Raw genomic sequence first — 121221 nt, 5'->3', positions numbered from 1 at the left:
GGTTGCCTTTTTACTCCAAACAGTTTTCAGGGCCCATTTTTGTGTGTTTAGTTCAGACATTATAGCACAGAATTGCTCTCAAATTTCACTACCAGATCTACATACAGTGCACCTTTAAGACCTAATTTCAGTAAATTTGCAATTATTATTATCTATTTCATCCCTGTTATTTTTGTTGAATATGCAGCCAAATATCATATTTTGGACTTAGTGCTTTAACTTTTTTTTTTCTCCCTCCACTTTATTTATAATCAAAATCTGACTATTACAAAAATCATAGTTTACATCGAAAGTTACAGACCGAGCTTGACTTAACAAGACTTAATAAACAAACATGAACATAAAAAAAAACATGAACAAATAGAACAATAGAACATAAAACACAAATATCTGAGGTCTAAGTTGGAAGCAATGACTTTAAACTTTGAGTTAGTTCAGCAGCTTGTTTAGTTCAAATCTTTATAATTGATTTTTGTAAATTTGTTAATTCATTCATGAAAATGAGAAAAAGTGGTTTGATTTTTAGAAATCTGCATTTATGTATATATTGTTTGGCCAAGATAATGACTGCATTATACAATCTCCTCTTCTTTTTTTCTTCCATTAAAATACCCAATTTTATTTTGTTATATTCTAAAGTTGGAAAATTTAGTTCTTTTGTAGAAATCCAATTTCTAAACGAACCCCAAAAAGTTTTTGTAAAATTACAATCATAAAATAGATGTTGTTGGGTTTCAATTTCAACATCACAAAACACACAGTTATTTCTTTCAATATTGAATCTTTCTCTAAGGAACTCATTACATGGGTAGATGTCATTAATTATTTTAAAGTGTGTTTCTTTTGCTTTCGGTGAGATGGGGAGAGTGAGGTACTCGGTCCTAATTCTTGAAATATTATCAACAGAATAATCTTTTGAATGAAAATTTCTTTTGAGCAGAATTGGGAAGAGTTCATAAGTTAAAGATCTTCTAATAATTTTATTTGTGCACTTTTTCTCCCCAAATTCAATACCATCTATATAAAGTGAAGGTAACTTAGGTATTATTTTTTGATATGTCAATGTGCCTTTTACCATATTTATGATTGCTTGAGGAATCGCCTTAATAACTGTTGAATATTGTTTAGTTGTACATTCCATGTTGTATTTTAACATTAAATCATTGTATTCAAGCAAATTCCCCCCTGAATCCATTAAATGTAAAATAGACATACCTCTTAGTGCTTTAACTAAATCTCGGGAAATGTGGCTTGGCCGCTCCTGTAATCTCGCGTGATTACAGAAATGAGGAGAGAACGGAAGCCGCCATAGGACAATTTCAGTCGGCGTGCTCATTTTGAACAAGAGGAACCGCAACGAAGCACGGGAGAAGAGCGGCCTAGTACCGACAATTCAACTTTCAAGGCAATATTGTACGTATAGCGTCGAAGAAAAAAAACACACTTTAGACATTTTAAAAACCCATCCGACCGCCTCATCGGGTAAGGTGATCTGTGAAAAAGTACGTCAAATCCGGCGACCGTTACTTAGCATCAGCCGGGCTAGCATCGTTAGCGTCGTCAGTGTGTTAGGGTGGCTTAGCGGCTAACGCCAGCTTGCAAAACGTGCTCACCAAGTTTGTGACCATTACCGACAACCACAGTCAATATTAACATCCGCGGTGCCTCTTAGGACACTGGTTTTAGTCTAATTTATGAATGGATGCGTTAATTCAAGGCTGCTCCGTGTTTTTAAGAGGAGCGATAATTGCTTCATGCCGGGCACATTGTGAAGCACTCAGCCCTGTCGACTAGGCCTCAACAAGAAGGACAACTTTAGGCAACGTTTACTTCAAGTTTACCGAGTTTAAAGGAGGCATCTCAACTCGTGTGTTATAATAAAATGACATTATCGGGGCAGTTTACAAACTAAACGAGGTTAAAATGTAAGTAGTTTAATCGCACAGACTCACTAGCTTTAATCGGCGGCCCTGCGACTCTGTTTCCGTACAACTTTTTTCCCTCTCACCTTGGCTAACAGCAAACTGACCTAACCCTTAAATTAAGCCTCGATGTGATCTGTCTTTTATATTAAAATAAACAGGTTTCAATGTTTGATCTGCATTTACTGAGACATCACGCATTTCTTTAATTTACACTGCGTTCACGTGGCGGCCGAAAAAATCGGAAAACTTGATGTCCAATGTGAGGCGGGACAACACCTTTTTAAAAAGTAAGAATAATGTTGATTCACTATGTCTGGAGTGGTTGTAATCGACGTCAGATTAAACTCAAATGTACCGCACAGAATTGATGCCTTCATTTGGGGGGAAAAACGTATTTTCCTGCCGAGGTGTAATTTGTAATACGCTGAAAGACGGCCACCGATAGTTAATGTCCGTGTTTAATGACCCAGATTAGACAAGAGAAAATAGACTTTAAAGAATTGGAGTGCATGTTTCTGTATTAAAACTTTAAAGGTTGTAAACGCATCTAAGTGGGAAGAATTACTTCTCAACTGAGAAATCGGGACTCTCCGAGGAGCACATGAACGCAGCATTAGACTGGGGGGGGGGGATTAACTTGGAGCGGTTAAGCCGGGTCACAGAGATTTTAGCTGGTCATGTTGTCTGATGTCCCCGTTTTCGTGTCACCAGCCGGTTCCCAAATGATACTTTAGGGCAGCAGCGTTGTTGTTTTTGTTCCTTTCTTCGCCCCTCACCTGGACCACCAGGCCTCCTTTAACTTCCTTCAAGGCTGTTTCCCAGTCTTACTCGACAGTTTAATATATGGCTTGTTTGCACTAAATAGACTAAGTTAACTCATACATTTTTTTTGCCTTTTAGGGATCATTCTTTCGGCGTTGCATCGAGGTCACAGGTCTGCAAAAATGTCAAAGAAATGCAGCTGACCTCCATTTGCTTACTTTGTTTTTCTTACTCCTACTTAACTTTCCAAAATATAAGAATATACTTTACTGTATAACATTTAAAGCTCAGATTAATTAGTACCTTGCTCGTTCTGCTTTTGTTAATTTGTTCCAAGTGAATCTACCAAAGATATAAATAAAGCTTTGTTTAAAAAGCCCCATGACACAGGGTAAGATTAAATGCACTACGTTGGTGTAATCCGGTGCTATTTATATTTGGGAAGATGAGCCAAAATAATGTTTCACATCGAGAATATTCATAGTGTAATATCTCTGAGGACTTTAATGCTGTGTATATAAATCCCTTCCTACCCGATCATACGCGTGTGGACCTTTTGGAGGTGATGCATCTCAAACATCTGACTTCCACTGATGGTGTTTGTATTCATACTGTCTGATCCAAATACCACAAGCTTCCCGTGAGCTCCCTTTTGTTGCCCTCCTCGGATATCTAGAATAGCAGCAGCACAAGTGAATGTGGAAACATGTTTGTTATCGTGTGTTTTGCAGGATGGAGTGGCAGCCAGATGAGCAGGGACTCCAGCAGGTCCTCCAGCTGCTCAAAGACTCTCAGTCGCCCAACACAGTCACACAGAGAGCTGTCCAACAAGTATCCTATTACAACAGTGCTGTAAAGCTGCTTTTATGATATTTTTACGACATGCACGGTTGAACATTTAACCCCGGTGCAGAGGGATATGAAGGGTGTATAAAGTGAATTTATTGTTACCAGTGCTGTCGTATAGAGAAGAAGGTCCAGTGTTTCATGAGTTGGGGACTCAGTAGTTTTGATGGGAGGAGGCAGATCGTGTGTTGCCAGAGAGGGTCGATATCTGACAGTTGAGTCGGCTGCACAGCTGGACCAGCTCATTTTCCACTCAGAGAATAAATTGCTCTCAAACACTTTGATTGTTGACCTTTATATGGGTTTGGATCTGAAGCTGTTAGTGTGCAAATGTATTGAAGTAAACTCTAAAAACCTTTTTTTTTTAATAAAGAAATTGTACATTTAAAACCTCCAATAGAAATCACATTTTTCAAAAGTCAGAGGCTTCATTCAAACTGCTCTAAAGTGACGTTGTCCTTAACTGCTGTGCTAGAAACTTGAACAACTCAACCAGTTCCCCGACTTCAACAACTATCTCATCTTTGTCCTCACACGACTCAAAACTGAAGGTGAGTAGCTACATGTTGGTTTTGTACTTTTCTTTAAGAGGTGGTGCAGGATGACGTGTGAGTGGTTGTGAACTGTTGTGCTCAGACTGATATGAAAAGGAACACTGTGTCTGACTTTAAAAGAGAGCTTTATTTTGAGAGAGAATCCATGCAGGTTATCGGTGTGGTGCATTTATATGCTGCACATTTTGACAACCTTACCATCGATGTGTATAATCTGGGCTGTTCCACACACTGACTGCTTTTTCTTCTTCCCCGTCCTCCTCTCAGACGAGCCGACTCGCTCTCTGAGCGGTCTGATACTGAAGAACAATGTTAAAGCTCACTACCAGAATTTCCCCCCGACGGTTGCCGACTTCATCAAGCAGGAATGTCTCAACAACATCGGAGACCCCTCGCCACTCATCCGTGCTACAATTGGTGAGTTTGTTGTGTCGGTGCCATTTTCATCATGAAATCCTGTTAGTGAGCGTTCCCTCCTCTCACCCTCTGGAGATGATTAAAACATAAAACCACCTGAGTGTCTGTGAAGCTTTTTGTATTCATACTGTCTGATCCAGAGCTGCTGCAGAGCAAACTGCTCCCGCTCACATTGATACGTCGCATCTTGAAGTCCTCTTCACATCTTCTGCTTTCAGGCATCCTGATCACGACGATCGCCTCCAAAGGAGAGCTGCAAACATGGCCCGAGCTGCTGCCTCAGCTCTGCAACCTGCTCAACTCGGAGGACTACAACACCTGCGAGGTCTGCACTCAACCTGACCCGCCTCTTTTCTCTTGAGTTACTCTGAAGCTGTCAGAAGTAGAACTCAGGGTCCTTTGGAGCCCCAAACATGCACTCGTACAAACCTCCTTTTCTCGTTAGTCTGGGCTGGTTAGATCTCTGCTCTGGGTAAAAGTGGGAATGTAGCCTCGGGCTAACCGAGTTGTATACAGATGCATAATGTAACTGTTTGATTTGTCACACCCTGCTTATTATAACAAGCTAACAAAAGTGTAACAGGCATCAATAATAATAAACGTGCAAACACTCAGTCCTTAAAAAACCCAGAGTGAGTTCACATGAACTCTGAGTTAGAGGCGTAGCTGTGTGTAGCAGGGCTCTGTTGGTTCAGCTTCATTCACTGACATGATTTCCAGTCACCTGCAAAGTGGCGCTGTGAGTCGGTGCCTCCGACGTTTCTGATGCGCTCTCGTTCTCTCCTCTGTGTCTCTGTACGTTTTTGATTTGACAGTCTCTCTGTGTATGTCCGTGTCTCAGGGCTCGTTTGGAGCACTGCAGAAGATCTGCGAGGACTCGTCCGAGCTGCTGGACAGCGACGCTCTCAACAGACCGCTCAACATCATGATACCCAAATTCCTTCAGTTCTTCAAGCACTGCAGCCCCAAGATCAGGTAGAGAGGGCGTGTCAGCGCCCTGACAGGAGGCGTCACTCTGTCACATATTATGAGACAGTTTGTCTACTCTTGTAGTCAGAACGTTTTCTGCAGAAATGCTGAAAGTAAATTTTATCAATGTAATTTTGACCTGATGTGATGTCCAGATTGATGGCTGCATGATGTTACGCCAAGACACTGTGCATGTGATTTTATGTTTCATTGACTTCGTGTGTGTGTTGTCCCTGCAGGTCTCACGCCATAGCCTGTGTGAACCAGTTTATCATCGGCAGAGCCCAGGCCCTGATGGACAACATTGACACTTTCATAGAGGTGAAGTGTTTTTTTGTTTGTTTTTTTTCCCTTTGTTGTCTTTATTTATGACGTGTTAACATTCCCGCCTTCTCTCCCTGCAGAGCCTGTTTGCGCTGGCAGCAGACGAGGACTCTGAGGTCCGAAAGAACGTGTGCCGAGCTCTGGTCATGTTACTGGAGGTCCGCATCGACCGCCTCATCCCCCACATGCACAGCATTATCCAGGTAAGAGCGGGCCGAGCGCTCGGTCAGTAAATGCACCTCCATGCACCCGGACATGATGACACACCCAGCTCATTGATTTCCAATGATACCTTATAAGTTCCTATTGTTTCTGATCCGGCTCTGTGCTCGTCTTCCACACGTCACATGTTGTTTCCTTCTCCGTCCTGACTCGCTCTCGTCTCTGTGCTGCAGTACATGCTGCAGAGAACCCAGGACCCCGACGAGAATGTGGCTCTGGAGGCCTGCGAGTTCTGGCTGACTTTAGCAGAGCAACCCATCTGTAAGGAGATGCTGTCGGGACATCTGGTGCAGTGAGTGAAATAGTCTTTGTTGTGTTCTGATTTGATCGCCCTTCAGGAGGTGAGTTACAGTCATCACTTCATTAACCTGTTCTTCCTGTTGACGCAGGCTGATACCCATCCTGGTGAACGGGATGAAGTATTCAGAGATCGACATCATTTTATTGAAGGTGAGCGCTCTTGTCATGGTCATACCTGATGTTTTCTCCTCAGTTAGAAGAGAGCCACAGGTTTAACACGTGCACGTGTGTCCAGGGTGACGTGGAGGAGGACGAGGCCGTGCCAGACAGCGATCAGGACATCAAGCCCCGTTTCCACAAGTCACGCACCGTCACGCTGCAGCACGAAGGCGGGGAGGGCGAGGAGGGTGACGACGATGATGACGACGACGATGATGATGACGACACCCTGTCCGACTGGAATCTGCGTAAGTGTTCGAAGGAACTCAGCAGAGCACAACGCCCTCATGCTGTCAGCATGGTTGTAACTTGCAGTCTCTCTCTTTTTTGTTTTTTCAGGAAAATGTTCCGCTGCAGCGCTGGACGTGCTGGCCAACGTGTTTCGTGACGACCTGCTGCCCCACCTCCTGCCGCTCCTGAAGGGCCTGCTCTTCCACCCGGACTGGGTCATCAAGGAGTCTGGCATCCTGGTGTTGGGAGCCATAGCTGAGGGTAAGACTGTGTGGAGTTTAAATAAAACACAACACCCGGGGTGTTCTGGAAGCATTCAAAAGGACGGTAATACAAAGCGCTCATTTCCTTAAGTACCTGAGTGAATTATAAAAAATAAAAAAAAAAGCTTAAACCAAAGAATCCACACTCACTTCTGCATGAAATCACTGAAGTGTGAAGGCCCCGAGGGTTCAGGGCTTTCCCTTCAATACGATGAAGAGAGCGTGCACCTTTTGTTGTTGCAGTCTTATCCTGGACATGATGAAACACCCAGCTCATTGATTTACAATGATACCTTTAAGTTCCTATTGTTTCTGATCCAGCTCTGCACTGACTCTGCAGCTCACAGAGACCCCGGTTTCAAAGGTGCACCCGGGGACCTCTCTGCCCTCCGTGTGTGAACGTACACAAGCTGGAGTCCTGTAACGATCACTGAACAGCTCATTGTTTAAAATCCATCTGAGACGCAGTGATCCAAGTCTACATGTTATAATAACACACTATAGGAGGTAAACAGTTCCTCCCCTCTGCAAAGAAACATCATTATGAGCTCTACACGTTAGCTTCAGGTCAGTGAGTTTGTCTTTGGCTCTCTCACAGAACAAAGGCTGCACAGAGACGATGACACAATACAAAGACTGAGGTTTTTAATGATGAGCTCGATGTTTAATTGAGTGTCAGAAGCTTTAGATTAAACGCAGGCTCGTTTGTTCCTCCTCCAGGCTGCATGCAGGGCATGGTGCCCTACCTGCCCGAACTCATCCCTCACCTCATCCAGTGTCTGTGTGACAAGAAGGCTCTGGTGCGCTCCATCGCCTGCTGGACTCTGAGTCGCTATGCACACTGGGTGGTCTCCCAGCCCCCTGACTCCTACCTCAAGCCCCTCATGACAGAGCTCCTTAAACGCATCCTGGACGGCAACAAGAGGGTGCAGGAGGCTGCCTGCAGGTGAGCAGACACCCCCCCCCCCCCCCTCTCTTTGTTGTTTGTGGAAATGATGACAATCCCAGCTCATTGATTCACAATGATACACTTTGTTCCCATATTGTTCTCTGATCCACTTCCTTCATCTGTCAGCATCACGATGGAGAAACCTCCACGTGAATATTAATTAGCCGTGCGTCCTTTGTTTTAGTGCGTTTGCCACTCTGGAGGAGGAGGCGTGCACCGAGCTGGTCCCCTACCTGAGCTTCATCCTCGACACTCTGGTGTTTGCGTTTGGGAAGTATCAGCACAAGAACCTGCTCATCCTCTACGACGCCATAGGAACTCTGGCGGACTCAGTGGGTCACCACCTCAATCAGCCGGTACGTGCCGCCGCCGTTCAGACGCTTTGACATGTTGTGCACAGACGCACGTGACGCACGACCTCGTTTGGTGCGTCACGCTCGCGGTGCCTTCCATTCTGGAAATGATGACAATCCCAGCTCATTGATGCACAATGATACATTTTGTTCCTATAACCTCTGATCCAGAATCACAGAAAGCTTCCCCTCATCGTTTGACTCTCACAGTGCCACAGAAACAACTCAAACATTTGTATCTGTTTTTTCAGGAGTACATTCAGAAGCTGATGCCTCCTCTTATCGCAAAGTGGAACGAGCTGAAGGACGAGGACAAGGACCTCTTCCCTCTGTTAGAGGTGAGAAGTGAAGGTCGTTTGTAATGGAGCACTTGAACTCGTGTCAGGTTGAGATTCAGTTTGAAGTTCTTGACATTACAGTGACTCAGAGGAAGATGAATCAGGCGTACACGCTGGTGTCCATGTGGTTCCTGTTCTCATGTGAAGTGCGTCTCTTTCAGTGTCTGTCGTCAGTAGCCACCGCCCTGCAGAGTGGCTTCCTGCCTTACTGTGAGCCTGTGTATCAGCGCTGCGTCACTCTGGTCCAGAAGACTTTAGCTCAAGCCATGGTGAGAACGCCGAACGTGTAAAAAATCCCAAAATGTTGAATGAAAATCGAAGAAGAGGCTTTGAACCGTGACTGCCTTTTTATAGATGTACAACCAGCATCCAGACCAGTACGAAGCTCCTGACAAGGACTTCATGATCGTGGCCTTGGATCTGCTGAGCGGCCTGGCCGAGGGTTTGGGGTCGAGCGTGGAACAGCTGGTGGCTCGCTCCAACATCATGACTCTGCTCTTCCAGTGCATGCAGGTACGACACGACGTCTCTTGTCGTTCATGTGAGATGGAACCAAACCTGAGTCCACTGCTCATCTTCAGAGTTTGTGTTTTCAGGATACGATGCCCGAAGTGAGGCAAAGCTCGTTCGCTCTGCTCGGTGACCTGACGAAGGCCTGTTTCCTCCATGTGAAGCCCTGCATCGGTGAGTCAGAGAACACGCAGCGACACGGGCGGCACGTGTGCAGCCTGTCGAGTCATTGATGGTCTGATGTGTGACCTGTTTGTAACCTGCGTGTGTGTGTGCGTCTCGTTCCTCCAGCTGAGTTCATGCCCATCCTGGGACTCAACCTGAACCCCGAGTTCATCTCGGTGTGCAACAACGCCACCTGGGCCATCGGAGAGATCTCCATGCAGATGGGTAAGAAAGCGAGCCTCTCTGGTGCTGAGGATTCTTCGTTGAGGGGTTTAGTTGACTCTAAAGAGGCTCCGTGTGTGCGTCTGGATATGATGAAAACACCCAGCTCATTGACACAAGATGATACACTTTGTTCCTATTATTTCTGATCCAGATTTAAGCGCACACACTCGGAGCGAGCCAATCAGACGTGTCGCAGCACCGTGCTTCATTGATCAGAGGTTCCTCTCTGAGTTGTTCTTAGATTAAGAAAGGTGTCGAACCCTTCAGGAGGAGAATCACAAAGCGCTCTGCCTGTGCTGCTCTTTACACTTCTAGCTTTGGTTTGAGACACACAGCCTGACAGTGAGTGTGGCTTTCTCTGTGTCCTAACACTTAATCCATGAAATAGTTTAACCCCCGGACCACCCTCATGCATGTGTGTGCGCGTGTGTTTCTGACTCAGCTGACTTTAGTGGAAACACTTCAGACCGTTTACTGGGGATGTTTTGACCAATGGGGGGAAACTAAGTGTGCAAAACTGGATTATTTTTTTTTTTTGGCACCAGGAATGTCCCCAAAGGTGAACTAAGTTAGTGTGTTTTTGTGTGTGGGTGCACGCCTGCATGTCCAGCAAGTCAGTGTGAATGATCCAGTCAGCCCAGTGACCCACTCTGTGATTTTTGCAGGCACAAGTGTGAAGCAGCAGACAGGGGAGTGTCCTGGTGAGTGTAGAGCCACGAGGCGAGCGGTCGTGTCAGAAGAGATGTTGATGATTGCCTGTATTTATTTATTTATTTAACTTTTAGCTCAAAGAAGAATGGTCCTGACTCTGGTGTCATTCATTTAGATGTGCAGGTGTTTAATTAGAATGAAGGCAGCAGGTATTCTTTAGGGTGTAACTTCTTAAAGGTCACTCGTCCCGTGTTCTAAAGAGAGATGGTTTTATTAAAGCTTTAATATCAGATTAGACTCCTTTCTTCCTGTGCTGCTGATGTTTTAACTCTCGTGTGTGTGTAGGTGCAGAGATGCAGCCGTACGTGGGGATGGTTCTGCCTCACCTGGTGGAGATCATCAACAGACCCAACACGCCCAAAACTCTGCTGGAAAACACAGGTACGCCGTCAGCCCTCCACATGAAAGGTCACCATGAGGACGGGGTTACGAGCTGAGACTTTAGATCAGAGTGAAGATTAAAACATGATGAGCTTTTCTTTATTTCACCTCCTGAGGTTAAAAGCTTCTTATTGAAGGGAGAAAGTACATTTTAGATTGAAATAGATCTATGACTCGGCAAAGCATCACAGTCGATGCAGAAGGAAGCCGACAACATTCAACAAGCGTTAACGTGAAATCCTTAGACGCTCGCCACATTCTGTGATGATCTCTCATCAGACATTCGAAATCTGATTTCACCATGTGGATGACTTTAGAGTCTGAGACTGTGGGTGGAGCTTTTTTTAAAGTGGACCACGTTCCTCCCGAACACTGAACTGCTTGACTCCAGCTGAGCTCCCTTCATGTGGTCGGACCCGACACGACCTCAAACTTTGTGTTCTGAAAAGATGAATCGTACCGAACAGCATGAAGCTTGAAAAGCACCCGTTGGTCATGTGACTTCTTTCTTGTGTGCAGCCATTACGATTGGTAGACTGGGATACGTCTGCCCTCAGGAAGTCGCCCCACAGCTGCAGCAGTTCATCAGACCATGGTGAGTATCATTCACAAACACTGAAGGGGAGTGAGCTCTCATCGAGCGGTAAAGAGGAAACGCATTCTGCTTCTGGATGAAGGGAAATAAATGAATGTCATTGAAGCCTGTGGGACTGTTTTGTCTCGTCAGGTGCACGTCGTTGAGGAATATCCGAGACAACGAGGAGAAGGACTCTGCCTTCAGGGGAATCTGTGTGATGATCGGGGTGAATCCTGCAGGAGTGGTGCAGGTGAGACTGTTTGAGAACTGTTGAAGATGGAGGAGCTCTGCCTCTGTGTGCAGCACCTTTTTAAAGAGTCTCCTTTGTTTATCCAGGACTTCATTTTCTTCTGTGACGCCGTGGCCTCCTGGGTCAACCCCAAGGACGACCTGAGAGACATGTTTTATAAGGTGAGCGCCTCGTCAGAGTGTTGTCCCGCCCTCGAGCTCGCCACGTTCTGTGATGATCTCTCATCAGACATTCGAAATCTGATTTCACCGTGCGGATGACTTTAGAGTCTGAGACTGTGGGTGGAGCTTTTTGTTTTTAAAGTGGACCATGTTCCTCCCAAACACTAAACAGCTTGACTTAAGCTTTTAATCGGGCTGTTTTTTTTTTGTTTTTGTTTTTTCTGGGAATTGATTTTCTTTTGAAAAGCTTAAAACACACGGAAGCCTGAAGACTTCATTAAACAGTGGGTTTAGTCTGCTTAGCTCAGTAAACAGAAATACTGAGGCCACAACATAACACCTTGTTAATGCTGACAGAACTCTTCATTCCTCGACGTTGCAGGATTGTTGGTTTCAAACTGTATTCTCGTGTCCCTTCCCTCCCAAAGATCCTGCACGGCTTTAAGGATCAGGTCGGCGAGGAGAACTGGCAGCAGTTCTCGGAGCAGTTTCCTCCTCTTCTGAAAGAGCGCCTGTCTGCCTGCTACGGCGTCTAACCCAGACACCCCCTGGTCCACACAGGACACAGACCTGTTAGGTACGTCGCCCTCAAACATACCAGCTCCTCCCACTTCTGGAAATGATGACAATCCCAGCTCATTGATTCCCCATGATGCATTTTGTTCCTATAACTTCTGATCCAGACACTGCTTCACTGGAGCTCCCTCCCACATCAGCCTTCATGTCTTCATCGAACGTGCTGCTAACGCCTTGTTCCTCGTCCTCTGCTTGTCTCCTCAGGTTCTTATAGGGGAGGGTAACTGGGGAACTCATTGCACTGCCCAGACTGTGGGGAGAAACGAGAGCTGGAGGGATGTGACTGGTCTTGATCCTCCTCTCGGCGGACGGCTACCTTTCCCCCCCGCCCGGCGCCGTGTGTGTCTCTCTGAGGGAGGGTGGGAGGAGGGTGGTGGGTGTGGGAGGGTAAACTGGGGATATACATATACCTCTCGGATTAAACACCTCACTAAATCCAACACGCTCAAAAGTGACTTTCGCCAACAGCACCGCAGGGATCCTAGGTAGGTAGGCGAGGAAAAAAAAAACCCCGGGGCCGGCTTCTTCGACCTGTCCCCTTCCTCGATTTGATTATTCTGTTCAGATAGGTAACGGCTGGGAGGGGCGGGGGGGTCAGATAGGTACATAAACAGGGATTATATCTGAACCAGCATATGGTGCCACAGTCCCAAACACCAAAATGCACGCAGTCAGTAGAATGACTCACATGTGGATGTGTTTAAAAACAGGCTTGTGCCAGAGGCTAAACATGCTTTTACTATGAAACAATGCAGGACGTGTGCACAATCATTTGCACCTTTTACCGCAAAATTTGCATAAACTGTGCGTTGTGCAAGAACATGGGTCTTTTTTTTCTCTTTTCACATGTACATTCAGCTGAATTTAATTTCCTCCCTCTTCCCTTGGTGGTTTAATTCCTCTCAATTTTTATTTTTTTCTTTTCTTTTGAAGCAAAAAAAAAAAAAAGATGCAGTAGGTCTGTCCTCTTAAAGTTTCACCTCCGCAGTTTCCACTTAATGCATGTCATATTTTCACCTCATCAGTGACGCATGTTAGAGTAAACTTCTCTTTATTTCCTCGCCTGATGTATTACACGAGGTGTCGTCAGATCCGAGCGGAGGCGTCCGGCTGCTTGGTTCTTTAGTCCTCCCGTCGATGCGTTTTGTCTGATCGATATAGCTTTACAGAGGATTTCTCTGAGGAGAACATCTGCAGGTAGATTAACAACAGGAGTCTGACGGTTTGGGAGAAGTGTTGAAATACTGTAGGCATGTTGAGAATCCTTTTTGCTGCTGCTGCTGCTTTGTTTTTAGAGAATTTACAAACCAGACGTAATGAGAGCGTTAAGACATCACCAAGAATGAATTGGTTCTTACTGATAATGCACTTTTTTTGTAAGAAATTTAGAACTGTAAGACGTACAGTAATAATATACTGATCTTGATACATAGTTTTTTTTTGATAAGTGATTTTAGGACTGTTAAAGGCTTGCTAAAGTAAGCGTAATGATGACGTTGAGCAAGGGTAAAGTGACTAGGGTAAGACTCGAGGCCTCTTCACATCCTTTTATAATGTAGCTCCTAAAGAGGAGGGAGACGTCCTGATGACACTTTTTTTGCCTCCATGTCCCTGTGCGCCTGTAAATCCACATCTCTTTGTGTTCATCGCCCGCACGATCTTTTTGTCCATCGAGCCATCCAGGTTTTCTCCACTCTCACCAACCATTGCATGCTTCTTAGTGTGGCTCCTTTTTTTCTTTCGTAGTCGTTTTTATTACCGGCCGGTTTCGGAGGCCGTTTCAGAGCTTTGTCGATGGCGATGCAACTCTCAGCTGGACCAATAAGTTACTCCGGCTTCTGCTCGAACTTGTGATTGTTGCCGCCATCTCCTTCTTGCCCGTTGATACTGTGTAGGATTTACCTGGGAATACACTGACTCCTATTGGTCCAGCCCTGACACTGGTTGGCTTGTTTGAGAGTGGTGGTGGTTCTCCAGCATTTCTTTGAGTCTTTTTGTCCACAGTTGACGGCTGTGAAGGAAGTGTCTGTATGTGTGCCGTTAGCTGTAAAGGTGTGCACGTGAGTACTGCTTAGACGTTAAACTTTGCACCAGCCCTACAATAAAGCAACTTTCAGGGAGGAGTTAGAAGTCATGCCCGAGTTGGCCTGAAGGACGATCAACATTTGCCTGCCAGTTTGCACGGGTTCGATTTTTGTTCCACTAAAAGAACGTACGTTACGACGGACTTTTAGAGGGTGAGATTCCAGACAAATCTGAGATTACGAGAATAAATTCAGTAACATTCAGAAAAGCGAGTGGTAACCGTGAGGAAGTCCTAGAAGTACAAGAGTGAACGTCTTCATTAAATCAGAACAAGTTCACTGCTCTTACTTTGAGAGCGATCTCAGAGGAGAGCTCGACTGCCTCCGCTCAAACCAGGAGTTCGATTATTTTATGAAGTTATACTTCTGCACAAGTCTCTCAAAGGACTGAATACTCGATCTCTGTATTCTAATATTTCTGGTAATTTAGCATGAAACTATCTATGGAAGCCCTCAGCAGACAGGCAGCAACACATTTGATTTAACGGTTTCTTTCTGCGATAACATTTAAGTTGTATTTCTCAGGATAACTCTTCAGGATAACGCTGGTTTTCCTGTACCATTAGCTCTTTATGATGTTGGCTTGGGGCTAAAAGTTGGACTCTTTGGGTCTCTTAAATATCATTCTTGTAATGTTAGCCCCTTGAAATGTTTTTTACCACTCGTACTAAAAGTGTTTTTCTTGTAACTTGAAAGACATTCTTCTCAGCTGAACAAACCTGACGCCTTTTGATGAACTCGCGTTGGTTCCTCGCTCACGTTTTTTAAACGTCGTTTGGCGTCTTCTCCATGTTAACTGGCAGGCAGGTTTGGGACTCCAACATGGCCGCTCTCTAACAGTGTGTGTGCGTGTGTGTTTGGTCACGCTAACGCGAGGCTTTCCCTCTCGTCAGTGACGTGATTACACACTAAGGTAAACCGAATTCAAACAAAGATGTCCACAGGTTTATTTTAATTTTTTTTCTTTTTCTTTTGATGCTCATGTGAAAGTTTAGTTTTTATTTATTTAGTTTTTTTTATTCGTTTTAATTTTTTTGTGCTCTGTTGCACAAATTTTCTTTTGGACTTTAAAAGTTTTCTTTTCCTTTTTTTTAATTCTTTTTCTTTAAAGAATGATTTTGTTTTCGTTGTTTTATAGCGGACCATTTGATATTGTCAAACTGAAAAGATGTTTGGACTGAAGACGACGAGGAGTAGGTGCTCGGTGCAAACCTCGGGGAAAGATGTGGAAACTTAATTCATGACTTTGTTTCGATCTGATGTCAAGGCTGGAAAGTGAATATGATGTAGTTCCTTTTTGCTCAACATGTGGTGCAGGTGGGAAGTTATCCGATGTATCCCTTTTTATTTAATTTTTTGTGAATAGGGGTAAATAAATTTTCTTTTCTATTAAGCACTGAGTCGACTGTTCCTTTAAAAACCTACAACTTTAATATTTAGGTTTTAAAACTTTCTACAGTTTATTGATTTATTTTATTTATTTTTAAGTGTCCTAAGCTCAGCCGTCAACACGTGGTAGTACGTTCATATCGATTCTATAACAACATACATTAGTCTCAGAAGCTCCACAGACGCGCACATCTAGCTCTGACATTTGCTTTAACGCCTTTAATTCCTCTGAAGATGACACATCGAGGATCACTTCATCCTCTAAATACGCCTCGGACGTTCAAATTGAAGGTGTGAAAATGAAATGTCGGGTTCGATAGATGCTTTATTGATCCTGAGGTAAATTCACAGCAGACATGAAACCTTTGTTACATATTAAACATGCTCAACACTCACTCCCACGCCCAAAGACTGAAGGAGCATCCCTGGATGAATATTCAAACTCCCCCTGCATGAATCGGGGTCCAAGGTGGGTGCCCGCCCCCCCTCTCCCCCCCCGTCCAGAAAACGTCTGGACACACCCCTGGTCATACAGAGCTGATTTGTTTTTGGAAAATTTCCAGCTCTCTATTGGCTTATCCAATAAATGTTGCACTATCTGGGGTCCTTTTCTTCAACATGTCAGAAGGATTAAGGTTCCTCAATGTGAGAATGTAGGATATGTGACCAGGTGGGCTTAACTTTTGTATTAATTTTTCTTGTTTCCCCCCCCCCACTTTATTTTAGTTCTTTTTGTTTTTAGTTTTTATTTACTTCTATTAAGAGGGTGGGGTTATGTGTTAGTTCTGTTTATGTTTGACTGAAGAATTGTTTGTAATATACCCATGTAAATCTGTTGGAAAAAAAACAACCAATAAAATTAAATAAAGAACTCATTGTGTTATTGTTTTAGAGGTGGAGTGGGAAAAACAAAACATTTCTATACACAAGTAAAAGATTGTTTCGACAGCGTCGGCTTTCCCTTTAAAAAAAAATAAAATACAATACTGCGCATGACGATGACGTCATCTTTACACACCGGAAGTTTTGTTTTGAGTTTTCTTAACTTCGCCCAGCATCCTTCCTCGTTAAGTGTAAATAAATGTCTGTCTGAAGATTTCTCCTCGGATGTGTTTGTGCTCGGTCGTTAATGGAGTGAATTTAAGGAGCTCAGCTGCAGGGACAGTCCTTTGTGTTTACATCAACGGGCACGTTTTGACTTTGACAGCAGAACCTGAAGATTAACAGACCAACCTTCAAGACTTAAATATATAACTGTGACGTGTTGTAGAGGAAGAGGTGACATGTTGTAGTCTTCATTGTGTCTCTGTATTTTGTGAAGCCAGACTGCAGAGGTGTTGAAAGGGGGATGTGGGCTCACAGTTTATGAGATGCTCTTCTGGTTCTGAGAGGAGAAGAAGAAGAAGTCAGGATGATGGAACCGTCTGACCCAGAGACAGACTGCGGACAGGACCAGGACGGACCACCTCCTCCTGACCAGCTGACATCTTCCAGAAGTGAAGCCTCCAGATCTGACCTGCTGGAGTAAGACTTCTGCCCCCCGTCTACTCTATTACCTTTAGCTTTTATAGGCTTATTGATATATAAGTGGTTAATTTTAATCTTTTATAATCTTTTATATATATGTATGTATATATATATATATATATGTTTGAGCGCTACATTTTATCTATCTGTACAGAATGAACATACTGTAGATCGCAGAAAGATATCGGATTATATCAGGATTGGCCGTAGAGTCCCACATCTGTCAGGCCCTAAAAGAAGCCTACTCCCTCACCAAATACCAAATCTACCTCTGAGTATAAATAAAGTTACCATAACTTACTTTAACTTTAAAAGAATGACCGTATCATCACTTTTCTTCCAGTCTGCCTCCTCCTGTTACCCCCTCCTCAGACGTGAGCCCCTCACCCTCTGCTGAGGGCAGCGGCTTGTTGTCTTTACCCTGGGAGATGTTAACAAACATCGCCTCACACCTTCCTGCTCAGTGTGTCATCGATGTGCTGCCAAAGGTACGATGTTCTGATTTATTCCAAAATATCTTGAGGTAATGTTCATGGTTGTATCATTTGTCTGCATTTTTTAAAATCCTTCTCCCTGCTCTCTTCAGGTGTGTCATGCGTTAGAGAATGTGGGAAAGGACAGCACAGCTTGGCAGCTCCGGGCCGGCAGACTAATAGGCTCCCGAGCTGGCTTCCCAGTCGGTCCGAGGAAGGACTTTGACTGGCCTTCTGCTTGTGTGGAGATGGAGCAGCTGACAACCTGCTGGACAGAACAAGCTCCCCTTCAAGCCAAACAGACCGGAGAGAACGGGGGGGAAGAAGTGAGGCAGCCACAGGTTGTCGCACTAAATCCTGAGGCGGAGATGGCAGAACCTGAGAATCAGGAAAATGGCAGACCGGTAGAGATAGATGAACATGAACCACCCAAAGCTCTTAGCCCACCCCCAGCTCTGGAGTGCATCCCTCTACCTTCAGGACACATCGCTCAGGTCAACTCAGTCCTCCTCATGGGTGAGGGGACCGTTTTGGCCACAGGCTCCAGAGACTGGAATGTGAAACTGTGGGATCTGCAGGCAGGATCTGGGGCCACACTGCTGCACACGTTAGGAGGGCAGGGGGACTTCAGCACTCATCGGGGCTGGGTGTGGTGTCTGGCATCTCGGGGTCATCAGCTGGCCTCAGGGGGCTTTGACAGCACCGTGAGGCTGTGGGACCTGCAGGCAGGTGGAGCAAAGACTGGTCTGATCAGGGCTGGGGCGGCTGTCCTCTGTCTGTCCTGTCAGACGGATGTCCTGCTCGCTGGTACATTTGACAAGAGGGTCAACATGTATGACCCCAGAGGTGAGGAATGAATATAACTTCAAATGAAGTTTTACGTCCATTGGTGTGGGATTGATGATTTCATGATTTTCTCTACAGCTGCTCAACCCCTGGTGAAAAGCATCCGTATCCATGGTAACGCTGTAATGTGCATGGCCGCTGATGACAAGTACATCATCTCTGGGAGTAAAGACTGCACTGTGGCTGTGTACGACCGCAGGGCGGGCAAAGACTTGAAGAGACTTCAGGTGGATGCACTAACACACGTCCATTTTTAAGGGGTGTGTGTGTGTGTGTGTGTGTGTGTGTGTGTGTGTGTGTGTGTGTGTGTGTGTGTGTGTGTGTGTGTGTGTGTGTGTGTGTGTGTGTGTGTGTGTGTGCTAACATGAACCTCTATATATAAAAAAAGACTAACAACCTGTTCCTTTGTAGGTGAGCTCCTACCTGCAGTCCATGAGCTACCGTGGCAGCGAGGTGTGGGCGGGAGACAACAGCGGCATGATCCACGCCTTTTCCATGCAGGAGGGGACTTTGATACCCATCTCCACGTTTGATGTGGGACACATAGCTATGATTACCGGCCTCCACAGGTCCGCTGGAAGCCTCTATACCTGTTCAACGGATCGCACCGTTAAGGTAGGAGCATGCACACTCCTACTTTTACTACATATTGAACCGCTGTCATTTCGTTAACTCTGCCACCAGTTGATCTTGAGCTGTGATGTGCTGTCTGTGTTTCAGGTGCATATCCCCTGTGCACCTCCAAGGACATTATGCACACAGCACCACGAAGCTGGAGTCAATGGGGTTAGTGTTTTTGTAGCACATGCATATGATCCAAATGTACTGCGATTTACCGCTTGAATAGGATTTAATTATTTATTTATTTTTTATATGAAACTAAAAATTAACCTTAAGAGCATATGAACGAGCACATAAAAAAGAATTGTATGTGATAGATTTGTTTTTCTCCCCCTCTCACCCACGCCCCGCCTGTCGCTGTCTTTGTCTTTCAGCTGAGCGTGGAGGCCGGCGTCCTCGCTGTAGCCTCTGGAGACATGTGCGTGGAGGTCTGGAGGCCCAGAAAATGAAAGAACAAACCTGCAAACTACTCGGTGACACTTGATAGCATGCCGTCAGGAGAACCTGAAGACTAGCGTCGACAGCTGACAGGTTTTTTTTTTCTTTTTTCTCCATACATGGGGCACAAAACATTTACCAAACGTTCAATGTCTTTAATCTTTTGATCCTCTGTGTGATTGTGTTGAGAGATTTTTTTACAAATGAAAAACAAGTGTGTATTTTTATTTATGGTTTATTTAGTTCGGGTCTCGTACCCTTCACTTCCATTTCATGCCAGATGTGAAGACTTAAAAAAACAACAACAGTTTGTTAGAAGAAGCTTGTCTCTTTTTTAAATTTATTGTTTGTCCAACAACAAGGACAGTAGTTACGAGTATTTACACGTTCACAAAAGCATCTATATTCAATAACTGAGACTGTTCCAGAAGCATGACCTCCTTCTCATGTATGATGTAAACACTTGTTAGTCTAAGCCCTCTGTGACACGCTGATTGTAAAGCTATTCATTTGAACTCACTAATGCTAATCGTAGAAATATTTACTTGTATGTTTGTCTGCTTATGTCCTGTGTGTGTGTGTGCGCGTGTGTGTTTGTGAGAGAGTGAGTGTCAGTACAACCATTTCATGTCTACAATAAATCGAAGGACGAATCATTTGCACTACACTTGACGAGATGCATCCCTGAAAACACACTGAAAGACATTAAAGGCATCAGCAGGCGTCTGCTGCTGGATTGGTTGAAGATGTTTCCTCAAATGTCTAAGAATATTTTATGCAACATTAAACCACCATCTGTGCAAAAACACTCGTTACGTGTGTTTGATCTAGACAGTGTCTCACAAGTGAGGCTTGAAGGGAAAGTTTAGATGTACACAGAGAAATAAAACTATCACGGCTCAAAAGGTTTCTTCTGTCCACATTTCATACTTCTTCAGCTGCACTCCCACAAAGTGTCAAAGCAGCACGCAGCTCTTCTTATCTTTGAACGGATTGGCCGAGGTTGCGATGCCGGTGAGCAGAGGATCACTTCTCCTGTGCTCCTGACAGTATCGCACCAAATCTGCAGCTGTGAGCGAGATCTGCAGGGATACAGGCGGACAGGATGAACACAGGAGACCAGATCGTGATAGTTCAAAACATCATCAGCCTCCATTCAATGCTATACAAAAGACATAATGCATGTCAGTACTTTGATTATTTTCAACATATAAACAAAAGCAGATCTGATTTTTACACACCTTGATTCTCTCCATGCCTGCCTCAACCCGGAGTTGATCCACCAGCTTTTGTGCATGAACAACGCTGTTGCTGCACATTTTTCCTCACATTCACTGATGGGCAAAAAAATCAACAAAACCTTCTACCAGGACTTCAGTGTCCCCCTCCAACACCAAAGGAAGATCAGGAAACTGATGTCTTTGACCCGATCCAGAGGGCTATGCAGGCTGCACAGCAGAGTCTGCTCTGAGAGGCCTCGACCGTCCTCTCTCACCTTTTTATTCCCCATCAGGGGCATTTCAAAGGCTGTGATGTTTAAGGTCATCCAAAAAAAGAGCTGGAAATGTCACAAACATCACACATCCCTTCACAAGCCACCTGTGGTGAAAAGATTAAGCTGTGCTTTAAACTAGATCACGTGCGTTTCCTTTTAACACATACAGGGAACACAAAGATGGTTTCGTTAGAACAACAATAGAAAGACAGACATGTTATAAAATACTTTTATATGTTTAAGAAGATAAAAATGTGGGAAAATGATTCATTTTTTATAAGGTTATTACACGACAAGTGGTTACTCGTGTTCTGTTTTTGGTTGTATGGAAGAGTAATAAAACCATTATTAACAATTGGTGCTATATATTAGATAGACAGTAAATAGTATTAGAGGCCATATTACAAATGTTAAAGAAGTTAAACTGATTTCAACTGTGATTGTTGTATTGAATTTAGCATTTAAAACTTTGTAGTATTTTTTCACAATTCAAGATGTTCATTGTCACTCTGCTTATTTGAGTACAGTTGTGTGAAAAGCTTGTGCTTGGAGCAGTGGCATTACTAGAGCCTGTCAGGGCCCCCAGCAAAAATCACCATTATGTCTGCCAGCTGACGCTTAATCCTCGATCAAGTTGTTCTTTCTTATTTTTCTCTCCTTGATCCTTGAAAAGTGCTTGATTTTTCTTTGCTGACTTTTAGTGACATACTTTGGTTTTCGGGGCAATATTGTGTACCACTTTTAGCAGGGACCACTTAGGGAGGTTTCCTACTGTCATTGCACATTTTGGGTCACTGCCCTCTGGGACCAACTACTGGTCTGGGGCCCGTTGACAAGGAGAGCCTCTGGTTGGTTCATTTGATATAGAATTGGTATGAAATATAAACAATCAAAATAGAATAATAAAACAATCACAAAAACGATTCAACAATAACTGGATCTGGATTGAAGAAAACAAACTGTTCTGCAGTATGTACACACCATATTGTTGTTGTTTTTTTTAATCAGAAATACGTTTCAGTTAAATTTGAACCTTCGCTCTTTCCGTAGTTGGAGCTCGTTTGCCGCAGGCGGCCCATGCGTTGTTCACCGGAATGCAAAACCATAAAAGACGCCTTTTTTGTTTTTGCTGACACTACCCGTTGACTTCTTTTAAAGGCCTGATACCCTTAAAGAAGAGGTATGTATTCATATCAGCCTTTACATGTTTCATTCAGATTAAAGTGGCGCACATAGTTAGCTAGCTAACGTTAGCCTCCCTGCTAACGTTAGCCTCATTGATTCTGCTTCTATAAAACATGCTGTTATAACATACATTAACTATTCACAGAAAAGGCGTGATGTGGTACTAACTCCGGACCCTTAAAGCTTGTTTTTGGCTAATTTTTTTTCACACTTTGGTTGTGTTAAAGTTGTTGTTGTTTTTGATCGTAGTAAATAAGTTTAGTCGGAGTTGTTGGTTTACGTAACCAAACATCGTCCTTTGGAAAGGTTGCGCGTGCATGAACGCTGTTAAAACCGACAGGAGGGGACAAGTCGAGATTACATAATGCTATAAAAACATCGATGAGCAGGCAGGCAGACATTAGCCCATTAGGATCAAACCAGGACTTGAAGCTAAAGTTGGATGTTTTATGCCTGCAAAAAATGCAAGCTGAGAAAAGCTCAGGGTTTATTGCTGACACTTGTTTGTCTTGTTTTAACACTGATGCACGAGTTCAAGTCTGCAGGTGATGTCACGTGAAATACAAAACAAACACCTTTTTTTTTTAATGCGCAGGTTATTTAAAAAATCTAATCAAATCCAAGTCCTGGATGTCTTGCAGAATGAATGAGAGCATCTGTAGAAACACAGAGAAACATCCATGATCTCTGCACAATGACACTAACACAGGTGAAGTTAAGAACTCTACAAATCAGCTCTAAAAGCACCTTAATGACAGCAAACAGATCTGTGAGAGGAAGTGAAGGAGATCAAATGATTTCCACTTAAATTGTTGCAGAGAGGAACTTTTAATGGCACCAAGAAAATACAGACTCAAAGTAAAGAAGAAAGAAAACACACCTGTCATTAATGAATGCTCTATGTACACATCACTTAAGAGAGAATTCAGGATGTGATCCATCTCAAGGGTTTCTCTGCGGCCTTGAATGAAGAGTCTCAGAACCTCTCTGAATGAGAAGGTGAAGTAATTTCACGCTCCGTTGAGTTTTTGTGGGTGAACCCAAATGAGCAATTTAACGAGCTTCAAGCTTCAAGTACGAGTTTGTCGTTACGTGATCATGAAAACCAGAAACTCTAGATTCAGAGATGACTGATCTGATCTGATTAGGATCAGCTGTCCTGTCATGTGTGGGGAACGTTTGTTTTATATTACACAAAAATTAAAAAAAGTAATGTATTTTGACTTGTCTTTTCGTGGGTTGCTTGTTTCCGAGTGTTCATTTTGTGATAGTGTTACGAGTGTTGAAGTGAAATACATCCATAAGCTCCTCATGTTCTTCAATACTCGTGATCCTGATATCAAGCAGTCCTTCCTGCTCTGAGACAAATAACAGAGTTTTAAAGTTCAGGGCTTGAACACTTTTCTTAAACCAGCTGTGCAGATGCACAAACACGTCTCTTCTTAGTTTGATCAGCCAAAGAAGCCTCGGGCTGGTTTAACTGCATGTCCGTCTGTGGGTGTGTCACACCTTGTATAATTATGCTAACTGAGAATGTAAAAAAGAAAACCTGTTTTTATTTTTTATTCCACCTCCTCTGAAGAGCTCACTTCTATTTCTTAACTCGAGCAGCTCTACCTACGGTTGAACCTGAGCTGATCCTTCAGGAGGAGACTCTTTTTCATGGCATGTAGAGAGAGAGCAGAGCTGCCCCCTGTCACAGATTAATCTCTGTTTTTACCTCATCAGGGATCTACTGAGAATCTCCTTGATGACAACGACACCACCACTGTGTCTTCTTTGTTTTTTTTTTTGCAGGAAAGGATGGCGGACAAAGCCCCTACTGTTGCCACGGAGGCCGTTCTCAAGCGTAGCTGCAAACTCCCAGATGACACCCCGATGATAAAAGGCTACGACTTCAACCAGGGAGTCGACCTGCAGGCCGTACTGCAGAGCTATCTCAACACGGGGTTCCAGGCCAGCAGGCTGGGTTTGGCCATCCAGGAGGTCAACCGCATGGTGAGAGCATCTTATAAGAACCATGCTATTGTTTTCTACCGTTTTAAGCCATGACGATGATGATGAGAGCTTTGTCTCCAACATTTCTCCTTCCATCAGGGTACAATAGACACAGGTGTGATTTCAGATGATGTATTGGAAGATTAAAAAAAATCAAAAGCAGGAGAAAGTGGAGTTTTTTGGGAATGCAGGCTAATCTTCATCAGCAGCTGGAGTGAAACTTGACTGTGTCGTGCTAAGTGTGACATGGCACCAGACTACTTGGTTAAAGTCGTGGCTCAGCAGGTCAAAGTTCAACAAAGTCAAACTCCTAAAATCAGAATGCAAATTTAGTTTTTGCCCCTTCGCTCACAAGTACGATGCTAATATTCCTGAATATTTGCCACACATTCGACACACTGGCCCACCTGACTCCCCACTGACATTTCATCACAGGGCTATTCGTGGTCACACATGTAGATGGACCCGGACGTTTCTGGGACTTTCCACGACGTTTTGTGTACGAGTGAACGCACCATGTGATTTGTTCGGTTGTTGTCTGCTCGCTCCCTCTCACTCAGATTGAGAAGCGTCTCGAGCCACAGGAGGTAGAAGAAGATGACGGTTTTATTGCAGGCGTGGAACCCAAACCGGGCTGCACCATCTTCCTAGGTTACACCTCCAACCTCATCAGCTCCGGGATCAGAGAGAGCATCCGCTACCTGGTTCAGCATAAAATGGTAAAAACACATCACAGCTTTCTTATGATGATCTGGATCGTGTTTGGATCGCAGAAAACAATCGTCTGACTGTGTTCCTGTGTGTCAGGTGGACGTGGTTGTGACCACAGCTGGAGGCATAGAGGAGGACATCATCAAGTGTCTGGCTAACGTGTACCTGGGAGACTTCAATCTGCCGGGCAAAGAGCTCCGTCAGAAAGGCATCAACAGGTTCGTATTCACAGATAAATAGGACACCTGTCCTCAGGGAGCTAAACGTGAAAGAACAGGTGGACATCTTAATCCATCCTTTATTTTAAATTCTTTATATGTCTAGTTTGCAGCTGGTCATCTTCGGTTAGCTTAGCATGAAACCGCTGGTCTATTATTGTAACCTTTATTTAACCAGTAAGAGAAACTCAGTTCAACAGTGTCCTGGACACGTATGTGTGTCCAGTGGCAACAGACTTCCTGTTCTATATCGATTCATGTGGCTGACCTTTTATGGGCCAGAACCAGTTTGAAACCCCCTGCCCTTTTTTTTGCTTCCATGCTGTGCTGTGCTAAGCTAAGCTAACCATAAAGCTGCCTGTAGTTTAGATGATAGCAGACACGCGTACGTACTCGTCTCTGAAGCTCCTCCTGTTGCAGAGTCACTGACTTGTTCTTGCTTCACGTAGGATTGGAAATATTTTGGTGCCCAATGACAACTACTGCAAGTTTGAAGACTGGCTGATGCCCATCCTGGACCAGATGGTGTTGGAGCAGAACACGCAGGTGGGTTTCTCAATGTGTGAAGATGTGCATCATTGTTTTGAAAATACAGTAACCCGTTACACACATTTCATGTGTTTTTTAGATATTTTCTCAAATTACTCAAAAGCAAGTGTTAAGCACACAGAGCTTTTTAAACGCACCTCACAGTCATTACCCAGGGAAGAAGAAGTTTACTTTTGTAACCTAGCAACAGTGGGGGCTGCTGAGAAGAGCTCTGATCAACTGAGGTATGAGGAGACGGGCTCAAAAGTAAAGCTTGGGATGTTCCCTAAAGCTTCCTTCATGAACTTGTTAAAACGTTTGAGCTTCTTTTTCCAGGGCACGCGTTGGACTCCCTCCAAAATGATCCATCGTCTCGGGAAGGAGATCAACAATCCTGAGTCGGTTTACTACTGGGCGTACAAGGTGAGCCTTTGACTGCGTCCTGTGTCGTACACTACACATAACACACCGCAATAAAATCTCTTTTACACACTTTCAGTGAATTAACATGTAAGTAACATTTCCTATTCACGCCAATGTGACGTTTGGATGAATGTTGTGGAGGTGAACTGGTGAGATGAACTGGTTCTCCATTTTTGCCGCCCTTATGGAGGCAGTAACAGAGAAGGTAGAAGAGGCGGAATCAGGGCAACTTGCGGGGGAGAACAGTGCTGTGTGTGTGACTGGAGTTTCCTGTCGCCGTGCTAATGTAACGTTGCAGAATCAAAAACATGAATGTCTAAAGACGCGTCGATGACCGAGCCTCGTGACAGCACTGTTGTGGAATTGCACTCTGATTAGCGCCGTGCAAAAGCATCAACCAACAATCACAATCCAGGGTACGGAGCCAGTCAGAGTAAGATTAAATGTGTTTGTTCCAGAATGATATCCCTGTGTTCAGTCCGGCTCTGACTGACGGCTCCATGGGCGACATGATCTACTTCCACTCTTACAGGAACCCCGGCTTAGTTTTGGACATAGTTGAAGGTAAAAACAACATCATAGCTACAGAACAGGATCATGAGAGGTGTAATGTCATAACTGTGAACTTTTCTTTATTTCAGACATTCGCCGGTTGAACAGCCATTCAGTGTTTGCCAAAAGGACCGGGATGATCATCCTGGGAGGAGGGGTGGTCAAACATCACATATCCAATGCTAATCTGATGGTAACTTAACTGCAAGTCATCCATGTCTATTTGTTCTCATTTTGAACCTTTACATCGTTAAAAAGTTGTTGAAATGGGGGTCGCCGGTGGCGCAGCGGCAGTGCGCGCGACCCCACGTATTGAGGCTCAGTCCTCGCGCGCGGGCGGCCCGGGTTCGCGTCCGGCCTGTGGCCCATCTCCCGCATGTCTCTCCCCACTCTCTCTCCCCCTTTCCGACTCTATCCACTGTCCTCCCTCTACAATAAAGGCAAAAAAGGCCAAAAACAAATCTTTAATAAAAAAAAAAAGTTGGTGAAATGAATGCATCAGGCACTTTGATCCTTTGACGCTCTGCCTCTCTTCTGTGACCTCCAGAGGAACGGCGCTGACTTTGCCGTGTTTGTGAACACCGGCCACGAGTTTGATGGCTCTGACTCTGGAGCCCGACCCGATGAGGCCGTGTCCTGGGGAAAGATCAAAGCTGATGCCACTCCTGTTAAGGTACAGATTTGATCGTTTTTAACCCGGAGAGCTCTTAAGTCAGCTGAGGTTGTTTTATAATGTGCTTTATAAAACATGTGACCCGACGCATCCTCATCCCCAGATTAGTGTGACCATTGTTTGTTATTATTTCAACAACGACCAATCAGAAGACACTTTAAGAGTCTTCCTGCCCTGTTCCTCCAGTTACTATTTAATGGGTCATGTAATGAAGAGATGCTCCTGCACATGAAGGTGCTGAGCTGTCTGTGCACCTGGAGCTGTGCGTCCACTTCTGGCCTCCAGATGGCAGCATCTGCACAGTGTTCAGTCATAGGTTGGAGTCTGCCATAAGAGTACAGGAAGATGAAAACGGAGGATTTCCTTCACTGTATTGAAGTAGGAGTGACTGATTTTGCTGACAGGCTGTTGTGTTCTTTGTTTCCAGGTGTATGCTGACGCCTCCTTAGTCTTCCCTCTGCTCGTGGCAGAGACCTTCGCTCGCCACGCCGACAAGCTGACTGCGCTCAAAAAAAAAGATTAAGTGCTCGAACCGTCTTTTAGAAACGGCAAGCAGCTTGTTCCTGTGGTGGGTCTTCTTTCTGGGGATGACGTAAAGCAGATGTTAGTGGTGGAGGTACTTTGTTAAGGCTAGGCAGCATCACAAATCAGGCTGCAACTGAAAACCTGCTTTTATGGGAGTCAGCGATGAGGGTTTCCGGTCTTAATGCTTTCCATGACACTATTTACTTGTCAAAACAAGTACAGTTTCCCCTGCCTATTCAGATTATTAGAATAGCACGGGTCGCATGCTGTTGCATGTACCAAAGAGACGGTCAAGAATGCATCAGGTTTTTGCTGCCTGTGTGTCTGTGTGTGTGTGTGTGTGTGTGTGTGAGGGAAGGTGTGTGAGTGTACGAGTGTGTAAGTGAGAAGTGTGAGATGCTCCTGAGGCATTGTTATTTATTTCTGTTCAGTGGTGGCACTACACACAGTCACAGCACTTGAATATGACCTTTTTGCTTCTTTATTTTATTCAAACTATTGACCTGTTACAAGATGAAACATGCAACTGTACAGCTTGGTAAATCACAAATGGATCTTTTTCTCCTGTAAGAGTAGAAGTTTATTTTAGCAGTGGAGGGTCTATGTTAGAAAAGGCCCCATCATGTGACACTTTCCCCTCACGTGACTTTGTTTGGTTTTTTGGTTTCTGCGTTTTCTGAAGAGAGAAAAATGTTTTGCCTTTTCAGGGAATGAACACTTAAATGCTGTACTTTGAAAAACACAATGAATATTACAGTTTGATGCTCCTCAGTTTGAATTGTCTGGAAATAAAAAATGTTAAGTGGACTTTTTATGAGGCACATGTGCATTATATATTGAGTTCAATACATGGTATTTAGAATGTTGAAGTGAGTTAGGAGGTGTTTCTGAGTTTACTGTCCACTCTTTTTATAAACACAAGGTGCACAATCTGCAGTCTCACACAAACGGTGACCTAAATGCTAACACATAATCTGACCAACAGCTCCATGACAGTGTCAACATGTTCTGAACCGTTTGACATCATAAAGTCGACTTTATGACAAGTCTATTGTACCGCATTGAACTAGTGTGCAGGTGAACCTCATAAAAGGTTCACTGAGTTTACTCATCTCTTTTAGAAACCTTTCATTTTACGACCTGTTTTTGTTCCTAATTGAGCGACTCAAACACCCTTCTGTAAACTTTGATTCTGTGACCAACCTTTTGAAACTTCTGCCCTCAATAAAAAAATAAAATAAAGAACTTCTCGGACTAAGCTTTGTGTTCTCTGTCTGTTGTGAAGGAAAAATAAGTTGCAAGGTGAGTTGTGAATGCTTGCGTCTGAGCTCAGATCATCTTTGGTGTGTCTCAAGATCCTCCGAGCGGCTCGTCGAAGCTTAAAATGTTCTAACCATGCATGGATAGTGATCACTGAGTGGGCGGGACTCTCACCTCCTTCCCTCTTTGCAGAATCAACAGCACGATGTCTTAACAATCACAAACGCATTTCCCATCACTTCATTTTGTTTACTATGGGAGTGAATATATTACACTCAGATCTGTTATTTGTGCTGTGGAAATGCAGAAACTTAGTTCATCCAATGTTTTGGTAGTAAATTTACTGAGGCCTGAGTTCTCAGAGTTGTTAAAAGTGTCACATGTTATTTTCTTTTTTTGGGGGGAGGAAGGGGACCTTTTCTTTTTTTGGAAACACAGATGGAGAATTGGAGCTGGGATAAGGTCAAATTTCCCAAAACCTCAGCCCTGTGACACGCACACACTCAAGTTGGGCGTTCCTGTCTTTGAACAAACGGCTTTTCCATTCAGTCCGTCTATCATTTCCTATTGGCGGTGGCACAGTGTGTTACTGAGTGTGTTTACCCAGGGTTTGACAGTGAAAAGATTGTTAAAGGCAGTGGTGTATGGATTTTCTGCCCTATAGAAATGCATGTTTGTTTTATGTTTAATGGAAAGATTACAGGGTGACTAAAGAGCGCGGCAGAGAGGAAGATGTGTGTGTGTGTGTGTGTGTAAATGAGCTGCTGTCACGCTATCATAACATTGTGTGGCGTCTGCACAGAGCAGACAGCGTTTGCCCCCTCTTCCTCTTTGGAACAATCAGTACTCTGTGTGATGTACCGGGCTGCAGCAGTCATAATGGCAATTATGTTCTTTCCCAGAGAGTGCCAGTTTTTTTTATGGTGAGAAGTCACAGACGGGGAGGGAGGAAGAGAGCTGACCTGTTGCACAGCTGCAGGGTGGGGTGGTGGATCTGTAGATGTGGGGGGACAAGACAGGAAATTCACAGCAAGTAGATTTATGCACATTTGCATATTTATTGAGTCTGTTTTTCCTGCTCAGTCTGATTGTGTCTTTATATTTGAAATAATTCTCTAAATTTAAGGAGTGACTTTGCAGACTTATTTTTCCCAGGTCTTCCTGTCTCCTCCCTTTTTACATGAGGAATGCATCCAATTCTTTAATATCTACAAATACAGTGCCCACACTCAAAAATAATCAATTACCCACTTGCACTCTCAGGTCTTCCTCTATTCGACTCACTGCACCACCCTCACGCCTGTCCACCACGGGGTCCATAGCCTTAAGCCGCCCGGCCCCCCGCCTCGGAAAAAAATAGCCTAAATAAATATATTTTTTATTTGTATTTAATTATCTCCTGGTGATATGTCACGTTGACAACAAAACCTACGTCATTTGTGAGCTCGACTCCTTCACCGCCTTATTTACTCCGCGTCTGTTTACCTGTTATGTTGCCATGGTTACTCCCTCCTCCGAATTCTATTGGTCGACCTAAAGCGGCGGGCAGGTGAGGTAAGTGCGTAGGTGTAAGAACAAAGAGGTGTTCAGAGGGAGAGAGAAGGCGCTGACTAGACACAAAACAAACACTAAGACATAAAGATAACCAGATATGTAAATATATGTGAAAGGACGTTTGAATGACGAGATAAGTAAGTTAACGTTAAGCTAATTCTAGTTGCTGCGGAAGAAGGCAGTCCAATAAATCCAGCCCGCAGTCTCCTCCTGTGACGTAGACGTTGCAGGCTGTTGACGGCCACGTGTCGCCGTTGCTATAGTAACCGCCCGGCAAGGAAAAAAACCCCAAACGTCCGGGACTGTGTCACCTAATTTCATCAAATCTGCTTTTTATCAGCGGTCACCATGGAGACTGGAAAATAAACAGGAAGTACGGTGACAGGTTTTTCCACCTTTGTGACCATACGTATATTATGTTTGTGACGTCCAGAAACTAAGAAAAAGAAAAACCGCTTTAAAACTTTTTTTTTTTCTTTTTACACTGAACTGAACCGCAAACCCAGGAAACAACAAAATATCGATACTTTTAACAGCCTGGTTTATATGTACGGTTTTTAAATTACATTTTTATAATGTTTATCTTTAAATCTTTTATTTATATTTAGTCCTAATTCTTTATTTTTTATTGAAGTATTCATTTTTATCACTATTTTTTAGGACATGCATTTATTTAGAACTCAGTTTTATTGTTTTGACAATATATTTGACAGTGACCTTCCACCCTGAGCTGAGTTGGCCTGAGTGTTGTGAAGCCTAATGGCTGTGTAGAAAGGATCTCTGAACCTCTCAGTCCTGTAACGCAGTGAAATTAACCGTCCACTGTAGCTACTTCTCTGACCTGCAATGTCATGAAGTGGATGACTGACATTGTCCAAAATAGTCTCTCTACTCCAACCCTCAGTGAGTCCTTACAGGGGCCTTATTAATATTTTTTGAATGCAGTGTGTGAAGGGACACATGCATTTGAATGTTGACATATTTGCAAAAATCGACAACCAATCCCCAAACCTGATCTTGACTTGTTGCTACAAAACGTTGGCATACTAAACAGTAGTTTCCTTCAGTTTGATATCATCTCACTGGCTGTTGTCTGTCTTTACAGGAAGTCCGAGTGAAAAATCAACAACATGTAAGTCTAAAGATCCTATTTTCTTTTCTTTCTTTTTTTTTTTTTTTACAGAGATAAGGCTGTTTATTTTCGTAAATTAGGTTACCTCCAGTGCTGCCGGGTCATAATGAAGTTTTAACTGGAAACATATGTCACTATCTGTTTAGCTAATGTGTGACAGCAGCACAGTATTTAGTTTGCTTTATGCTATTAAACTGTCTTATAATCAACAGATATCAGACGATTATATAATATTTACCAGCCCTTAACTGAGATCAGTTGATTTAATAACGTTAGCAGACACTGTAACTAGCTTTGTACGTTTTTATGTTTTAAATGTTTACACATAAACACAGGGGTTAGAATGAATGACCCTTAACTTTAAAGAGAGTGATTGACATCAACAACATTGAAATGGAGTTCATTATGATGTTTTATCATTGTAACAATATGAAGACTAAAATGAAAAGTTCATCAATAATTCTGATAATTATTGTCATGTTATTGTGTTGTGACTGCATAAAAATAAAATCTTATTGAATTTGCCTTAAATTTAAAACGTTCAGTTAATCTGATAAATAACCCATCTGTTGAGTAAATACAGAAAATAGATAAACCCTCATGGACTCATCAAGTGATTTAATCCCCTCTAATGTACACAAAGTGTTAAGATGCAGTGGAAACATAATGCTAAGATGGACCAGGTGAGTTAATAACTGTAGCTCTCCCTTTAAATGAAAAGGCAGTTCAGTACAGAGTAGGGTTTCCAGTTTGTGTTGTTTTTATAAACATGTGTAAATATTTCCTGTAGTTAAAGAGATGCAGACATGTTCAATCTGCACAGTCGTACCTCGGCTCACTTTTGACTTTAAGTCACTGTCTGAAAAATAATTTAAATGGATCATGACTTTCGTGCTATGATGTCTGTTGATTTCGGTTTGGTTTCCCAACAATTTGAATAACTGTTGCCTTGACGTGTAGAACGTTCTTGTCACAGTTTGCAATAATTACAGATAACTGAAAATGTCTGCCTCTGACTCAGCACTACTCAAGTGAGACTGGTTTTTTTCCTTTCTGTCTTTTAACTGACAGAAGCATTTTACGCTGACTTTTTTTGAATCATATTTTCATTTCAGTTTGCTCCACTTGTTTTCTATTCAGGTCAACACTTCGGGAAGACTCTCAGATATGCAAAGGAGAGGCAAAGTGTCGACTGTGCAGAATGCATGAGAGGTAAAAAGAGTGAATGTTGCAGAGATGTGTTGTGACATCATTAAAGTTACATACTGTGTTTAACGGTTGTTTACCTTGAAAGATGAGGATCAGGTCAGGTACAGACAGCCAGGTTACACGAGGTTATGCAAATTTTCACTTCAAACAAAAACTCACAATGCTTGCACATCATGACAGAACTATCTGTGGCCGTGACATCTCTTTAATATGAGCTTATAATTACATGAACAATTTGATCTCCGGTGTCTGACCTGAAGCACGAGAGCAAGGGGAAAAGGTGACTACATGGTGTTTATGAATCAGAGTAGGCCTGATTGAAGGAAACACAGAAGGCGTGTACGATCATTTCAAAGAGAATATATTTTAATGTCAATGTCTCAGAAAAAAAACATTACAACTGTTTTGACAAATCCATATTTCAAGATACCTTTCATCTCAGTCTGTAAAAGATGAGGAAATATTTTGTGGACTCCTCTCGCGTAAAGTCAGTCACGAAGGCAGTTTTTATGAGTAACACTAAAATATTTGAGCTTTGTCTGCAAGCACAAACACACAGACCAGACATTAGAGTAAACAGAGACAAGCATTTAAAAGATTTCTTATTCTTTTATTACAAATGTGTAGACAATGAACAACAAAGAACATTTCTCAACAAAACAAATTAAAACAGGAATGGAAGCTCAAAGGATAAAACAATAGGATGAACATGTTCTTGACATCTTCACATTGATTTCCTGGACATGCTTTAAGGAAGTTGTAGGTTTGAGCAGCCTGTAAATGAAATCAAGCCACAGACAGAAACAAAAATAAAGTGTTTCATTACACGATGTGAGCTGATTCAAAAACATGTGGCCACGAATTTTATTATTTCCCGCTAAATATATTTAAACATGCACATACACATCCAGACTTAGACATGAAATAACAGGCTGCAGTCATTATAATGGTATTAAAGTGTGTGTATGCATGTGCGTGATTGTGTGTGTGTGTGTGCGTGTGTGTGTGTGTGGAAGTGAGACCAGACCCCTGTTCCTGCTGAACTGAGCCAGCCAACGTCACACACTGATTATCAGCACAGCAGGCACAGGAGACCGACCCAGCGGGGGGGGGGGGGGGGCGGGGGGCGGGGGGGGGCAGACAAAGGTGATTACACACACACACACACACACACTGCACATATACAAAATACAAAAAGACAGACAAACGCACACACAAGTCAAACAAACACAAAATCAACAGGTGAGGAAATTATAAACACATACAAAAAATGAACACACACACGTCGCCCGTGAGAGACCCCCAGCATTAAAAATGACGACATGAGCCGACACTCTGCTCGCCCTGCAGGAGCAGCAGCAGCTTTCAGCACTAATGAGACGGCTGACATTTAACAGACACACTGAGGCCGCACTATTCCAGCTCATTCAACTGATTACCAGTTATTACCAGAAGCTCGCAGACCTGCTCCCATTCTGCCCTCCTGACCACAAACGCATCACCTTTAACACTTCAATATCACAAAACGGAGTCATCAGAGACCTACACACGCACTCGACCTCCAATGCATGCTGGCACCGCAGAAGTGATTAATATACGTGGGATGTCTTTGAATCAGAGAATCCAACAAACGAGAAGCAGACTCTTTTTTTCCCCTCGTTTCAACAGCTTTGACACATTTAAAATTCTTTTCATAGTTTTCTCAAGTTGTTTTCATGAGTCATCCGGTAATGCTGCGACTGCCTCAGGATTATTAACAGTCTGCATATGAAAAACTGACGCTGTTTTATTCATGCATCTAATTCCTGATGATTTGACTATAACCTAAAAGTCTGAAACAGTAACATCACAGATGACAATAGACAGACTCCAAATAAGCAGCAACACTTTAAAAACACAAAGAAAATACAGCAGTCAACCCATTTTTATTAACTTACACTTACTGCCCGTTTGATGATTCATTTAATCTTTAAGGTTAACCATGGCTTCAGAATTTTATCTGATTATCTTGATTATTTTGTCAACCTTTATTTGAAGTCCTTCCTCTTTTTCATTCTAACTTCCTGCCCTTTTCTTTCATTTATGTGTATTTTTTTGTAAATATTCTTGTCCAAGTTTTTCACAACAAGCTTACCGAGGTGCGATCAACTTCTTTTTCTTACGTACTCACCCTGTAAAAAACTCACATTTAAAAAATAAATAAAAATTAAGTATTTTAAGTATTTGTCTCATCTCATCACACTGAATGTAAGCCACACTCACCAGACACGTCCTGATGACAACCTCATTTCACGATTTAAAAAAAATAAAAGCCCTGCGTAAAGCTTGTAATAAGTGAAATAAATATGCCAATTGGGCAAGCAAACGTTTCTGGCTGGATGTTTTATCCTGAGATGTTCTCAGTAGTAGTCAGGACAGAGAGAGGACAAAATGCATTTAAAACAAAAGGTAAACAGGGATGGATGTCGTATGTTTCACATCCTGTGTTTGGTGTTATTCCTGCAGATTGATATTGAGTGAAGTGTAATGCTCTCTAATTGTAGCTGCTTCGTTACATCTTCCAGTACAGTTGAGTGACCTTGCAGGTTTGTATTCGTCTGATATTTGGTGTTGTTTTGGTGGTTTTGATCCTGTGTTGCCTCCCCGCCCTGCCCCGCCCCGCCCCGCCCTGCAGGCTGCAGCCCTGTGGCGGCAGAACTTAACCACTGTGAACATGACCAACACTCGCTGCTCACATGTGGGTTAAGTCCTGCCGCCACACTGCCAGGTGTAGGAGCAGTATCTGTTCGTGACAGAGCAGGGTGTGTTTGTTTGCGGCTACGCAAATCAGAAACCTGGGTGTGACAGTGTGTGACCTAACAGGCCAGCGTGTGTGCTTTGTGTCTGCGAGGAGGACGCCGCTTTCCTCATGTCAGCCATTGGAAATCCCTGGCAATGTGATTCAGTCCTGTAGTCTCAAAAATCACTCTGCCAGGAATTCCCCTGGCCGACAGAGACAACAAGACAGTTTGTGGTGAGACTTCCTAGCATGCAAAATCTCCAGCTTGGTGCCATCCTGTCGTGGAGGGATCACCTCAATCCCACGTCTGTACCTCTGTGAGAAAGCATCACACACTCAGCCTTGTGTGTGTGTGTGTGTGTGTGTGTGTGTGCGTGTGCGCGTCTGCGTCTGCTTCTCCCAGACTTCCCGTGGCCTCTTATAAAAATAGCTTTTCAAAGACAGAAAGGAGAATTAGGTTAGGAGGAAATGGTCAGTCAAGTGGCACTCCCTTTAAAGACGTTTGCCCCGCTCTCTTCCACCTCTACCTCTTTATCAGAGAGAGTGTGTGTGTGTGTGTGTGTGTGTGTGTGTGTGTGTTAGTGCACGAGTGTGTGTGGTGGCCAAAGAGCTCTGAGCCATGTTTTCTTTGCTGCTAAGTTACAGCAGTGGAATTTGTCAGGAATGTTCTTCTTGTGTGAAGATAGGGATACTGTATTTGTATGTTGTTGCTTCTCATTACTGTCCATCAAATGAAATCTGATAACTGCCTGAACATGCATAAAACAACAAGCAGGCACACACACACACACACACACACACACACACACACCTCAGGAGCTGAACCTGTGATGCTGAATTCCTGTTTGTGTGAATTGACTTGCCTGGACAGGAGATATTTTGTGAATTTAATCTAGAGCCACACTGAATCCTACTTTGCCGGTCTCTTTATTTTCGACAGCCTTAACGAGATCCGAATCAGTGGAATCACTTGGGGAACTCCAGACTCTAAATAAGTCTTAGCCGGCGCTCTGTCATCCCAAACCTGCTGCAGCGCTGAGCCAGGATCACGGTGAACTCCCCGAAGCATTGTCTACTGCTGCAGCCAGGTCTGAGACTTTAGACAGACATACCCAACATAGACCCAAGCCCAATGCCTCCACGAACCACAACAAGGAAGCATCTTTGTATTCTGGTGCAACAGCAGCAAACCTAACACATCTATGGAAGCCCTGAGCAGACAAACATCAAAACATTTTTTTTTACTGAGCTCTGTCTTCCAGTTATAACTAGTTAAGTTAGGTTGTTTTCTCGAGATCTCAACCTATGACTTGTGTTTTGTCTGGATAACAAGACAGCTTTTAAGAAAAGTTCGGAAAGGAAATCGTGATCTTGGGAAAACTGTCGATGTTCTCCTGAGATAATCAGATAAAGAAGTCGACATCTTGAGAAAACAACACACATACTCGTTATTGTGGGAAAACTCAAAATGCATTGACGCATGACCGCTTGAAGCTTCTATAAAAAAACCCTGTTTCATGTGCGGATGCTTTTTTTTAAATGTCTAACAGACTGATGGTTTGAGGCGCATTTAACCAATATTACAACATTTGAACCGCTCTAAATGCAGCGTGATTTTTCTGCTTTGAGCTGGTCGATAAACCTTTGCCTTTTGATCTCTCTCTGATTTCAAAAATCATCTCTCTTTATAAGACTAAACAACATGAGAAGCCTTTTTCAGGCTGCTGTGAGATGAGTCGGAGTTTTGTCTCTGACTCAAATACATAAATACCTTTAATACTTTGCACATTCAGTGTACGATTTGATTCGTCCCAATAATTGGTGCTATTTAAATAAAGCAGGTCGTTTAAGGCTCCAGCGCTCATCAAAGATGGCGTGTTAACTCCTCTTTAACTCCTCTCCTCCATCAAGCTAAAACCCTCCATCCCGCCGTCCTTTCATCTGGCACTGACTTGTCTTGTGTGTTATTTTCTCTGCCTTTTCATCTTTTCCATCGGTTTCTCTCCTTCCCCTTCGCGTCCCCCCTTTCTGTCGAACCCGCAGCCATTAATGTCTATGAGCTCATTCCTTCCCTCTCCCTGTAATGACAGCATTCTGGTTGACGCACGCCATCCAACACCTCACCTCAAACGCTCGTGGAGACGAGCTCAACATGGCTCCCTTTTGGCCTGTCTTGTGGAGCCACCAGGCTATCCTGCTGCTAGACTCTGCTCAAATTGGATGTTTATTATGGTAAGGAATAATCATGAGGTTGTGCTATGTGGGCTGCTACTTATCGGCAGCTCATAATTGTGCCAACGTGTTGCATCCTGACGGAGGCGTAGAAAAGGAAAATTAGCATCACTTAGTTACGATCGGCAGCAGATGTACCCTGGTGAAGTTGAAATGTTTTCAGCGAGTGTTTTCATGGCTTGTGGCTCCTGCTGAGGCTTCTTTGATGGTTTTAGAGAGTAAACTTAGTTTATATTGTGCGCACGACGTATGGAGGTCCAAGTGCAGACGTGGCCTCTGGCTGTTTTTTCTCCAACTATCTCTCCCCCTTCAGACAGAATTCAGAATTGACATTGACGTTTACACAAGGGCACGCAGTTAAGTGGAAAAGCCTCTGTTGAGACAGCTGGATCTCAACCTCTTGTTGTTTTAACACATATCTTCTCCCTCCATATGCCCCTGTGTACAAACACACACACAAACACACCATGAAGTGCACACATGCTCATAAAGGCAGAGACTTGTGCTCCCTCGCGTTTAATATGCCTACTTTCAATAAACAAACGCATTCGTGTCGGGTAAACGTGGCATGTGCATCATAAACCTGGAATAGCTCAAATCCATATCAGTCTGACATCATTCACACCTGCAGGCTGTGAAAGCTTCACATCATTATTTATATAAGTGACACAAGTCAAGTTTTTGTATCTTTCCATTACAGGAAGTTTTTTTTTTTTACAACTGCAGCTTCATGTGAAATCAGAATGTCTGGAGACGTTATGTCAACACCAGAGCGCATCCAAAAATGCCTAACTTCTTTTATGAAAGTGCAAATACGAAAAATGTGTTTTCCATAATTGCGTCTGTACACATAATGCCTCTCGAACACACTTGAGCTTCAAAGTGAAGACTGCCTCCTGAGAATAAAAAAGATAATGCAGGAAAGTCAGAGCAGATCACCTCAGTCCCAATTGGTGCAGAAGTGAGCGTGACGAGTTAAAACTGTCACTGCACAGAATGCTCCCTCTGCAACTTACAAAACAGTTCGTGTGAGTGCATTCAGTCTGTAATCAGAGATGTTATAACCTCAATGATCTAACCTTCCCTCCAAAATCTGAAGAACGGATGCAAAGTAAAAAAAAAAAAAAAAAAGTGAAACTCTGTGAACCCACACACCCAAAGCAGCCCACCACACCTGGCCTGTCAGCGTCGGGCTCTGGGTACGTGTGAGCCTGTGAGTAAGACTGTATTTGTTTCGTGTTTCGTGTGAGCGTGTAATTATCGCAGAGGCCGTGACATTCAGTGACATTCGAACAAGGACTTGCGCTCCAGCGTGGGCCTCCTCTGTCGCCCTTTTTCCTGAATCTAAAGGGGACTGCTCATCGGTTAGCCTGGAATCAGTGGAACGCAGCACATGTGGGACATTAGACTGAGGATAAAAAAAAATGTTTCCAAGTGTTTAGAAAACAAAAAAGAGAAAAAAGTCTCTTTGGACTGTGAGCAGTGAGGAGCCCAGCCCAGAGGCCGTGGCCCGCTCCCTGCAGCCCAGTGCGTGTAACCCTATCCTCTGGCTGAATCTCTGCCAAACACCCTCACCACCACCACCAGCCCTGTACTTAGTGTACAGCCGCCCTGCTGCCTCATAACCACACATGCACAAATGGACGCACACATACACACTTTTTATTCCACTACGCCACGGTTTCCTGAGCTTGGGCCCATTCCTACAGATGGCTGCCGTGCACACCCACCCAAAGCCAACGCCGGAGTCTTTCTCCTCCTTTTATTCAACCCCTCTTCCATCATTCATCCATCCGTCCCTCCCTGGAAAACTTATGATTCCTCCCTGAATAAAAACACCTCCCTCCTCCTCATGTCTTGTGGCGTAGAGGTTATCTGAAGTCAGAGTCGGTTAAGCGGAGCAACAAAGCCTCCTCCTTGTTTGGCTAAATTAATTCACTCTTATCTTGTCTTCTCTCTGCTTTTGCCTACGTCAGCTCTGTTTCTGTTTTCCACTGTCCAACACTCCCAAAGGGGACAGGGCGACACACACAGCTGGCCCCGGACCGCAGCAGAGCCCGGGTTAGCTACAGTAGCCGCTGGATTCCCTTCCTTTCATGGAGGTTTGGGAGCTCGTAGACTTACAGGCCTTCTGAACAATGAGAGGAATGTACGAGCGGCTCCAGCCTCGCTTCACCTCTACTATTACGGCTGCTTCTCGATGACTTTTTATGACCCCCGTTCCCCTGTCTGTGCAGCAACAACACCCAGACTGATAGACGTGTAGACAGGCAGCCGGACAGAAGACACACACGAGAGGATGACGTTTGACTGTACGTAGACACTTCAAAGGAGGGCAGACAGACAGGTAGAGGCAAACAATATATGCAGCAGACGGGTGGAGACATGATCCTAAATCAAACATACACACAGACAGACAAGCGGACAGAAAATCCAGCCTTCCAATTCAGAGGAACTATTTGCGTCTGACCTTTGTAATGGAGCCGGTCCACAGCGGCAGACCTCAGATCAGACCAGGACAATAATCCAGTGCCAATATTACAGTACATCTGAACAGCAGGCGCACTTTACGTGTGTGTGTGTGTGTGTGTGTGTGTGTGTGTGTGTGTGTGTCCCGATCAACAGGTTACAGGAAAGGCTGTGGAGTGAGTGTGAAGTGCCTCTCTGTGGACGACTGGAGGTTCAAGAAAAGACAAAAAAGAACCCGAGTCAAAGTAAAGCGTACAGTCATAAAGTCATAAAACAGTAAAAAGGTAACAAACAACTTGTGAGACGAGGCCGACGGTATGCTGCACCTACCTGAGAAAACAGATTTGTACTCCTTTTTTCTGTCTCAGTCCTTTTCTCTCCTACTCTCCAGAGTGACACACTTTGAGTTGAACTTCACAGTTGTCTTCCTCCTCTCTCTCTTTCTGTGTCTGTCTCGACAACTCTCCGTCTCTCTCTCTCTGTCTCTCTCTCTCTCTCTCATGGGTCTGTCTCTCCTTCCCCCGTGCAGACAGCAGTGAGTGTGTCTGGGAGCCAGACAGGGTGAGAGTAAGAGTGGGCGGGTCCAGCACCGAGCTGGGGATTCCTTTATGACGATGTCAGAGGAGAGGAGCCCTCCCTCTTCTCTCCCTCCTTCCCTCCCTCCTTCCCTCCTCTCCTTCCCTCCTCTCCTCCCCCCCAGTGCGAGGCAAAGAGCGAGGCTGCTGCTCGAACACAGGAAAGGGGGGCAGGGAGATAATTGGCCGCACAGCTGCTAATAAATGAGGATAGGCCGTTTGAGTCAACAGCGGGCAGGAAGAGGAGCGAGCTGAATGTTCAGTTCGCGGACACGCACGCACACACACGCACACACACACACACACACGCAGTGTTTGTATCACTTTGTTGTGTGTCGAAAAGTTGCAAAAGAGTTGAAGGTCACTAATACACTAATATTTTACAATTGATACAAATATCAATTGTTAAGCTTTTTGAGGTGTTAACTACTTTGAAGTTGTTTTTTTTTTTGCATAAATGCACACGTGTACGGAAGCCCGAAGAGGACATACATTTCTGTAGTTCCTTTAAGCTCTCATCCTGTGTCTCGTTATGTTGGGATAGCAATGCTCGCCGTGTCTGCTCTGTGAATGAATGTATTCATAATCTCATTCAGGAAGTAATGAAGCATGAACATGTGGTCACTCTACACTTCTGTTCTTCTCTTCAATCTATTCATTTTACTGAGAGCGTTTTACTTCAACACACTACATTGTAGCACAAATACAAAATAAGTATTTACATTGTTTTGATGCATTTCAGGGAAACAATCCTATATTTTTTCGTGCGTCATTGTGTAGTCATCAATACCTTGTTAGTAAAGAATAGAAGAAAAGTAATTGGGAAATAAGAGGACAGTAATTCGCTTGTTATGGTTTATTGTGTTTTTTAAAAAAACGTTTTTTTATGGGCTTTCCATTCCTTTATTTCAAGACACATCATTGGACCATCCCCTCCGCACATGGGGCGCACGAACCAACCACCCGGCCACCAGCGCCCCCCGTTTAATGTATTCTTAATTGATCTGAAGTTCGACTGATTTTAGTTTGTCTCCTAAATCTGTTGTGAGGTTTAGTTTGATGGAGACGGGTTTAAAATATGTCCTGTAGAGTTTGTTTTGTTAGAACGAGCACATTTCAAAGTCTTAGCTTTTTTAATTTTCCTTGAGTAAAGATGTTGAATGAGCACATGCACGAGTATCTAGAGCATAGCTTCTCCTCCTCTGTGAGATAAGAGACCACCTGAGTTTGTGTGTCGCCTTCGAGTGAATAGAAAACTCCACAAAGAACACATAGAGGTTCTGAAGTCATGAAGAGATTCAATATGTTAAGTGAAGCTTTAGACCTTGTTTTCCAAGTGTGCCTTGAAGCGGGCCAGCAGTTCAGTGTCACAGTAACCTGACGGAGAACACACAAAGCACGGCTGGTTTTTCCAGTTCATTTCACGCTGGATGTCCGTTTTGGATATGGAAATCATTTGAAGTGAAAGGGAGAGAGCGTGCTATAGCGTGTGGATTTGAGCACGCTGCTGTTATTGTGTCGACATTGTTGCAACAGAACGTCTGCCTCTCAAGTACAGATAGTGAAGTAGAAGAGCGTCTTTAAAATTCATGGAGCGATTTCTTTTTAAACGTTCATAGTGTGCATGTGTTCATAGCATGTCCAGGCTCGGTTTGATCTGCACCTGTCCAGCATACAACCCCCTCTCACATACATGCACACACACACACACACACACACACACACACACACATGCAAACACACACTTGCATACAAGATCACCCCGAAACAGAGACAATAACACAAGCTTCATAGCGGGGCCATTAGAAGCTTTATGACTTCCCCTTCCTCCTCTGAAGCCTCTGGATGAGTGTCTGCGTGTGTATGAGTGTGTGTGTGTGTGTGTGTGTGTGCGTGTGCGTGTGTATGTGCACACGGGCGCTTGTGCTTGCATGTGTGTGTGTGTGTGTGTGTGAGAGCGGCAGAGTCCTGCACAGACAGCCTCGCCCCTGTAGGAACGGGACGTCACACATTCCACACACACACACACACACACAGTGGGGCGTCTCTTAGCAACACATACACCCAAGCTTAGTGTAATGACTCTGCCAGTAAGACACATGACTGCAACACGTCGTATATCTTAAGATGGGATAATGTTTTGTTTACAGACCTCAGTTTCTATGCTGTCTTCAAAGGGGATTTACAACTTTGCATAACAGCCAGAGACGAGTGGAACGTAATGAATAGCTGCACTTTTTGTTTGTTTGTTAGCTATGATTACTTGTGGTATGACTTCACTTATGATAGAGTGGAAACGAGCTCTTCTCTCCCCCAACTCTCTCTTTTCGTCCCTCTGTGAGTGTGTTTGACTGTAAGGCTGCATGAGGCCGTCTGTCTCGTCTGCGCTCTCCAGATGAGCTGAGTTTTCTGACAGTCGAGCTAACTGTGTCGTATTTGTTACAAACTGCTCCGTGGTGGTTAAATTAAACCAAACAGAAACATTTCCATCGCCTCTGTGTGGTCTGAACCTCGACGCATGCTCTACACACTCCTATCTCATTTTGCGTCACTCAGATGACAATTAGCATAACCACATTAAACGCCACACAAGTGTAGTAACTGAGCTATTGTGACACAAGCTGCTCATCATTAAAAGACCGATACCGGTTCTTTCAGCCTGGGTGAAACATGATTACAGTAAACCTGGAGTGAAACTGAAAGGCTGTGTCTTTTAGCTCCTCGAACAGTTTCCATTTATTGGTTACAAATGTTGAAGCACAACGTCCTGCTTTATTAACAAAAACACTTAAAGCAGACATGCAGTCACTTTATTTGGCTTACCGCTGATATACGATCTTTCACCTTCCTTGATGACTTGTTATGTTCTAGTTTTGACAATTCAGGGACTTTGTGGACTTGTGATTGGTCCAAATTGTGATGGGTGTGTGAGCACAAATATATCTCTTCTTTTATGTAATACCATAATACCAAGAGAGATAAGACTGCACGATCATTCTTCATCCAATACAATGAAATATTTGTGCCGTTTGATGATTCGAGAGAAGGATATCTGAACAGAGACACGTTACCAACAAAAGGAAGGCAGTCCAGTTTATAACAAAGTGCTCTCAGGTACAACTGGATTAGACTCTTTACACAGCAGCCTCCTCCATCAGTGTGTGAATGTGTCGGTGTGAGCTGCGGTGTTAAAGAGCTTTGAGTAGTCAGAGCACTATAAGCATGATCTCCAGTTTTCCAATAAGAGCCCGCTGCTTCTCAAGCAACCCACCAATGAGAGTGACAGCTCGTTCTTCTTCTTCACCTGCGGCCGCTCTCTGTTCGTTATCTGTCTGTTCTTTATGGTTCTATGGAAAAGGCAATGACACATACACATGGCTGCAAATGTACTGCTGTGTGTGTGTGCCTGTGTGCCTGTGTGTGTGTGTGCATTTAAACTGATGTGTCCATTAAGAGATAACAGGCGACCAATGAATCCATAGCAAGGTGTGTGTTTGTACGTTTGCATATGAGTGAATATATGATTTTGGGTACACTGTGTGTGTGTGTGTGTGTGTGTGTGTGTGTGTGTGTGTGTGTGTGTGTGTGTGTGGGTGGGTGTATATGTGTGAGAGAGTCAGTCTTGCAGCATTGACCTACAAAGTCAGATGCGCAGCTCCTGTGGGTGATTCTGTGGAGTCATGGAGGAGCTGTGTCATCTTTGGTTTATAGTTCCTGAGAAAAATGCTCCATATAACGAGGTCAGAGCACTGACCTGTATTTATCTGTTCAAACATGATTCTTCTTTATGGTTTACATACTTTAAATTCAAATATAGGTAAAGAAAAGTATCTTTCTGTAATGGTAGCGTATGCATGTGTGTGTGTGTGTGTGTGTGTGTGTGTGTGTGTGTGTGTGAATATGTGTGTGTGTGTGTGAATATGTGTGTGTGTGTGAATGTGGAGATTTGTGTGCGTCAGTCGGTCACACGGGACATTCGGCTGAGTGACCATCTTAGACGGTGAGTCAGACGACAGTAACAGACTGTAATCCAAACCACAGGGAGTAAAAAAAAAAAAAAAAAAAACTCCATTTAGTTGTCATGGTGATTCAGATCCAATTATGCAACAAGCCGTGGAAAATGTGTTCAGATAGAGAAAGAAAGAAACGCAGGAGAACGAGTGAGCGAGAGAGAGAGAGAGAGAGAGAGAGAGAGAGAGAGAGAGAGAGCATCTGTCAGTGCCAGCTGATCTGTGAGGTGTCAGTTTTGATCTTTTTGAATCAGACAAACTGATTGTAAAAAAAACACATGTTTCTCTTAGCAGCATCAGTTTCTGAAGTGCTCGTACTGAAGCAGAAAGTTCTGCTCAAGGAGAGTCGCACATGCATATCTCATTCTTTAAAGCTAAACATGTTTCTTTCTACAGTACAGAAACTGGTCTATCGTTCGCTCCCAATCATCACACAAGAAAAAGTGACATCACAAAGCAGTAAACGTGACCCTGTACAATTTTTTCCCCCCAATATTTATCTTAAAATAGGCATTTAAACCTTTAGAAAAATTGTGAAAACTATCATATTCAACATTCGATGTTTTCATTTAGATTTTATACAACGTCTTCTCCTTGAAGGAAGGAGGCAGGCCTTATTTGCCGTGTTGTGTTTTGTTACTGCGGACGACTGATGTCGTGATCTTTGAGTGTGAAGGTGGCCTTAAAAATCACCTTGTTAACCTTCATCCTCCTCCTCCTCCTCCTCCTCCTCCTCCTCATCTCCACCCTGAATTAGTTGCTGCCGAGAGCACTTCAGCTTCCCTTCTTCACGGCCTCTTTTTCCCCATCCAACCCTGACCCTGTGCTGGGACATTTGAGGTCATAACTTTTTCTATAGCTCATCCAGTTCTGGACCAGGTCACTGGAAACCAGTCCAGGATCCTGTCATAAAGTCCAGCTAAAGAGCAGCACGTCTTAACCGAAGAATCAAAAGGCAGCCAGCAAAGAGGCTCCCAATGATCCACTTGACTTTGACTGCTCTGTCCTTACTCTCTCTCTCTCTCTCTCTCTCTCTCTGGTATTTATGTGCTGGCAGTTGCCGTGGAGACAAGACACACAAACACTGTGGCGGTAGACAGGAAGTGCTGCGGAACCACAATGGCGTCACTGCGGCTCTGCACTCGCTCGCTCTCTCTCTCTCTGTCTGCCTCAGTCAGCTCTGCTCTCCTCAGCTCTCTGCACAGAGACCACAGTGCTCTCTCTTTCCCTCTGCTCTCTCATTTCCCTCATTATTATTAGCATTGCTTTTGCAGCTGTGTGTGTGTCCCTCTCTCTCTCTCTCTTTCTCTCTCTCTCTCTCTCTCTCTCTCTCTCTCTCTCTCTCATACCACATTAGCTGCTTTACCGTTTGGAAAAATCTCTGTCTGATTTGCGGTGTCTGGGATGCCTGGTGTTGAGTTTGATGTGCTGAAAAGCTGTTGGGCATCGAGCGTTTTAAATGTTCGACCTGCGTTCAGGGCGTTCACTTTCGAGAAGCGACTCCCCTGATTCAAATCTGGGTCAGGAATGTGTGTGTGTGTGTGTGAGTGTGTGTACTGTATGTTTTGGAGTTTGTGATATGCAGAATGAGAAACTGTTTGTAAATGCTTGAAAACTAAAACTCATATAAGACTACTCGAATACGCTTTGGTCACGATCCCAGGATTTTAAACTTCGATATCATACTATCGATCTAAATAAAGTTTAAAAAAAGATACCTCTTTTGTTACTATGGCAACAAATGTAGAAATCCCAGGCACCTGTTAGTTGGTCATTTCTTGTTTGGAATGACAACATTTGCTGGCAGGAGTTTATCTCCAACTTTTGAAGGATCCTACGTATCAGTCTTTTTTCAGTTTCCGTACTTTAAGTCATTCAGAATATCAGAGATTGAATCGTACTTGAACACTTGGTATCGAGAAGTTTTAACCAGGCAGCCGCTCTTGAATGCTGTTTGTGTCGCTGGTATTTGATGAAGCGAGCGGATGTGTGTATTTGTGTGTGTGTGTGTGTGTTTAGGAGTCAGATTTAGGGAGTGAGAGAATAGCAGGAATGTGTGTGTGGTCCCGTTGCACACTCTTACATCAGACTGGCATTAGTGTACAGTGCACATCCCTCCTGTTCTCCCTCTGTCTCCTCTTTATTTCACACACCCTCGCTCTAAATATACACCTCTGGAAAAACCCCTTGAGAAGATACTGCCCTCTTCCACTTCACATGCTAAAAATATCCAGCCAAGACCACCTTTACAAACCCCCACACCGCTGCTTTTCTTTCCTGCCTCTTCGTCGCTTGTTTACGTCTGGCACTCACCACCTGCTCATTAATCTACGCAAACTCTGACTTCTTTATGGGAAGTGACTTATTTTTTCTGCCTTCACTCCTTTTCGGCTCCCTCTGTCGCCTCCCTCCAATCCCCCACGGCTGCTTGGCCTTTCTGCTGACATAGACAGCCAGTCATCCCTCCATCTTTCCTTCCATTCATACGTCCATCAAGGCCGGCCAATCAGACCGACCAGCTGACCACCCAGGCTCACCATATGAAGAGAGGTCCAGCTATCGGGGGTCTGCTTCGTATTTAGACCCGGTAACAGATGAATTCTCTGGACACACAAATACAGAGGGAACAAGGGGTGTCTTTTCTTGATTCAAGCTCACAGAGACACAATTGTTCTGTATTGAACTTCTGAAACTCTGCCAGCCATGAGGGAAAGAAACGTGCAAAGTACATAAAGGCCCTTGAATAGCTTGAGCACTCGTTTTTTAAGGCCCAGTGATGAGCTGAGATTAGCACCTTTCGCTCATGCACTGCACTCCTAAAACAATTCCAGACTCTGGCTCGGGTGGGCTGCATGTGTCAGCGGAGGCAATACATTTTACACCCTGACTTTTATCGGTGAGAACACATCATACTTACATCACCTCCCGCTTTGAGTTTCAAACATACGAGCAAGTTGATGTCCTGATATTATCTGGAAAAACGAAGAGCGTGTGTGAAACGGGCCTCTGAGCGTCTCTTCCTCCGGCCTTGTTTGTTCTGAACTGAATGCGCAGAAGTCAAATACTTTACATGGTTGATTCAAACTATAATAAAACCCAGTGTTAAAGGGTGTAGCCGTGTAATTTATGGGAGAAGACCATATTATGAATCCAAATCTTGCAGCTCTGTGGCTGTATAAAGAGGAAGAAGGACAAATCAGTTGCCACTAAGAACGAGCTGTTGTTTTGAGGAAGTGATGAAAATTGTCGTACTGTACGTGGAAGAGGGAGATTTTCTGTTTGTTTGTGCTCGTTGACAAGAGAGGAAACCTATCTGTGTCCATATGGTGTTTCTCTTCCTCTCCTCGACGGCTGACATCATCTGGAGTGACACACTGCAGAGCGACTTCCTCCGTCCCATTAATCACTCGTGTGTTAACAGGCGCACACACACACACACACACACACACTCTTCCATTCCCGTCCCCTTTACAGGCCGGCACCCTTTACTCCCTCCGTTCGCTCCCCAGCTCCAACATCAGCCGCCGCTCACTCTCCTTTGACCCCTACCGTCCAATAAAACCTCCACGCCATGCTTTCTCCACCTGCTGATCACCTGCTGCAGGGATGAAAGCAGACAATGGAGGGAGGGAGCTCTTTAAACATGCCTGTAAAAATAAAAGGAGACTGAAATAGTCATCTTTTAACTGGAGCTTTGTTCAGAGGCAGTTGTGATAAAAAAAAAAGGAGAAAGACAGCCGTTAAGAGGACAGGTGATATTTCCAGAGTGTTATCTCTGCAGAGATAAAAACTGACAAGAGGGATCATCTACACCAGCTTCTGATTGGCTGATCTGGAGCTGAACTTCAGTCCTTACAGACGGTACAGAGGCCGCTGAAAGAGAGGGAAAGAAGTTACCCAGCATTCAGTCTCTACACGGTTTGTCTTAGTTCTTGAGTTGGGAAGTTGTTCTTGAGACTTTTGAGATTTTTGAAATTATGAGCAAAAGATAAATAAATGTGGAAAAAGTTGAACATGTTGGACAACAGAAAGAATGAATCTGCCCAAATGAAAGCAGGCTGCACATTCAGTTGAGTGAACTAATAGAAGTGTGAGTGAGCTCCCCTTCAGGCTGGATGTGCACTTGTCTTCTGGGTTTGTGTTTGTTGTTTTACATCGTTTAAGACTCTGCAGCAGGCGTGATACTGACGCAGTTGTTTCAGCTTTTTGCAGCACATTCTTTCATTTGCCGCACCTTTCTGTCATTGCTTTTGTTTTAGACTCTTGCACGTGTCGAATCTGCGTCTTTTCTAAACTTGCAGCATCCTAATGTAAGTCCTCTGGGCTGTCTTAGCTGGGTTTTGCCTGTTGTTGGCCTTACTTTAGAAACAGAGCAGGTGAAGACTGACCTCTTTGTTGTTTTCTTTCACAAAGACGTGAAGTTAATCAACCATGAGCACGCAATTAGCAGCGGTGGCGAGAGAAAAACCTGAAGCAGAACTAGAATCCTTGGTGATCAGTCATCTGTCTCGACCGGATGTGCAGAAGAAGAGATATCGTTTTAAAATTGCATTATTCACTGTATTGGAACAAAAGCTTTGGCAATATATGAGGCCAATAAACTCGCTGAGAAGAAGTGAATAAATAAAGATGGGTGGATAGCAACAGTCATGAAGCCACTTAGTGGAAGTTAGTCATCGCGGTTAAGTAGAGCAGTGAGAGAATGTGCAGTGAATCAACTTTTATGATACTGTAAAAACTGATACATCTTCACAGGGAGGACGAGGAGATGATATGTCTTCTGCTGCTGTGAGATGTGGAAACTCTCTCACACACACACACTCAAACAAAGAGCCACGATGACGGGGTCAACGGTAGCCAAAATACACATTTACTGTGGGGATGAGCCTGCAGCCTCCTCTGTGTTCCTGAAATCGCTTCTGTCACACATATTCCCCCGTGGAAGAAACTTTTTTGTGCTGCAACAAACAGGCCGTGGGAAAATACACCCGAGCACCGGCCTGGAGGAACACAGATGACAAACTGGAGAAAAATCTAACTTCTCAGTTTTATGATGCAAAAGTACAACATGGCCGACACAGAAAAACACACACTCTCACACACATCTCTGCGTAGCCTTCTTTACGTGTAGGCGTCAGACAATGAATGGGTGGTTTAGCGAGTTAAGCCAAGGTGTGCACACACTGGGTGTGTCTGTGTGTGTGTTTCCGTTCCCCCCACCCATGTGAAGGGTGCACTTGGGAGAGGGTATGTGCCCGCACTCGTGCCCTCTGCTTCCCTCCTCTTTTAGCAGGTTGTTTCCTCTTTATTTATTTGCTCTTTCATCTCTTTTACTCGCAACCATTTTCTTTTTTTTTCTTTTTTTTTTTTGCTTAGCACAAATTGTCCAACTCTTTCCCCTCTCTTGTCCTCTTTTTTTTTTCCCTTGCTCCTCTCGCTTATTCGCTCTGAACATGTTGGTGTAGCTGTCCTTATTTGGCTTCCCTTCGGCTGAGTGGGAGTGTGAGCATGAATGTTACTGTGTGTGTGTGTGTGTGTGTGTGTTTCCTCCTGACTGTGAGTCACTGCTTGTATGACTCACGAGCGCTAACAAAAACACACGGTTGCCATGGGGACGCACTCACTCACCCCCTTCCCCTGTCGGGCTCTGGTTTCTCCCTCCTTGCGGGCACCGCTGCATCCTGGGCAGCCCTGGCACGGTTTAATGGGTGGCACCGTAACTTGGGTGGGATGGCGGTGGAGAGGTGGGGAAGTGAACCTGGTGGAGGGACAGAGGTGAATTTGATATGCAAAGAAAACTTATTAAAGCGAGGCAGAAAGAGCACATGTTAAAAAAATGACTCATACAGACGAGTTAAAGTAAAGTCCAGCAGGAGAACAGAGACCAGGGCGGCAAGAAAAGCAATCATCTATCAGCAATAGTCAGGAGAAAAGAGTTCCCAGGCTGAGCAGAGTAAACAGAAAGTGCCCACCTGTGGCTCTATTCTCTGTCTCTTTTTACCCTGCTGAAATTGCAAACCTGCTTTGAAGCGGCTCTGTCCTTTGATGTGCTGCCGTCACCGCTCGGCCTCCATGTCACCTCCAGGGGGCCTGATAATGTGCCCACGTGCAGCTTTACATTTCCACCAAGATCAGGTAGGGCACCTGAAAGTGCATGCATCCACTTTGTCTTACTTCCTGCATGCTTATTGTTGAAGGTGTGCCACCTAGTGGACAAAAAGTATGTCGTCTCCCCCCGTCCTTTTTTGAAGAATAATTTAAAAAAAAGTACATTCTTCTGGCAGACATTGAAATTCACCCTAAAAACAGTCTGATGTAATTGTCTAATCCGTCCTTTGTATTATCTTTATCTTTCTCCTTGTACAGTTGTTTTTTCAATGCACTTTGTTAACTTTATTTCTGTTTAAAAACTGCTGAACACACAAAGTGATTGTGTTAAAATCACGACTTGACCACATTAAGATTGTTCTCTCTGATCAGAGCACCACAGACGTGTTTACAATCCTGCCACCAACACGTTTGCTCATTGTGTTTTGGTGGCTCTTATATTTTGTGGGGGACGATCAAAGTATGAAATATGATATTAGATATATTGAACTGGATCATGACCGTCAGTGTCCCCTGATTCTGCAGATTATAAATTGTTCAGGCCTTGGGTGAGTTGTTTCATGCGTGTGCTCTCAGGAAGCTGATTCAGACGTCATCATGATGGTTTATTGCGTGTGTGTAGCCGCTTCATATTTAAGATGTCCTGCCCATTTTCACAAACAGTTTGCCTGATGAAGGTCGAGTTCCCAAACGTTTCAAATAATAAAATCCATATTTTTGCGTGTTAGACAGTGAGCGGGAGTTTACCTTTAAGACAATCCTGCCAACATAAAGAGAGATTCTCCCCTCCAGGCTGATGGAAGAGAAAAATGGACAAATGTTTTGCAAAGATTTTTTAAAAGAAGGAATAAAATAATCATGTAAATCAAAATACAATTCTGAGAAAAGTAATATCAGATTGGTTTAAAGAGGCCGTTCTCCTGCTAGATGGTGCTCTTCAGATTCTTTTAGCGTCACATTTTCCTGATGACTCTTCTTAACTCGGACACAAGTAGGACTTTATATGGACCTTTACTTCCACTGAAGAACTTCTCTGAATTCTTTCTTTTGAAGAACAAACACGGAGCGATGAAGACGCAGACTCAGACAAACATAAACTGCCCCAATGGAGACACATAAAAATACACATGCACACACAACTGAAAGTACACACACACACACACACACACACTTTCGACCTCTGTTTGACCTCTATGTGTCTGAAAGCAGCAGCTGGCCGGTGGAGAATCCGGAGAACAGGCTCAAAGTGAAATTGATCGCCGACATAATCCTGACAAACACAGATGGGATGAGAGAGGAGAAGCAGTGAGCGACAGAGCGAGAGAGAAAAGATCGGAGGGTCACGAGAGGATTAAAGAAACACTAAAGTGTGGACCTGACCGGTGAGATGGAAAACAAGACGAGAACAGGAATGACAAAAACAGTTTCATATATATTCCAAAAAAAACGGCGTCACACTTTATTGAAAAATATGCAACCTGCCATATATTCTGTATGATATTACTGTATATACATCAGACATAGAAACAGAGTTTGTTCTGCCAGAACAGAATAAGCACAAAGAGGACGACTGACATTTCTCTGACTTCACGAGTGAAGACTCACTTATTACAATCCCGATATTTAACATTGCTTTATTGCTGTTTGAACACCTTCTCTGCACACACACACACACACATAGTGCTCTGAGTGTGTGAGGCAGCTGTCTTTGACTGTGTGATAATCCTCAGTAAACTCCATGGCTCCCTCTGTCTCTTCTCGTAGATCCTCCTCACTCTGAGCTCCTCCTCTCGTCTTCATCACCTTCAGCCTGCACACTCGTGTCGTCACATCATCAGTCCCACATGACCGCTGCACCAATGAGCCTTAGAGTTTCCCTTCAGGTCGTTATTTCATTCAATTACAACACAACTTCTGCTTTTATTGCTTTCTGGTGGACAGTTAAATGAGCAGATCTGTGTGACTCTGATATTTTGTGGTAACACTGAAAACAAACAAAAAGGTTTGAGAGCCAAACTCTCGAAAATGCAAGCAGCATATTTATTTGACAGTAATTTATTAATTCTGCAATAAAAAAGAAAATGCTCCTGCAAGTTAAACAAAATCTGTGATTAAAACTGCAAATAAAATATGTTTGGACTGTCCTTGCAGTTGAGCTCGGACTCTGGGTTAAAGATGTCAGACGTGTCCTTACAGTTCGTTTTGATCGGAGTGATGCCTCCTCTCTCAACCATCATGTGAAGGCAAAACGGCAACAGAATCATTCCTTCAAATGAAAACAAACCTTTCCTCTCGCACCTCCAACGCTCGATTCTCATCTCGTTTCGTTTCAGTCAGATAAATGTAGATGTGCAGGATGCCAAACTATTCTTACATTTAAAATCTGTAACGAACTGTCCGACAAGGAAGCGAGCCGCGACAAGGTGAAGCCCGTCTGAGGCGATGTGTGCACAGGAGCACTCCTGGAGGAGAGGTGAGTGGTGATACACTTCATACAAACGACTTCTAAACAACATACAACATGAGTGATTGGAGAGCAAAGTAAAGGCGGAGCTGATAGTCAGTTCATTCACTCTATTAAGTGTAAAAAAAACAACAACAAGGTGTTACACATTTTTAAAGGGACAGTTCACACAACGCTCTGTCCTCTGTGTGTGTGTGTGTGTGTGTTAGCTGGAGGGTCTCCTCTTCTTCACAGTGATCTTCTGACGACTCTGGGAAACTTCTGACCCCCCCGCCATGTCCACAATCATTATTGTCACAGTGTCCATATAAAACACGATGATGGCGGGCTCCTGTTTGTTATTCATCCTTGTTTATACTTTTTTAATACAAAAATAACTTTTCTCCTTCATTTGTAAGAAACCGCTCTCTTGAAGCGTGGGGAGGAAGGGCGGATCATAAAAAGTGATGGAGATGCAGGAGAATATGTGAAAATATATTTGCACTCCTGTTTAATAGAAGCTCTTCCATTAAAAGAGTCTGAATGTAGTTATCACTTTAAAGAGGGACTCTGCAGTGGTATTAAAAAACAGAAATCTTTCTTTTGCTTTTGTCAATATCCTCTGCTGCTCTGTTTCTGATTCGTGTAGTAAGAGGGACCTCCTTCCAGACACAATCCCGTCCACGCAGAGGCCGGCGGCGAGCTCCTTCAGGGTTTTGCAGTCGTTGAAGAGGAATGACCTAAAAGTTGCTGAAAAGCTCGTACTTCTTCATCCAGTCCATCTGCGGCGCCTTTCGCTTCTCTTTGGAGTGGACCTTCATCTTCATTTCAGCTGCCGTCGCGCTCAAACTCAGACCCATCTCAGCGAACGGGTCCATCAGCCGGTTGCCCTCCTCATCCGCCAGCTAGACGGAGAAGCGGTTGAAGACGGAGAGACAGACAGAAAAGGTTGAGAGGACAGGCCGAGATGCGAACGCAGCTGGATGCATGATCTCTGACTCCACCCACCTGTGTGCTGTTTCCCTGGCTGCTGAGGTCGGAGCGTGTCGACCGCATGGACTGCGTGGTGGAGCTGCCGTTCATCTGAGGGTTGGGGGAGCCGTTCGATATGGACGGACCGTCGTAGTCTGTGAAAGCAAACAAACAAAAACATGCACGTTGCTTTAAAGCCACCAGAGAGAGAAGCATCCGTTTATGGAAGTTTAAATGAACACGCATCACAGCGTCTTCTTGCATCTCTACCCTTGATGTGGCTGACGGAGGGGACGACCCCCCTCCTCTTGAAGTGTTCGTCTGTGTCGTGGTCCACCACCAGCAGCCAGGTCTCGTCTCCACCTTTCTTTATGAAGGCCACCACCTCCGCGTGCCGCATGCCCTCGATGTTCACGCCGTTAACCTGCAGACGCACAAACAGGGTTTCCTTTTTTTCTTTTGGCCTACAAACAACCTACATTACATTTTTACCACATTTACAACTGAGCTGTTCACATGATGTGTAGAGCAAGGAAACAAAACACTCATCAGTTACAAACAGATATTTTATCCATCAAACATTAGACACATGCACAACACAGGCTTAGCATGAATCAGTTTGTGCTTCGTCAGCGCTACAATCCTTTTCATCTGTTCAGAGCTTTTATAGTTAGTCACTGTGTGCATGAAGAGGTCCACAGTAAGAGGAGACTCTTATTTATTTGCAGCCAAAACAATCTTCAGGCCCGACTTCACTTAGTCAGGGAATTTAAGACATGTTTTCCAAATTACAAAAAGGCAAAAGAAGAAAAAAAAGCAGTAATAATGTGACTCACTGTGTCCATTTTCCTCCAAAACAGGCTGATAAAAAAAATGTGAGCAAGCAAGACCCGAGTCCTGAGTCCCATTAAATTCAGACTTCAGCGAGGCTTCAGTACTTTTACAAACAAACCCTCTCCATGTCAGGTGACCGGTCACTTGGAAAATCCCTTTTATCTGTTGTTGATACACGGCTTATGATTTATTTTATTTTTATTAAAATGAATCCAACCAGGAGAACCTGATTGAGATTAAGAATCTTATTTTGCTTGGGGGTCCTGACGAGGAGAAGCAGCAGCACCACAGGAAATGAGTTACAGACATAAAACACAGATTAATGACAGACATGGATCAACATGTCGTTATACAAAGCATCTACCACCTGAAGCCTCCTCCTCCATCACCTTCACTCTCCTTTAAATGTACAGATACCCGCTCCCCCTGACACAGATCATCCTGCAGGAGTTTCCAGGCTGCAGGAGCGTTTGTTCCTTTTCCCAGAGAGCCTGTGCTGCCTCCTTTGTCCAGAAGGTGGAGCTGTGGATCAACTTACTGTTCATGCACCGTTTGACCAGACTCACAGCTTGTGCAGGACTCGACACTAAACTCATGTTCTGAATCCTACATTCCTGCAACAGCAACTCAGAGAAGAACAGCCGTCTGTGTTGCTTGAAGAGACTTAATTTGCCACCCTAAAGGAGAACATGTTAGCACTTAAAAAGGGGCTTCAACAATCACGTAACAAAACGGAAAATATTGGATGGTCTGGATTGGCATTGCAGGCGCTGTGTTGGTGGAGCTCCGCACCACGCCAACTTAGTGTTGGTGCTCAATCTATTATTGATGCTCTCCTGGGCTCCGGCTATTCGACGGGTTTCAGGTGTCAGATCCTGAGGGGGAATTTGTTTAAAATTTGCCACTTATTATGACAAGATGGGACACAGAGAGGTGGCCAGTTTCAAAACAAGCTTTTGCTCTTATTTACAGGTGATGTGAAACTGCATCAAATAATTGCTGAAAGCCAAAAAGAAAAGTAAAACAAGATCAACAGAGAGAGAGAGAGAGAGAGAGAGGATGGTAGACAGCCAGTGAACAGTCGCTCCTCTCCTCCAGGACTGACAGCACACGGATAAGAAAGAAATAAAAACAGACATCCTCAGTCAGCCGGGGACGCAGACGGACAGTTGGATACGCGGGGAACAAGCATCTTTGTGTCGGGCCAAACAACAGGTGTTGTGTCACGTTTCACAGCCCTTCATTAACAGTCCGTCCCACACAAGACAATACACTCTGCTCTGCCTACTGGGCTCATTAATACAGGCTGCAGGAACACAGACGCTTCTTCCTCAAGGGACGATGTCCTCAGGGAAACTTTGAACACTGTGACTGTGTGTGTCTGTGTGTATAAAAGTGCATGCTTCATCAAAGTCACGGCCACCTGAAGCCCACTGGCACACACGTGTTGTTGTTTAAGAAAGTGCAGACGTATCCTGGATGGATCCAAACAAAGCGTCTGCACATCTGTGAAGATGACGCACGCGTGACTTTTAACCCTTCTGTCTCCACTTTGTGCTTTTGATTCTCGGTGTTGACACAAACCAGAGCCTGTTGTACCTGCGGGACACGTCGATGCTGGAACCTGTTATCAGATGTGTAACATCTGTACGGCCTGTTCTGAAGGTCATTAAACTGAACTGACAAGCTGTCAAACACAGGAAGTCAACAAACCAGCTTTATGTTCAGAATTGTACATTCTATGTTAAAAACATAGAGGTCCAGTTTGGCTTTGAAAGGTTTTCTACGAGATCAACAAGGATGGATGAAGCGTGCGCTGTTTTGTGATGTGAGGTGAAGCTTGACCTGCTCATTGACCCTCAGCTGATTTGCGGCCCTGTAACGATGTACGATAGAGAAGCGAGTGTGACGCCACTCTGAAGTGAGTGAGAGGTTCAGAACGCAACGTTGTCAATGAAGTCCGAGCAGGCAGACTGATGAGGCGTTCACTGTCGGCTCCTCTGCCAAACATCCACACAAAGCTGAGCGCTCAGTGCTGCTGCTGCTGATCCAGCGCCGGTGTAATGGGGCGTGGTGAGAGAAAAAGCAACTGAGGGACAACAGGAGGGAGATCTGTCATGGTTGTTCGCCTCGCTAACAAGCTGCTGACAGATAACACAAGCGGTGTCTTGGTGCGGCGACAGAGACGGTTACAGCTATCACTCACTCACACACACACTCACTCACACACACACACACACACACGCGCACACACGGATGAAGCAGCCAATTTAGTCATCAGAGGCTCAGATTTTTCATTCCAAGCCACAGTTATCAGGCTGTTGTGAAGTCCAACATTTACCATTACTGAAACTCACTTTTCAACTTTCTTATAGCAAAACTTCTTTAAACCTTTTACAACTGCTTCAGCATGCTGCGGTCAGACGAGCAACCGGGTCCACCTATAGGACACACATCCCTCTGATTCTGTTTTCTTTTCAGTGATTTCCCTTTAACTTCAGGCAACAATTCAACATTCCTGTTTTTAAAGCTCCGACCTCCCTCACACAACATCAACGGCCTGAGATCTCTCAGCGGCCTCTGATCAGTTTTTTTGCTTGAAAAGTGACTTCAAAGCCTCGACTGGCTCCCTGAATACTTACTCATTCATTTCCCAGTTTAAACTGTAATTGATGAACTATCAGACTGAACACACTGACTCATACACTTCTTGACGGCCCTTCATCTTCATGTGTTTGAGTCCGTGTAAATGTGATCCTCACTGAGTGTCTCCATGCAGAAATGAGGCTACATGTGACATCTGTTCCTGTCATCAGTGACCTGCAGCAGGATGTTCCCACACGCACTCAGCAGACAGCAAATGTTCTTCATCTGCTGATGACAAGGCTTCAGCTCCCTCCTTCGCAAAAGAAAACATGTAGGAAACGTTTCATCTCATCAGCCTACAGAAACTCAGCAGGTAAAACACAGTCAAGCTGCCTGTTACACTTTCTCCTTCCTTTCTCTTTTATCTTTAAATGCCACATGTATTTATATATTTCTCACTGCTGTATTGGGTTTAAGAGCAACTGTAACAATCCAATGTCCCCCTGCGATTAATCAAGTCATTTGTTTATTCCTTATTTTATTGTCATTTCCTGTTTTATTTTGTCACTTCCTGTCCTCGTGTTTCTCTGTTCCCCTCTTTCCCCCCATTTTCCTCTTCATGTTCATGAGTTTAGTCTTTACTGTTTCCTGTTTTATTTTGTAAGTTTTGCCCCTAATGTTTCCGGTCTGTTCTTACTTCCTCCCTTCATGTTTTTGATTGGCCTGATTGTCCTGTCTCACCTGTGTTTGATTGACCCCTGTGTTTAGTCTCTCTGTGTTTCTTCTGCTCTGTTTCACCTCACTGTCCGACCTTCCTCGTGTGAATGTTCTCGTGGCTGCTCTAGTTTTTTTTTTTTACTTCTAATGGAATTGTTCCTTTGACTGCTGTTGGAAATTCAGAAAATTGGAAAATCTTTTGAGCTGGAAAAAGTAAGCTTTTGCACTTTCTGTCTGATGAAGTGTTTTTAGTTTAGTCTGTATCTGGGTCCTCTACATTTGTTATTGAACACGTTAGTAAAAATCTTAGCTTAGCATGAAGGCAACAAAATGTAGAAAGGCCTTGCTCCACTGTGTGAAATGCTTTCTCTGCACATGAACTCACATAAAACAGCTTTTTAGATTCACTAAACTAACTTCACTCTTGTTTTTTTTTTTTTTTTACCTCAAAGCAAAGCCAAGATATTTGATTCAGAAACAAACGAGCAACAGCTAAATTAATCCTGCATGCTCTTCTAATCATTGTGCTGTCTTTATTTAGGAAGCCAGCTGACTCGTACTTTAGATTCAGGTTTAGTGAACTTTGATGTAAAGTTCAGTTTGAAGCATCTTTGAGGTCTCTGCATGTCGGCTATAGAGACATCCCTAAAAAAACAACCTGCAGCGTCTGCTCTGAATCCTGCTGTGCAGCTAATGAGGTCAGAGGTCATGGGACTGAAGGATGAGAGTTTTGAGTAATGTTGAAGAATATTTTCTGAATATTACTATCAAGATGTCGTTTTTCCCTTTTTGAACAGGGAAACGGTTAAATACCCAAACTAACACACTACATTTATACCCCCCCCACCCCCCCTCTTTTGGAAACTGGAGTCAACGGACTCAGCCGAGACTTAAATGCATGTTGAATTCACTATCTTGAGAAATGTTAGACTCTGCAGGAACCGTCTTAAAGTTGCAGCCTGCTCATATTTCTCTCTCTCTCTCTCTCTCTGTCTCTCTCGCAGCAAACATAAACACAATTTCTCCTCTCCTCCTTCCCTTTGCCTCTCGCACTCAGACTTTCCAAGCGCCTCCCCTTGCGACCGTCCTCCTGTCTCTCTCTCTCTCTTCATCCAGACTCTCAGTGAAGATCTGCAACAGCGTCTTGACAGCAGACACAAGTGTGACTCTTGCCATTTTAATGACAGCTGTGATGTTGTTGTTGATGGGGGCACATCTGGATTCATTCAGGTGTGGGAGAGAGTCCATCATTTCAATTGTCACAAACTTTTCTGAAGTTTTCGACTCGACTTTTCAGACTCTCGTGACAGTTTTATTCTTTGATAGAAACTCAAGAGTTTCTACAAACATCTGAGAAGCTGTTTAGTCAGAGTCCAATAAGCTGATGTGTTCTCGTATTTTACGGGCTTCAATAAAGCTGAATACACGAGTTCAGAAAGATGGGCAGTGATGTGAAGTCAAACTCTTGATAAAAGAAGACAAAGGTGAAGATATTGATTGATTTGAGGTCACTGCACAAAACTCCTACAAAGAGTACAGACTCTACTGAAGAGAGGATAAATGTAGCGCTGAGCGTTATGCACCCACTCAATCAGACTCTTCTCTGACATGCACCGGATTAACCCAGAACCATTTATCAGTAACCACCTCATTAGTGTTTGTCCTCATTTTTCACCATCTTCCCAACAACCTGCCAAGTGCTGCTGCGTCGACCGAGTGCAGGAATGCATGAAAACACTGAGGCATCTTTTTCTTTTCTTTTTCAGTGCCAGATACCCACTTTTCTCTCTGTGGCGGTTCCTCCTCCAACCTTTATCTTTTATTTATCAATCCCACACATGCAGTAACGCCACAAAGACACAATATACATTAAGTCTGTGTCTGTTTGTTACAAAAACATCTGGATGTGTTTACGTGGCAGCTCGAGAGGCTGTTGGAAATCCTCTACATCACAAAATAGAAAGCTTAAATAAAGGTCAAATTCAGCCTGATATTGATGTCATGTTGATGAATGTGTTACGACCGTCCACATTCAGTGTGGACAGAGTCTTTGTGTTGGTTGTTGTATGATGTATATGGCGTGTTATTCTTACCTCCACCAGTCTGTCCTGCGGTCGGATTCCCGCGTGATCCGCCGGGGATCCCGGGTCCAGGGAGCGGATGAACTGTCCGGGTCGGGACCGGTCACTGTGCAGGTTGAAGCCGTATCCCATCTCGGATCGAACCAGGTGGCAGAGCCGGGGGGCGAGCTCGGACGGCTCGACTTTGGGCCGCGACTGGGACTGAAGCTGGGACTGGGACAGAACTTCAGCCTGGACCAGAGCATCCTGGAAGAGAAGTGAGTACTTTGATTAATACGCTCGAACTGATTCAAGCTGTTCATCAGAGTCTCGAGGAAAACGTTGTGAAGCTGCACACGATTAGTCTACGTGATGATGTGTATTTTAATAGTTTCATATACTGTGCTTTTAAGACTGAAGGCAATAGTTGTTGTACTCTGAATACAGCTTATGTAAAAATACAAGGTTCACATGTGACTCAAATGAGGCAGCCTGCTCACATAACACTGCAGAGTTCTTCTTTCTCTCCATCATCTAAGTGTGAAGAACTCTTTTAAAGGGAGTTACACAGCTGTGGACAGGAATGAGATTAGAAAATAAACATGCGCTCATTCAGATGAGAACAGAGAAATCTAATGTTCACCACAAAGACGTAAAACTACATGCGCGAGGATTGTACAGCTCAGCAGCTGATGATGCATTACTTTAGTGATGCTTACTTTACACAGCAGCAAACCAGTTCATAATCTTGACGATTGAATCTAGGATCGATGGATCTATGTTCTGTGTTGCTTCCAAAGGAGGAAATAATGCTGCAGTAGTCGGCTCTCCAAGCAATGCACTCAGATTAATCCTGAAACATGGCATGTTCTCGACTCGTACATTCATGATCGTGACTCTCTTACAAATCTCAGGTGTTCACTGTCTGCTCTGATGTCACGGCGAACCGAGCAGGACTTGTGCATGATCGTCTGTTTATGATCTCTACCTGCAGACCAGACAGTCTGTAGAGCCACACGATGTTTTCTAATGTTACACTCTAGATTGGTTATTTGGCCTCGTCTGTATTCTCACCGTTTGTGTTCTTCTGTTTGATTTCTTTGGTTTTCTTCTTTTTTTTTAAATGCATTTGCTGCACGTCAAAGTAAACCTGTGTTTTATAAAGTGCTATTTAAATAAAATTGTATTATCATATTATTGTTAAAATGGTGCCAAACATTTAGGCGTTGGTGAAGTCAGAGTGTTATCTGTTCTCTGCTGAGCATGTGAACAGAGCAGGTGACTAAACACACGGCTGACTCACTTTGACATCTCAGAACAAACACCTTTCTGCAGATTTCACACACAGTTATGGATGGAAAGCAATTATCCAAAAAATTCTGCCCAATATTTTTCATTGTGAATGAAAGGAAAAATAAGAATCACACTTCTTCCATCGCTGGTAAATAATTATTCTACTTTTGGTCCTTTTTATTTCGAGCTTTCATTCAGTCGCTGAATACATGTCACATTTCCTTAATCAGTGCGTTCAACTCTTGAGTGAAAGCGTCCATTTGCAGCCCGTCTCTGACATTTCTAACAGCCTGTATGAAGACATTTATAGACGCTGGATAATTGTGCCTCCAGCTCTTCAGTGTGATCGCTCTGATTTTCCGCCTACACACACCGGGGGGGGGGGGGAAAGTGCAGCAAGAGGGATGACGGCCAGCTCTGTAACCTTAGCTGATATTCTCTGTGAGGAAACAGACGGGTGGAGCGGGTGTCTCATGACCAGATATGAGTTTGCATACAGGGTGACATGTTGTGTGCACAGGGACAGGTCTGCAGTCATATTATGCAACGTGAGGAGTCTACTGTTTCCACTGCATATGTGAAGCTAACATCACGGTCCAGCATGTGGCTGCTAAAAATACATATGGAGTATGTGGGCAGAGAGAGAGAGAGGAAGAGTGAAAGAGATAAACACAGGAGTTTAAAAAAGAGAAGGTGACTTTGATAGAGAGCTTGACTTCAAATGTATCTGAATTCTCCATAAACTCTGTGATCAAAAATCCACCTAAGACACAAGATGGGCTTGAATTGTCACCCTAAAAAAATCACAAAGCAACCTGTTTTTAGTTCAGGCTCTTTATTTTTTAGTTGAACAATGACTTGCTCTGCCTGCCCTGAAGAGGGAGGACAGAGGTCCCTCCAGATCCTCCTTCTCCAGGCTGCACAGGAAGTTCACTGGGTGGGACGCATGGGGGGGAAATACTGTACTTGAGAGGAGGAATAAAATGTATCCAAACGTACCGGCATCCTGGGACTGCAGAAGTAGAGAGAGGAGAAAGTGAACGAGTGAGGCGTGAGAGCGACTGCGTGGGAGGGACAGAAAATTAAATGCAGCGAGAGGATTGAGAAAAAGAGTTCAAGGAATGAATCGGTGCCGAGGACGATCAGCAGACGGATAAACACAGAGACGGAGCTGGGAGAGAAATCCTGATGACAGGAGGGTCCAGTTAGCGACCGTGGGGAGGAGAAGAGTTTGCAGCGACGCTCCTCGATACATGGCGAGAGAGGCACAGCTGGGAGTGATTATCATATGGGGGAGACTCGAGTGTTTGCCAATCTGACCCCTGAATGCCTCTCAAGGCCCCTCTGAACTAATCACCCATCTCTTATCTCAAAGTTACACAGCTGTGACACTGACAGATTTTAGACTTTACCTGTTTTTAAACCACGGGAACAAAAATGCAGAGTCCCACTCACAACTCATTTGGTACTTCCTTATTGTTAACGATAAAAAACTGCAGAAAACCTCAAAAGTACAAATTCAAGTTGCTCTCCCTTTCCTGAAGGCAGCTTTTCATAAAACATGTGACTGAAGTTTTTTTTTTTTTTTTTTCCTCTCTCGTCCATAGAAATAGAAATTTTATTATTATATCATAATTATTAAAGCAGTGAACACTTGACTACCTTTCTATGTTATTGTTTGCATTTTTAACAGCTTCATTTGGTTTTGGTTTGACCTCCAGTCTCGCGCACGAGTGAGCCTGCGTTGTGTATCCTCTGGTGCTCGATCTTTGAAGTCTCCTGGTTCGAAAAAGTCTTCTTAGTTTCAGTGGTCAAGGCCTGGAGTTACCACACAACCACTCCAAAACAGAGAGGCCATCAAATGAAATGTGGTCCCCTTGTTTGTTTGAACAGTGGGTGTTAAAAACCTCACGGTTCTCGACCGAGAGACAGAAAAATGGACGTAATGTTTTCCCCTTCGTCAGCAGATAGTCTGTCACCAGGAAAGCGGTCACTTATCAGCAGCGGACATTTAAAAACAAAACAGAAGTCCCAAAGGGAGGAGAAGAGGCAGAAAAACAAAGTGTTCGTGTTTTTTTCCAGGCCCATGAACGCAACCCTGCTCAAAACACGTTCCCATGGAAAGACTCTGCAATAAATCAGGTTTTTCTATAAAGGAAATACAATATGGAATATTTTACACCCACAGCAGAACATTATGGAGTGTGACGCCCCAACACACACACACCACACACGCAGACACACACACATTGACCTCCTGACTGCGGCACGCTGGGAGGATGTGCTGTCAAAGTGCCATCCCATAAATTCCTCCAGCTTCTTGTCACAATCAGCCTTTGTTTGTGTCCGTCTGTGAGTACATGTGGGGGAGAGACCCGGCTACAGACTTGTGTTTGACCCTCTTTACCTCCTTTGGATTTCATGAGAAGTGACTTAATATACATCAACATGAATAGCAGATAAACTTTGGCTAAATTTGCACATTTCATGCAGTTAACTAAAAGTGGCTGGATCTTTATTTCTTCTTTTTTAATTTATTCAAACTTTGTTTTTTCCTAATGAGTTATGCACAGTTAGGTGTGTATCTATCCGGATTGACTGGCTCAGACGGCAGGATAATCGGGCCAATAATTGGGCCCATTGGAGGTCACGTGAGGTCGTGTGTTTGTCAAGCACGATAATCTTCAGGAGATCCTGTAGTATATGATGTGCCAAGATTTCCACATCTTCTAGTGTGAACATGTTTGAGATTATGAAGATCTGATAAGATTCTACTGATGTAGCATTTCCAGCATGGCGACCGCCATCGATGGGAGTCCGAAGCCCCGTGCACCCTGAACAGATGGGTGTCACGCAGGCTTTGTTCACTTTTATTTACACTCTATGGAAAGTCCCTTTTTTTTAATTTAGGCTGCGTTTGTACAGTAGAGAGGAGCGAGGGGAAAACCTGGACGTGCGTTATTGTCTGATTCGTCTCACATTGTCTGCAGTCACGGTCTGTCTTCAAGTATTTGTGAGTTTATGATCTTTAATGGGAGCAGTCTGCTGTTTGACTGGAAATAAAGACACACCAGGTTACATGTTTAATTTGTGTCTACTTGCACACACACACACGCACGCACACACGTGTGTTATGAGTTTATTTCCTTCTCAAAGCGACGGCTGGCAGTGGCGTTGGCAGTTGATGAAACTCGATCTCAGCCTGTTGAATAATTGAGCGCCGGCCTGCTGCGATGGATGGATCATGACCGCTGTTAACCCTTTCACAGCCAAGGATCGTTGGCTCAGCGCGGGCACACAACACAAAGAAGTGTGTTTGGGCACGCATCCATCCATGTGTGTGTTTGTGTGTGTCTTTGAGTTGTTACAAAGAGACCTAAAATCCAGTTTGTGTGTGTGTGTGTGAGCGAGAGAGAGAGAGAGAGAGAGAGTCAACAATGCCATGTGTGTCAACAGAGCTTTCACTTGCATGCTTCTCATAGGGGATTATGGTAAACTTAATATCCCCAATGTAATAAATCAGGAGGTCCAGTTTCCTTTCAGTTCTGAGTCAGAAGTACTTCCTGAAGAGTTTGGCTTATTAGCAGCATGTGTGGCAAACTCTGTGGCACGGCTCAGCGTGCAAGTGTGAAACAAGTTTGTACATATATATATATATATGTATATAAATATATATATATATATATATATATATATATATATATATATATATATATATAAACCTAAACCTGCAGTCAAACTAAAAGCACATGGAACTGTTTTTATTCCATGGTACTAATATCATCTTTTTATGGTTTTCCACAACTCAGCCAGGGTTCTGCCATAACCTTAAAACTGTATCCAAGTTTATTATTAATGCTGTATCTAAGCTGGAAAAACTTCTCCTTCAAGTCCACAGCTTGTTCTCCAGCTGGTCTTTCTGTGGAGAATTTTCCAGAAACCCTCCAGCATTTAAAACGGCAAGGAACAGTAACTTCTGTTTATTCTGAGGTATACAACAGCTTAAAAGAATCATTTTTATTAGAGCTGTCCTCCGTTCAAAATGTAATAACTGACTGTGATGAACATTTAAAACGTCTGAAATGTAAGGTGAGCTAAAAGCTGCCTGTTGCAACACAGTCCAAAGACTTGGTTTAGGATTATTGAGTGGTCGTTCAGATTCTGAAAACGCCTTGGCTCCGCCCCTGCCCTCACCACTATGCATTGTATGTTGCCTTTTATGCAGCATTATAGATGCACGCTCCACCGAGATAACGAGGTTAGCACTTTGCATACATTCTATTTAGATGTTAGCACACAACCAACGTGAGCACACGCGTGTAGCCGACCATTCCTCCCTTATGTCTAAATCTTCATTCAGTTAGGTGATGTAAACATGCGTTGTTATGAAGAGCTGCACAATAAAGAGTCTGCTGCAGCGTCAGTGTGTTCAATGGTGGCCGCTTCCTCCCTAAACGTGTCCCGCCCCTCCGGTCACATGACTCAAAGTTGTAAATATGTTTGATTTGCAGCTCCACGAGCCCAATGGAGCATGACCTGCTCGTTATTACTCCACATGTCACTGTGTAATTTGACATGTAATATGACAAAGAATGTATTCAAGTTATCATAAGTAGATTTTAAGCCTTAAGGAACTGTAAGGTTTTTATGCATTGCTAATGAGCGTTGCAGATGTTGCATGATTCTTGTGAAGAAGTAAAAAAAGTCTCATGTGGGGTTCTTGTTGATGTCATGGTTGACAGTGTGTCACCGTGCAGACAGCGTGAAACCTGTAAAGCCAGTCCCAGGAGAGAAAACACATGGCGTACGAACACATCTTATCTTGCAGACTTACATCACTTTCTTTATGTAATGTGTGCTGACATCGCCCTGGATGTGCGTGACAGCATGACTCATCCGTTTTCCCAAAGCCCACATGCGGTTCATTTAAAAGGGATTTAACAAATTAAGTAAATTGCTGAACCTCAGACTTTCTGGCCGTTACAGCCCTACCCTTAAACTGTACTTGTGTATATGTTTGTGTGTGTTTGCCCCGCATGCAGCTGCACTCAGTGTTGCTCAATCACAGAGGAAAAAAGAGCAGATCGGTCCAGTTCACCGAGGGTGAGAAAGAGAGGAGTGGGAAGGGAACGAGAGAGAGGAAATGACAGGCAGCTGGAGGAAGGCAGAGGGGGATTTGGTGCTCGTGAAAATGAAAACGAGCGAGCGTAGGACTATGAGAGACGAGAAGAGACAACGACTGGACATGATAAAGAGAACTCGAGCAGAGAGGCTGATGATGCAGCGAATAAAGCGAGCGGAGAGAACGTGAGAGCACGAGTGTTTGTGCGTCCAGCTCTGCTCTACACGACCGACTGAGATGTGTTAAAGTCTGCTGCAGTGTGTGTGTGTTACTTGACTGTCTTTAGATCCTAACATTGAGAAGATAACTGAGAAGAGCTTAAAGGTGGAACCTGTAAAACCCTTTGAGGAGCTACATGATCAGAAAACTGATCAGCTGTGTGAACCACGGAGCCACAAAGTTTTCATCAGGCGCCGTGTTGACAAAAGTCAGCTCTGTTTTTACGACTCGTTCAACCCCAGAAATCTGCCCCACAGCTTCAGGATGACAAGTTAAACCCTGAAATCAACAAGAATAGTTTGAATATGTGATGAACTCACAAATCACTACCACCCAGAAGGTCACACTCTTTTGGTTTAAGACTTGTTTTTATTGGGAACAACTTTTTTTGGTGTGTCTGAATAAGAACCAAAATCCTTGTTTTCTAAAACATTGCGCAGCTGCTAAATATGCTTGATATGGTGGATGAGTACGTTTTAAAGGCTTACTGATTGAAAAGGAAGAAGTTGCCCCGGCAATGTTTTTCAAAGATTACATGTTGGTGCTTTTGCTTTCATTAGATTGCACAGAGGACAGAGTAAGACTCGGGAGAGAGAGGCGGGAAAGGAGCCACATGTCTGACTCGAACCCAGGCCGCCCGCCTCGAGGACTATCGATGCTGTGCATGTGGCAAAACCTGATCACAAGCCACCTGTGTCCGTTTCTTATTAAAGGGGGGGCTGGTCTCGGGGCGCTTCCTTTAGCTCAGTGGTTACAGTGTGGCGCTCCATGTACAGAGGCCATAGACCTTAAGAGTTAAGATCTGACCTTGACCCTTTGCTGCATGCTATCCGCCGCTCTCCTCCCAACCTTTTCTGTCTTCAGCTGTCCTGTCTGATAAAGACAAATAATGCTGACCGTGATCTCTTGAGTCACTTTAAACGCACCAAACTATCCCTTTAAGCCAGCGACCCCACACAGGACTGGTGTGTTGAAATCTTAATGATGAAAATCAAATTAAATGCATTCTGGGAGAAATCACGTCATTCCCCAGGAGGCCCTTCAGTCGGTCGTCTCCATCGACGTCAGCTTTCAACAGCTGTGTGTATAAATATGTGAAGCTCTGTTTTATGTCTTCCAAACAGGAGAGACGGATCACTCTGGATGTTGTCTTACAAACGATGAGCCCATCATCTAATGTATATGATTCCTTGGCCTGCAGTTGTTTAATAACGCAGAAAGAAAACTTGATTGTCGACACCGGTTCAAGTGACCTGCAACTTAACTGTGAGGTTTACAGTAAAGCTGTCGGGTCAAACATCCAGTGGAAACACATTTCAAAGCCTTCTGTGGCTCGAGCCCAAACTGTCACTGAGGACAGATGAGATGGTGATGGATTTGAAGGCCCGCCGCAGCACAAACAGGCTGTCAGGCTGACATCGTTTCAGTCGAAAACAAAACACCCAAACTGTCACTTCAGGCTTTCTTCTTCTTTTTTTTTTTTTTTTTTTTTTTTTTTTTTAAGATTTATTTTTTGGCCTTTTTGCCTTTATAGATAGGAAAGTGGATAGAGTCGGAAATGGGGAGAGAGTGGGGAGAGACATGCGGGAAAGTGGCCACAGGCCGGACGCGAACCCGGGCCGCCCGCGCGAGGAGCGAAGCCTCGCAACATGGTACGCGCGCTGTCGCTGCCGCTGAGCTATCGGCGCCCCCTTCTTCTTTTTAAAACAGAACATTTAATTTACTCCCAACAGCACAACGTGTGTTATCTGAAAACGATGAGCCTCCTTCATGCCAAAAATAACATTACATCACTTACAGTCCACAAATTAAAATGTCCCAGATCATTGGTTCCTTAGCAGAAGACGGTGCAACTTCTTGAGCCAGTAGATGTCGCTCTTGACGACCAGCATGCAACCAAAACACGTGATTATAAATGTGTAAAAATGCCAGAATGAACCAAGACGCTGCCTTTCAGCTGAAGTCCTCTGGCCTCACTGTTAAAAAGGCTTTTTAAAAAATGAACATTCACAAACAGCCGCATCGTAAAACTCTGAAATAATCTCAATAAAAACTGGTGATTTCTAATATTTAAAGAATAAACCATTTATCTATCAACATGTGTAACATGTAATAACCATGCTTTCTAGCTCAACCTGCTATCAGGACCTTCAGATTGATTGACGACAGCGTCTGTGATTGATTTGCCTTCTGCAGAGACAAACACGTGCAGTATACTGTCTGAAACATTGCACAGAAACTGAGTCAAATCTTCACACCTTTTTGATAATTTACCGCGTCATCTCATTATTGAAGTTTTGAACAATGTCGGCACATTTGATTTTCTATATATTCTTTAAATCATGAAAGTACTTCAGGAAGAATCTCTGCTGTCTGAGCTTGAAGAACATGTGCAACAACTCGTGTTGTTTTTTTTATACCCATTAAATCTTTTAGCTCTCAGATAATCTGTGTGAACAAACTGGGTGGAATCGATGAAAGTCTTTATGATCAACACACTGAGCTGCATCACAATGAGTCCTCGCTTTATGTGGGGATTTTTTTGGAGAAAATAGTATAGAAACCTTATTTGACTCTAAACATGATCAGAATGAGCTCGTTTTCCACAATGAGGCTTTTGTGACTCTCGTATCTGCTGATGGAAACATGTCACGCAGATACGACCTTTCTGACAGCGCGAGAGTTTGGTTTCCATGAGAACCTGCTGCAGGCAGCTGGTTGGATTTCCACGGATATAATTCATGCTAAAGAAGCCGCTCGTCACAGCAGGGGGAGAAGGGTCGAGATCACATGGGAACTGTCACTCCTCCTGCAGACACACAGCGACTCTCCATCAGCTGTTTCTTACAGTGTGTCAACGTGTCCTGGGTCATTTTCACAGTTAAAGACACTTTGCATTTAAAGAGAGAAAAAAGGATACTCGGCTGCTTTTCACCACCTGTCTCGAACTATCTCTCCTCACTAACGTGTTTCCTTCAGCTTCTGTTTATCCTGCAGACTTCCAGCCTGTGCTGTATGTCTCATCTTTAACCCTCTCCCTCTGTCTCCCCACTCTGGTATCTCTCAGTGGCTCATTACGACACACTCAGTGACGTGAATGCAACGTTTCTGAATGTTTGAATTTGAATAGTGTGGGCTGCAGGTGGATTCGGCTGCTTTCTGCAGCCATGTGTTCTCATGTGGATACCTTGAATTCTTTTCAGCTTTTTCCGTCTGCAGCCGTTTTCACACACTGAAATCCTCCTGACCTGATTGTTCACACCTCACAGAAGCCGACTATCTCGATCAGACACAAGAGGGGGCGGAGTCTCCAGAGGCAAGACGTGACGTAAAAAAAAAAGAACCACGCACAAGTGTAAAACGAAGCGACACAGTCCATTATGTGACACTGTAATGAGGATATTTGGCTTTATATGAGTAACGTGTGGTTCAACAGAACTACGACATGAACAAAAGAGCGGAGAAGAGAGAACTTAATGCAGCAGTTTATTTTGGTGCATGTTGTGGACACAGTCTGTCGTGCACCGATAACAGGGACTAAACGTCACCTCCCCCTCCCGCTCACTTGAGGTGAATCCTCCTGATTTTATCCTGCTGCATTCTCCAATTCTTTCTGTGAAAATGTACGAGGCGGTAGATGAAGTCCATCGTGACAAATTTGTCTGTTTGCACATCGCAAGTTTTTTTTGTTGAAGAGTGAATCCGGCTTACCTCTGTTTTACTGGTGTGACAGGACAGAAATAGATGTCACTTAAGTGTGTGTGTGTGTGTGTGTGTGTGTGTGTGTGTGTCCACACCCTCATTATCAGTGTGTGGCAGATACTGCATGTACCATTGATGGGACGTAAGAGTGAGAGAGCTGTGAGAGAGGCAGGCGATCGGAGGAGTAATGTGCTGAAGCTTTGTGTTCTCTGTTTATGAGTTCAGAGTTGAAACTGTTAATCAAATTAGTTTCTGCCAGCTTCAATAAAAAAATCCTCTTTGCTTCTACCCTCTTAATTAGATCTATTGTGTTATTAATGTTTGAATGTCTTTATGAGTTTTGGACCTGCAGGAAAAAAAAGTAACTTGTATGTAATGTTGTGCAGTTTGAGGGAAGAGCCTGTATACAGAGCTCATAAACAAGCTGTGTGCAAAGAGGAGGCCTCGAAAATGGACAGCCAGAGATTTATAGAGCTCTATTTGCGTGTGTGTGTGTGTGTGTGTGTGAGCAGATAGATATAAATGACTTGCTCTAACTTTCTCTCTTAAGCATAATGAATCAATTAGAGGGAATTCCTGTCTGCAGCTATACCACACATCCCCTCACTCACCTTACCACACACACACATGCGTACATGTGTGTGAACATGTGAAGAGACTTCTGAAGAATATTAGCAGCAGTCTCTCTCTCTCTCTCTCTCTCTCTCTCTCTCTCTCTCTCTCTCTCTCTCTCTCTCTCTCTCATATATATATTGTTTGGTGATGCTTTTGTATCGGCAGCACATCGATCACTCCTCGGCCTCGATACTGTTCAGCAGACCTCCACTCCACAGAGGTTAAGAGAACAGTTGTAGAGAGATGGAGTGAGTATGGATTAGACCTCCAAGTCTGACTGCAAGTTTTCTTAGATTCATTCCAGATGTTTCTGAGATGGCAGGAGAACGCAGGACTGTTTTCCAATATTCTGACCCAGTAAGAGGCCATCTATAAATAATGCTGAAGATTTGGGTCACGCCTTGAAATAACAACAATTTAGCGCTTTTGAAGAGAGAGAGGATTCTAACAAAGACGTGTTACAGCCCCATGATTACAGCTTGGGCAGTAATAAACTTTATTTCCATGGCACTTTTCAAACCAAATTAACTCTGCCTTTTGCTGAGAGAAATGGCACAGAAAAGCCAATTCATGATGGAATGACGGAGTGAGGAAAGTAGTTTTCTGTAAGACTTACTGGAAGTTACTGACGGGAACAGACTTTGAACATTCACTCTGAATCAACGGACTGCTCGCAGAGTTTTGTGGCAGGATTGGCGGTTGAGTACGAATCAATAAAGAAACTCGCAAAGCCTGCATGAAAACAGAGCGCTTTAAAAAAAAAAAAAAAGAAGAAACCTGAAACTGGACATTTGTGTCGTTGCAAGACCACTTTTTCAAGGTCTGGTATCGGGATCAAAATTATTTTTTCAAATCATTATTGTGATTCTAAAGCAACAAACAACTTCAATTCATTTGTACCTGGCTACGGCCGCAACAGACTGAGTGAGTGACACTTCCTGTCTCGGTTTATGAGAACTCTGGACTCCGTTATGTCTTGTTCTCGGTTAGTGTTGTCTTGACTCAAACAGCAGCCTGCAGGATTCGGTAAAAAAATGAATCTGTCAGGAGATGTTATACTCTTTTAAAGAGCAAGTAACCAAAATCATTACATTAACAAATATATCTTTACATCACCGGACGAAATAATCTTTCCTTGCTGTGCTGTGAAAAGTGATAGAATTGTTTTAAAAGACCACCAGCCTGCTTCAATGTGTACATCATATGTTGAGTGTCATCTACAGAGCTATAAAAGGAAATATGACGACGTTATTATTTAATCAAGGAGGCAGTGAGAGAAAGTCACAGGGGACCGAGGAACAGGCCTTGAGGTGCTCCTTTCTTTAGAAGTGCAGCTCTTATTGTGTCTTTAGGTTATAATTAAGATAAGTGATTGTTACTGAGGTATGTTGAGTTCATATTCTTGGCAACTGATGAACTGAAGGAATCAATTTACAACTCATGAACAAGAACGTGAGCGTACTTCACTCAATAAAAACGGCTTGTGTGTCCTGCGGCAGCCAAAGTACTGAAGGAGTTTGAGAAGAATTTAGAACAGATTCTGAACCCTCACTTGTTGTTGCTCACTGCGCCTGCGAGGTCTAAAAAAACCTCGTCAGAGCCTCAATCACATCGGCAACAATTTTAAAACATCACAGGGTTGATGCATTCAGCAAGTACAGAGCAATATGTGTTGGTGAATGATGACGATGGAAGCAAGAGCAACTCATCTAAAAGAATGATTTATTTGTTTGGAATGAAATTAAAAATTGTGAACTTTAAACGTGAATTTAAATCTGTGTGGACTGAACTTTGAGCTCGCTCTTTCTAGGTGTGAACAACACTGATGAAGAGGAGTACGCTCCAGCATTTGAATCATTCTGTGCTATCGATCTCAAAACTACATGGGACATAATGTTTCAGAATGTGTTCCTCATGCTGTAATTTGTATTAAATTGAGCAAACGTTGCATCTGAATCCATGATGGATTCTCCACAGAAACAGAGACTTGTTTTCGTTGAGTCAAACATGTATTTTCAGCGACACAGTCGGGGTCAACGTCTTCTGGGTAAAAACAACATTAAGATTGTATAATCAGTTCTGCATGGGGAGACATTAGATGAAGACACACAGCTGTGCTCCCTCCCTCGTTCTCTAACACATGGATTTAATTCAATAGACTCAGTTGTTCTTGTCCCTCCTACATTACCCACCTTACTAATTCCTCTCTGTTCCTTAATTCCCAAGACGTACGCCCTCGCCTGCTCTCCCGACCCCTCCACATCCTACAGGCCAGCTTTTTACTCCAGGAATGTGGTTTACTCTCTCACTATCACCCACACCCACACACACACACACACACACACACACACACACACACACACACACACACACACACACACACACACACACACACACACACACACACAATCGGGACCCCTGCATCTTGATGTAACACAGTTGGTATTCAAAGGAGGGGGAGGCCCATGAACACCAAATCCAGATGTGAGCTAAAGAGAATTACACACTCATTCCCGCTCACAAATGCACGGCCACTTAAACATCAAATAATCCTCAATCGTATCTGAGTCAAATCACTTTACACATCAGCACAAGACATCTGACAGAGTTCCAGGCTTTGGAAGATCAGGAGGACAAATCAACAAGAAGAGTTTTTCATTCGTCTCCTTACAGATCGTCTGGTCTGCAGGTAGAAATCCTACACAGATGATCGAGCAGGCTTAAGTGCTGACAAGTCATGCTCTGTGTGTAGTTAGGTTAGAGCTGACAGGGAACATCTTCTTCCTATTATCCTGTTTATAATGAGAAGCCAGCCAACAGGACAAGCAAGAGATATTACAGGGTCTGACCTGCAGCGTAAAGTCATCCTGTATCGCGGTGAACTCATGGCTGGAGATGATCATTGTCTTTGTGAGCAGGGCGACGTGATCACAAAGTAAGGGGACATTTGAAGACATGACAGTCAACATCTTAAAAACATCTGCAAAAAGATGGAGGAAAAATCTGAGACCAAGCTGAGAAAAAAACCCCCCTCAGCTGAGAGCGGAAAAGCCCAAAGAAATGTCCGTTAAACACCATGAACATATATTTTAACAGTAGAAACCATGATGTTTTCAGCCTAGTTCAAACAGTTTGTGTTCATTAAATCCTGACCTCTGACCTCGTGCCCTGACCCTTCGAAAGGCTTCTCTCTGAGATCTTCTCACGCAGCTCTCTTTCACTCCCAGACTAAAAAGATGCACGTTTGAGTATTTAGAAAAGTTCTCTGAGGATTTTTGTGAAAACTTGAGTGACTGTCTCGTGTTCTCTGAGTTTGTGTTGTTTAGTCTCTCTCTTTGTTTAGATATAAAACAGAGTTTCAGTTTCTGCATCGTCTGATTATTGTGCACAAAGATGCACAGCGTCCTGAATAAAACCACACTACGATGGTTCCTTCGTCACACAGATCTGCGTTACATTCCTGACCGTGCAAAGACACCCAAACCTACACACACACACACACACACACACACACACACACACACACACACACACACACACACACACACACACACACACACACTCCCTGCCTGCCTCCCTCTGTTTTAACAGATGTGTATACGTTCACTACAAGCAGCAGATGATCTTTAACAGGCCTCTGCACACTCTACACATGTTGTAATGACGTTTAGTACAACACACAGTTGTTCACATGTCAGCGTGTGTGCTCGCAGCCGGCTCTGTCTGACGAAGCCAAAACATGGCACGTTTCTAAACTCTGAAACCTCCTTTTTAAAGGTCAAACTCGTCGCATCAGACAAACAAAGACGCTGACTTGTATGCACGCTCCTTTTCTATTTATTTTTATTCACTTTCTCCTTGCACGTTGCATAAATCCCTTTTTACTTTTCCTAATTTTTCCTGATGCATCTTTCCAGGAGAGCAGTCCTGATGCTGACTGTAACTATGGCAACAACTTTCCATTTACTTTCCAGCAAGCTTGATGTTAAACCAAAGCCAGGTGTGCAGCATCAGCAGGACTGGAAAGAACATCAGGGAAAGGCCATGACGTGTTTTTGTTAAAGAGACGCCCCCCCCCCCCCCCCCCCCCCCCCCCGCCGCTGGCTGTCTGTCATGAGCATGTTCACCAATGTCCAATGCAGACGTTGAGTGAGTACACATTTTGCCAGCACATTACAGCATGTACAGACCTATATTCATCAGACAGGCAGCTCACTTTGTCTGATTGGCTGAAAAGTTCAGTTATGTTGTAGCCGTGGTTACAGTCTTCTGTTTGTTTGTTTCAGGCTGATCACAGTTATTTCTGGACTCATTGTCTGGTCTTAACAGCATGTGAAAAAAGTGAATGATGCCTTTCACAGAAGACCAAATAAAATGTATGAGCAGGAAACGGAAGCAACAGAAGTTTAAACGCTTTTTTATCCTTTAAGTTAGAGACTTGAGAAAGTGACATTTAATCTGCAGCCATAGTGTTAATGACACATCCACGTGACACACCTGAGTGCGGACTGTAGGTGTGTGTTCATGTGTGCAAGGGGGGCAAAGGACAAACACAGAGACTGATCACTGACACATCAGGTGTGTGTTCAGGTAAGACGATCCAAGTCACTGCGCAGTCATGATGTTCTTGTCCATGAAAACAAAGAGTCAAGTATTGTTTCTGCTGAACGTGTTTGATGGAGTCTGCTGCTACACATAAGCACAGCATGTCAATAACAGAATACTTTGAGTCTGCAGCGTCAGTATGCGCCTCTGCAGTCTTCAGCCTTGTCACTCATTGTCAACAGTAACAGCCTATTAGTGCCTGAACATTGGATTTCTAATAACCTGACGTGACTCAGCTGTACTCCTGTCGTGCTGCAGAGCTTTGAAGAAATGAGCAGAATAGAGATATTCTTGCACCATGATTGGAAATAAGACATGCAATCAGATGGAGACGAGTTAGAGCCTTAGCCTTAGTCTCAAGAATGTCCAAGTAAACACAGTTTAGTGGTGATGAGTGATCATAAAACTACAGGCAGTGTCAGGTAACCAGGGCAACACACACACACAATCACACAAATCTTGAGAGGGGAAATGTATTGGCTAAATGTGCAAGTGATGAATGCTGCAGAGAGGACCCTTGTGTACTGCTGTTTCCTCTTTACAAACCTGTGTGTGTGTGTGTGTGTGTGTGTGTGTGTGTGTGTGTGTGTGTGTGTGTGTGTGTGTGTGTGTGTGTGTGTGTGTGTGTGTGTGTGTGTGTGTGTGTGTGTGTGTGTGTGTGTGTGTGTGTGTGTGTGTGTGTGTGTGTGTGTGTGTGTGTGTGTGTGTGTGTGTGTGTGTGTGTGTGTGTGTGTGGGGCGGGGGAAGAGAATTGGAAATAATTCCAGCATTACAATAATGCACAATTATTCATTAGTATTCTCTTTTGTTTATGAAACATGGGCGGTACAAACAAATATTACAGGATTACTTAGAAACTGAGCTTTAAATGCACCTTTATGATGTGTGTAGCAGCCAGCACTGTAGCTGTTTAGCATGCCAAACTTTAACTAAGAAGCACTCCCTATATTCACCTGAGGACGTTTGAATCTGTCTGCTTGCTCATATTACCTGCACTAAATACAATCTTCATACAGTCCTCAGCTGAAGGTCAGGAGCTGCCAACGTGCAAACACTGCAAAGTGATAGTGCCATGTGCACAACCACCATCTCCAAAATAATGACGCATGCCCAGGAAATGCTGAGAACCATCAGAGCTCTTCAGCATCTCTCCCTCCTCACTGTTTGACTCCACATACTAACGTTTGCTCCCCCCCCCCTCTAACCCCCCAAAGAGGGGGGGGGGGGGGGGTCCATTTCCTGAAACTCCTTCCCACAAATCTTCAAGGTTGTTATTGGCTGCTCTTAGTCTCGGGTTCCCTCTTCCAGTCTGCTCTCATTCTTTCTCTCCTGCCTATTTTAGTGAATAAACTGTATGAGGAGAAATGTGCTGCTCTCAGCGAAACATCTCACAACCAACTGAGTCAACTTAAACAGCGGTCCAAGTCCCACAAACACAACGACAAAAAGCAACAACTGTTAACACAGTGATGAATGGTTTGGTTACTGGTCAATCTGTTTTTCCCTCTGCTTTTGTCGAAGCCTTATTACGCAGCCAGAGCTTCTTGCCAGGCTACACACGAGATGCTGTTTGAGCATGCAGCGTCATAATGAGTGTGCACGTCTGTGGTGGACAAGAGACAGACATCCACCCTGCAGTGTAACAAGGGCTCAATTGAAAGATAGAGAAGGTAGTTTACGGTCAGTCAATGCAAATCAAGTTGTATAAAATCCTTGTTCCAACAGCAGCTCGTTCAATGACCTCCAATTTTCCTGCTTTTTTTCCCCCCAAACACTTATAATGCCTTTTGGCTCATCCTGCTAAACCTTCTCTTTCGCCTTTCATTAGAGCCATTAAAGAGAGAAACGAGAAACCTTTCAGCGTTTCACGAGTCGTAGCCGAGGCCAGCCCGACCCCAGCATGCACTGTGATTTCTCCCCACAGGTCACAAAAAGCCAAAGCCAAACAAAGACACACGTTTAAGATTTAACTGATTGGCCCCGTCACTGCTCGGGTAGAAACAGTGCCTGAGTGGCTGCTCACATTCTGGCAGGGCTGAGCTAAATGAAAACAGATGTTGCGTAAATGCAGAAAGCAGAAGTTTGAGCAGCCCCATCGTCTTGCTGATAGGGACCATGTGAAACCAAAGCCAATCAGATGTTTGTGTTCCAGGGGACACAGTGGACGGAAACGCATCCTGTTTTTTGTGTCAGCATGGAATAATCAAACGGTCAATAAAAAGTTCAAGAAAAGTATAAGATGACTATTCTGCTTTATGTAACTCTGTCGATAATAAACACAGAAAGCTGAGCTTTAAATAGCCTGCATGAAAAAAAAACATCTCTACTGAACATCTATGCAGAATCTGGAACACAAAGGCATTCAGAAAATCTCCCTCCAGCTCTCTTCATTCTTCATTTTTTAGGGTTTCCTTGGATTTCCGGTTCTGCAGAGTCACAGCGTTGTCCTAACAGATTCCCGACTTCTGACTGTATTTTACCCTTTGACCACTAACACAATGCTTCCAGATACCCCCCCCCCCCACCCAAACACACACACACACACACACACACACACACACACACACACACACACACAGACACCCTTCGACACACACGTATAGACACACATACAGTACATGCATGCATGGAAAGAATGGAAACTTCCCTGACATCTTATCTCATCTAAAACTGGCAGAGCAACATGAAAACAAGTCTGAGCTGAGGAGAATCTGTTCGAGCAGTTGACTCATTGCCTGCAGTCTGCCTGTTATGTTTTTAATCATCGAACTCTTGAGTTTAAGAGTTTAAATATTAGAATTAGAAAAAACCAGCTTTAGAAGTTTAACGCAGGTTTAAAGAGCGTGAATATACAGAGACATGATGCATCAGTCTCTGTAAAGCACTAAACATTTATCTAAGGTTCGGTGGGAACATTTGTCACTTTAGTTTAACTGAACATTAAAGCTGCAGCTCAGTACTTTATTAAGCCTTTGCATAGAGCCGGGCTAGCGGCTGTATTTGTCTCACTTCTGTGTTTAGCGTCATATTTACTGTGCAGACACGAGATGTTTGAGTGTTATGTCATCTTTCAGAGCAGGAAAACAAATACGTGTCAATCCAAACGGTTCATCTATACCCCGAAGATATTTAGATAAGAAAACTACTTTGCTGCTTTCACTATTTCAGGCGTAAATATTTGCTGATTTCCTTTTTCTTGTTTGCTTTCAGGCAGAATGTTTTTTTACAGCCTGATGGTTTGACACAACAAGCAAGTTATATTTTTTCACCTGGGCTCGCTAAGTTAGCGGCCTCTTTTCAACCAAATGTTTGACCACTACATTGATAACGATAAAAGTGATAAACAGCTCTTAGCGTCAGTGATCACGTTCAGCTCGGAGCTTAAAGAGGCTTGTTGCTCCAGAGTCAAAAACATGATGAGATAACTTTGTCAAGAGAACATGGAATAATGTAATCAGGTCTCCGTTTAGATCTTCATCGTATCTCTGACCAGTAAGATGCTGAATATAGCTGCACAAAGATAAAGATCCTGCTGGTTACAGTGTGGATGTTAGTTGTCTTCATCTCGCTGTGCTGGGCTCCAGCTTACCTTCTTCGTAGCCTTGGACGGGGACCTCCTGGTGGGCTTCTGCACCTGGCTGCTTGCTATGATTGGCTGTTTGGACAACGAGCCGTTCTCCCGCTTCTTGCTCGGGGTGGAGGGGACGGAGGCAGGCGGGCGAGAAGGGGAGGCTTGAGGGGAGGAGGAGGAGGAGGAAGGAGGCCCGACCCCGAGGATGGCCATCTCCTCTGTGGCTGTGAGACGGAGGCTGCGCAGGCTCTCGTGAGTCTCGTTGTCGACCACCAGCAACCTGGTCTCATTCTCTAAAGCTTTGATCCTCTGAACCACCTGAGAGACGAAAACACTTTTTAACTGGACATTTAAAAAAAAAAAAAAGCATAAAAACAGTCCAGAATATGGCTGCAGAGAACGAGTCCGGACCACACCTGTAAAGAATCACATGGAGGGGAACATTGTTCAGTCTCTGTTGAAGCCTCCACTCAGTGCCGAACATTGTTAACACATTCACATACTTAGATTACAGGTGAATGTGAGTGCTGTCAGAGACATGACCAGAGAGAATACCAAAAGACCCAGCCGTGTGCACTATTACATGGCAGTAGAGTCACAATATCAGAAACTTTTAATAACTAACAAAAGATTAAAAACATATCATGGCAACAAGAAGTCCACCTGGTGTCACGCTTCAGGACCAAAATGTTGACAGCAAATGTTATGCACCTGCCTTGTTTAATGACTGTCTGACAGTCGACCCTTCAAATGTTGGATTTTGTATCATTTGAAAACACATGCTACCAGAAAAGTATCCAAATCAACACATTTGACAACCTTTGCAGGCAGGTTGTAGCTGAAGTCATCACTGAAGCATATATCACAAACATTTTCAGGCCTGAAGCAGGAAATAATGAGCTCGAGGAAGCTGTGAAGGCCTTATGCACTCTTTTGGATCAGAGGAAGGAAATGGGGGGGAAAAAACTGAAAGGACTTCATGACATTGTTTGATGTGATAAATGGACACACTATCTCCCAACAGACTGGGCAGAGGAGAGTTAATAAGGGGCTCTCTAACAATGAAATCCTGGTACAGGTCCAATCAGTGGCCGTGAGTATCATTGTTTCATTCATCATCATTGTGGAGTTATGACCGACTCCTCCATTACGGGCTTTTCTTACCCTTCACAACTTTTCTTTGGAAAACCCTGAAAGAATCTTTATTTGTGTAGCATTAATTCATGACAAGTGTCAGCTCGGGACACTTTACAAAAAGCAGGTGAAAGACCGCACTCATTGTTAGGTGAGATGTGGAGAAACACTTCTCTGACACATGGCATTCCTTACTGAGTCGCTCTGATGCACCAAACTGGTCAACTGGTTTGTTGTTGTCTTTGCTGCATCGAGGGTGCAGACTGTCTGTGTGTTTGGGAAAATGAATATCCAGCCTGCTGTCCCCATCTGACCACCAGCAGAGGCAGACTGAAACACATGCTGCTGATTCACAGCCTTCACATGGACACGGAGCTGAAGCCTGTTTGAGAGTGACGGAACTGAAGGTGACTGAAGAGGTGAAAGACATTTAAATGTCCTGAAACTCAAACTTCACCAGTGACTTCATAATGTTGTCTTTTTAGAAAATCATGTCTGGATCAACATGCAGCGTGACGTCATGCGCTTATCACATTCTTTAACATAAAGGTTGGCAGCTGTGCAGGTTAGTCAAGACAAACCCTCTGGAATTGAAAATAGGAAAGATTAGTGTCATGTGTGCAAACTCAGTTTGAAAGCTGAATGGAAAGTTTCACATTGAGAGCTTTGATGAGGAGGAGGGCGGTGTGGGGCATTTTTGGCCTGACGGTTACAGTAACCGTCCCATGCAACCTAGTGTCAGTCAGTGTGCACGCGCCGAACACTGTGACCTGTTGCTAGAAACCTCTGCTGATGAAAACAAGACATGTGAATGCACGTGTCGTAAACGTACCTGGTGGTGCGTCTCTTTCTCCACGTTGACCCCGTTCACTGCCACCACACGGTCCCCCGCGCGCAGCCCCGACGCTTCTGCAGGAGAGCCAGGCTCCACTTTGCGGATGAACTGTCCGCTCTTCCCTTTCTCTCCATGCAAGTGAAACCCAAATCCACCCTCCGCTTTAGCTATGATACAAAGCCGGGGTTTCCGCTCGCTGGCCATTTCCTTCTGTTGATAAGTTTAAATCCTCCTGCAGAGTCCAGTTAATGTTTGATGATTAGAATGCAAAGATGAGCGGATAGAGGGCTACACTTCCACGGAGCAAAAACACATCAGCCCGACACGCACGCTTTCCCCCATATTAGAATAACACACAACAAAAAAAACTCCAAAATGCACTGGGAAGGAAGACCAACCATGGAAAGAAAAAGATGCAACAAGGCAGCAAACTTTGAGAAAACGATGCGAGCAGTCCAGATCGTGTGTCAGGCTGAAGCGCGCTGCTGGCGACTCCAAAACTGATCCTCCGCTGCGCGCAGACTTCAGAGCCAAACGCGCTCAGAGAGCATCTTTGCAGAAACTGCAGCCCTGTTGTGCCGAGCAGACCTGTTGCTCACCTCTGCGCCGACAATTATCCATAACGTCCGATCGCAGAACGTGCGTGCAGTTGAACTGGAGTTTGCGCACGGTTTAGCGGCTTGCGCGCAATAGCACCACCTCCCTCCAGCCCTCACTACCTGTTTGGTTTGTCTGACTGCGTCCAAAATATTTCAGCCACCTCTCAGAAGCAAAGTGATGAAACACTGCCCCCTGGTGGCAGAGGATTGTTATTAACCATTGCCTCTGGTCAATTCTGAAGAAGTGAATGATTTGAATCTTCGGTCTTCTTGTGTTATGTTTGTTTGTGACATAATCACATGAACAAGTTAGGGACATACATCATTATTATTATTGTTTTCACTAAAGCATGATGAAAGACAACAGCTTGATTTTACAGGCACCCAAACACATGATACCGCAGTAGGTTAGAAGATAATAGAAGTTTTATTGAAAAATAAAGAACATAAAAACAGACAACGAAGGAGCATATTTTAGTTAGGAATCTTTATAGTTACACCTTTCACTGTCGGTTTAAATGGGGGTTTGTAACTCTATACTGTGACCACTGGAGGGCGGTGAACACTTGTGACTCTAACAATTCATGTTAACAATGTTTCACGCTTTTATTAAAATAGACACAAAACCATTGACACTTTTCTACTGACTACATGAACAAAAAAATCACAAAGGCATTTTATTCTCCGCTTATAATATCCATTGTATGCAGAGATGTTACACACATAGTTCTGTCCCTTTAAACCAAATATATCTCAGTAAATAAACAACATAAACAAACATTTAAGGCATCTGTGCAAACTCAATTCTTCCCACTGAGTCATTTAAAACTGAACTCAAAAGAATGGGCATCTCGAGCAGGCTGTTAACAGTGCTGATATAATTCTCATTGTTCAATTTATCCTTGCCACGTATTTTAGTGATTACACTTCTGTTCTGTTCACCTTGATGATTGATGACCATTTAAATGTGTTTACATTTGTAAGGTTGTTCCTGCATGGAAAACAGCCGCTCGCAGGCTAATAGCAGGCCCGCCTACATCAATGGCGGGGCTCCTCAGAGACTGGTTGAATGGCCTCTTTGCAGATGTAATTTGATATCATTGCACACTAATTGGATCAGTGGCTAACATTCTCCTCCTCTGCTGGGATCCGATCAGTTTATGGAGCTGCAAACATACTTGTCGTTGTTGTTGCTGAAATTGAGGATGATTGTGTTTTTGATGAACTTTTCTTCTTCTTTTTATTTGTCTTTATTTCTGTTATTTCTAAAAGCCTCCTGTGAGCAAGTGTTGCAAATTAGCATTTTGTTAAAAACACTATGAGCAGTGCATCTGGGACTTGTACATTATTAAATGTTACAACACCAATGTTACTGTTTATCTATGTCAAATAAGTAATTAGATAAATAAAATTATGCTGCGACAGAAAGCTTTCCCCTGTTTCCTCCCTTTTGGGTTCCATTGTCTGTTAGCATATTTCTATTTCTTCAAATCTTCCTGTCCTCACGGATGTCGGCTCAGACCATCATTTCCTGAATCAGCTCCTGTGGGGAGCACACACACACACACACACACACACACACACACACACACACACACACACACACACACACACACACACACACACACACACACACACACACACACACACACACACACACACACACACACACACACACACACACACACACACACACCTTCTATTCTTATCTGACTCGTACGCTCTGTTGCTGATAGATTCTCATCTTGATAATGTTTCACATTTTCTGCATCTATTTTTAAATGATTAGCACAGGAAGTGTCAGCTTTTCCACGGAGACACTCAGGATTAGGGGGAACCTGTTGCTGCTATTATGTTTTCCTGTCACAACTTGGAGGTTTATTGTGTTACAGATTAGTGTTGGCGTCTCATAACAACGGCGCTGCAAAATGAAGGCATCAGCTGCTGGTTCAGTTCAGTCCTCTGATTCAAAGATGCACAAGCGACTTTACCTCGTGTGTTTGAAGGGAGATCAGTAATCAGGGCAGAAGTTACAGATGAGTCATTAGACACACACACACACACACACACACACACACACACACACACACACACACACACACACACACACACACACACACACACACACACACACACACACACACACACACACACACACACACACACACACACACACACAAACTCAAAGGCCTGCTGTTGCAATGAAACATTAAACCTCAGTCAGAGCAAAGCATCACATGAATCGAGTTTGACTTTGCCTAAGTTGAAGGTGCTCTCAGGTTCTTGTTTTGCATTCTTCATCTCATTCAGGAGAGACTTCATGGACGTGAATGATAATTAGTTTTTCAAGATTAGAAAAGAAGATGAAATGATTAGACCCCATCATGACGTCTTTATGGCTCATCCATTTTCTACACATTTGTGTTTGAGCTATGATTGCATCGATACTTCATAGAGTCAAAGAAACGCTCGTCCTTGATTTGAAGTGACACCGAACTTAAACCACCTCTGTCTGCTGTCCTCCCATATAAAGTTGCTGCTTCTCCTAAAACTGTTCGTCTGTGTGAAATCAGTGATTGACAGCTCGCACATGTGTCAGGAGTTAAGTGTCGCCCTCAGATATAAAGAAACAGCAGATGAGATGTGACGATGACCTTTTTCTGTCGAAGATAATGGATGTGTTTATGTGTCATTCTGCCAACATCTTACTCAGACACACACACACACACACACACACACAAGCAGCAGACACTGTTTTACACAAAATGACACGTTACATAACAAATACCAAAATTGGCAGTCAGAGTTCGAGTGAAATCATTCAGCCAGAAGAATCGTCTCTCTTCATGGATATAAGCAGCTTATACAACATGAACTTTCTTCATTCTTTTCTGTATTATGCACGTGTGCACTTTTTGGTCAAGGCATGGAAATGGACAGAAGCTTTAGCAGCTGTAAATGCTGCTGACCCTGATCCACGCCCTGCTGCATCTCGCCTGCCTCTGAACTGTAGTCAGTCAGCGAATGATCCCTGTGTGGAGAGAGCGACACTTCGTCCGCATCAGTCATGATGATTCTGAGAATTTGAAGTCATCATACCGTCATCGATGAAGAGCGACAGCCACAACAACCTGAGTACAAAATACAGGTTGTTGTGACACTATTATACTCGCAGCAATCTCAGATCCCAGTAGCTTTCATCTGACAAGAGCCGTCTGTAAGAATGATGGACATGTCGGTGTATCCTGCAGTTAGCGGGAGATGACTTCCATTCACGAGCTGCTTTTCTGTTTGCTGCTTTGTTTACTGTCCACTTAGCAGCTTCAGAAGGGGCTGTGTTTGCAGAGAAGTGAAATCATGCCTTTTAGATGTGTCTGCAACATAAAAACTATCATTTCGTTGTTCATTGTACCTCCTGGAGGATTCCTTTCTTAAAAATATCTGTTTATAGAAATGAAATTAGCTGTCAGATTAGTGGCTCCCATTTAGGGAACAGATCCTTCATTATACTGGATTCCTCTCCGTCCTGCATGCAGCGCTCTCTGACTACATACCGTATGTGCTCTGCAACACTCTCCATGCTGATATCCATCAGTTGTTTATTCTTATGCAGAATCTCTTTAGAGAGATGATCTATTTTGTTGTAATGATTGAAATGACATTTGAGACGTTCTCTTTTTTTTTTTTTTTCTCCATGTTGTCCATGTGTTGGCTTTTTCTTTGAATATAAAACACTTAGTGCCCTCTTTTATGTTTGGATTATCACCATGGTTTCCGTGTGTTGTCATTCACTTACGGACATCATGCGTCGTCTTTGTGTTTGGCTTTATTATGAACAATGGAAATTAGCGCGGAGATCCTGCCTCCGCCCTTACAGAGGGAGGAAAAGACGCTGTGGGTGGGAGAAGGGCAAAGCACTCGGCTCTAATCAATCACACTGGGAGTTTTTCAGCTGCCATGACTGTCGTTGGAGCATCTTTCACCTGCACAACAATCCCAGCCTGCATTCCTTTCTTCACTGTAACCTTTAGGACTGAGGTTTATTATTTTTTAGAGAGGTAAAAAACTCTCCTCCTCGTCCTTGTCCTCCCCTCATCGACGTCTCATGATCAACAAACGTTGTGTGTTTGAACAGCCAGGTGTGGTTGGATTCCTTATAAATCATGAACACATTTAAAAGCTCATAAATCAGTTTGCATAACACAGCTGTCTGTGAAGGTTCTTAGTCATCCAGCTCAGAATATATTCAAAGTTCGCCCGATGTCAAAGGTTCTCAAGATCTTCAACCAGTCCAGTGGATCATTCTTCCAACTGTATCCAAAATGTAATTTCAGAGTCTTGAAGTGAGGTTATTCATTTTGACAGAGACCCTCTTGAACTTGTGTGTTTCTGCACTCAGTGACCTTGAAAAAGGGGCGAGAAAAGCTGCAAAAAGCACGGTCACTAAAAGGCTTGAGATGAAATAGTTGGTGTTTTTTAGAACTTGATAGTATGAAATTCTCAGTTTGTATTGGAAATTTGTCTGGTAAATATACTGACATTTAAAAAGGAAAAAAATATGCACACGACTATATCTCCAATTATTCAAATATTGTCTGCTGCTTTGGGGTCAAAGTCGTATGGCGAGCTTCCTGTCGAGTCCCGCCACTTTAAGTCGTCAGCAGGAAGCAGCAAGCAGGAACCGTGCCTAGTTTGAACCTTTATCTTTGCAACGCTTCTTCATCTAAGGTTCAGAGGGACTTAGATGTTTTTTTGTACGACATTAGTGAAACATAGCAAAAGTAGTGTGCATGATTTTTACTTTACGTTTATTGTCTATGCACCTACACGAGGGGAGATAGTTGGATGTGCCAAGACTGACATCGAAATGACTCAAAAGGCTGAATGGAAGCTTGTTTGCATTGATTAATTAAGTCATGTACATGATGGGATACCTGGTGGGATAATGTGAGATAAACTGTGCACTCTTTATTTATAACAGAAAATATTTTAAAGCCAATTCTCTAAAAGAATCCGTGATTCAAACCAACGTGTCTTATAACCTTTAATGATGGAGAGTTGGGACGAAGGCAGAAAACACACACACACACACACACACACAGACTGATTGTCAGCAAACACACGTGCTATGAGGGTTCAGTATATGGAGTACGACCTTCCTAAACATCTCTTCCATCGAGCTGTCAAGGTGTCTCTTAATGATGCATTTTAAAAATACGAATGAACGAGCTTCTAAATAATTAATCTGGTAAAATCGGCCTCCCTTCATTTGACATCAGCTTTTAAGAGTTTTATGTTTGAATCTTTTATTGCAAAGCCGCCACAGATCCCTTCATGAAACCTGGAAATAAAGCTTCAGTTTGACACATCGTTCTTCCATTAGATTAAACTCCAGTGACTTTCAATGTCAGACTGTTATTTCACGGGTAAGCTGCTCAAATAACAGCTTTGTTAATCCGCAGGCTGACTTTATACTTCTCAATGCAGACAAACATTAAAAACAGACATGATTGTTTATTAATAATCACAATGTCTTCCTTTACAGAGCGACTACGTTAACACTGGTTTCATGTTTGAGGAAACCAAGAGTCTATTCCAGGTCTCCTGGTCGAGGTTTCCTCGGGTCCATCTCACAGCTCAGACTCACCATGAACGTGTTTACATGATCATGACATTTTTCACCACAGAGATTTAAACAGTGTTGTCCAGCAACTTCCAAATAACAGCATCAAAACTGAAAGATCAGAGTTCATCGGATTCCTCAGACGACCGCTTGTTTCTGAGGGTCAGAGGATAATCCGCTCCGAAGTCTGACCACGGCGTGCGTCCACTCCAGCAGGAGGCGTTTCAGAACAAAGAGGACACATTAAGACATCCACAGGAGGAAGGTACACGACCGCACAGGCCTTCTTTAAACTGACTCAACATGGACCATGAGGTCAGTTCTATCTATCACAATGAAAACGAAATACTGTATATTCTGAAGGAGGGAAAAGAACAACAGCAGAGAGGAATAACAGCACAGATGAATACAGATCAAATACAGAGTAGAGTCAAGTCATCTGGACGATGAAGCCTCACAGGGTTAATTCATCAAAATGCACTTTTCTAACAGCAACTTATTCCATCACCAAAAGTTATTTTCATGGCTTAACTGCAGACAATATATATTTCAAACTAACTGTGTCACATTCATGAGAAAAACATAAAGGGGTGGATCCAATCGCAGAACCCAAAAAAACCAGAAAAGGTCAAAAACAAGGCGACTTCTTTTAAAGGTCAACCAAAATCCCCAAACACAACCCTCAGGGAGCCCGAAAGTGAAAATCAGACGGAACAGGACCACGGGTGGGTAGACGACTGACAATGAACTGACGCAGAAGGGAAGGAGGAGAAAGTGCTGACTTTTAGTAGACTGAACATTTCAGCATGGTTACTAACTTCCAGGTTTTGTGCCGTTTGGTTTGGACGCATCCTTTCAGGAAATGAGTCGTATTTTAACTCCCACAACACTCCCTATTCACTTTTTCGGGAACACGCCATTTTGTGGAGCTGTCTGAATTCTGAATGAGCATCCTATATAGTCCATTCAACGTATCCCATAATGCATTGTGAAAAGTAGTGTACGATTTAATGGATAGAATCTAATCAATATGTACCATCATGCATTGCAGTTCTAAAGATAGTGGCGTTTGACTCGCCTGCTAGCGACACAGAAACAATAAAGTTTGTATTATGAGCGTTATGATCTGTTTGAAAAAATCTGTTTGAGTAAAAGATCGTCAACATTAGTTTGTCCTCCTGATCATAGACCCGAGAGGGAGTCTGTGAGCATGAACAATCAAGTTTTGGTCCAAAAATATGTTTCATTACATAGATTTTTTTACATCTTTATTGTCTGTAAATGTTCTGTGAAAGCATTCGTCATAATTTAAGGATTCATCGCCATTATTTACCGCTATTATTAATCTTTGGCCGTTGCCAAGCTGCACGTTTTAGTTGACGACAATGATGTCACTGTTAGTGGCCGGCGAGTGAGCGAATAGTGTCCCTGATAGTTTTTCATTCCCTACTCTGAGTGATTTCGGTCACAACATCAGAGGTCGGAAAAAAGACGAGAGGGACGAAATAAATCAGGAAACACTAAAAGACAACACACAAGGGAAACAAGCAGCTCAAAGGATGAACACAAACTCAAACAGGAAGTGATTACGAAACACTGGAATCAACAAAATATATAAGAAATCATGACAGTAAGAGCTTGTAAATAATCAACACTTTCTTTCGAGTTGTCTTCAGATACAGCAGAGCCTCACCTCTCAAAGAAATACAGTTCAATGGATGCTTCATGTTTTTTTTTATCTCCTACTTTAAGTCCCAAAAGGAAGAGGATCAGTGTTATAGACGGATACATTTCCAATCAATAAATGGATCGTGATTGGTTGTGCTGTGTCAGAATGAGTATCATAGCAATGTCTGGCTGTTGACGTCTGTTTTTGAAGTTAAAGGCTCCCTGTCGAGGTCTCCAATGACTTCAAGCTGGACCTGCTGCTGAAACGAGACACAGAGATTAGAGGTGAAATAAAGGCAGAGGAGTTGTTGGTTGGCGTTAATAAGTATAACCAAACGCTTGTGTCATACTAGCAGAGCAGATCTGTTTGTGAAAAGCTCAGTGCACACGTGTGGTAAAGGTTGTGTGTGTGAGTTAGCTATTTCGGCGACCTTCATTTTACACATTTTATATCTTGCCTCGGTAGTTTCTTACAGTTCTGGGCAGGAAAATCTTCGATATCTTCTGTTAGAATCAGATCACATAAAAACGACCCGCTTCCAGAAATAAACCCTTAATAAATCGAAGCTCAAACTTTGAGGTGGATGAAAATGTCTTCTGTCAGACTGAGAGTCAACACTACATGATTAGTCTTTCAAAGTACCTGAACGCTCCGCTGTTTTCCGTTCTGTGCGTGACTTTCTGGCGTGTAAATGGAATTGTGGTTTTCCTGCGGCGCCTTCTGTCTGCCTGCCGTAGTGCAGACACTGTTGGGTTTGTGGACACACAGAACCTTCTGGAAGCTCTGCTTGAAGTTTTCGGATAGGAAGCCGTAGAGGACGGGATTGGCGCAGGAGTTGACGTAGGTGAGGATGACCATGATGAAGTAGAAGGCGGTTGAGGTTTTGCTCTCGGGGATGATGTAGACCAGGTTGACCGTGTTGGTAGTGTAGAAGGGAAACCAACAAAGGACGAACACGACCACGATGATCACCACCATGCGTGTCACCTTACGCTCGGATTTACGGCGCTTAGTCAGGCCTGCTCGCACACCTGCGGACCTGACCTGAAAAAAGAGGCTTCATAAGATTAGAAAGAACAACACCAACGTGTCAGGTGTAATTTGATCTGCCTCGTTACCTTGATGAGAATGAGCAGGTAGCAGAAGCAGATGATGACCAGGGGACCATAGAAGCCCAGGATGGATGTGTAGAGGATGAAGACGACGGACCACAGCTCCTGCGGTTCAGGCCAGGTGACGTTACAGAAGTTCATCCCATCCTGTACATTTGCGTAAATTGTGAGCGGCAGAACCACCAAGAAGGACACAACCCAAACCATGGCGTTTAAAATCTTCGCCACCTGAGGTTTCCGCCATTTAGAACTGCGGATGGGATGAACTACAGCCATGTAACGATCGATGCTCATCACTATCAGGCAAAAGGTGGAAGCAAACTGGCTCATGGCATCGGCAGTCATGCACACCTTGCAGAATAATTCCCCATATGGCCAGTAATAGAACAGGCTGTTAGTGCCCAAGAAAGGAATCCCCAGGATGTAGAGTTCATCGGCCAAGGCTAAATTAAGGATGTACATGTTGGTCACTGTCTTCATTTTGGCGTAGCGGATCACCACGTAGATGGCCAAAGTGTTTCCCAGGAGACCCACGATAAAGACAACGGTGTAGACGACAGCGGTGAGCACATCGATGGGCATCGGCGTGACCATCTCTGACTTGTTGCTAAAGGTTGGGTAGCTGCTGGACGGCTGGGATGGAGAGACGCTGTCATTCTCAGAAATCGTCATCCAATTAAAGCCATCCATGACGACGATGGGAGAGCCGGAGTCCTTTCAGATTACAAAGAACTAGCTGGGAACAGAAAAGACGGAGAACGTTTTGAGTTTTTCTGTGAAATGCTTGTAAAAAGAAAAACTTCACCTTCTCTACCTGACGACACTGTAACAGCCACACCTGGGCTCTTTCTGGGCAAAGTGCCCATATTTACCCAGAAAGAGGAGAAACTTTCCACTTCATCGTCTGGGCAAGTGGCCAACATGCTTTTTCTCCTAATGGGAAGGTGCATTTGTTAAGCAGGTTTTAAGGACTGTCGCCTCTTTGCTAGATTCAGCCAGAAACACAAATTAGCAGCCAAGTGGCAGACAGCCCACAGCCCTGATGATCTAGAGTGCCACGGTTTTAGATTTCAACAATTTAAATGGTATGAAGTCGTCCAAATGCTATGAGCAAAGGAAATGATTAAAATCCCTCAAGTGTGCAAAGTGTGAGCTCGAACATCACTGCAAGTCTATTTTATATATGTTATCTATTTTATATTGTTAAACAAATGAGAGAAAAATGATGGTCAGTTAAGGTCAAAGATAAAGAGAAGTAAAAAGGACTCACTGTGGATCATCTCTCTGACTTCTCCTGTGTTCATGAAGTCAGAAGTCAGTTTGGGACGGTTTAATGTCTCATATGACATCTGCTAAATGATTCATCTTTGATGTCGTTCACTTATTAATTTTTTTTTTTAAATTTACTTCAGGATGTATTTCCAATACTTTACAACTAAAAGAGCGTGACAATGATACATATTAATGGTGGGGGGGAAAAAATCGATCATTCATTGTTTTAATTAAAATTAAGTCCAAAAGTGCCAAAGATTAAATCAATGCATCATACTTGCCTGCACCAAAACTAAACTAAAGCCGGTTTCATGTTTTGTTGAGATCTTAATGTTGTCAGATATCCTCAGCAGAAGCATGAATGTTTAGTCCACCCTCACCTGCTGGCTTGCGGGTTGACCTAAAATAACAAATAGTCTAATAACCATCATCTGTCAGACGTTTGGACCCGAGGCTGTGAAAACGTGTTGCACAAATAAATGGTGTGACGTGAGATTCAGTGAACCAAGCTGCAGAAAAAACACAGGAATGACGGTGAGCCCGCAGCATCGTGTTGAGAAAACAAACACATGCAGCCCCTGTCCCCTTCAGCCTCAGACGTGCAGGATAGCCTATATTTATTTCAAAGTGCTATATCACACAGATAGAGAGCAACACGACTGACCCATTACATTTACCAAATACAAGCGGGAAACCAACGTTTGTCCTTTAATTGGAAAAAAAAATGACAAAAAAGAATCACAAAATAAAACCCCTAAAATATTCGGCGACAGATGACATATTTCACAAAACAAGAGTTTAAATCTATCCACTAAATAAACCCTGTATTTTTGTTAATAAAGTGACTCAGAAGATGGGATTCAACCAACCTGTGCGCTCCTGTGCGCTCTGTCCTCTCCAAAGTCCGCTGGCGTTTTGCGCGTCTTTCGCAATATACATGCGCTTTTGAAAACGTGCGCTCCAAATCAGCGCTCTCGTTTAAAGTTATCATCTTGAGGCATTTTTTACCCAGCTTGTCAGCACACACAGACTCCCACAGTCAGAGGCGCCAAAAACTCATCATGATGTGTGATTTTGGACGCCGTCACTGATGAGGACAGCAGACGCGCGTTCCTGCAGCTGAAGAAAAAGCAGTCACAGGGTCATTATGTTGTACCTCGATGCACTGCGAGTATTTAAGTGCACAATTTCACCAAGCCCCTCCCACAAACACCTCACAGCAGCAGGCTGGTGATGAAAAATCAGTCACATTTTTGGGTGGCAGTATCTTTACATTTCCCTGTTGCATGTTAGCCTCCTACTTAATTGCATATAAATACTTGCACATCTATGTTAAAAGGCTTCTTGCTAGAATAAAGAATTATTCACGAATATGATGAGGAAAATAACCTCTTGCACAATGTCCAACTTGTAATGAGCTGACAATGTTTTGGTACAGAAACAATGCTGATAAATGTATGTTTGCAGCTTGCAGTGTCCAGGAGTTAAATTTGACTCTTTGCACATGGCACACAGACCACAAAGAATTTAGAGAAGAGGATTTTTATGTTGCCATTCTTGAGTAGAAGATGATCAGTGGTGAACTAAGTCAGGGCCCCTGTGGGGCCACCCAAGCCCAAAGAATCTGGACTTGTCCCTGCCGCAGTGCCGTTAGCTTCCTGGGGGCCGGGCATCTCAGACTGAGGGAGACGTTTTAGGACGACTGGAGAAGTTGTGGTGGTGGAGGGAATTGGGTGCTGAAAGGAGCTGTTTGATGGCGATCGTCTCAGAGAGCTGGCTTCTTTTAAAACCATTAATTTCATGCTGCTGTCATGGAGCTCAGTGCAGACAATCCTCTCACACATACATGTTCCTGTTCTGTCTGGTTTGGACTGGCCTGGGAGCAGGTACACGAGTGCAGATGTTGTCGTGTGTGTACTGTACATATTTACAGTGTTGCGTTTTCCACCAGTGCACAGCATCAAAGGGGGTTAAAAAAGGACATGTGGGAAGATAATGACGTCTCTACATGGGTCCTGTTGAACCGGTCCTAACAAGAGCAGAGCAGAAGTTTTATGAGAACTCTAAGTTTAAAGGTAAACAATCTGAAGACTACGTGTATATAATGTCCTAGAGGAACAGAGGTGTGGTGGCAGATGCCAGGATGTGATACGGCTAATTTACAACATGTGATCTGCAGTGTGGGTCAGTGCCAGCTCTCATTCTCAAGGTTACGGCAACTGTGTCAATAAAAACACCTCTGAACATCATACACACATGTGGAATCAAACGCATTTGCTGAAAAGATGCACAACTTGGCTACAAATTGAGTTTGGAGAAGATTCACAGTCATAAAAATCCCTGCAATACATTTTAGTTGTAAGTCTGCCCTCATTGATATAAATGAGTTGGACACAAAATGAAACACACGTCATCTTCTACGCTTGGCTGTTCTGTCCACAGGGGAACAGAGTGGACTTTGTGTTGGGTTGTCTGCAGGTGCCTGTGTGTATTAGTCTGTCTGCAGCTGATCTCACATATCACTGGACTAATTAGCCAAATATTTTTTGTGTGCAAATGTCTGTTCTGGGAACTCTCCTGAAAGCAATAAATAGAAGTGCACTGATTCAATACGGTTTGTTAATGCTCAGCAAAAGTTAGGAAGACGTGTAAATCTGTGCTCGACTCACTCCAACAACTCACTGCAGAACAGAACCGAGTCATTTATCATCTGTGCTAGTCAGATTTTTTTAAGGCTTCCCTCTGCGGACAATTAAATTAATCCAGCTGTGACATTGTGCAATAACTTTCACTCATTTCTGCATCAGTCCTGCCCTGATACAGTTCACTGAACAATGTTCAATTTCAGCTGTATTTGTATTTCATCTTCATTACCTCACAGATCCCAGGTCTCACGGTTTCATGTGTTGAATTGCTAAACATTGGGGTTGGGATTGCTCGTTCAAGTCCTGATGTGCACCAACATATTGACGTTGGTCTGGTAGTTGGAGAGGCGCCACATACCAGAATTTGTGCTTTTCTTACATCTGTAAAAGATTAACTGTTCAGCTTGAATATTCTCTGGGGGTTTAGTGAAGTGATTCTGATTCTCAACTCAAAAACAAAAACAAAGATTCTGACATAAACAAAACTGGGTTGACTTTGACCTGACTGAGAGTGGACACACGCCAAATAATTCAAGGCACACTGCAGGCTGAGATCACCAATGCAGGCACAAGAGAGTTTTGTTTTTGCAGAAGGCTTGCATGTGCGGTTTTTGAATAAGTTCACATTTTGACCGTTCAGTTTTCCTTCACAGAATAAAACTCGTCCCCAAACCACACTCATGTTCATACGTCTGCACATGTTGCACTTACGCATCCTGCCGACGTCTTTAGAGGAGACAGTCTGACTGTCTCTGTCTAAAAGAGACGCATATATCATAGCTTGTGTTTCTCGTCTTCGACAATGAGACACTGATTGACGTGAAGTCAGACATGTGATCTATTGATTTTTAATTTGGGTAAGGTAAAATGAGGGGGAGGAATAATGATCATCTATGTAATGCTGAAAACGTGTGTAATAGTTAAATAGATGTTTGACTGTGATCAAACTTTAAACGAGGACCTCTCCAGCACATGCAGAGGACGTCATGATAAGATGGGAAACTGATTCTTTACTTAGGGTTTAAACCAGGAATGAAATGTTCCTTAATTCTTGTGGGATTGACATTTTTTCCTTTTTTTTAAAATTTCAGGTCTTTCATTTTTCTCTCGGCACGTTGTGAAAACATATTCACAGTTGTTGCAGTTTTTCTTTCCGCTGATCTAAAAAAGAGATGAGTGATTTTCCTTTCTTCTATATCTCTATCCTCCCTTCTTCAGATGACTCACTCTCTCTTTGACCAGTTTGTGTTCAACTTCCTGCCCTTCAATCACACGTCCTCTCAGTGGGACCGAGATCAGATCACGTCCAGGACGGTCGTCAACATCGTCTGACTGATGACACCAAGATGAAAGCGATCGATCCGACTCTGAAGGTAATGGGAGCTCCACGGGTGTGCGTGTGTGTGCATGTGTGATGTATTGGTGGCTCATCTGAACAAAAGCCGACTCTCTCTCTAATCATCCGGAGGAGACTGAAAAGACTGTTATGAGACGCTTGACTGGAGGAGCATGAGATGATGTCTAAAGAGGCGATGCTGCCACTGACGATAACCTCTGAAAATCTGATGAAGGCTGATGATAAATCTCGGTTTAGGGTGCGAGTGTTTCGATGAATGTTTGGCTTCAGATTAAATGAAGTTTCTCAGCTTCTTTCTTTGGTAGTTGCTGCACATAAGGAGCTCTCTGTGTCAAATGTTAACATCCTGCACAAAGATTGTTTCTGGTTTAAACTGCAGACTGAAGATTGTTCTGCAGTTCTTCTGCTCTAATTTCATTTATTTTTTAACAGAATCGATTTTAGGAATTATTAAAGCGTAAAGTGTTTAGAAACCTCAAATGCTCTCCTGGACACTGTGTTCAACTTTATTCAGACAAAAGACCGAGAGGCATCATCAATGCTGAGTTTAAAGATTTTTTATTCTTGGTGCTTATAAATTGAAGTACTCATTATTTCTGCTAACAAAGCGCTCCTATTTCATCACGTAAAGAGAGAGACTTGACAGTCATAACTATAATGTGTCCGGGCTTCTTGGACGGAGGGAGAGAAGGGAAGGCTTTTCCCTAAAAAGACATTATTTAGGATTTCAGCAACATTTGGCTTTTTTGGAAGTCAGCCACTTTCAGAGCTGCAAAAAGTAGAAGGAGCTAAAAAAAAATACTTGCAGCAGATGTCAGCTGTTGGCAAGAGAGAGTAAAAAAAAATCATCACAAGAAGCATCAGAAGACCCTTCACAATAAGAATCATGTTTCACAAACACGGCCCTGCATGTCCAAAAACATTTTAAATCAAGTCGATTGATGTTCGGAGACATTTGAGCTCCTATAAATTGTTTTTTAATGGAGCTGTGCTGTTGACCTGCCAATGCAGAGCTGTGTGTGCATTTTCATAAATAAGACCTCTTGAAGGCTCTTTAATAGTTTTGCGGTGGTCAATGTGAAAGTACAAAGACTGACTTGAGGGCGGAGCTTCATTATATTATGTAACAATGACGACAGACGCACTATTCAAACCAGCACGAGCTCATCTTTGTCACTGACCCTCCTGAATTGTGGCCATTAATTAGCAGTGATTCCTTTTCACAGGATACCCCTCTGATTTCTGAATGAAAGGCCACCAATCAGGAGGGGGCATTAATAAGAGGTAATGAGCATGGGGAGACAGAGTGACTCACACGCTGTTAGGCTCACTGTATGGTTTTCTGTTGGCTCACCTCAGTGCATCTCAGCAGGTGAGCTGATGAGGACGGTGACCATGCATGTCATTACACTGTGTGTGTCACTGTTTGAGACTGCAGACAGGATTGCCTACCTACACCGATAATGATACAGGCAGTGTATTCGTTGTATGCACACATCTTTGGTCTCTTTTACAAGCTGCAAGTCTCTAAACTCTGAAATAGATGTCATAAGCCCAGGATTTTAAACCTAGATGAGATACTTCTAAAAAAAATCCAACAATATCAATATCTGCTTTGATAACGTAGCAACAAAAATAAAAGTGAAGAGCACCCAATTATTGGTAATTTTTTTGTTTTCAGTTCTGAAAAAACAGCCGGCAAACTCCTGCACAGAAATCGATGTAGTGTTTTTGGTCAAAGTTTTGGCTTTTATTTTTAATGCAGAACAAGTCAGGGACTATAGCCGATGCACACGGGATGTGCAAACTAACGACTAGACCATCGGGGGCCCTTCTCTTAATTTTTGGGGGGTCTTTTTGCTGTTATTGGATTGGATAGCTGAGGAGGGACAGGAAGTGTTGGGAGGACAGAGGACGGGATGACGAGGATCATGAATGTGGACAGATGTCTGCGCTTACTTCTCTTCAGCTTTTAATGACAGAAAAATCATGTTTTATAGGAACCAGTTTCCTCTCTGTCTGTCAGATAATACAATATAAGGTTAAATAAGTGTAATGGGTTTGATTGATATCTCTCTTTGTATAGACGCGACTTCTTGTTTAGTTTAGAATTCCTCCTGAAATCAATGAAGTTAAAGTCTAATCTCGTGTTAAATGAATGTTTTCCCTCTACAAGCTGACTCTGCTGACTTCTATCTTCCTTTGTCTCTCACACTGTGAACGGGCGTGTCTTTCTGACAGACTGACACGAGAAAAAAAAAGGCCACATTTTCTGCGCTTGACTTGCTCCATTTGACCCGAGTTCACTCACACAGATTGGTGTGCGTGGAAGCACAATAGCTGCAGGATTAGGAGTGAGAGAGACTTGATTGGTTGAGAAGGAAAAGAAGGAGCTGATGTCATACGGTCAGGATTTACACCACCAGCACTGAGGAAGACGAGTAAAAAAAACGAGGAGGATAACAAATCCAGCTTCATGAAGTCTACTTCTTTTCATGGAGGTCGCTAATGAAACACGTTTCTCTTGAAAAGAGGTTGATTTCATTCCCACTACTTTGTTTCACACTAAGGTAGCTAGTGGTTAGTCTGCCTCAGATGGTGATGACATGATGGCAAATAATCAAGTCATGAGGATCAGGTGAAAATCAGCAAAAAACACCAACACCAGCAGGCCAACAGCTTGAAGACGAGGGAAATAGCCCGGATCTGAAGATCAACTTTCACTCATGAATTAGTGTTTGATGTTGCTCATTTACCTTGTATAAGATATGATATACAAGCTAAATGATGTGATGTGTGCTATATTGACCTGTCAGGCAGTAAAAGTGCAGGACTCTTTCTTGCCCAATAGTGCAGAAACTTCCTGACATGCTGATATGGGTGTGATATCAATCTTCCCAGCTAACCAGGTAGGACATTTTTCTCCTGTTTCTCTAAGATGCTGCAGCACCCACAAATAAAGACATGACGAGTACAAATGTGAAAATAAACACGTCTTTTAACAAGATACACTATTTAACCGTCACCCCGAGTAATTGAGCTCAGTTTAATCCCCTGCATTGTTTGATCACTATTTTAGTATCAGGATCCAAAGTTCTTCAAGGCTATTTTAAATTTTTATGATAGTGATTTTATGACAGTTGTAATCATTAACTAACTCTTCTTCTATGTTCACAACAAACTGAGCAGGAACGTTTTCATTAATCTTCTTATATCTATAAAAAAGTGTAAGCAGAATAAACAGTTTGACATGCATCCTGTCCACAACAACAACAACAACAACAATAAACTCGAGGAAAACTCATAACCTTTTTGTTAAAAAGAATAAAACGCCCAAACTTCAGATCCACTCAGTCCACATAAAGTCACGCCCAGGACTCAGTTCTTGTTAACTCCATGGAGCAGGAGTATCACTGGTGGCTGACGCAGAACACGAGGCGTATGGCGTAGACACAGTCCAGGGTGTAAACAATAAAATTGATGATGGTCATGAAGGTGACCATCACCAGTTTGTCCCAGGGGCAGAGGCGTCCACAGTTACTGGGTCTCTTTGTTTTGAAACTGTACAGTGGCCAGAGGACCATCACTGTCGTGTACATCACTGCTGCTAAAATATTATAGACAATAACAACTTTGTCAAAGGAGACCGGGAAGTAAGTGGTGACCTGCCCAATGGTGAGCAGGATAATGATGATGTTAAAGATGAAGCACAGGGAGAAGACGGCGATGCACCACTGCAATGCAGAGTTGTTCGAGTACTGTGTCGTCTCCAGCGACGTGAAGATGATACAGGCAAGGAACGTCTCCAACATCTTCATGATGCCCGGCACAGTGGAGAGGAAACCGATGTGCTCCCCGCTTGGACGGAGGCGAGTTAAGACCACTTCTCCTGCATACACGGCAAAACACACCCAGGACACCACGGACGCTCCGATCTGACGATGGCAGCTCTTGCAGGTGAAGAACGTGGGGTAGATGATGGAGGAGGCGAAGCACATGAGGCTCGCCAGCATGGCAAAAGCGGTGGTGAAATCCATCCAGGCGAATGGGAGTTTTGAAGACATGGTGGTGAACTCCAGGATGAGGATGACGAGGGTGAAGAAGAAGCAGAAACACCAGGTGAACATGCACCACGCCCAGTAAGGAGAATTGAAATATCCCGCAGAGCCAACCAGGCTAAGGGACATACAAGTGAGGAGGGTCGCCATTATTCTCATGATGCCCACAGGCTGAGTGAGCGCTCGCAAATCCACATGGACCATGGCTGCAAAAGATGAGTCCGCTTCACCTTAGGAAAAAAAAAAACGGGCCTTTGTTTCGTCTCCAAAGTCACTTTACTCTGAGTGCATGTTTCAACAAATGAACGAGCCTGTCGAAGAGATCCATGGAGCGTCGCAGTAGGTGTGTTCCTTTAAAATGAAACTCAAAGTGTGCTGCAGTTCAAACAGAGCATCCTCAGCTTATCTGACCACTTTATGGCCCGTGAGTCTCTCCTCTGATTGGCTGCTGACTCACTGTTATCATGTTCATTTTAAGACAAACACACTGGACTCTGTTCCTCCAGCCAAGCCTCCTTCATGAGCTAATCTCTGACACAGTGATGACATCCCTCCCTCCCACATCACAGAGACAAATTGCCCTTTTCCTGTCTTTGGACACTTGTTTTACTGCTTAGAGTTGAGGAACAGACTTTTTGAAAGAGTGGTTTTTAAAGCTGTTTTATTTATTCCATTGAGGAAAAGACTGTTGTTTTTGTCTCTAAAATATGAGCATTGAGCTTTGAGAAAAATATCTGGAGCGCTTTATTGGTGTTTGTATGTTTTCTGACTTGCTCCATTTGCATATTTGCCACGTGTTTTCCAGTGCTGCAGCTTCTGCTGTTTGCACATTATTTTTCATCAGCAGGGCGTTTTGCATGTGTGTCTGAAATTGCAGCAAATTTTTCCTGATTTTTCCTAAAAATAGTTTTGGGCTGCTGAAGGTTGATGTTCTTGTTAGACACTGTAAAACAGCCAATATTACAACACTGACATGCTTTAATGGATTTACTAAAGTCATGTCCCCTTCACATCAGTGTCAACACTTTTCCCCCCAGAAATGCATGAACTATAAAATACACTTTTTATCCATTTGACCAAAAGACAAAAACATTAAAAACAAAAATTCTAAAATGTTTTGGTGTTCCCTTCAAGCACACCCTTATATTTCTGTACTTTTTATATGAAACTGACAGTGTGCGGAAGTCTTTCTACTCATGTTGAAGTTTCGGCCTCTACTGACGCACCTTCCACCTTGAAAAACTACAGAAAGAAGCTTGTTCATCTTCAATCAGCCCACTGTTTTATTGATTTCATCTGCATCATGCCGCTGTGGAACTTGTAAGTTTACTTTGGGCATTGACAGAACAAACAGAGTGCAGGTTTGTTCTTTCTTTTCTCTCTCTCCCCCTGCTATCATGAAAAAAGGAGTGGAGCTGAAAGCTATCACTGCGGCGTGTCTTTGGGTTTGCACAATTCAACACACCTCTGCAAACGTCCGTCTAGAATTTTAAGGTGAGGCCCCTCTGTTTAACCATTAAACAGCCAGGTCAAGAGTTAAACAGATTCCTTATTTATTAATTTCAGTCACTACTGTGGTTTGTGAACTCTGTGTTGAAATGACAAAATGACATGAAATGAGATTTTATTTGTATTTCACATGCATGGATTGACAAGTCTATTATTACAAAGTTGCAAAATCACAATAACAGAACAACAATGATGCAGGGGGAAAGAAATGAGGACAACTTTTCCAGAAGTTAAACATTTAAAAGCTGATAATCAGGATAACAGAACAATCCTTTGTTTCAGACCTTGTTAAACAACAATGAAATACATTATTTTACACACCTTTGATGCAAGATAGCCAACATTTCTATGAGCCAACTTACAGTTTAGCTCCTGCTTATGAAGAAGACCAGCCTAAAAGAATATACGGTATCAACAATGTAAACGACACAATTGACACACGTCAGGAAAGAGATAACCACTAAATCATCCCATGCACAGTATGTTACAAGTTTGCATAATGCAGGCCTTGGGTTGTTCTTGAAACTGTAAACCGGCCAAACAACCATGGCCGTCATGTACATCAGCACCGCCATCACATTACAGCCGCACAGGATTTTATCAAATGCGGGCAAGAGAGAGAGGAGGCGGCCGATTGTTAAAATGATGACAATGAGGGCAAAAATGAAGCAGATGGAGTAGACGGCAACACACCACTGGAGGCCTGGGTAAACTTGGAAACCAATGTGCTTCAGGCAGCTAAAGATGATGCACGCCACGAAGGCCTCCAGAATCTTTAGGAGTCCCGGGACTGTGGACAGAAAGCCACTGATTTCTCCAGGTTTGGCCCGGGTTAGCCCAACCTCGGTGGCGTACAGGATGAAGGCTAGACAGGAGGTAACACTGGCACCGATGTATAAGCCGTACCCTGTCCTGCCAAAGATGGTGGGGAAGATGATAGATGCAGCCAGCACCTGTAGGAGAGGAAGCACACAAGTAGGATATGAATCGGTTTTAATTACTACAGTACATTCTGCACTGCTAAAAAAAAAAACAAAAAAAAAAAACAGCCATTGCTTTAGCTTTATTTTTTCCTTTTTTATGAAAAGAAAAAGGTAGGTTTGTATCCAAACAGGAAGTACCCGTAATTTGACACAGTTAAGGTTTACTTCCTTTTGTGATGCCATAAAGGGAAATATCTCTAAACAGCTTGTTTGAGCTAACCCAGTCCTACTCAATAAAATCCCATCTAAATTATATCATAAACAATAACCCAAAACACACAATTATAACACTTACAGTAACAAGCAACTACCATGCTTTAATGATGCACATAAATTCCTCCATGGCTCCAGATAGGAACATTAAACAGCCTTGTATTCTTTAGAACCATTAAATAGTAATAATACATAAATGACTGCAACATCATCTGATCATGTTCAGAGATTTATATATATTAAAACAAAGTCCTGCAAGCATGATAAAAGCTTCTGGATGTAGTTCTGTTGTTTGAGGTTAGAAATCAGTCATTTGTTATCAGTCCATTCAGCCGCTCCCTGTTGGGAGTATAAATGAGCTATTAGCCACATACTGAACCTCTGAGTCAGCTGATTAGGCTGCTATTATCTAAATCTAATAGGATGAAGAATTGTTTCTGAATATACATTGAGGCGGTCTAATTGTGGGCGCAGTTTTTACGTTACAAGGAAAGTATAGATAAAGGAGGAAGTCAGGAGATGTGCCATAAAGAGCAATAAAGTCAGTAGGATGTCGGTTGGAAAGTATTTAAATTAAACACCATGGAGACCCTGCTTTATGTCTCTAGAGAGGGTACTACTATTGTTGAGCTTCATAATGCTCTTTGTGAAACAAAAGGGTGACTGGGACTACACCCATGTTTCATACAGCATGGTACCGATTCAGTATCTTGGATATAATTAAAAATGTTTCATTGAAGGTTAAATTTAAGTTTAGAGGCACTAAAATCAGCAGGAATATTAATTTAAATACAACCAACATCCAATGTTTTAGTCACTGCACTTTAACAACCTGCATCTAAAAAAAACTGTTCAAAAAGACGAAAATATATGGAACTCACCAATAGCGTCGCCAGCATGGCAAAAGCTGTAGTGAAGTCGTCCCATGAGATGGGCAGCTTGTTGTTGAAACCGCTGAGCTCCAGGACGAGGATGAGGAAGGTGACACAGAAACAGAAGCACCACACGAACATGCACAGCGTCCAGTAGGACAGAGTAGTGTGGCCAGCAGATGCCACCAGGCTGAAGGAGATGCAGGTGAAGATCAGCTCCAGTATCCGTACTATGCCCACCGGCACCATCAGGGTCTTGAGGTCCGGCATGACAATAGTTGTAATCGTCACTATACTGTAGCTCTGGATAGATATTCAAGAAAAGAATCCCTCGTGTCCTCTGATATCTCTGATTAAATAAGTCCTCAGATTATTATGAAAGGCTCTCTGCTCAGAAACTGAGGGACGCTTGTGGTCGTTTCCTATCTCACGTTCTTCCTAACAGAGCAAGGCCACAAATGATTGATGCTCAGTGTGTGTAATAGACCTAAATGAATCTGTGTACACGTCAGTTGTTCCCGCCCATTTGCTTATGTTTGCTGAGGCCTGGTCAGTAAAACGATAACTGCACCCTGAGTGACACAGGGCTCATTCTTCTCATTTCACCCTTTCACTTCTCCTTTATGTCACTTTGTTTTAATTACATATTATGTTCCTCCCTAGAGTTCACTTCTGTAAATGTGCTACAGGATGATAAAAGGAAAGGTGGCTTTATTGTGCACTATTGTAATTGAATGTGTTTAAAGGGTGTCACATTGTGCAAAACACACTTCACTATGTTTCTCTTACACTAATGTGTCCCTTGTCCGTCTACAAACTCCCCAAATTATTCGAAAAGTCCATCCTGTCTGTCTTCGGCCTGCTTTACTTTTCATAAAATGTGTGCTCAAAAAGGCCCTTTGGAGATTTTCCCTTCATGACATCACAAAGGGCAGTAGCCCCTCCCCCAGGTGGGGGGACACTCCCACAGCTAGGTGTTTGTTCTGCCTTCTGAGTCTGCCTTCTCACCGTAAACGACATGGAGCAAGAAAGCCCAAGCTGTAAACTGTAAATGAAAACCAGTACAATATGTGACCTTTAAGATAAAGCGGTGTGATGAGACAGAATGACACGCATTGGGATACAGGTGTGAACTTCCGAGAAATGAGTGTCTGTACAAGTGAAACAAGTCAAGCTCAAATTCAGTGTGTCTGCTATAAAGACAACTTTTACACACCCAAGAAACTCTTGTCAAATTGAAACTGAACTGTGAAATTGTGTAAGTGAAATAAATCAATAAATCAAACTTTTATCTCAAATCAAAGGGAGACTCACCCGTTGAATAACTTCAAGTACTAGAAAATCATTAAACACTGACATCATTCTCTACAAAGAACAGAAGCCGAAGAGCACGATGTAAAGAGACATAGATACCGATACAATACAATACCCACGTACAGACGGAGGAGACGCACAGCAACATGGGTCAAACTGCCACCTTAAGAAAGGAAAAGAAGTATGTATGTGGTCCAAATGTTGATGCAATGTCCTTAGGTGTATTGATTGTGGGGTAGTGTCTGAAAAATTGAGATAAAGCCAGACGAAAGGAGGGTGAGAGGCAAGGCAGGACAGTCAGGATTCAAAGAATAAGAGAGTAGCACAGTGTGTTGAAATACTATCACTTCCACTTCTTAATATACTCAATAAAAGGTTCCCCATATCGAAACTTGGGATGCGCGTCTGACAGTGTGTAAAACATCTCTTCAATATATAGACAAGAAACCATGTCGCTTAGCCCTTCTTTTAAAGGGGGGAGGCTGACTCTCCCAGGAAAACTGTTTGCTTCAAACAGACCAAACCTCAAAGCTTGTTGTAGAGCAGAAGGAAGAGGCAAAACATGGTTTGACAAACCCAGTTTTACAGACAGGCTGTCAGGAATTAGACAGCGCCTCACTACATTTCTAAGTTGGAGATACTGAAAAAAATGTCTAAAAGGAAGTCTGTGTTTTGACTGGAGTTATGCAAAAGATGCATATTGTTTGTTCATATAAAAAACTGTAGACAAGCCCTTAGTGTGAAAAAACAATATCCATCAAACCTGGCTTAAAAGAGGAGTCCTTACAAATAGAAGGAAAGATTTCTGAGGACCCAGCACACCCTTTATTTGCTTCAGGATCTTAAATGAGGTTTGCAGAATAAAATCATTTTCCAACATTTCATCTGTCCCTGAATAATTGTGGAAGACTAATGTTACTGAATCTTCCACCGTGAGAAACTTGTTGGACAACAAAAACAAGGAGACCAGGTATTTTTGAAATATTTATGAATAGGGAGTAGAGAGGAGAATTACATGGTGATTTATGATATAACACAATGCTGAAGAGTAAGTTTAGAAAAACAGTAATCCCATGGACACTAGGTAAAATAAAGTCAAGTCAAACTTCTATTAACAACACATGCAGTCGTCCTAAGATGCCTCTCAACAGAAAACACTGAGCCTGTCTGTGCTTGTGACTAACTTTTGATGCACACTTTGCTGACCTCTTGTGGCCATTTTGAAAACTGAATGAAACCTGTGGATTTAAAGTCAGCGCCTCTCCATGTCTCCCTGTGATTATCAGTGTGTCTGTGGCGTAATGCATTCCAAATGTGACGGGTGATGTTCTTGTGAGAGTCCTGTGACCTCTCGGCGTCCTCACAGTCAGCAGGAGTCACGAGTCAGGAATCCAAGACGCGGTTTGGATACGCAACATTTAAAGGAAAAATTACCTCATGAGAGGCAGGATCATCTGTTGTACTGTTGCTTCTGTGATTATATCTTTAATTTCTCTTTATTATATTTGATACTAATGGAGCTTCCAAAAATATGAATTTCTCACAATTCTACTTGTATAACCAGAGTGACGCCTAAAGTTTCTTATCTTACACTTTATGTACTCTGTTACTGAGAGACATGCCTCTCACACACACGGGACCTGTGGCTATGCACTAGTGGAGAGATGTCAGAGTAGGGGCTGCTACAGTTAGGTGCCTTGCTCAAAAGCACCTCGGTTTACTTTCATATTGTTGTCGCCCCATGTACAAAGGCGATAGTCCTGGAAGCATGTGGCCGTCACCTCAATCGGACCTTTGGCTAACTTCCCTAATCTTTCATTCAGTTTCTGTTGATTTAGTTCCAGTTGAATTTTTGTTCCCCATTGCACAATGATCACTTCACTCGCTCGGTGTTCTTCTCCTGGTGTTAGTCTGATCACTGTCCAGTGTATTTATTTGCATTATATTACATCTTGTGTTTCTTTGCCTGTTTTGTTATTTTTTAAATGGACTTGCAGCTCCAGGGAACGTCCGTGGATAAAGTTGGCCCTAAAGAGATTTTTTTTTTTTTGTCAAAGTGTAGAGGAGCGAGAGCGGTAAAGCCGGCAGCATAATTAAATATGCAGTATATCAGGCAGGATATGATACAAGGGTGAAGTGTGCGTCAGAATCGCTGGCTGTTCATTAACCAATGAGGACTTTAGCAAGAAGCGTGTTACATATGGAGTGGCGTGACAAAGGGCAAGCCACCTGTGGTGGCAAAACCCCAAACCCCTTTATGCTCACAGCGTTCAGGAGACTTGAAGAGTTTTTGAGTTGAGCACGTCGGCTCTTTGGTCCTTGGTCTTTGAAATTCTTGCTGTCCATTCTCGATACTGTATAATCTTTCTCTTGTCATTCAACCTTTGACATTTGAGTCACAGTCTTTTGTAATACTGCTGTGATGCTGTCATGTGTGTGTTGTGAAATGGGATTTTTACTTATTGTATGTTAATGACGTTGGGTCAACAGAAACACTTTGTTCTTCTCTAACACACCTTTTTCTTTTCTTTTTGCGGTGTTCTTCATCCTTTCTTATTGCATCCATGCAGGGTCAGGATTTGACAAACATGTTGAACAAACTCAGTTAGGCCGGTCAGCTAAATATGTTTGGACATCCTCCCAGTCACATGGGAGGAAGTGAGGAGAATGGTGCGGGAGGGGCATCGTTTATTCTGTGATTGCTCAACCAGAGAGAAGAAGCTGACATTGTTCCTCCTCTGTTGCGTTTCACTTTCTGCTCAGAGAGTGTTCACTTCTCGTTCTCACTCTGTCCGTCAGCTGGAGCAGGAGGAAGGAGCGCAACCTCTTAGGGAAAGTCACAAGTAGGTATAACTTATTTTGGACACAATTTTACTTTACTTTTAATTTTACTAATTTTATCTCCTGTTACTTTAGTATCGAAGTAATCGGGTTTGTGTTTGTGCTGGCTGTTAATGTTTTGATTCCTGATGTTACTCATGTTCTTCTTTGACACTGAATTCAAAAGTCACTTTCAGAACTGATATCATAAATGTTCACACACATCCGGCCACCTTGTACAAACAAAATAGGGGCGAGGCACTGATATAATCCTGTGGTGAGTTGAAGCTCTCCATCAGTGGGATTGCTTCATGTTGCTCTAATTGATTTAGGATTGATTCATGAGGAGACACAGGAGGGACAACAGGGCTGTCTGAGACTTTTTACCACGAGTCTGACCATAAAAGCTTCTGTTGTATGAACCATAGTACTAATCTGATGGAGCGATCCTCAAACAGAGTCAGGGACAAAATCCTTTTCAACACTACTTATGCTGCTTTATGCCTCCTTAACCTTCTTTAAACTGATTGTTTCCCCAAATAGTGGAAAGTGACGACATATTAAGGAAGTCATAACACCACTTAGATATAGTGCTGTTTCTGTTGGTGAAAAAAATCCACCGTAACATTACCGTTATGTAATAAATAATCTAATGATAATAAACTATCATAATCATGTTTTGTTTTTCCAGAGATCATTGTAGAGTAACACAACAATATTTTCACCTAAAATGTAAGATTTATGTATTTGAATTCCATATAAAATTTCCATTTTATTACATAATGTTAGTATAAAATAAACTAGTAAATAAGTATTACTGTAACCGTCATGTGATATTAATAAAAAAAATCAATGTATTTAAAACCTCAATAATTCCCTCAATAAACTGTTTTAATTTCGTAATTAAAAATTAAATAAATCCTATTTGTTTAAAATGCATATTTCTAAGTTTAAGGCAATAAACTATTTCATTAATAAATCTAATAAATTTCACTTTAAATCAGATTTTTAAACTTTAAAATGTTTATGTACATTTACACCCAATAGAATACATAAAACAACTTGATTTTCATTTTAGTCATTTATTAATTATTCTCGAGCCCCGTCACACATTTAATGAATTATAAATAATACATGTATATAATAATATACAGATCATCCCACTTCTTTACTCGGAGCAATACAATAACTCCAAACAATCAACGTGATCTGCACACCTCGTATGTCCTGTGAAGGTGAACAAAGAGGATTTTCCAGGCTCACTTACTAAATAATCTGATTACGGCATCACGTTAGACTCCTCCGCACACGACAGGCCGTCATGTTTGTCTTCATCCTGGAACAGAAAAATATACAAAAAAATCATTACAGTAAATAATGGAATATTCTTAGTTTGAATTGGATTTATTTTTAGTACAATTGTTTTCTATTTGATTCTTTGTTTTATGCTCCAAAGTCTTTGTCACATTGACTATAGTCAACCATTTAAGATCAAATGTAATATATAAGATGAATGTTAATGAAATGCTAAAGAAGCAGAGGATTATCTGATTTACAAGGTGCACAAAGAGTGAAAGGCTTAAAGAGGTCAAAATGCTCCAGCATCAGTTGTAGAAATGAAGATCAACTTTGTTCACAATTTAGCCCGACACGTTTCAGCTCGAGGCCTCGATGACCCTGGTGAAGCCGAAACACGTCGGGCTAAATTGTGCTGTCACAGACGTGTGGACAAATCAACAATGAGTCCTTGTGAGCTACATTCTTTATCTGGTTAGCTTAGCATTTGAACTTTTAGAAACAGCTAAAAGATATTTACAGAACAGTATGTGATAATGTCAGCTGTTATTATTGGCTCACTGATTAATCAGTGCGGCTCTAATACTGTTACTCCTAGCCTAGAGTTTCTTTCGCACTGGTCCGCCATTTTTATTCTTGCTAGCGAAGGAGTAATATCTACTGGGAAAACTGAGATGCCGCTCGTTGCATTTAAAGAGACATGCAACAAAACTTGTAAGAAACCTGGTTTCGACAGGGTCACACACCTACCTGTAATTCATGTTGTATTTGGACCACAGCACAGATGTGTCATTGAGAGCACATGGGGCTGTTTGAAAAGGGAGATAAAGTCCTCTTTCAGAGACGTGATATTTTTAGTTCACATAGCTGATCATAATTTTAGGCTTTTACCTGTGACTGAGTTTCATGACAGGAGAAATATACATTTCCTCTTCTGCTTCTGAAAGACTTTCTTCAGTGTAATATTTTATTTTAAAGAGGATTAAGTAATTGTAAATACGGATGCATCAAGAATTATTACCTGTCCCTCCTGCTGCCCTTTCCTTGAACAAAGCTTAAAATCCTTTCTGACTTTAAGAGTCAATATTTCCTAAAGGAGTTTCTACTGTTCAAAAGCAGCTCATTGATGTCGGTCTTTGCTTCTGCAAAGCGCAGGGACACTTTTAATCTGACACTTAATCTTGGTGAAATTCATTACTGCTCTGTGTGCCCTTGAATTTCACCCTGGGGACAAATAAAGTTTTTTTTTTTAATTGAATTAAACCTGACAAATAAATGATAATCCAAAACTAGCTTGAATGTAATATGTGACTCTATAAATTTGACAAATTAATTCTAAATGTTGCAATGTTTTGTTTTTAATCTGCTTCCCCAAGTGGACAAAAATATTAGTCTTTGCAGGTTTAGATAAAATATTCAGCCTGATAAAAGCTATATAGTTTTAGGGGAAATGTTTGATGTGAAAGCTGCTGGTGTGGGTTTTCCTGAGAGCGTGTTGTCTTTATCTGACTGTGGTTCACACATGGCTTGATTTCAAAGCGTTACTGAGAAACTTGTGGTCATAACGTGCATACTGGAAATGTGAGTTTGCTCCACCACAAACGTAAAATGTTCCAAATTCTCACTGTGTGCTTAAATCAGTCTGAGTTCAATAAGAGAGACTTAAACAAGGTCTGATCTATTTTCGTTAAAACTATTCTCTTATGATAGTTCTTTTGTTTTATTAAAGCGCACATTTTTCAACCTGGTAATGAATTATCACAACTTTTCATAAATTCTTTGTTACTGTCAAACAAAGAGGAAGTGAGATTCATTCTCATGCTCTATTCGTCAACAAAAACAACAGTTGGCCTATGCAAGCTTGGACACGTAGTGAAGCGACCTTAAACCATTTAACCATTTAACCCTTTGACAACTGATGAGATTGTTTCAGGACATATTTTCCCACGTCATTCCCCTTGCTCAGATTTCTGACTCTATCCACTGTCCTGTCCCTAAACAAAGGCATAAAAAGCCTTAAAATGAACCTTTTAAAAAATGGTGTTGTTTGAGAAATAGTGTAAAATGTGCTTGACCTGAGGACTAGCTTTAAATATGAATAATAAACTTATTTTTAACTTCAGTAAAGATTTCTGAATATGGAGAAAGGATACCCACCACAGGAGTCAGCTCCACCATACCCGGGGCCGCCTCTGACCTATGGGGGCGCTGCGCCTCAGCCAGAGATGTACCCACAGCCTGGGACGTACCCTCAGCCCGGGTTCTACCCAGCAGCACCGCCCGCTGGATACCAGACAGGTGAGTGAGACAACAGTGATGCTACTTTTCTGACGTCAATGTGACCTTTTACATATTTGCTTGAGCGTATGGACAAAAACAAAATCACACAAGGGACTTCACATCCTGCTTCGACCGTTTTAGGAGGCAACAAATCATCAATATTCCTACTCAGACCAAAGGTCACAATCATGACCTCATCAGCTGCTCGGGTGCGACTCGTCTTCACTGTGTTGCACCCGATCTGTCTAAAAGCTTGTATCTTTCATTGCCGACTTACCAGTCTCCAAAACAAACCAACCTCAATTCAGTTTTGTCGCTTGTGCAAAATGTCCTTCATGTGGTCGGGAGTGGATGGGGGTGGGGGTTTGGAGGTCTGTTGCTGGAGGAGAGCAGAGGCTTTAGTATAGCGGAAGTATCACTAGCGTGCAGAGTGGTTTCATGCTGGTGCTTAAAGTTGGCTTTGAATGGATCAAAAAGTCCCACATCCTTTAAAACACATCCACTATGACTTCCTGTGTCTTGCTGGCTTCTCCAAGCAACAAATACTGTTTGCTCACCATCATATTGCAAAGTTGACGACCTTTCAAACTCAAACTGCTTCACAGAAGAACCATAATGATTAAAACATTCATCTGTAGAAGTTTAAAAAAAAGTTGAAGAGCATCAATCCAAATTCAAATTTAAAATATTTCACTTCACTGCTTTTGTTACAACAGTAATGCAAATGTGAATATCTTGCAAATGTCTGTGCTTTCTTACTTTGGTAAACTGTGTGTTTTATTTACCAGGTGCTCCTTATGCCCCTCCTGCACCTCCAACAACAGGTGAGGTCACATGCAGTATGCCAACACGACTTAGATTCTTGCATTGTTGTACTGCACCATTTCTCAGAAAAGGGCTTGCACAAAAACTTCAATCCTTTACTATCAGTGGACACATGTATGCACTCACACACCTGATGAGATGGTAAACCAGCTCTAGTTTTTGGAATGAGGAAATGTCCCGGCTCGGTCACAAAGTCATCGGGTGAAATCCTCTCTCTCCGCTCATAGTGAGAAGAATAGCCCGTTTGTGTAGTCTTAACAAAAACACAATTGTTCACTGTTTGTGTGGTTGAGGGTCACCTTATGGGCATTGCTTATAACAGAGGTGCTTTGGTACATTTCTGATTCTCATGAACTCCGAAAATGCAAAACGCACTAGATTAGCCTCTATGTTAGCATCTCACATTAGAGATTGTTTTTAATTGTGAGGTGACAAATGTGATCCTGAATATAATCATTTTTAAGTTTTATAAATGTCCCTCCTTCCATGGCAGCTTGACTTTTAGAACCAGCATTAACTCTTACTGCATCAACAGCTCAATAACTCAAAATACTCGATAAGGATCAGAGATCAGAGTTCCTAATGTTTATCATACTCATTGATTTGGCTCCCTCTGATGGTCCTTTTGAGTCACTGCAACCAAGCCATGAGACAGCAGTAACAACATAAGAGTCAGACAAACTGACCTGAACAGCTGCGCGAGATAAAGTGATTTAAAATACAAACACTGCTTCATTAATAACTGAACATGTGTTAAAAAGAGACAAAAGAGCAGAAAGAAATTAAAGAAATTATTAATCGCTATATTTATGATCTACAAAGACAAACATGAATCCATCGTGAGCACTAAACAGGTGAAAGTTACAGGTGAAAGAAAAATCTTCCTTTAAGAGGCAGAAATGTTGAACAGTCATCTGGCAATCTACGCGACCATAAATTGTGGCATTGATTGAGAATTTCAATGTGGAGGCCAATGCGACAAGTTTTGCTTTGTGCATTTCTCATTTTCAGTGACTCACGTGGTTACAACGGCGGCGCTTCATGACAACCCGGGACAAGCTATGTGTCCGCACTGCCAGCAGACGGTGATCACAGAGACGAATCACACAGTGGGCCTGATGGCCTGGTGCATCTGTGCCGGCCTCGCCTTGTTTGGGTAAAAGCAAACGCTTCAGTGGGGAAAAAAATCCATACACATTTTTTGACATTATCTGACACTTTATAAGAAAACAAAGCAGTTATACAAACTCTGGAACCTAAAGGGGGAAATAAATGAAACACTTCCTGCTTCCTCTCCCAGGTGTTTCCTCTGCTGCTGCATCCCGTTCTGCATTGATTCCTGTCAAGACGTCGAGCATCGCTGTCCTAACTGTCGCAGAGTCATCTACATATTTAAACGGATGTGAACATTACCTGAACTGACTCGCTTTTCTGTGGCCTTTTAAGAGCCTTACTCGTTTATGCAATGTTTCATATTAATCTAAATGTTAAAAAATGTGACGATATGATGCTTCACACTGTGAGGAGTTGATGTCTGCATTTGTGTTTGTAGCTCATCACATGTAACCCAAAAAGATGCAAAGTAAACACCTCAAAAAAGAAAAACGAGACATAATTTTTGTCCTCTCCAACTGTGTCAGGTAGTGACTTTATTTAGTGTGAAGTGGTCTTCAAAGTTGTGCTGTTTTCATGCCTGATGTTTCTCTCTGGACCTCTCTCATCTAGTTACAGTGTTTGTCATTGTACGAGTGTCCTGGCCAAGACCTTGCAGTCAAATACAAATCAAATAATAAAAACGTGTAAGAACATGAAATGTTAAGTAAAACAGCAAATGTTTGTCAGATGCCGTTTAGTCTTCACCCCAGGCAGCCTGTCTGCCTGGGGTGAAGACTAAACTCTGCATACACGGGGTGATCTGGGCTCTGCAGTAGAGACGTGAACTGTATGTATCAGGCTGACACATCTGCAGCAGATGTGTCTGCCTCCAAGTCATTTAACACCCTCTTGAAAGCATCCAATGAGAGCAGCTCTTTCCAAGCAAAGGGAGCACCGAACTTAAAATTCTCCGTCCTCAGTTCAGTCGGTACCTTTGAACAGACGATAAGAAAAGTTTCTGGGACCTACACAATTATAAGTTCCTTTGCTCTCTTCGATGAGAGTTAGGAGAGAAGCAGACCTGTAAATAGCTTTGTAGATAACACGCTGGTGTTTGAGTGCACATCCTCTGTCTGTTATAAGACCAACATGTCCCTGGTTATTCATTTAGCAGCATCACACGTGGATGTGTAAACTACTTGCTCACCTTACTTCTGTGAACGAAAAACTTCCCGAACACCAAGTTTTCAAGTTTTTTTCTCTGGGAATAGTTAATGTGATTCGGTGGGAAATGAACTTCTGTCGACTTCACGTTGCTGTTCCTCTTCACCTCCTTTCATCTGTGTCACCCCCCTGTCCCCCATCCTGTCCCTTTCTCTTCTCCTTCTCTCTCCCCGGTCATTTAACTGCTTATTCCTCATCCCATTTACCTCACCCCTCTCTCCCCTTCATGGCTGCGCAGCTGGCTTGCTGCCTTGCTCTCCCCTGAAGTCTGCCCCAAAGTGAGGACTGTGCCAATTAAAGGCTGTCATGTCTGCTCTCTGGTGGAGCTGCTTTAAGTAGTGCAGACAATTTGTATTACAGAGGCCCTATCTCATGCATGGGTGAGCTGGGTGATGGGGCCTACCTGAGCTAATAGGCCGTGGGTGAAGAGGCCACAGACCCTGAGCAATACAAAGCTGGAGGGCTTAAGTACAGTAGGTGCTACACAGTTTTCACACTGGACAGACAGTACATGGTGTCATCTAATGGTAGCAGCAGTGCATACGTACGCAGGTGATCCGTGCACGTACAAGGCAGTCTGCATGTGTGTTTTTATTTTTTCAGTTTTGTACGTCTCCCCCTGTGTCTCCCTCTTCCACAGCCCCTCTGTCTGCTGCTTTATGCCTTCTTCCGGTTTACTGTAATTGGATGAAACACTCCAGATCACCTCTTATTACCTGAACTGACGGGGCCTGTCTCAGCTGCTTTGTGAGAGGACAAACAAGACAAAAGAGAACATGGGTGGGAGCTCTCTCTCTCTTAATTGTCAAGTCCTGCTCATCTTTAAGTTCTCCTAATCTGCAGTTAGTTAACTCGCACGTCACTGAACAAGTGAAAAGCCAAAATGAATAAATGTTTCTTGAGAGGTTTTCACACTTACAGTCTCTCCTGCCAGCCTCTTTGTATTTTTCTGCACCAAGTACGAGCGAGCTGATTTGAGAGCGCAGCAGGATGTCTTCCGCATAAATCACCTCGAGCCTGTAGGAGAGAGCGTATGCACGCGACTGTTACGACCTCCGTGCACATGATTAAACTGCTGCATTATGTTTTCTATTCTCCACTATGTTCTTCTGCACTCTTCTTTTTATTATGAAATTCTGCCGAACTACACGACATGTTGCATTAATAGAAAGGCAACTATCCTCATTATAGAATGATATAGTGGACTCTGTTTGCTTCTTCCTGTTGCTGTTTTTTATACCACCTCTTACCTCAGACCATACAAGTGATGTCCATTCTTGAATCTTGAACTTCTGCAAAACTAAAGCAGTTTATGATCCCATGCATCCCACAGCAGCCTGTTAGAGGACAGAGGAGTCAGCAGTAAATTTGGCTGAACGAGACTTTAAACAAGATGATTAATAAGACTGTGAATCACAGCAACTACATTAGGTTGTTCAACAAAAAGAAAAAAATCTATAAATACTGGTCCCTTTGGTGTCCAAGATCAGCTGCAGATAGACCAGCTCACAAGTGCAGCAAATGTGGATATAATCATTTACATGAGAAATTAAAAAATACAACACATTGTGCATTGAATGCACCCGAACAGACGGAGGACTAGTCAGCAAATGTCACAGACACATGGAGGCTGTGTGGCTGCTCACATTGCTCATGTATTTGTTTATTGGTGTATCTCTGTCCAATCTGCACAGGTGTTGGCTGAGACTCGCGAAGCAGTGGTTTCTGGGAAAGGTCAGCTGATCTGCATAATTTCCTATTACTGGTAATAAGAGAAGTGATTGGATTCAGACAGGCGGGCGAGAAAATGACACAAACTTTTTTTCATTCCGTGTGCTGCTAAATAAATTATCACTCTCCAAGCTCTGCGTGTGCGTGCGTGCATGTTTGATGTGAAGACTATTTGTAAAGGAAGAATGTCTGATTGTATGCTTTCACGCAGAACATGATAGCAGCTTTCTAATATACTTGTCTATATTTATTAGGACAATCTCAGTCTTTGAAATTAAAATCTAAATTTCTTTTATCCGACAAGTAAGAAAGTAAGAAAACAGTCGGTACCTAGAGTAATGTATTAAAATAATGTATTAAAAATATTCAGTGGGTGAACTATGTCATCTGGTTTGTGTCTGTGAGAAATGTGATGATGCATTGCGCCACTCAATGTGCAGTTTTTGTTTACATCTGGTGGTAGAGCCAGGAGAGGAGACTAGCACCAACCGGAGCTAACGCCAGTCTATGCTATACAGCTCCCGCTAGTGGTGGGTGGCTGCGTAGCACTTTGAGCACAACACAACAAAGATACAAATAATTTATGTAACCGACAAGTGATGAGCTCGACCTTTTAGCCGACGAAACGTGCACAACCCAGATATTTATCTCCCAGTGCTCAAAGCGAATCATCCGAAGCAGTGTTTATCCAGCAGAAAGAAGACGGAAATAAAAACAGCTGTGATGGCATCTTGTTTTTCATTCACCTGGCATCCTCCTATAATGTGGTCATTACTGCACATAAAGATGCAGACTCATTAAACCTTAAGTAGCTACTGAAGTCTTTCTAACCAATAAACATTAATTTTACAAGCAAGATATAAAAGTTCCAGCTTACTGTTCTTTTGGCCTCATTCTAGATGAGGGTAGTCTATCAAACGTAATGGACTCAAACTGTAGTGTTTTTTTTAGGCGGGCCTCAGGACAGTCGTTTCATTCAGTGCATCTTTTCCTTCCTGATTAGAGGAGAGCTCACAACGAACGTCCAAGGTGACACAATCAGTGTAAAAGCCCATTAACACCTCGCATTAACAAACAATCTTTATGCTGGGATGTTTGTTTTGGAAAGATCTTTTTACTATATATGAAGAAATGGGACCACTCTTGAAAGTCATCACGTTTCAACAACAAGGCGATTCTTAGTCTTTCAAATGAGACATCACAAGCATCCTACTGAAAGAAAAAGAGATGTTGATTTGATAATAAAGAAGTAATAGTAGTAAAAAAAAATGAGAATAAGCTAAAATACAAGTTTTAATTCAAATTGAACTTTCAAATAATTCAATAAATTATTGATTTCATTCATTTAAAATGTTGTTTTCTAATCTTTAGCAACATATTATGAAAGATGTGTTAATACTTAATGGGATTAAATAAGATTATTCAATTAGACAATTATTCATAAATACACGTGAATTACATTTAAAGATTTCAGTAAAAGAAGAGACTGAGTTTTGGGGAAACAGCAGGAACTAAAAATGTTAACTTAACTTTACAGCGTCAGAAGTATTGATCAGATTATGTTCATTTGAGTGGAAAGGTTTGTGAATGTTGATATAATTTCAGTTTTTATAACCATCAAGGCAACTTCTTTACAAATGATAATGGAACATAAAAAAAAATTCATAATATTGCACATCCATTTTCCTTTGCTTCATTGTTCTGCATCGACACTTCAAAATGTATTTCCCTTGAGGCATTATGCCAATACACCAATCAATCAGCAACTTTTAATTGGCTCTGTATCACACAGGCACGCTCACACAGACGCACACACACACACACACACACACACACACACACACACCACGTTGTATCATGCTCCTTCTTGTTTTGATCTCTTCCTTTTATAGATAATTTTCACACTTTAAAGACAGAAAACTGTTTTAAATTCTGTTCTGTTTTTTTCCCCTCTGCATTGCAAAAACAAACTGGGAGCAGAGAAGAGAGAAAGTGAGAAAATCTGGTGGATGTGGTCAGAATGTGTCATTATAAATGTAGGTGTGAAAGGGCCGTGTATATTACAGCTGGAGGGAATCATTTCCCCTCACAATTTACAGTCACAGTTTTTTAGCTGTGTGCTAATGGGGCTGTCAAGGTGAGTTCATCAACACAGGGAAAAAAACAGGAGAAATGTGCAAGCTAATTATAACGCTGTGTGTAGTACAGGGTTGTTCCATTAAGTGTGTGTTCGCTGGCTGTGTGTCAAAGAAACACAAAAGCACGTGAAAAAAATGAAAAAACAAAGCAGTTTCTGCTCAACAGTCATTTCACATCTGACGAGAGACATGCCGGCATCACGCTGAGACATTCAGGAGCTGTGTGCAAAGACTGATGTTGTAATCCTTTCATTCTGTAATGTAGAAATTGTGCACATATAAGGAAAAGACATGCAGCATTTATAGTAAATATCAAAGGGAAGAACTGGTTCCTCTCCTGGTAGTCATGCTCCAGTCTCCAAAACGGTGCAAAAGCTCTTTCTTACAAAACATGATTTAAATTGAAGACTTTATAGCCTTTAGCTGGAGCTAAAACACGTACACATCATTATTCATATAAAATGTGGTCGCCGTATCAGAGACATCGGTCTAAAGGCGGTGTTTGCCACTTTGGAGCTGCTTGCTCGAGCTTTTGGTCAATCCAGTCAGAGGTGAAGCTGAGGGGAGTTTTAAGGCTGCTGGCTAACAGTTAAAGAGCCCGCCTGTCCGTAAACTCCGCCACACACTTACATTGTTTTCTTCATAAAGTTGCACCATGTTCAAATAAGCGTCCTGGCTTTAATAAGCTCTTCAGAAAGGCACACGTTAGCTCGTTAGCCAGTAGAGACGTGTAGAAAACGTGTGTTTTTTCATACACTTGCTTTAGGAGTGCAGACTACATTTAACTAATGTGCTCATTTTGGTACATCTGCATTGACGCCGATATTTTTGATTGATATGTAAGAGTACACTTGATTTTGCAAAACGAGAAATACAGACATTAAAACCAGATACAAGCAGTGTAGTTAATGTAGAGTACATGAACTTGTTTTAAATCATCATCTGCGGTTCGTCGCGTTTTATTATTCACAAAGCGGTTTTTTTTTCAACCGTTCCTTCACTGCGATAAATTCACACTTATGCAATGTGTTTATTGCAGTAATGATTCATCCAGTCACTGCAGAATAACTGTTGATTTATTATCACTGAACAGCTACTGTATTATTTATGCCTACCTACAGTGTATTAGCTCATTTTAGTCACAACTGTGAACATAACTATGAATATATTTGTATTTGTGTGACTGATTTGACATGCGCTTCCCTACTTACAAGGCAATACAGTCGTGCTGGATCGGATCGTATATCTTCCTTCAAAGAGTCTTTTGGTTTTGTGTTTTTGTTGATGTGGTAGTCCAGAAACAAAACTCATCCACTGTCTATAGTTGCAGTGCTTGATTGTGTTTGAGTCTTCGAGGTGATGGAGTCCTATAGCTGTCTCGTTTTATTATCTTTCTTTGCTGCCTCTGCTCAGGTTGGATGTGTTCTCATGACGCTGTCTTTTGAATTGCTTCATAGCACATGTTTGAACTTGACTCCTGAGACTGAAATACTCCCTACAAAAGATACATATCATCTGGTGTGATGGCAGGCGTACAGAGAATAACTGCTTCATCTATTTTATCTCAGCAATTAGTCCTCTCGCCCACACTGTGATTCTGAGGGTGGCATCCGTGATTAAGTGTTCATTAATCCTTTTTTTTATGATTACAGTGGCACGTGTGTTTGTTTGAGACACTAGAGGGCGCTCACAGCTCTCACCAGAACACCTCACTGCTGCTGAAACTGGCTGAACACAAAAAAACACACGACACCGTCTCCCTGCATGTTAGTGGTGTGTTTATTTTAGTTCATTTTTTTTAATCGTATAAAAGGGACGATGTACGACATTAGAGATAAATGCTGCAATATGATGCATGGAGCACAAACTGAGCTAAGAGCTAATAATCATCTGCAGTCTTTTCTCAGGCCTCAATTAAAGTGTCACAACACAAGACACAGAGCAACACACACAAACACACACACGCCACTCTTTCATTCATTTATTTCAATATATCAATGTATTCTATTTTAAAATCAACAAATATACCCACAAGCTTACGGAGGCTGTAGTCCTCAAAGTGGACGGCTGGGTTGGATTCTGACCTGTGGCTTCTGTAGCGTATGTCATTCCCTGCTCCCTCCCTTTCCAATCCTGACTCTATCTATCTGGGGCGGCAGTAGCTCAGTCTGTAGGGACTTGGGTTGGGAACCGGAGGGTCGCCGGTTCAAGTCCCGGCACGGACCAAGTCCGGAAATTGGTCTGGTAGCTGGAGAGGTGCCAGTCCATTTCCTGAGCACTGCCGAGGTGCCCCTGAGCAAGGCACCGAACCCCAAAACTGCTCTGGAGCGCTCGCTGTGGGCAGCCCCCTCACTCTGAGACCTCTCCATTAATGCATGTCACTGGAACCCTGTTTGTGCATGAGTGTGTATCTCGGCCTATGTGTGTGTCATTAGACAGAGTGTAAAAAACCGAATTTCCCCTCGTGGGATTAATAAAGTGTAACTTCTTCTTATCTTCTGTCCTGCCTCTAAAAAACGGCACAAAAAGCCATAAAATAAACCTTAAAAATTATTCAGTGTGCACCACTGAGGTGCGTCATGTTGGTCAGATCTTTCATGTCACTGTAAGGAAACAATAAATCTTTTTTATGTTTTATCGAGTTTCTCCTCCAGAGCTGCTTTTTGCTAACAGGACATCACTTATCATGAGCATAT

General features: G+C 43.0%; 8 protein-coding genes and 1 long non-coding RNA gene across 15 annotated transcripts; 5 read left to right on the top strand and 4 right to left on the bottom strand.

Moving 5' to 3' along the window:
* Window positions 1-1284: 1284 nt before the first annotated feature.
* LOC306838888 (transportin-2-like) lies at window positions 1285-15645 on the top strand. 2 transcript variants are annotated; one of them, XM_079367300.1, is made up of 26 exons: window positions 1285-1413; window positions 3419-3518; window positions 4009-4084; window positions 4355-4504; window positions 4723-4829; window positions 5346-5479; window positions 5713-5794; window positions 5878-6000; window positions 6193-6311; window positions 6409-6469; window positions 6555-6726; window positions 6818-6970; window positions 7693-7918; window positions 8106-8277; window positions 8526-8612; window positions 8774-8881; window positions 8967-9125; window positions 9209-9296; window positions 9414-9512; window positions 10178-10213; window positions 10509-10604; window positions 11124-11199; window positions 11332-11431; window positions 11518-11592; window positions 12021-12169; window positions 12373-15645. In XM_079367300.1, the coding sequence occupies exons 2-25, from the start codon at window positions 3420-3422 to the stop codon at window positions 12126-12128; spliced, it is 2706 nt and encodes a 901-aa protein (XP_079223426.1). In that variant the 5' UTR covers window positions 1285-1413; window position 3419; the 3' UTR covers window positions 12129-12169; window positions 12373-15645. The 2 variants fall into 2 exon arrangements, with proteins under 2 accessions (XP_079223426.1, XP_079223427.1); XM_079367301.1 differs by lacking the exon at window positions 10178-10213.
* A 993-nt stretch (window positions 15646-16638) lies between these two features.
* On the top strand, window positions 16639-20352 carry fbxw9 (F-box and WD repeat domain containing 9). Its single transcript, XM_079366927.1, has 7 exons — window positions 16639-17165; window positions 17512-17656; window positions 17755-18487; window positions 18566-18714; window positions 18899-19102; window positions 19208-19273; window positions 19483-20352. Exons 1-7 carry the CDS (start codon window positions 17053-17055, stop codon window positions 19555-19557), a joined length of 1485 nt encoding a protein of 494 aa, XP_079223053.1. The 5' UTR covers window positions 16639-17052; the 3' UTR covers window positions 19558-20352.
* A 1711-nt stretch (window positions 20353-22063) lies between these two features.
* On the top strand, window positions 22064-28666 carry dhps (deoxyhypusine synthase). Its single transcript, XM_079366741.1, has 10 exons — window positions 22064-22221; window positions 24024-24224; window positions 24785-24943; window positions 25032-25153; window positions 25603-25699; window positions 26018-26104; window positions 26563-26668; window positions 26746-26849; window positions 27204-27329; window positions 27757-28666. Exons 2-10 carry the CDS (start codon window positions 24030-24032, stop codon window positions 27850-27852), a joined length of 1092 nt encoding a protein of 363 aa, XP_079222867.1. The 5' UTR covers window positions 22064-22221; window positions 24024-24029; the 3' UTR covers window positions 27853-28666.
* A 1460-nt stretch (window positions 28667-30126) lies between these two features.
* On the top strand, window positions 30127-53034 carry LOC306838536. Of its 3 annotated transcripts, none has more exons than XR_013781099.1 (4): window positions 30127-31041; window positions 32941-33012; window positions 52392-52564; window positions 52947-53034. It is a non-coding gene; the product is annotated as an uncharacterized lncRNA (long non-coding RNA). The 3 variants fall into 3 exon arrangements; XR_013781100.1 differs by having other exon boundaries at window positions 30507-30668; XR_013781101.1 differs by lacking the exons at window positions 52392-52564; window positions 52947-53034 and adding an exon at window positions 34026-34113.
* LOC306838532 (Na(+)/H(+) exchange regulatory cofactor NHE-RF2) lies at window positions 52628-82596 on the bottom strand. Its single transcript, XM_079366740.1, has 6 exons — window positions 81888-82596; window positions 79940-80239; window positions 60828-61061; window positions 54868-55021; window positions 54634-54752; window positions 52628-54530 (listed from the first exon to the last, which is right to left on the bottom strand). The coding sequence occupies exons 1-6, from the start codon at window positions 82092-82094 to the stop codon at window positions 54366-54368; spliced, it is 1179 nt and encodes a 392-aa protein (XP_079222866.1). The 5' UTR covers window positions 82095-82596; the 3' UTR covers window positions 52628-54365.
* LOC306838534 (lipopolysaccharide-induced tumor necrosis factor-alpha factor homolog) lies at window positions 61000-113942 on the top strand. 3 transcript variants are annotated; one of them, XM_079366743.1, is made up of 7 exons: window positions 61000-61072; window positions 96029-96183; window positions 107916-107959; window positions 111356-111530; window positions 112301-112336; window positions 113349-113493; window positions 113638-113942. In XM_079366743.1, exons 4-7 carry the CDS (start codon window positions 111371-111373, stop codon window positions 113741-113743), a joined length of 447 nt encoding a protein of 148 aa, XP_079222869.1. In that variant the 5' UTR covers window positions 61000-61072; window positions 96029-96183; window positions 107916-107959; window positions 111356-111370; the 3' UTR covers window positions 113744-113942. The 3 variants fall into 3 exon arrangements, with proteins under 3 accessions (XP_079222869.1, XP_079222868.1, XP_079222870.1); XM_079366742.1 differs by having other exon boundaries at window positions 107880-107959; XM_079366744.1 differs by lacking the exon at window positions 107916-107959.
* On the bottom strand, window positions 87894-93288 carry LOC306838383 (somatostatin receptor type 5-like). 2 transcript variants are annotated; one of them, XM_079366531.1, is made up of 5 exons: window positions 93035-93288; window positions 91122-91629; window positions 90900-91040; window positions 90424-90825; window positions 87894-90037 (listed from the first exon to the last, which is right to left on the bottom strand). In XM_079366531.1, exons 2-5 carry the CDS (start codon window positions 91581-91583, stop codon window positions 89954-89956), a joined length of 1089 nt encoding a protein of 362 aa, XP_079222657.1. In that variant the 5' UTR covers window positions 91584-91629; window positions 93035-93288; the 3' UTR covers window positions 87894-89953. The 2 variants fall into 2 exon arrangements, with proteins under 2 accessions (XP_079222657.1, XP_079222656.1); XM_079366530.1 differs by having other exon boundaries at window positions 90900-91629.
* On the bottom strand, window positions 99148-101075 carry LOC306838752 (myeloid-associated differentiation marker homolog). The gene has a single exon (XM_079367099.1). It carries the CDS (start codon window positions 100427-100429, stop codon window positions 99578-99580), a length of 852 nt encoding a protein of 283 aa, XP_079223225.1. The 5' UTR covers window positions 100430-101075; the 3' UTR covers window positions 99148-99577.
* On the bottom strand, window positions 101833-104238 carry LOC306838737 (myeloid-associated differentiation marker homolog). Its single transcript, XM_079367083.1, has 2 exons — window positions 103812-104238; window positions 101833-102687 (listed from the first exon to the last, which is right to left on the bottom strand). The coding sequence occupies exons 1-2, from the start codon at window positions 104070-104072 to the stop codon at window positions 102100-102102; spliced, it is 849 nt and encodes a 282-aa protein (XP_079223209.1). The 5' UTR covers window positions 104073-104238; the 3' UTR covers window positions 101833-102099.
* Window positions 113943-121221: the final 7279 nt, after the last annotated feature.

This window comes from Symphodus melops, assembly GCF_947650265.1.
Source record: "Symphodus melops genome assembly, chromosome: 17".
NCBI classification, from domain to species: Eukaryota; Metazoa; Chordata; class Actinopteri; order Labriformes; family Labridae; genus Symphodus; species Symphodus melops.
Note: the sequence above shows the minus strand (reverse complement) of the source record. Positions and strands in the feature narration are given on the sequence as shown.

Coding starts and splice junctions, on each gene's coding strand:
- LOC306838888 (XM_079367300.1), top strand. CDS start 3,420: ATGGAGTGGCAGCCAGATGAGCAGGGACTCCAGCAGGTCCTCCAGCTG. Junction 4,830..5,345: donor AGGACTACAACACCTGCGAG/GTCTGCACTCAA, acceptor TCCGTGTCTCAG/GGCTCGTTTGGAGCACTGCA. Junction 6,001..6,192: donor ACATGCACAGCATTATCCAG/GTAAGAGCGGGC, acceptor TCTGTGCTGCAG/TACATGCTGCAGAGAACCCA.
- fbxw9 (XM_079366927.1), top strand. CDS start 17,053: ATGATGGAACCGTCTGACCCAGAGACAGACTGCGGACAGGACCAGGAC. Junction 17,657..17,754: donor TCATCGATGTGCTGCCAAAG/GTACGATGTTCT, acceptor TGCTCTCTTCAG/GTGTGTCATGCGTTAGAGAA. Junction 19,103..19,207: donor CAACGGATCGCACCGTTAAG/GTAGGAGCATGC, acceptor TCTGTGTTTCAG/GTGCATATCCCCTGTGCACC.
- dhps (XM_079366741.1), top strand. CDS start 24,030: ATGGCGGACAAAGCCCCTACTGTTGCCACGGAGGCCGTTCTCAAGCGT. Junction 25,154..25,602: donor CGTCAGAAAGGCATCAACAG/GTTCGTATTCAC, acceptor TGCTTCACGTAG/GATTGGAAATATTTTGGTGC. Junction 26,669..26,745: donor AGTTTTGGACATAGTTGAAG/GTAAAAACAACA, acceptor TCTTTATTTCAG/ACATTCGCCGGTTGAACAGC.
- LOC306838532 (XM_079366740.1), bottom strand. CDS start 82,094: ATGGCCAGCGAGCGGAAACCCCGGCTTTGTATCATAGCTAAAGCGGAG. Junction 54,753..54,867: donor CTCCGTCAGCCACATCAAGG/GTAGAGATGCAA, acceptor TTGCTTTCACAG/ACTACGACGGTCCGTCCATA. Junction 54,531..54,633: donor GCCAGGGAAACAGCACACAG/GTGGGTGGAGTC, acceptor TTCTCCGTCTAG/CTGGCGGATGAGGAGGGCAA.
- LOC306838383 (XM_079366530.1), bottom strand. CDS start 91,583: ATGGATGGCTTTAATTGGATGACGATTTCTGAGAATGACAGCGTCTCT. Junction 90,826..90,899: donor ACCTGCTCATTCTCATCAAG/GTAACGAGGCAG, acceptor CTCTTTTTTCAG/GTCAGGTCCGCAGGTGTGCG. Junction 90,038..90,423: donor GAAAACAGCGGAGCGTTCAG/GTACTTTGAAAG, acceptor TCGTTTCAGCAG/CAGGTCCAGCTTGAAGTCAT.
- LOC306838752 (XM_079367099.1), bottom strand. CDS start 100,429: ATGGTCCATGTGGATTTGCGAGCGCTCACTCAGCCTGTGGGCATCATG.
- LOC306838737 (XM_079367083.1), bottom strand. CDS start 104,072: ATGCCGGACCTCAAGACCCTGATGGTGCCGGTGGGCATAGTACGGATA. Junction 102,688..103,811: donor CCATGCTGGCGACGCTATTG/GTGAGTTCCATA, acceptor CCTCTCCTACAG/GTGCTGGCTGCATCTATCAT.
- LOC306838534 (XM_079366744.1), top strand. CDS start 111,371: ATGGAGAAAGGATACCCACCACAGGAGTCAGCTCCACCATACCCGGGG. Junction 112,337..113,348: donor TCCTGCACCTCCAACAACAG/GTGAGGTCACAT, acceptor TCTCATTTTCAG/TGACTCACGTGGTTACAACG. Junction 113,494..113,637: donor GCCGGCCTCGCCTTGTTTGG/GTAAAAGCAAAC, acceptor TTCCTCTCCCAG/GTGTTTCCTCTGCTGCTGCA.